The sequence below is a fragment of the Xenopus laevis genome, chromosome 4S, assembly GCF_017654675.1.
Source record: "Xenopus laevis strain J_2021 chromosome 4S, Xenopus_laevis_v10.1, whole genome shotgun sequence".
Classification (NCBI taxonomy): domain Eukaryota; kingdom Metazoa; phylum Chordata; class Amphibia; order Anura; family Pipidae; genus Xenopus; species Xenopus laevis.
The window spans coordinates 97067187-97211365 of NC_054378.1; the positions used below are offsets into that span (position 1 = coordinate 97067187).

The following is a 144179-nucleotide window of genomic DNA, read 5'->3' on the forward strand; positions in this document are numbered from 1 at the left end:
CCTCCTCACTGCACTCCTCAGATTCCCCCTTCCCTCCTCGGCTCTATAATTGTGTAGGGTAACATGCATGGGCATTAGGTCCCCAATTCTGGCACATACACAAAATTTTGGGGGGATAAACAACTTGCCTTGTCACAAAATGACACCGCCTGCTTACTATGATTGTGAATTCCAAGACTGAAGGAAATTATTATTTCTTAGGGGGACAGGTCCCCTTTAAAGTGTCCTTAGCAACAAAAATCATCACCATGTCCAGTCTACACCATTAGTGTATGGCACCTGTCCTGCAGTTCCTGTCCTGTTATTCCACTTTACATTTCTCTGCACATTGTTATGCTGTTTAATAACTTGTAATCAGTGTTTGATGAAGAAGAAGTGTTGGAATGTGTTGCTCCTCAAGGTTAACATGTTAATACAGGTATTGGACCTATTATCCAGAATGCTTGGGACCTGGGGCTTTCCACATAATGTGTATTTCTGTAATTTGGATCTTGATACTGTCATGGGAAAACATGTTTTTTTCAAAACGCATCAGTTAATAGTGCTGCTCCAGCAGAATTCTGCACTGAAATCCATTTTCCCAAAAGGCAAACAGATTTTTTTATATTCAATTTTGAAATCTGACATGGGGCTAGGCATATTGTCAGTTTCCCAGCTGCCCCCAGTCATGTAACATAGTAACATAGTAAGTAAGGTTGAAAAAAAGACACATGTCCATCGAGTTCAACCTTTTTTTTTTTTTTTTTTTTTTTATATATATTAACTACCTATCTGCTAGTTGATCCAGAGGAAGGCAAAAAACCCATCTGAAGCCTCTCCAATTTGCCTTAGAGGGGGGAAAAATTCCTTCCTGACTCCAAAATGGCAATCAGACTAGACCCTGGATCAACTTGTACTATGAGCTATCTTCCATAACCCTGTATTCCCTCACTTGCTAAGAAGCCATACAACCCCTTCTTAAAGCTATCTAATGTATCAGCCTGTACAACTGATTCAGGGAGAGAATTCTTCTTCACGGCTCTCACTGTAACTTGTGCTCTAATAAACTTCAGTCACATGATTTAAGATTATATACACTTTCTTATTTAATTAATTGGCTTCCCTAATATTATTATTTATATTTATTATTATTAGCATTTTTAGATATTTAATTAATTGTTTACATTTAATTATTTGTGGGTTCCTCAGCCTAAAAATTTTTTTCCTGCAGAAAATAACTATCGCATTCTGACTCCTCTTGTCTGACAAGCAAGAGAGTTTAGAAATAAAGGCCAAATGCCAAATAGCATGATGGATATTTAAAGCAGGAAAGAGAGGGAGCAGAGCAATAAATCATTTTTATCCCATAATTGTAAGGAAACAAATGTATTAAACATCCATTAAAGTTTGGGTGCATGTTTTTTAACCATGGAATTCCCCCATTAAGACCCTAGAGAGCTAGATGAAGACTGGGGTGCTGTGTGCACAAAGGTCCTTCCCAGAATGGGAAGCAGTAGATGACAGGATTGTTGCTAATGTGTTTCAGAACTCTAGCTATGTATGCACTTTATTTTAGTAGTAGATTTGTTAAAAGAGAGCAAAACTGTGAACGTGTTCAATGTATTATTAAACCACAGATATATTTATTTTCTGCCTGTTGGGTTATCTTTCTGTTGTCAATGTATTTCTTGCTAGGTCATCCAAAATGAACAACTATTGATCACTTTCCTTGTTCCTTCTGTGCAGGATCATTTACAGTACATTTGTGTAGCTATTGTGTAGAAAACTGATCAGTGCAGAATTTAAACTGTATGTATAGTATTTCCAAAGTATTATCAGCCACAATTCTTTGACAGTAGTGTTTTTCATTGACATATGGGGCTGTGTAAAGCATTTTGGTGCCACATTTTCAGGCTATTAAAGTGTCCAAAGTAGCTCATTGCCCTTAGCAAAACGAATAAGCAGTCCCTGGTACTTTATTCTTTACAGTGTTCTCTTAAAATCCAATTCTAAAATAATTTACTCAATAACTGAATAAAGTAGAGATAGATTCGAAAATAACCTTGTATGTTGTTAAGTACAGGACTCTGGAGTCCCTTGTCTCCCCCTGGTATACCAAAAGAGGCTGTGAGCCAGGGAACCCTTTTGTCATACATCTTAATAGCAGAGCCTGCAGAAGGTGCAATTATTTGCACTCGAATTAGAAACACTTTCTCTTAGCAACACCAGCACAAATTAGCACTGTGACTTTCGGCAAGCTGCAGCATTAGACAGCACTGTATAAAAGTCCACTGTGATCGAAGCATAGGGCAGCACTGTCAGGGCAGAGACACGCTCAGATTTGGGGAGACTTAGTCGCACTGCGATAAATTGCCTCCTGCTGGCTAGAATTAAAATCGGCGGCAGGATGGCACTTGGAGCGAATAGTTTTCCGAAGTTGCCCAAAGTTTCCTCGTGAGGCAACTTCGGGCTACTTCGGAACATGAAGCACACCGATTACCACCCCGCTGGCGATTAACATTCTAGTTCGGGGAGATTAGTCAACCCGAAGAAGAGGAGATTTGTCGCTGGGCGACTAATCTCCCTGAATCTGAGCGTGTGTCTCTGCCCTTACTAACAGCATAAAATGGCTCTGTGACCCCAGCAAAACTGGAAACACACACTGACCCCTAGTAACGCCCAGAATGGAACAGTTCTATCCCGCTGCATTCTGTTAAGGGCAGAGACACATGCTCAAATTTGGGGGACTTGGTCACCCGGCGATAAATCGCCTCTTTATTTCGTGGTGACTAATCACCCCGGACTGCCTCGTGCGCTAGAACCGAAATCGCTGGCAGGATGGCACTCGGAGCGATTTGTTTTCCAAAGTCGCCCGAAGTTTCCTCGTGAGGCGACTTTGGACGACTTCGGAAAATGAAGCGCACTGTTGCCAATGAAATGTACAGCAACTGGACATCAAAAGAGCAACTTCTATTGAATGCAGTTTAGATCTGGAGTGCTACAGCCTTCTTTATAATGTTCAGCTGCCTGGGACCCATTGGTAATAGGAGAGCTTTGTCAATGAGAAATTGTGATTGGCATTTTAGAAAATGCTAATTTCCTTAACTTTACAAAATGCTTCTTACTATTCCTGATGTCCATTTCAAGCCAGGCATCCGTCAAAATGTGATGATAAGAGCTGTTATCAACTAAGAGATTAGACAACTATAGGGCTATTAATTGCACCCATCAGCACCACTACATCATCAGTGACTAAAGCAAGATGCACAAATCAAGCAGGTGCAATGGGCCCCAGTTTTTTGCACTTACAGCCTCTGGCACTCTTGCCTTGCATATGCTAAATTACATGCACAATGGGGGGTGGGGGAGGCAGTGACAGAAAAAGACACATGCCAGCCATATAGTATGAGTGCTGCCAGAGCTATATACATGGATGGGAGCAACTCTTAACATTGTATTTTGCAAGTGCAACGAGTTGTTCCAATAGATGCCACAAGCACATGTTAGAGTGACAAGGTGCACAAATAGGACACTTAGTGGCTGCCCCGCCAAAGTAAATGAGCGCTTTTATTTTCTAGTCTTTTCATGGTGGAATATATATAGAAAAATCTAAATATTTATATCTAATATTTTTAGTTGGCAAAACATGATATTATTGCATTCCTACAGTATTGTTGGGGTTGTACTAACTTAGAATATCCACAAGAGGTCAGTTCATTTAGATATATTTGCGGCAACAATGTTTAACAGAATTTGCTTTTTTCTATATGCATTCCTTCATTAAAAAAAAAACCTGACCAGAAAATACAACCGCTCATTTACGTTGGCTGGACAGGCATAAAGTGACCCATTTTTTTGCTTGGGATAATAAGACAGGACACAAAAATGGGCCGATGCTGTTTAGTGTCCATACCCAATATCTGACTAAATAATATACAAATACTCCTACAATAGAACAGAACAATTAGACAAGAGTGAACAAAAGGGTTTTAGGCCATTTGTTTGCCTGTGAAGCTGGTTCTGCAACTTCATTTGGATCCCTTGAGAAAAAGGTTGAGAAACACTGCAGTTCAAATTATGAAACCAGACATTTTTGGACGTATTTATCCTCACTGTGCTTGTATGGATTTCCTCCAGGTACTCTTGTTTGTTTCAACTCTCCAAAACCATACAGGCCATAGTGATTAAACTGACTATAGTGTGAAAGGGACCTTATGTTGGAAGGAAAAAAACCTTCTGATATTTTCACCTTTCTTCCCAATTAACAACATTAGCATCAAGCATCATAATTACGGGCCACAATGCAACACATGAAGCTCATTTACTTAGCTTGAGTGAAGGATTAGAATAAAAAATACTTTGAATTTCGAAGTATTTTTTGGCTACTTCGACCATCGAATTGGCTACTTCGACCTTTGACTACGACATCGAATCGAACGATTCGAACTAAAAATCGTTCGACCATTCGATAGTCGAAGTACTGTCTCTTTAAAAAAAACTTCGACCACATACTTCGCCACCTAAAACCTACCGAGCACCAATGTTAGCCTATGGGGAGGGTCCCCATAGGCTTTCCTATCTTTTTATGATCGAAGGAAAATCGTTTGATCGATGGATTAAAATCCTTCGAATCGTTCGAATGAAGAAAATGTGGTAAATCCTTCGACTTTGATATTCGAAGTCGAAGGATTTTACTTCGACAGTCGAATATCAAGGGTTAATTAACCCTCGATATTCGACCAATAGTAAATGTGCCCCTGATTGTAAGCTTTGGGGCAGAGATTGATGTGAAGGATTCGTAATGTTGGTAAGGCATTGTGGAATATGTCTGTGCTATATATGAAGCATAATAATAATTAGGGATGTAGTGAACGTCGGAAAAAAAGTTCGCGAACATATTCGCGAACTTGCGTCAAAAATGCGAACGGTTCGCGAACGTCGCGAACCCCATAGACTTCAATGGGAAGGCGAATTTTAAAAGCTAGAAAAGACATTTCTGGCCAGAAAAATGATTTTAAAGTTGTTTAAAGGGTGCAACGACCTGGACAGTGGCATGCCAGAGGGGGATCAAGGGCAAAAATGTATCTGAAAAATACATTGTTGACACAGCGCTGCGTTTTGTGCTGTAAAGGGCAGAAATCACACTACGTCACTCAGGTGATGTTTCTGGACACGGAATGTGAAAAAGCTCACACAGCTAGGTGGCACTTGGTTAAAGACTGGGCAAACAATGCCTGCAAGGGCAACGTATACAGTAGTGGATACGGAATATATTATTGCTGCTGTAAAAACATCACTCAGGTGATGTTTACGGACACGGAATTATTATTGTTATTTAGACAGAATGTGAAAAAGCTCACACAGCTAGGTGGCACTTGCATACCTCCCAACTGTCCCTCTTTTGACCACTCAACCCCCTGTCCCTCTTTTGTACTGGAAAGTCCCTCTTTTCTCTGCACTGAACAGCCAGAAAAAAAACAGTTTCTAACTTAATTGGCTTTTGGCAGAGAGCTCAGAACAGCTAACAGGTGCAAATAAGATACTTTGTAACAATTTTTACTCTGGTTGGTGCTGGTGGTGGTGAACTACTAGGAGGAGCAGCACACCAGTCCCTCTTTTCTCTGCACTGAACAGCCAGAAAAAAAACAGTTTCTAACTTAATTAGCTTTTGGCAGAGAGCTCAGAACAGCTAACAGGTGCAAATAAGATACTTTGTAACAATTTTGACTCTGGTTGGTGCTGGTAGTGGTGAACTACTAGGAGGAGCAGCACACCAGTCCCTCTTTTCTCTGAACTGAACAGCCAGAAAAAAAAACAGTTTCTAACTTAATTAGCTTTTGGCAGAGAGCTCAGAACAGCTAACAGGTGCAAATAAGATACTTTGTAACAATTTTGACTCTGGTTGGTGCTGGTAGTGGTGAACTACTAGGAGGAGCAGCACACCAGTCCCACTCCCCAACACAGCTAGACTAATAGCACTGGGCTCTTACAGTAGCAAAGTAAAAAAAACAAAAAAGAAAATAAAAGCAGTCCTTACAAGGACTATTGGGTTACAGGCAGCAGTCAGCAGATGAGAGATCAGCAGCAGGACAACTGCCCACAGCAGCTACATACAGAGCACTGCAGTAGAAGGTAGATTACTAGTCAGCAAAGCTACCTAACCTAAAATGTCCCTCAAATCCCTGCAGAGTTCTGTCCCTACAATACAGAGCAGTATCAAGTAGATTACTAGCCAGCAAAGTTACTATCAACTGTCCCTCAAATCACTAACAGCTCTCTCCCTACACTAGCTCTTCCAAGCACACACAGGCAGAATGAAAAAACGCTGCAGGGCTTCAGTTTATATATGGAAGGGGAGTGGTCCAGGGGGTGTGGGGGTGGTCCAGGAGGGAGAGCTTCCTGATAGGCTGCCATGTATCTGCTGGTCTGGGGGAGAAATGGCAAAAAAAAACGCCAGCTAAGGCGAACCCAAATTGGCGAACGTCGCGCGACGTTCGCGAACATTCGGCGAACGCGAACAGTCGATGTTCGCGCGAACAAGTTCGCAGGCGAACAGTCCGCGACATCCCTAATAATAATATGTCAATGAGAGCTAGGGGTTCTTTAAAGGGGTTGCTCACCTTAAAATTAACTCTAATATGATGTAGAAAGTGTTTTATGATGTAGAAATGGTTTTAATTGTTTTATTATTTGCCATTTTTTAGTTATTTAGCTTTTTATTCAGCAGCTCTGGAGTTTGCAATGTCAGCAATCTGATTGTTAGAGTCCAAATTGCCCTAATAACTACTGATTTGATTAAGAGACTGGATATGAATAGGAGAATAAAGATGAGTCATATAAAGCAGCTGTCAGGCTCTGGGGTCGCCAGAAATAATCAAGTGAAAAATGAGGTTACATCTGTCACACTGATGCTTAGGTGCTGATGATAGAAGGAAATGTAAACTTTATTGCAATTTACATAAATGTTTTTTTTTGTCAGTTTCAAGATATTAGAAGTATTTTCACTGTTAATATAGTGAAATTGAAACAACAGTACCACCTGCTGTTCATATTCAACTGATGTTTTTGGTCAATTCCAAACAGAGCAACGTCATAAAACTTTTTCCCTTTTCTCACTAACTTCATTTTCCCCCAGACTGTGTTCAGTTGGTGGAACTGAACAGCAGGTGGCACTGTTGTTTTAAGTTAATTGTATGAGCAGTGTAACACGTGCTATTATATGGAAAACTAGAAAACGAATCATGTAAAATGCAGAAGTGTTCAGAGGAGCATTTACTACAGGTATACGGTCTATTGTGGAATGCTTGCCACCTGGGGGATTCTGATAAGGAATCTTTCTGTAATTTGGATCACCATACCTTAAAGGCCCCCATACACAGGCCGATAAAAACTGCTGACAGGCCGAGTCGGCAGCTTATTGGCCCATGTGAGGCCATCCGACGGGCTTCCCCAATCGATATCTGGATGAAAGTCAGGCACATGTTGATCGGGCGAGGTAAAAAAATCCTGTTGGATTATTTATTGATGCGGTCCCGCAATCCGACCCCCGTATTGCCTCCATTCTGATCTAATAATTGGCCCTAGGGCCCACGATTGGATCAGCCTGATATCGCCCACCTCAATGTGGGCATAGCGGGGAGAAATCCGCTCGTTTGGCGTCATTGCTAAACGAGCGTATCTCCCTGTGTATGGCCACTTTAAGTCTGTTAAAGGGATTGTTCACCTTCCAAACACTTTTTTCAGTCCAGTGGTTTTCAGATTGTTCACCATAAACAAGGGCCGGGCCAAGGGGTAGGCAGAGTAGGCACGTGCCTAGGGCGCAAGGCTGGGGGGGGCGCCAGGCATGTAACTCCTCTGTCATCTACCCCCAGACCGGTGCCCGACTCTGTGTTTTTTCACACTCGCACCAATTCACGCATGCGCACGTTTGCGGCAATTTACACATGCTCAGGAGCACAAAAAGAAGTAAAAAACAGATTTTTCTTGCGCATTTGTGCACACGAGTGCCACCTTGCCTCGGGCTAAGCCGGTGCCACGTCCGCCGGCTTGCCTTGGGCGCCTGTGTGACGCGCCCCGGCCCTGCCATAAACAAAGACTTTTTTCAATTGCTTTACATCTTTTATTTTTTTACCGTTTTCCCAAAATGTAAGTTTAAAGTTTAATGTTCCTGCCTCTAGTATCTCAGTCTGGCAGCTCAGTGATCCAGTTGCAGATTATGAAATGTTACATTTTGCTACAATTAGTTGCTACAATTAGTTGGTAAAACTAGTTGATACATTACGCAACAGTATCAGTGGAATATTAGCAACTATTGTATCAATTCTAACAGCTGATTGTAATGAAATTCAGGGATTTCGCAATGCAGGGACAAAGATAACAAAGACCAGCCCCCCTCCCAGAGCAGATTCAGAAGGTGTAAAATGAAACAAAACACTTCATTATTAGTAAAACGTCACAAATAAAGAATAGGAAGTCTTTATTTCCAGTGGACAATCTAAAACCAACTAAACTGAAAAAAGTGTTTGAACGTGAACAACCCCTTTAAATAGCATTTAAACATTAAATAACCCCAATACGATTGTTTTGTGACCAATATGGATTCATCAGCTACTAACAAGTACAAGGTACTGTTTTATTATTACAGAGGAAAAGGAAATCAATGATTTGCTTTTAATGGACTTAATATGTGTGATGGTCTTCCCATACTTCGGAGCTTTCAGGATAAGGGATCCTATACCTGTATTTGCACACAGGCAGAAGGGTACAAAGAAGGCACAAAGATAAAAGTTATTTCTCTGATCCATTCACTTGGATTTTATTTGATAAAACGTTGGAAATGCAAATAGTTACAGTTTCAAGGAGAAGGAAAGTTTAGAACTAAGTAAGCCTTATCAGAAAGGTCCATCTAAATATACCAGTAAACCCCCAAAGTAGTGCTGCTCTGAGTCCTCTGTCAAACGAAACACTGCATTTCTTTCCTTCTATTGTGTACACATGGGCTTCTGTATCAGACTCCCTGCCTTCAGCTTAAACCTCATTGCCCTGGGCGTGAGCATGCTCAGTTTGCTCCTCTTCCCCCTGCCCCTCCCTTCTCTACTGTAATCTGAGCCCAGAGCAGGGAGAGACTAAGACAGGAAGTGATGTCACACCACGTTAATACTGCAGCTCCTATCCTAAACAAACAGAGAGTTTCTAGAGCTTTTTACTCAGGTATGGTAAAACATTCTACAGAATAAATATAGCATTCTAGCTTGCACTATTGCAGCTAATCTATTGGCAATAAAATCCCTCCGTAGCTTTCCTTCTCCTTTCACAGGGATCTTTTTCCATCAGGCAGAAACAAGTCATTTAATGAGAATTCTGACACTGACTAAAGTCCTTTTTAAGGCAGCAGCTTTATATAATGTGCAGAAGTATTCATTTCTTTCTTCTGAATGATGAGATGACACTGGGGAGCTCTAATGTGTTTTAATGCACAAAATATTTCAAATGATCAAGTGTCACATGACCTTAAATGCAACCCATGTCACTCACTTGAAGCTCTGTTCTTCATAGGGCACCAAGGTAATTCCATGCACGTCTCCTATCCTATTTGGGTTCATAATATTGATGATTTGAACCTAAAAGTACCTATGGTTGTACTTGTTATTAACAGTCCTATTTTATAATTTGTCTCTGGGAGCTGTAATGTTGCAGAACTGAGAGCTAAAATTTTAAATATATGGGATTTAAGGTTTAGTTGGTATAAGATTTATTTTTTTCCTTCTTGGAATGGAATGATAACATTTGACTTGCTTTTGCTAGGGTACCAGAGAGTTCTTCAACAACAACAAAAACTCAAGTAAGTTGAGGTGAAAATAAATGGGTCCTTATTTACAAAGTTAAGGCAAAATTGGACACAAACTACCATGTTTTTTGCATGTTTGTACTTTGACCTGCACTTTGCACCAGGGGCAGACCTGTGCTGGGTTTAAAAGTGCTGTATTTACGAGCAGTAGGCAGTCATTATGATCTTGGAACATGGAAACTACGCATGCACCAGAACCCAATATGAGATTTGGGTGAATACTTGCACTTTTTGCAGCAAAAACGAATCTGAAAAATGTCAAGTGACTTTAAAGCTGTGGACAATGTGACAGTTTCTCAAATTCAAGTTGACAAATTATGTATTCAATTCGGTGTTCATCTAAATTTTTGTGGAGGATTTGGTCTGAACCAAAAAAATAAGGATCCAGTGCATCCTGGCTTAGTTCAATTCCTCTCTCATTCAATACTATGCAAGGGATGCACCCCTTCTCTGGAATTCTCTCCCACATGTTCTCTTTTGAATTTCTCCCAAGTCTTCAAACAATTACTTTAAAGAGAATAGCTTCAGTATATACTAGATGCTGCACAACGCCACCTTTTTTCTGACTGATCTTGCCCATCTGTACACCCTAAAGCTGGCCATGCATGGGCCGATAAAAGCTGAGTCGAGAAACGTATCAGCTCATGTGTAGGGCCCTCCAATGGGCTTTCCTGATCGATATGTAGCCAAAAGTCGGCCAGATGTTGATTGAGCAGGATTAAAAATCCCGTCAGATCGTGGCCGCATCTAATCGTTGATGCGGTCCCAGGATCCAACCGCCTGTGTTGGCTACATTATGATCCGATCGTTGGGCCCTAGGGCCCATGATCGGATCAGCCCAATATTGCCCTTCTCAATGTGGAAATATCGGGGAGAGATCTGCTCATTTGGCAAAAATCGCAAAAACTAGTGGATCTCTACGTGTATGGCCACCTTAAGTCTAAAGCTGGCCATAGACACAAAGATCCGATCGTGTGAATCGAGGATTTGTGCGATTTTCGGACCGTATATTTTTTGTCTGGCGGAGATCGGTCATTTGGTTGATCGGACAGGTTAAAAGATTTCTGTCGGCTGCTAATAATATCTCTGCATGTATTGCCGATCATGTGATTTTCAGTGGGAGACTGTCACTAGCTTTGGTTGGATATAACTTTCGTACAATTGCTGTCAGCAGCACAACATCAGCTGATCTGTTCTTTTATTACTTTATTTGATCTGAATGGTTAGTGGCAGGTCGGGAAATGGGGAAGTCCAATCGTTCGAGGATTCGAACGATCGGCTCTTTGCATCTATGGCCAGCTTTATGGGCAGGTTTGGCCAGGGCTCCCTTTACCTCTTGTATTAGTTATCAGACAATCCATAAGCTGACCCAAGTTGAGCCTATTCCAGGGATCCCATCAGTTACTGCAAAGTTGTGAGTTGTGTTAAGGATGTTTTGTGGCTCTCCAGGAATAGCCTGATTCTAAGGAGGTGAAGGATGTCCATTCAGAACTGTCACAGGCTGTGTTACAGCCTGCATCTGGAAAACAACTTCTGAGACAGCCTTGGGAAAGAAGACTATTTAAACCCCTCTCCTTCTCCATCCTTCTGTCATCATGTATCTGTTGGTAAAAAAAACTTGTCTTTATATTTAAATCTGTATGTTCAGTATATACACCCATTAATTGTACAGTGCTACGGAATGTGTTGGTAGTTTATAAATACATTATTATTTTTATTATTAATAGTAATAATAATACCTGAAAACAGGAAACAATGTTTCAACAAATGGTGAACCTCCAGCCAGTATCTTGGTATCTATAAAGTTGACAATGAAGTTAATATAACATTATGGCTGCTCACGCTGTAACAGTGCTACCCTAATGTTTAATAGTTGAGGAAATGGTTCCTTTCTCCAAACATGAAACCTTTAAAGGACATGGAAAGTCTAAAATAGAATGAGGCTAGAAATGCTGTATTTTGTATACTAAACATAAGCATGAACTTACTGCAGCACAAGCCTAATCAAACAAATGATTGGCCACAGGGGGCTGTCATCTTGTAACTTTGTTAAACATCTTTGCAAGACTAAGACTGTGCACATGCTCAGTGTGGTCTGAGCTACTTAGGGATCATCATAAACAAAGCTGCTTGAGTTCTGCATGGCTGGGAAGTAAGGTGGGGGCTACCCCTGCTGTTCATAAGTATGATTGTTTTCCTGCTCAGCAGTTAGGGATCGTCTGACAATTCCTATCCGCAGCAGTAAATGAAGTGAAAATTTCACTGCATACAGTCAGGTTTCTTATAAAAACGGTACACATTTTTAATTAAAGTAAATTAGAGATAGGTTTCTTTTTCATTAAAGAAAGTTAAAAACGGGATTTTATTTTTTTGCCTTTCCTTGTCCTTTAATATGAAGGAAAATGAAGATAAGATGACTTGCCAGTTCAAATTCAATACTTCTACCACTTGGAGGTCCAGCTTGTATCCTCCGCTTTGCACATTGCGCTTGCTTACAGTTTCTTTGGGACAGTAATATGGTTTAGAATCAGTTGCATTTCTAAATCTGTTGCTTTACAAAAGGAAAGGTGGTCACAGATGTCAAGCAGTCATGCTAGATAATATGAAAAGGAAAATGCAGTGCTCTGTGCCCTGGGGCTTTTCATATAACCTACATATTCCGAGGTATATCTTATGTTGCAGGACCATTTCTAAGCTCTTTCCTCTAGAAGAATGTATATCCAAGTCCTCTTGTGCCCTCTTTAAAAAGAGTGAGAAAAATAACAAAAGACAGAACCTGTGACCTCTGGTCAACAAAAGGGTCTTTTCTAATATGTTTTGTTTTCCTGTGTAATACAAGGTCTCCACCAGACCCCCTATCCTGTCTGTTATTTTTAACTTTCACCATTTGTCTCTCTTGTATGCACTTCTTTATCTGTTGTCTCTTTTAGGGTTTGGCATCAGGCAAGTTATTCAATAACATTTGGTTACTCAAAATAAATAAATAAACAAAGAAATAAACAATTAAATACATGAATACATAAAAAAATAAAGCCTCAGCTCAGTTTAATACTGTACATATACATAACTGTCATGGGAGATTATTGGATGAATCATGTACATGGTTTTCGGGGCAGGCTTTCCTATGTCTTTTGGGAACAGAAAAGCAGATGGCTTGAAAATCAAAGAGTTAATGGGGTCACAATGACAAGCAGGGCTGTCCCTGTTGGTAAGTTGCTTAGGGCTAATTGCCAAAATTTCACAGGATGCTGGTGCTAAAAGGACAGACAAATAACCCTCTGCTCCCAAAACAACCCATACTAATAACAAGCTGGCCATTTTTCCATGGACACTCTAACCATCACATCTGTATTACAGTAGATATTTTACATTTTAATTCAGTCCTGCTTAATACATGGGTATAAAATATTATGTCTAGGAAACAAAGCACCCCCACATAATGGAAATAAACATTTCCATTTTCTCTATTCATTAAAGGAATACTGTCACTACATTCTGGTTCTCTAACCCTCAGGGTGTAGGTTATCTTTACTCATGCATTGCACTTTCCTTTATCTTTGCTCCAGTCCCTTACTGCTTTAACAATACATTTATATTGCTGTCATTTAAAGCAAAAACATGCCCCTCCTTTTTTACCAAAGCGCATTCCTTTGACATTATATAAAAAAAGGAACATAAACATTATCAAATTGTCAATATAAAAAAAAGGTTTATTATAGAGAGAGCGCACAACTAAATGTGGTGACTATTATCCCAAGCAGGAGAAAGGCAATTGCCTTGTATAAAGCAACCTCATAATATTTAACCTACAGTAAATTATAGAGATAAGACCTGTCTCAGTATAGTTTATATAGTATATAGTATGTCAGTGTTTCTGTGTATAGTCACCTACTGCTGCAGAATATGATGGAGATTTAAAAATAAATGATAATAAAATACTGTACATAATAATAACACCGGTTAAGTATATATGTACATTTTTATTTATATGAACGGTTTATTAAATTCTAACATCCGTAACCTATATTGTCATTAGTTTGTTCTGCCTAATCTAACACAAATGGAGACTATTTAAAAAACGAAATCTAAATATGGAATATTCCATTTAAATAGATACTGTGATTAAAACATAAAGGGCTGCATGGTGGCCTCCCTGCCCTGAGGTCCTTTATAATAAATAATCTCTTATTGTTAACTGGAATAATTTATCTGTTCTACACTGTAAATTGGGGATGTACGACTGTAAACTGATCCTAAATGAGTGTATTATTATATGGATCTGGGTTAGGCCTGACTTGGCTCAGAATTGCAATACAAAAACCCCAGTGTACATGAAATAACTAATATTTGACAGAGAGGGAAGGGAAATAGCATCATAAGTATGAAGGTACCTGCCACAGAATTTTAGGCATTGTTAATATTTTGGTCCCTAGAAGAGGTGACATCAGGGTACTAATGTGCATTATTTTATAGGGGCTTTATATAGGGTGTCTTGTAATCCTGATAATAGGATCTTGAATATTTATATTTAAATGAAGGTTTGTTGCTTGGCACAGAGGGGTTAAATGTCAGCCTGGAGGGGGGTCCCAGCTCGTGGCTCTTCTGCTGTTTCTGTACAGGACTGTGCGTCTCCCTCCCTCCCCTCCTGCTGCCCGTGTATTGTTTGCAGCTGCCGGCACAAGAGGAATCGCTGCTGCACTGACACATCCAGGGAAGGTTGTCCCTCTCTCTATCTCTCTTTCTCCCAGGCAGCAGTGCTGTGTAACCCTATGGATACAAGCCATACATTCCTGGCATAGCCCTGCAACAGCACAATAAACACCGGCTCTCCCAGTTGAGGCTGCTCCATTACAGAGAGTCCCAGGCCACAAGAAGCGATTCAGCCATGAGAAGCCGCGTTTAGCAGCAGCAGCCAGTGACAGCCCAGCCGGGACATGTGTGTGGATATGGGGACAGCTGAGACTGGCATGATGGACTGATATCTGCACCGGGACATGGACAGGGATTCAGAAGCAGTGCCAGGCTCAGTAAGGTGGGTACCACTGCCTTCAGTGCCATGAGTATTTGTGCAATGGCAGAAGATCAAGCACAGATTTATATAGCACAGCAGTCCTCTCTTATATTTATACAGCAGCTTAACCTCTCTGATCAGCAGCTCCTGCCAAGGCTCTACTCTACAATTGTGTTTGGCTTTATGTGTCTGTATATATATATAAATCTTTATACACACATACATAGGCCAAGTGCTTGTAGTGCTGACATTCATCCCAGTTATATATGATATATATGGAAGGATAATATATAAATATATATGTGTATGTGTTAATATGAACACCGTTTAGTAATGGCAGCATAGGAGCATTTGGTATATTTGAGGACCTTTAAAATATTAGTTCTCCTATTGGTGGATATAATGTACGCTTTATAGCTTCATTGAATGGTTGATGGTTTTTAAAGCTTTATATAAGGCTAAAGGGTAAGCTTTAATGGCTGGATGGAAATTCAATACATTTGTGCAATATGACCAGTGGAGATTATTAGCAAACCCCCTCTCCCGATTTCCTCTTGATGTAATTAACTAAATATGAGTATTGTTTCAGAAACTGACAGATAAAGATACACAATGTGTTTCATAAAATGTCATTTTTGTAAAGGTTCAGCAGAGGCAGTGCTTGTAACCTTCCCAATGTGTTTATCCTTCCCAGTGTGTCACTATTGTGTCATATTGTAAGCAGGTTCCACTGAAAGTTGCAAGCTGTAAATGAATGTTACCTGACCATTCTCCTCCTAAATGGCAAAGCAATGTGAGTTATTGGAGTGCCTAGTCTTACTAAGGATGCTGGGAACTCTAGGTCAGCTGGCACCTCTAGTTCAGTTTTGCTTGCCAGTTGCTTCTGGGCTAAATACTGCAGTTTTTAAAGAAAATTCAATATTAAAACCAGCTACTCAACAGCATAACCCTGTGTTATAAGCCAAGGGGCTGATATTGGTGCAGGTTTTGATAAATACTAGTGAATTAGCTCATAAAGCTATACTGTATAATGGATATTAGCTTGGAGGATATGACATTGATTATACGATGTTAAAGTGGCGGTTGTATCTTTATAATGGCAATTTGCCTGCTTGGACATGGCACAATTACTTTAGGCAAAAAAATGTATTAGAGCTCTTGGTAAATGTGTTGTTTGTTCTGCCTAAAAAATGCAACTGGTCATGGTTTAAAAATAGAATAATTCTCTGTTAGAATATATACTTTATAGAACAAGCAGTCTGGCAGATATAAAGATGCAGAGGTGAATATTTCTGATCTACAAGTCTTGTCCTCTCTCTTGTGTATATGAAAGCTGTATTGTTTTGCAATAATTAGCCTGGCCTGTCAACCACCAGGCTGTCTGGGCCTGACTCCTAAAGGACTGAGTTGAAACCTTTCTTTACTACAGGTCACATGAAGACATGTTCAGGCTTCTAATTGGCTGAGCAGGTTTTTAAAGGGTTAATGTAATTAAAACATAAAGTTGCAGAATGGTGATTCAGTGGTCAGTTAGAATTACTGCTGCAAGCACTGAGAATCTGGGGAAATATGCACACAGAAAACTGCCTGCATTTTTTCAAAATGAAAATAAAATTTGTTTCATAACACTAATGTCATAGTATACAGGACTGGAATAATGATGCTGGGCGAGGCATTTTTCCCCCAGGAACCACGAAAATCCTAAAATATTGAATCTATTACATTGTCATGCTGGTAGTTTATCTCAGTGCAGTCGATTCTACTATCTGCGTCAGCTAAGGGGTTAAGCAGACATTTGGACGACATTTGAACACTCAGGGATGCTCTAACATCCTAATTGGACAATTGCCATTTTGTATTGGAGAATAACCACTGGGTTGAATTTTGCATCCAAAATCGAATAAGGAAAAAGAAAGAAAAACTCCAGCAGTGATTACTGCAAATAAACTTTATTCAGAGTGGTGGCAACACAACATGTTTTGGGTACAATACCCTTTATCAAGTGAATTTTGCACCTATTTCAATGTATTATGGATAAAGAAGGCTGGGCTTATTGGGTTTAAAGGTGATTGTGCACTTGAATCTGTATTCTGATGAAGGGATAGTCTTCCTCCCCAAAATGTTGATACTGTTGGTAGCAAAATCAAAGGGGTAAGCTCCCTGACTGCAAAAAATTGTGTGTGTGCGGATCCGTTCAAATCGTTTTCTGTTGCTAAGGGACCTGGCCGGGTCAATGGAGGGCCAGCACCACCAATGCAGTGGAAGTGAATCACAGGTGTGCGGTAGATCTTTTACATTTAGATAAAGGAGAAGGAAAGCTAGCAAAGCAGTTTATTGCCAATAGATTAGCCACAACAGTGCAAGCTAATCAGCTCTAGACACTGTCTCTGTTTATTTAGGAATAGGATAGCAGCTGCCATATTAGCTTTCTGTGACAATGCTCCCTGACCGAGTCTCTCCCTGCTCACTCATAGCTCTGAGCTCAGATTACAGCAGGGAGGGGAAGAGGGAGGGGGAGAGAGGAGCAAACTGAGCATGCTCAAGCCCTAGCCCTGGAGGTTTAAGCTGAAAATAGGAAGTCTGATACAGTGTACAGATACAGAGCAACATTACTTTGAGGGTTTACTGGTGTATTTATATAGACCTGTCTGATAAAGCTTACTTAGTTTTAATATTTCCATCTCCTTTAAAGGGTTAACCCATATACTGTATAATATTTTCTGTACAAATAGGATAGTACAGTGTAACTGTATTGAGAAGGTGAAAACCTTTGGCCAAATATGGGAATCTGCTTTTCGGAGATACTTAAAATAAGTTTAATGGCAAGCAATTCTGTACATATAGATACAGTGTATATATAGGAGGGATCAAATATTTGGGAATGTGCTAGCTGTTGGTATTGCAAAAAATGCCATAAACAAAACCCATAGAGGAAGGTTCTTGTCATTACATGGGTGTCCAGGAATAGATGTTATGTGTGGTATGTGTTTTTCAGTTCCACAAATATTTGAAGTCGGTGGACTTTAAGAGAGGGGTGTGACAAATGCAATATTTTATACTGATCAGGTGACAACCCAAAAATCCTCAGGAACAGGCAGCGCTGGGCAGAGCGGAGAGAACATGACTGGGGTGTGTGTGGCCAGGGGCATAAAAGAATGTGGCCAAGAGTCACCCCATATATCAAACTTCCAGTTTGGTATCTTTGCACACACATTTAAAGGAGGGTTTAAAGGGGCTGTTCACCTTCCAAACACCTTTTTCAGTTCAGTTGTTTTCAGATTGTTCACCAGAAATATAGACTTTTTAAAGATATTAACGTGAAAGTTACTCTTGGCTATTTTGCAACTTCACTAGAAGTTTTTTAACTGTTAAATGGTACTTATCTGCAGCTCTCTCTGGGGCTTGCTGGGCTGGAGGTCCATGAATCCATTACATATGGAGAGAGTGCCTCCAGTGAGACAGCTTTCTGGATATTGCCCATTCTATTCCATGTTGCCTGGATGATATCTGCCACTCCCCCAGCACACCCTGATTATGTGCCACTATACCCTGTTACACCACAGCAGGGTTGCCAGGTTGGCAAGTTTTTTCTTGCTCTAATGTGCCAAGCCTGCGTCAACCAATGCATGTTGGGTAATGTACAGTAGTTTTTGCTTAACAATTTGCCAACTGCCAACTTTAATTTAAGACTACAATACCCAGCATGCAATGGGACTGACTTGTGTAGAAGTCGGGAGTTAACAAATTTTGGGCTTTCTACCCCAGTCTCCAGCATTCCTGCATTTTTGGGTGAATTTCCTCAATTTCAGACAATTTTGGGGCAAAAATCTGCTGGACACCAATTTTATTGAAATTGTAAATGTATTAGGGCCTTATGGGGCACCTATACCTCCTGCCCCCCCCCCCCTGTAGTTACGTCCCTGGTGATGGGTGAATCTGTCCCATTTTGCTTTATGGAAAAATATGTGAAACAGTGAAAATTTGAAAAGGGCGTATTTTCACATATATTCATTTATTTTTTAGACATTTTTCACTGCACATATTGTGCTATTTCTGGGCTAATTTTGAAGTGGCTATTGGTTAGTTTTGGGCTGGTTTTGTAGCTGATTTTGGCTGTTTTTGAAAATTAGACCTGGCAACCCTGCACCACAACATGACAGTCAGGAAGGGAAGGCGCTGTTTCCCCCAGCCCAGTACAGTTTCCCAAGCTCCTCATACTTTGACTCAAAATTATATTGCTTCTATTATACATCAAACACCATGGCAGCTCCTCCTTGTGTATTAATGCAAACCTATAGAAATGCATACCTCCCAACTGTCCCGTTTTGAGCTGGACAGTCCCGCTGTCACGGATTTGTACTGAGAAGTCCTGGGTTTCTCTTTGATCTGCTGAACTGAACAGCCAGAAACAGATAAGGTGGATTTCAGGCTTCCCCCACTTCTCCTCTTATAGTGATGGTGCAATTTCTGCCACCTAGAAGTGAAATTTGCACTGAAAAGAAAGCATTACCCGTCCATAACAGTACTCCAGTAGAAACCCTCTGTATATGAACCTAACACTTAGTCAGTAGCCAAATATTTTCTGCTCTTACATGCTAAACATTCTTGGACATTCCTTTTGTATGCTTGCAGGCTATTTTATGTTGATATAATGTGGATTTAGTACTGCACCAAAGTGTAGCCAGGTTGCTAGGGATAGTGACACTAGAAACAAAACAGCAAAATGATTTTGGGGCAAGATATTTATTGTTGTAGTTAATTTATTGCTTTTCTGTTCAGCCCCCCTTCCTATTCATCCTTTATTACATTGGTTTTAAAAAGTGCACAAAAATGTAAATGGAAGGACTTTTTCTTTAAATATGAGCCAATCACAAACCTATGTCATTCCTTTTTCCCTGTGTAGCTTTTAGGACTATGGGAAACTTTTTTTTATTTTTACACCCTTCTGTATCTGTCATCAATCCTACTAATAGTGAATGGAAAGTGTCCTGTCTGGTGCAGGGGAAGCAGCAACAGGCAAATCTTGGCACCACAATGCTGTCACGTCTCCATGTGAGTCAATAAAAGTCTTTTTATTAACAAGTATTAGGAGTAATGGCAGACAGAGAGGCAGAAGAGCTGAGCCTATATTGGCACATCACTTGTATGAGCAAAATCTTGCAGCAGGAGCAATAAGACTGGAATACTAGGAGAAAAAATCATGATAGTGGGGAAGCCATAGGTAATAGTGCATTCTTTTTGCACTTTGTTCTTTGCCCCTAGTATTCTGTATGTTCATAATGATAGGAATAGGGTGCTTGCTTGTCTAGGTTAAAGTAAAAACCAAAACGAGTGGATATTAGTGGATCTTTCCAGTGTGCATGTCGCAACATGTTAGAAGATCACAGGCTGGATTTTTCTGTCTGTGTTTTTTTCATCACTTCTCCACCTTGGTTGTGGTTGTGTCTGATCCTCCTGCGCAGGGGAACAGTTTACCTTCTTTTTATCCAGACATTGGACCTGCAGGATTGCTTGGCTTCTTTACCCGGTGTGTCCAATACAAACAAGCCATTCATACAGAGCAGACTTGGTAAGTCACAGTGTGTGAGTCCAAATGTACATATGTTAGTATAAAGGGGAAGAAAGCAAGCCAATTTCACGTTTTTTTCGTTAACAAGGGCAACCTCATCTATAATAATCACACTCGGCTACATTAACATGTTCCCAGTCACTAGGCTCATATTATGAGACATATTGTTTTGTTGTTGAATTGGTGTACTTATTAATCATAACATACACTGGCACATACAGTAAATATGATCTGCAACACACAACATTGCTTAAAGGTTTGGTGGTTTAAATTGACACAGAGGTTTATTCTTGCTGGATAGTCAGTTAGAGATGTTGGAAATATTTAGACACTCTGAGTCATGGTTTTCCAGTGCTGTTCACAATCTACCCCTTTAACTGGAGTCCCTAATGAAAGAAGTGCTCACAAACTGTGAATGCTTTTTTTCTTTTTTTTTTTTTGTAAATGATGTCTTTAATACCAAATAGTTTCACTGTGCTTGTGCTTTAATACAAGTAATATTGACTTAAACCCTGGAGAGTATGTACGTAAAGGAGAACTAAACCCCCCATTGTGATAAATCCCCATTGGTCCCCCTCCCTGCCTCCCCACAGTCTTACCTCTGAATTTTGACCCCTCTAGAAATAGCGACCGCACATGCAGAGTGACCGCAGAGTGAATGCAGCAAAGCTCACAAGCTCCATCATCTCTTTGGTAACCTTTGTGAAGTGAGCAGCGTATTGGCACATGAGCAATTGGAGCAACCTTCCGGTTCACCACAACCACACTTGCGCCAAAAGAGAAGGAAAATGCCAAAGGGGAGGAAGAAGAAACGAAGATTACCATAGAGAAGATGACGTCCGCAGTGGCGGAACTACCGGGGGAGCAGGGGGTGCGAGCGGGCCACGGCCCGCACCCCCTCAGGGCCCCCCGGCAGTCCGCCGCTGAGAATGCCGACATATGTGGCCGTACAGAGGGGGGCGGGGCCCGGCTGCGCGTCACGCACCAGGGCCCGCCCCCCTCTAGGATCGCCACTGGACGCCTGTGAGCTCCGCTGCGCTCACTCTGCATGTGCGGTCGCTATTTCTAGAGGAGTCAGAATTCAGGAGTAAGAAGGGAAGGGGGCCAGAGGAGGGGGTCAATGGGGACTTATCACAATGGGGGGTTTAGTTCTCCTATAATGTTCCATTTGGGTTGAGTTCTATCAGTACTTTGTGGCGTGAATTTTTTCACTGTCTTAAAGATGTTGGTCACCTTCCAAAGCTCCCCTCCCCCAAACTATTGCAATTAATACACAGAAATAATCACTTTTTTAAAATTTATTTTACCATTTCTTTATTTCAACAACTAATTTGATTCATTTTCCCCCCTCTGGTGTTTCCCAGTAGCAGCTACTTAAGCTGGGTTGTTGACTCACTAAATTGTAACAATAGGCTTCATTAGTTGCTATTTTTCGCAGAATCAGAGGAGTGTCCGAACTACAGAGCTTCTCATGGGAAATTAGAGAAGGTGGAAAATACAACTTTAAGCTTAAAGAAAAACTGAAAGCGAAAAAAGGTCTGGTTTACTATTTTTTTTACTATGTTTGGAATTAGAATTACCCCTTGATCATGAATTGGAGGAAGCTGGGACCCTGACCTTGGTCTGTGCTGAAATCAGTGTCAGCTGCTTTAGGTATTATGGCTCATAGGCACGGAAACATTATCCAGTATATGGTCTAAACAAATTCCCAAAATGATGCACAGGGGGTCTAGCTGTGTTCAACTGATGTGTGAATCACAGTGTGGTCTGTAACTGGTGCTCATATTATGCTATTATTATTATTATTATTATTACTACATTGTATATTGTGTCAAAACAGTAAGAAGTGTGGATTCAATTCCTTAGACCAGTGATCCCCAACCAGTAGCTCGTGAGCAACATGTTGTTCCCCAACTCCTTGGATGTTGCTCCCAGTGGCCTCAAATCAGGTGCTTATTTTTGAATTCCAGGCTTGGAGGCAAGTTTTGGTTGCATAAAAACCAGAGGTACTGCCAAACAGAGCCTCTTGTAGGCTGCAAGTCCACATAGGGGCCATCAATAGCCATCAATAGCCACAGCCCTTATTTGGCACCACCCAGGAACATGTGTCCTGCTTGTGTTGCTCCCCAACTCTTTTTACATCTGAATGTGGCTCACAGGTCGGGGACCCCTGCCTTAGACCTATTAACCAATGCTCTCATTCAATTGTATATTGTGTGTATGCCTCCTTAAAATGATCAGTTTTGGTGATCAGCCTCTAAAGATCCTAGTGGAATGTAATGGGTTATTGGCTGACACAAAAAAACGCATCGGATGCCCTTCCCTGCACTTCCATTCCTGTGGCCTTATATTTGTATTACACTAATATCCAGACGGTGTGTACGCAACATTGTGCAGTGATGCCTGGGTGTAACTGTGCATTAGCTGTATATTAATTCATGTTCTTATTAATGGTTCCAGGAACAAAAAATAAAGGTACTGGCACACAGGGCGAATTAAAGCAGGGGACTGGCCCCTTACGTGTTTATTACACCCCCAGGAACAAAATGTCCAATATCCTGTGGGAATACAAAAGTGTCCAATCCTGGGAAAGTACAAACAAAATTGTCCTTAAAAAATTGTCCCAAAAAGATTTTAAACCCATGTCCCAAATGAAAAAGAATGTCTGTAAAAACCGTGTAGAAAACCAATTATTCCAATAAACTAAAGAAAATAATCTTTTATATACTTTAGACAAAACATTCAGAATCTGTACACTATAAGAGAAATGACTCTAACGAATAAGGAGAAAATCTTTCCCTAATAAATTGGAGAAAAGGTATTTTTGCCTCTGGATGTAATTCTCTTTCTTTTCATTCTAATATCTGTAAAATAAAAAAAAGAGGTTTAATATATGGAAAATGCAAAAAACTTACAGAATTTTTTTTTTTTGTACAGGAAAAATAGCTATAGAAAACACATCAGACTGAATTCCTCATTCAGTCCTTTAGGGGTCTGAGTTTGTAAGGTCTATGTCCAGTAGCTTCCCGCTGCAATAATTTTTGTTTAAAATCATGTCCATGTTTTTTGTTAACTTTTTCTAGGATTTGCCAACGCAACTGTGAGACACCATGTTTATTCTCATAAAAATGTTTTGCCAAAATGATTTCCTGTTTTTTCTTATTTTGTGTATTCCCCACCTCTGGTTGATAATTACGAATTACAGATTTGTGCTCATTAAGGCTCACCTTCATGGATCTTTGTGTTTGACCTACATACGCCATGCCACACGGACATTTAATGCAATACACAATCCCTCGTGTGTTACACGTACAGTATGTATCCCTTTGATCTTATGGGGGGTACCTTTCAGAGAATGCATTACACTGTCCCCCTTAATAATGCCATTACAGTGGCCACAATTCTGGCATGGATAAGTAGCTGTAGGAATATGTCTAATAGTCGGGGGACCATTTTTTCGCTTAATTCAATCCCCAATGTTCCTCCGTTGTTTGTAGGAAAAAAATAGGTGGAGACTGAAAAAAATTACCAATTTTTAGATCGTTCATAAGAACCCCCCAATTTGAATTTGCCCTGTGTGCCGGTACCTGTATTTTTTGTTCCTGGATTTGTTGAGGAAGTGCTGACTTCCTAGGGTCCGAGCACCAGGGGTAAGCGTTCCATAGGGCTCGGGTGTGCACGTGACTGTTTGCTTATTAACGGTTCCACAATATTTCCAATATAATGTATAACACGGGAAATAGCAAAATGCTCTCGTACCTTAGAGAAATGCTAATGATACCGTATATGGCAGGATTATAGATCCACATGTACTGGTTCTGTAGATACAGGAAGGTTTTGTGCCTCTGCTCCTCATTAGCATCATTTCTATCTTCTGTCATTTACTCATGGGGGTGACCTGAATCCCTCTTGATGATCTTCTGGTACAGCTCCCAGAACTGCACAGCCAGCTGAAGACTATAAGGAGTGATGGAATTTGTAGTTCAGCAACATTTATAGGGGTTTAGGTTGCCCATCCTTTGTGCCTTTACCCATGTATCTCTGCCCATAAAGCCTTAGGCACAGGGAAAATAGTGCAGAACATTTGACAAGGGAATCAGTATAATTTCCAGCCTTTCCCTTTTTCTCAGCTGGAGCAGCCACGTCAGTGGTTTTCGAGAATAAGCTAGGTGGGAGCACAAATATCTTCTGTATGGTGAGGCTGTGTTTTTTCATATGGCATTTAAACTTGGCAGTATGGAGAGTTAGTAGCACACTTTGCTGGGAGCTTTCTCTACCTGTCAACTCACACAGTGAAATAACCATGTCTGTCTGGTTGTAACAAGGGGCTAGTGTCTGTCACCCTGAATTACGTTTCCTAAAGCAGAATCTTTTCTGGTAATTCTTCATCCAGCTCGGGCCGACTGGAGAACACCTAATGCTTCTTAGCAGGATAGCAGGCCAGTATTATAGACATGACAATTATTTTTTTTTAATGACAGAGCATTAGAAACAATATTTTTATATAAGAATTAACCTAATTTAATAGTTAAAGGGCAAGTCAACCCCAAAATAAAAAAAATTGCCTAATAGAAGAAAACCTAATTCTAAGCATCTTTCCCATATACAGTACGTTTATTAAAAATGTTCACTGCTTTTAAAGTTATTTGTAAAAACAATGGCTATTGAAAGCAGCATTTGTGTAACTTCTGTTTGTTACTTTTTAAACAATGTTGCAAAAGTCTTAGTTCCCCGGTAAAGACAGGTCTGTTATTCAGCTGCCTTGTCTTACATTGTATCAACAGTCTAAGCCATCAGGCAGAGAATAGAAAAGGACAAACACTGCTTTCAATAGCAACACATATACAAATATTGTAAAAACAAAACAAAACATAGATTTGTAATAAATGTATGCTGCAAAGTTGTTTAGAATTACATTTTCTTTTATTAGGCAAATAATTATTTCACTATTAGAGTCAAATTGGAAGTAGAAACAGTAAACATTAATTGTATGCATGCCGGAGACATCTAGTGACCATGACTAAGTGCTGGGTAAGCATGAAATGCGTCAGGCGTTAGAGGGGATATTTCTCATGTTTTTTAACTATTGATGTAAATAAAGTATATTTTTTTACTTATTAGCATGCATTGGAGAAATTATAAAGAATTATTTCAGTCTCGTCAGTCTAAAAAAAGTCAGCTTTTCCCTTTTGAGTTGTACATTTATCTGCAGAATTTTCCTTTGCCTCATTCAAATGCTTCACTTTTTCATTTTTACATGTACGTGCTCCAATGACTCATTGTATCCTTAGTGTGAGCTGCTTCTCTCCTCCTTCTTCTCTGATTTCTCAGTCTTGCAGCTTGGTACAGAGGGGTCAGTCTAATTTCCTAATAAAGGGGCAATATACATGTATGTTAAACAAACCTTCCTCCCATGTCAAGCTGAACAGTGAAATGAGTCGGAGTTAGGATTTTCCAGCAGCCAATCACAAGCTTAGAACTAATTCATCCTGTAACTGGATACAAATTGGCTTTAGATTTTAAACCAAGTTTATAGTCCATTAACAGATAAACACAGACTGAATAAGACCAAGCCTACGATTGGCTGAAAGTTTCAGCCCAGTGCCTTTGGAGTTGTTAGACAAGTCTCCACATGGTTTAGACCAAATACAACCCAGCAATGGAAAAAGTCTACAGCAGTTAAATGTTAAAATAAAAAACACTAGCAACCAGTCTGTGACTTTTAGCAAGAGTTACAAGATACAGTATACTCCCTTTTTTTAACATGAGTGCAATAAAAATATGCAATATGCAATTAGCAAAATATATATGTTTTTTGTTCGTCTTGAGATAAACAGGTTAAACAGAGAAATTGGAGCATCTCCATGTTTGTTCCTTGCGAGGTAGATAAGATATTTAGATTCCCAGTGTAGAGATAAACCCCTGCTGTATGGTAGTTGCCCTTGACTTATAGATCAAATACTGTATGCCCTGTCTTGTTTTAGGTACACAAGGGGAAAGCAATTTTGACAGTTTGAAGCTATGAATTACTTTTAATACCCCTATGGGTTTATGTTGTACTCCACCATGTACTCTCACACGAGACTGCATCTATATACAATGTACAGTATACAAATGCTTATGATGGTTTATTGTTATATAAAGCACAAGAGCTGTTCTAAGATAATTTGGCAAAATCAGTCCCTACTTTGGGCAGCTCTCAGCTTAGGCACTTAAAGGTTAAAGGGGGATGTTCACCTTTGAGTTAACTTTTAGTGTGATGTAGAGAATAATATTCTGAGACAAATTGCAATTGGTTTTCATATTTTTTTATAATTTGTGGTTTTTGCATTATTTAGCTTTTTATTTATCAGTTCTCCAGTTTGCAATCTGGTTGCTAGGGTTCAAATTACCCTTGCAACCATGCATTGATTTGACGAAGAGACTGGAATGTGAATAGGAGAGGGCCTGAATGGAAAGAAAAATAACAAAAAGTAGCAATAAAAATACGTTTGTAGCCTTACGGAACATTTGTTTTTTATGATGGGGTCAGTGACCCCCATTTGAAAGCTGGAAAGAATCAGAAGAAAAAGGCAAATAATTCAAAATCTATAAAAAAAAAAATAAATAATGAAGAACAATTGAAAAGTTGCTTAGAAGGGAACAATCTCAAAAATTGCAAGCTATTGGCACCATATGCATACATTTAAATACCTGTACTTTATAGAACTGTATAACTTTCACAAATAGGTACCCTCAACTCTATCCCAATTAACTCTTCCCAGAGTCATGTTAAGCTATAACTCTTATCCTAACCTTCCCTTTCCTCTATTCTTTCTTTTTCTTCTTTTCTCTGCACCAGCGTGCCTTGTTCTTATATACATAATACTCAATGTTACTCTGTAATTTTTGTTCTGAAAAACAATAAAAGAACTTAAATATTAAGAAAAGTTGCTTAGAATTGGGCATTCTGTAACACACTAAAGTTAACTTAAAGGTGAACCACCCCTTCAAGGGATTTACCCCAGGCCCCAGTGGGGAGAATTACATTTCCTCGTCCCACTGTGATTAATGGACATGTGTCTAATGCAGAATATACAGTTTGCACAGATCACTCCATTTGACTTGATTAAATATTAATGGACAATATGTGAATGGATACAAGGTGAAAGAGAGCAGTGCTAGGAGACAGCAGCCAGGAAGATACATTGCGCTCTGGGAATATTTAGCACCAGCAGAGACAAAATGTCTATAGATGGAGACAGATTCTATCGCAGTATTATATTAGCTGTAAATTGCTATTGTGTTGAAGGAAAACTGAGTAGCCATAAATGTTTATATTTTCATTTAGAATGAAGCCCTTTCCATCTTTATGGATATGGATCTTTATGATATAATTTAAGTGCTCCTCTCCTTAAGAATGCATTGGTTATCTAAGTCTTGGAATTGAAAGTGTAGAAAACATCTGCATTCACAGGTCTTGACTGTTAGGGCAGAGACACACGTGAAGACTCGGGGAGATTAGTCGCCTGGCGACAAATCGTCTCTTCTTCGGGCGACTAATTTCCCTGAACTGTCTTTCCACCGGTTAGAATCTAAATTGCTGGTGGGATGGCAATCGGAGCTAATCGTATTCCGAAGTCGCCCGAAGTTGCCTCGTGAGGAAACTTCAGGCGGCTTTGGAAAACGAATCGCTCCGAGTGTCATCCCGAGGATGATTTAGATTCTAGACAGCGAGAAGGCAGTTTGGAGAGATTGTCCCAGGGCGATTAGCCTCCCTGAATCTCCCTAAAAATACAAATGCTGTACAGGTTTAAAATCCCTTATCCGGAAACCCGATATCCAGAAAGCTCCGAATTACGGAATGGCTGTCTCCCATAGACTCCATTTTATCCAAATAATCCACATTTTTAAAAATGAATTTCTTTTTCTCTGTAATAATAAAACAGTACCTTGTACTTGATCCAAACTAAGATATAATTAATCCTTATTGGAAGCAAAACCAGCCTATTGGGTTTATTTAATGTTTACATGAATTTCTAGTAGAGTTAAGGCATGAAGATCCAAATTACAGAAAGATCCATTATCCGGAAAACCCCAGGTCCCGGGCATTCTGGATAACAGGTCCCATACCTGTATTAAGGAAGTCCTGTTACTGCTTGAGCATTTTTTTGGCCAAGGTAAACCTGTCACTGAGAGGGGTGTTTGGTGCACCTTTTGTTTTATGCCATTGGTAAAGTATGAATTTGTAATCAGTTCCCTCAGTTTTCATTACTGGTGGCTGATGAGTTGTAGTGTATTGTAGAAAACAGTTTAACTGTAGACAGTGTCTAGCCTTTACTAGTTAGCAACACTAATTTTACTATTCAGGGAGTGCGCTCAATCCCCAAAAATGAGCAAAATTTGAAGAAAAAAAATGCAGTAATAAATTGCTAATGCATCAGCCACAAGTAAAGTAAACTGAGGGAAGTATAACACATTTGCACTGAAGCAAGTGTCAATTTCCAATTACCCCAGTTGGAAGTCTTGTATAAGAGACATTAAAAACCTTCAATCCCTACCAGGAGGAAGGTTCAAACCCACCCAGATATACAGCCGTTGGATCTTAAGTCCAACACCTTAACAACTCGACCATCCTGGTGTGGCATAAGTCAAACGAAATAGTTAGTAAGCACTAACTTTAATATTCAGTATTCGTGAGCAAAAAAATGTTTCAAAGGAAAAAAATGTTGCTTTCCACTATCAAGTTCTTTAAATTCACAAGTTCACAAAGATTCATGTGCTGGTTTGCACCAGCAATAAATATTCAGTCCAATCAGCACCTGCAAAACATTTTGGAATTTGCCAGTTGTGGAATGTTGCAAAACACCTGCTATTCATCAAAATGCCAACCTGAATTCCCAATGCGAAAATATTTGCATTCTCTTCAAAAGTTGAAAATGGAAAGTTGGCAAAAATTTGGCCAAGCCAAAATCCACTAAATATCTTATCAATTTCACGTTACTTACATTATATGCCCTGCTATTTCTCACCAAGTAATTATTCTTTTAAGGCTTGCCAATCTAAAGTTGCATTAGACCAATGATAAAGTATGGATTTGTAATGATTTACATCAATTTTCATTACTGGTGGCTGATGAGTTGCATTGTATTATAGAAAGCAGTTTCATTTTGTGGCATATTTCTCTTATAGGAGCTAGTTCACGAAATAACACATTTACACTAAAACAGGAGATTATATCCAATTTCCCAAGTTGGAAGTCTTGTATATGTGACATTAAAATGGCTACCAAGAGTCAGGATCAAATCCACACAGATATACATCCATTGGATCTTAAAGAAGAATTTGTCCCTTAACTAAAAAAAACCCCAACCCCCCTACCCTATGTAGACCCCCCTCCCTCCTCCCCCCAGCCTAGCTACTACCCTGGGGAAATGCCCCTAACTTTTTACTTACCCCTCGGTGCAGATTCAGGTATTGGAGTTCACCGCAACCATCTTCTGGGTCTTTGTGTCTTCTTCTGGCGCTTCGGCAATTTCAACTATTTCGACGCATGCGAAGTTGTCCCAAACCAGAAAATTGCTCCAACTGCGCATGCGCTGATTCGCTGGTCTCAGTTTTAGATTACCGAAGACCCAGAAGATGGCTGCCATGAACTGCAATCCCTGAATCTGCACCGATGGGTAAGTAAAAAGTTAGGGGCATTTCCTCGGGTTAGCAGCTAGGCTGGGGGGGAGGAGGGAGGGGGGTCTACGTAGGGTAGGGGTAGGGTTTTTTTAAGTTAAGGGTTGAATTCTTCTTTACAGCCAACACCTTAAACCACTCAGCCATTCTGGTGGGGCATAGGGCATGCCAACCTAGTTATCAAACACTAATTTGAATTATTCTTTAAGGGCTTGTGAATCTAAAGTTGCATTGGACCATTGGTAAAATTTGCATTTATATTCTTTTCTCTCAGTTTTTATTACTTGTGGCTCAAGCCCTGCTCAACCAGTTAGTAAGCATTAATTATAATAGTCAGTGATTGTGCTCATTCCCCCAAAGTGAGCAAAATTTTGAAGGAAAAAATAGTTGCTTTCCACTATCCAGTGCTTTAAATTCACAGGTGTTTAAAGATTCTAATGCTGGTTTGCCTCAGCAATAAATATTCAGCCCAATCAACACCTGCAAAACGTTTTGGAATTTGCCAATATTGGAATATTGCAAATCATGTGTCATTCATCAAATTGCCAAAATTAATTCGCATTCCTTCCAAAATTTAAAGTTGCCAAAAGTTTGGCCAAGCCTCAAGAAAAACTGGAAAAAGCCTTTTCCTGCTATGTAAATGTAAGTTAAAATATTAGTCTATCTCTCTGTGAACTGAACATGAGAAAAGTTTTTTCATCAATCAGACTGAGCCTCAATATTTACAGCAATGCGGACTGTGGCCTCAGTTTAGATGCTGTTCCTATTAGCTGTTCCTATTTTAAATAGACAGTTCTTCTTCATTTTGGTCATTTATATGGGCAAAGGAATGTATTGCTGTTGGGTGTGTTACAGACTGCTGGTCCCAGTTAAAGGTTATCAATGAATGGATGTTTGCACGTTATACAATGGAGCAATGCTGTTACAGTACTGAGAGTGGCAGCTGGTGCTTGATTGCTGTAAAGCTTTCTCTTTGTCCCTTGGGCTCTTCAATAAAACTACAATTTCATTTAGGGAAACACAGGCTTCTTCTTTATGTCCTATCCTTTAATAGAAGTGATATCATTTGTTGGGCTGATGTACCATCCATGATGCTTTCTGCAGTTCATAAGGTTTTTTAGGGCATTTTCTCACCATGTCATGGGCAAAACACAGTTTTTTTAAATTTGATCCTCAAAATAGTGCATTCTTTCGGGTGGTGTTAATCTCCCAGCAACAAATCTTCTCTACTGCGGGTGACTTATCTCCCAAAAATGCCTTCCCACCGTCAAGAATGTGAATCGCCGTTGGGATGGCATAAATATCACCACTGAATTCTGAAGTTGCCCGGAGTTTCCTCGTGTGGCAGCTTTGGGTGACTTCAGAAAATGAAGCACTACGTAGGCCATCCCACCAGCGATTTGCATTCTTGCCGTCAGGAAGGCATTTGGTGAGATTAGTCGCCAGCAGTAGAGAAGATTTGTCACTGGGCGACTAATCTCCACGTCTGCCGCCACCCTTAGGATTCTCTGAGAGAAGCAGCAAAGGTTAATCAGCAGCTGATGAGTAGTAGCCTGTCTAATTGTTCTGATTATTGATTGGTCTTTGTTCCTTTAAAGAGATGCTCACCTAGAACCAGATTCATAGCCAGAGGCTTAAAGGAGAAGGAAAGTCTAAAACTAAGTAAGCTTTATCAGAAAGGTCTATATAAATACACCAGTAAACCCGCAAAGTAATGTTGCTCTGAGTCCTCTGTCAAAAGAAACACCACATTTCTTTCCTTCTATTGTGTACACATGGGCTTCTGTATCAGACTTTCTGTTTTCAGCATAAACTTCCAGGGCTAGGGCTTGAGCATGCTCAGTTTGCTCCTTTTCCCCTTTCCCCCTCCCTCCTCCCCTCCCAGCTGTAATCTGAGCCCAGAGCGATGAGTGAGCAGGGAAAGACTCAGGCAGGAAGTGATGTGGCACCAAGCTAATATGGCAGCCAGGCCCGGACTGGCAATCTGTGGGTTAGGGCAAATGCCAGAGGGGCTGCTGTAAGATGCCATAGAAAGTCACTATTTATTGGGCTGGTGGGAGGCTGTTTGGGTCTCTGTGTACTTGGAATGCCAGGGCCTATTTTGACTCCTAGTCCAGACCTGATGGCAGCTGCTATCCTAAACAAACAGAGAGCTTCTAGAGCTGTTTAATCAAGTATGCTATAGCATTCTTCAGAATGAATATAGCCTTCTAGCTTGAACTATTGTGCCTAATCTATTAGCAATAAACTGCTTTGGTAGCTTTCCTTCTCCTTTAAAGCTGAAATATATACCTATGTTCAGCATCACTCCAATTATGAGGGTATGGGGGGAACGTAATATTGGTTATTCACAATGTGAATAAATGTTGCCTTTGCAAACACTTTGGGGCAAATTCACTAAAGCGCGAAGCGCCGAACGCTAGCGTTAATTCGCTAGCGTTTGGCATTTTCGCTACTGCGCAAATTCACTAACGAACGCTGGCGTAGTTTCGCTAGTGTTACTTCGCAACCTTACGCCAGGCGAATCTTCGCTAGCGACGATACTACGCAAATTCACTAACTTGCGCAGTGTACTGAACGCTACCTTTTACGCTAGACTTCCTTCGCCACCTCAGACCTGGTGAAGCGCAATAGAGTAGATAGGGATTGTTTAAAAAAAAGTCATTTTTTTTCTAAGTCCCAAAAAACGCTGGCGTGTTTTCTACATGATGGCTGATAGGCTGAAAAAGATCGAAAATTTTTTGGGGCTCCCCTTCCTCCCCCCTACATTTCCTGACTCATGGCAACTTACCTAGGCAGTGGGCACATGTGTAGGGCAAAATAAAAATTTTATTTGCTGATTTGAAGGTTTTCTAGGCATTTGTAGTGCAGATACGTGTTCCTCCATTGAAATTTGAATTTCGCACCGTATGCAAATTAGCCTTCGCTAGCGCAACTTCGCTTTATATAGCGAATCAACGCTAGCGCAACTTTGCAACCTTACGCTACCCCTGTGCGCAACTTCGGATTTTAGTGAATTTGCGGAGCCCTGGCGAAACTACGCCTGGCGAAGTGCGGCGAAGTTGCGCCTGGCGCAACTTCGCATCTTTGCCCCTCACACGACTGTAAGATAGCGATTGCGAATTTTATAGTTTGTGCGCAGTGTATGTAAAAAAATTCGTGTCACAAACCATTTTTTGCGACAAAATATTTAATGAAACTGCAGAGAAGGTGTTAAAGATGCACAATGCGCAATTAAGATTCACAATGCAATAAAAGCCTTATTTTTACATTTACATTGCAACAGGCAAATTTTTATTCGCAAAGTTTTGCTCTTTGCAAATTGTATTACATTTCCACCTATGTATCTAACCTTTTGTTTTATTGGAAAATATTGTTTTGTACAATACTCATCAGGGCAAACTTGTGATGCAGACAGCAGTGCAATTGTGGGCACATGCTCAGCTGAGTCCACTGGAACTGGCACAATGTGCCGATATGGTTGGTAGTTAGAATCTGTTTTGATAAATTGCTTACACACTCCCCCCTTCATTTGAAATGGAATTGGCATCACTTCCTGCATTTAAAAATGGAAGGAAGTGTCTGATTCAGTTGGCAGTTGCAACTATTGACGTTTACTACTAAAAGAGAACCCTGGAATTATCAGCCAGCTCCAGGCTAGGGTTCATTCGCATTGCATGCACTTGCGAGGAATTGCTTAGAGCAAGCTGAAGGGTTGCATTGGTCCTCGCTGCATGGGGCAAAGGACCATGTATGGAGGCAAATACCTTTCGAATTGCATCAATGTTCAGAAGATTTTGCATTCAAAATAGCACGTTGCACTTTTGATCGTGAATAAACCGCATTGGGTGCTGCCTCTCCAAAAAATTCAGGCTGCAGAAAGAAACTGCATTTATATTTTGCATGAGAGATGAGTGTACTCAACTGTGCAACCTACCCCCATGAACCTTTCAGCAGCATAAACCATGAGATCTGGGAATCTTATGGTGCACTGTTTCTGTATAGCTTGGGTCACACTGGGCAACTAAAGGCATCTTTGTGGTTCCATTTATTTACAGAAAAATAGTTAGCTTCTCATGCAATGGGCTTAAAGAGTACATAATGATATTGTGAATAATTTCTGTTGTGTTACTGTGACTAAATCTGTGACACAGATACACATTATCAGATCGAACCTTCTTTGTTACACCTGTGATTTGTTACTGTCTTTGCACTGAGCCAGTAAAGAAAACATCAGCGGAGTTATGCAGACTGAACTCACTTTTAATGTCTTGTCTCATTCAAATTGCAGGAGCTGTCGGGAAAAGGGGAACCTGTATTTGCAGACGAGCAGTCACATGGCAGGTAACAAAAAGTTTTAGTTCTTTGTAATTGCAGCATATCTAGTGATATCCCCAGTGCATTCATAATACCAAGGGCTAATGCTAGCCTAAAGTAGAAATATATTTATGTGTATCTCCCATTCTTTGTATAGTTTTTTTACATACCAGGGCTGATTTAGTAACACAGGTGCTGCATCGCACCATTACATTTACCCTTAGCATCCAAGATAATCTTAATAGCATTTTTGATTTTCAGATTGGTTGCTACTGGTTACTGCACAATACAATTTGGCATCTAACTCATCACTAAATCCCTTCTCTTGTTATTAGTTCATATATGAGAGGGGCAGATTGTTGCTCTCCTCCTCTGAGGCAAAAAGACCCTGTTAAGCATCAGTATCTAGTGATCTGGACATTGTTTCCGTCCTCTTATTGCGAAGCTACATTAAAATACAGAAGGACGTTACTAAGGAAAACTTCTCTACTTCCATCAAGAATAATAATGTGTTTTATGTGATCTCTCTTGCTTTTTAGCTTTTCTCACTGACACCAACGAGAAAGGACCTCCATTACAGGCTCATACCCTGAGGGACTTTGAGAAGGTATGCTGCTGAAATTGTCCTTTAAATTAACTGGGGGGTCTTCAAGTATTATTTTTGTTGTTATTGTGGAAGCAAAGTTTTACAAAGGCTTATACAAGTGCCGCTGGCAACCTGATAGCAGATTAACTGTGTGGATAGAGTTTTCCTTTGCCATTGTCATCATGTCTTCCTTAAGTAAATTTCTCTCTCTACCGTCTGACAAGGTTGGCATTTTACATCCCATCTGGCACTGTCTCTGCAGTCCCCAAGTGTTATTTACAGTGACTGTTTCCGTTTTTAACTTTTCCTTTATTGGGACCATAAACTATATGGGAGGATAATTCCCATCATATCACCATTCCAAAATATGTTACTAATGAGACCTCCATTCCTGAAAAGAAAAAAATTGCGCTCTGTTGCTTCCTTTTGATCACTGAAATATTTTTTTGATCCTTTGTGAGCGGCAGGCTGAGGTGGGAGCTGCTTATTTTAACAGACGCCTGCTTAAAAAAATGTTTTCTTTGCAACGGAACGCCCTAAAGTGCTGCTGATTTACATCATGATTCCCTATTATCCCCATGCCCAGATGCAGTCTGTTTCATGTGTCAGTTGTCTGAGAGGGACAATTATGCGTGTGAGTACTAGTCAAACACACTATTATTTGGGTGACAGCGGCATAAAAGGCATAGCTTTAATGTGAGCAGGGAAATTACCCAATATGCATTAAGTATGAAGGAAAGAAATGTCTAATCACATCCATTTGCACAAAGGAATTCAGCTTATGATGTTACTTTCATATAACCTGTCTACGTGTTAGTGGACAGTTGGTGGGATTGGAGCTATACATAGTAACATTGCATGTTAGGCTGAAAAAAAACACATGTCCAGGGTCGGACTGGGGGGCCCCGGGGCCCACCGAGACTGCTGTCCAGGGCCCCCCCGCCAGCCATCCAGGGCTCCCACCACTTTGCCTCCCTTCCCCTTCTCCTTCCTCCCCACCTCCCCATCTTACCTATTGTCGCACCACCGGGCGCACACGCGCTGACGTCACTGCCCTGTGTCGCACTTCAGTATTTTTATTTTCAAATTTAAGGGGGGAGGGGGGGTAGTACGACCCTGCACACAACCATCAAGTTCAACCTTTTAAGTCTATATAAAATCTGTCTAACTGCCAGTTGAGTCAGAGGAAGGCAAAGAAACCTGTTTGAAGCCTCTCCAATTTGCCTGGATGAACTTGTACTATGAGCTATCTTCCATAACCCTGTATTCCATCACTTGCTAAAAAGCCATCCAACCCCTTCTTAAAGCCACAGTATCTAATGTATCAGCCTGTACGACTGTTTCAGGGAGAGAATTCCACATCTTCACAGCTTTCACTGTAAAAAAGCCCTTCCAAAGATTTAGTCAGAACCTCCTTTCTTCTAATTGGAATGGGTGACCCCATGTCAGCTGGAAAGACCTACTGATAAATAAAGCATTAGAGAGATTATTATATGATCCCCTTATATATTTGTAAAGCCCACTTGGCCAACCCCCCTGGTGCCAAGGTCGTACCTGCTTACAAACTCGAGTCCTGAGCCCCCTTTGCAAGGTGAAAGGGTACTGGAAATGCTTCTCTGGCAGTGCCTCCACCTAATGGGATCCGGGAATACACCTGCAGTGGCCCCATTAGGACAACAAATCAATCACACACTTTATTATATAACAAATATAACTTTTATGCACACAAACAGCCTGTTTCTCCGAACAGGAGATCGCTGGATCCTCATCCTTTCCTACCCCTTCCCAGGTAACACGCACCCCAAAGGAGTCACACAGACGGGTAGTCTCACACAGAGCTGACAGGCATCCAGAACAATGAAATCTTTATAGGCTCCAGACTCTCCCAGTCGAGCACATCACTTGCTAGATCCATTTGCTGAACTATAGCTCCCAGTACTGTCAATAGTACAAGCCTTTAAAGTCCAGTGTCTGGCATCAATCTTCTAGAACATCAGGGTCAAGTTATCCCTGAGCCCACACCAGACATAGCAGCCATATTGTGTGTCTATATAGCCTGAGGTCTGCCACTGCAGCACCCCAGCCGACGATCACTCCATCCTGCATCCAAATCAAGATCCAAATCAAGATGGATGTGTGCAGGTGCGCTCCTCCAATAAGGCGAGCTGAGGCGCTTGCCTCAGGCGGCAGCGCCAGATAAGTTTCCAAGGGCGGCAAAAAGCTGCTCCTGTCACTTTAAAGAGCCGAATTTCCGGTTGCGCTCTCCGCACTAGTGTTCCTGCGAGGGAAGGGGCGGAATTTAAGGAGCGGCCTCGGGTGGTGTCTTCATTAGAATCGGCGCTGGATGTGTGAGCACATCGCAATCTCCTTTTATATTGGTGCACAGTGAGACACTTTGTGGCTTCCTTTGGGATCAGCCATGCTGCACCAATCCAAGAGCTCTGCCCCTGGAAACTCTAGGAAACCCCACTCTCAAGCTAGAGGCTCTGACCGAAGGGGAAATTAACCCTCAGGTCCCTACATGTTTATACATAGTTATCATATCACCCCTTAAGCACCTCTTCTCCAGCGTGAAAAACCCCAATTTGGCCAGTCTTTCCTCATAGCTAATGTCCTGTTGTCCGAGTGTTGGAGATCTAAACTGTACAGCATATTTTAGATGGGGCCTTACCAGAGCTCTGTACAGTGGAAGAATGGCCCTTTTAATATAGCTCAAGACCTGGGATCAATATATTTAGTGATAACATTACTTTTCAAAAGTAAAGAGGTAGATAGATAGATAGATAGATAGATAGATAGATAGATAGATAGATAGATAGATAGATAGATACAGTAGATAGATAGATAGATAGATAGATAGATAGATAGATAGATAGATAGATAGATGATAGATAGATAGATAGATAGATAGATAGATAGATAGATAGATAGATAGATAGATAGATAGATAGATGGATAGATGGATAGATGGATAGATAGATAGATAGATAGATAGATAGATAGATAATAGATGGATAGATAGATAGATAGATAGATAGATCGATCGATAGATAGATAGATAAATAGATAGATGGAACATCGACATGGACTCATTTGCTAATACTCACAAATGGTGCACCAGTGCAGTAAGTAATTTTTTTTAGATGCTGAATGGGAAAATATAGCAACCCCCTCCCGAAATCTTTTAGGTGAATGTAGAAAATAAAATAAACCTAATGTACTTTTTTACACGTACATACCTGATTCCACAAACTAAAAGAAAAACGTGATTATCTACTTTTGCTGCATGGTCCAGTTTCTTACCAGCTCACAGTGTGATAAAGCCCCTTCCTTACCTTGTTCCAACCTGAAGTGATGGATTCTGGGACTTGTGCTTTTCATTGAATCTGTGCACTACACACTAAAGCAGAAGGACATCCAAGTCCCAGAATCCATCACTTCCCAGTGGAACAAGTTCTGGGAGGGGTTTTAAGTCACTGTCAGCCTAGGAGATGTTGAGAAATGGCTCAGTGGAGCAACATGGTTTCCTTTCAATCTGTGGAATCAGGTATGTGTTTGTAAAAATAAATAATACATTTATATTTATTTGTGGTGATTCAGATGGTGTTAATGCACCTTAAGCAACTTTTCTACATAACCTGAAAAGGTGGGTGAATTTCCTTTTAATGCCTACCATAGATATTAACAGCGGGACTATAGTAGGTATTAAAACAGTGACATACCTACCTCACACCAACCCCCCCTCCCGCCAAAAAAAATCTTTGGAGGGGGCCGGCGTGCTTCTGCAATTGGAACCTGTGCCCAGCGGATCAGGAGCAGGATTGCAAGCAGGGTGGTTGTCTAGGTACTAAGGTTTCTACAACTATAGAGGAAGCAAAACCGGTAGTCATCCCCTGTTCCGCAGGGCTCCCATGACAGCAGGGTCTGCTTCCTCTATAGTTACACTACTATATTAAAGTAATAAAAAATGTAGGCCATGCCTGGTCTGCATTGATCATGCATGACTTTTTTGTCCCCCCATGTTCCATGGGAGCCACAATTTTGGGACTGTCCAACTTCAGTTTGGACCATTTAAAGGTAAAGACTGTGGTGTTTATACAAAGGGCCTGTAGGTGTCACTGTGCGCAAGAGTTATACTGTGTACATAGTACTTTCTAGACTGTTTTAAAGTATTAGAGTTGAAGTGTAATGGCTGCATGAACCCCCCTAATAAAGCACTGTTATACTCTATCCCATCCTCGTCGCCAATCTGTTATGTTTTAGCACTGTTATACTCTACTCATCCTCGGCTAGCAAAACATAACATAGACTAATAGATGTAAGTTATGTATTGCAGTGCTTCCAAGAGCATATATAACCCTGTGTGAACCCCTGACTGCCATCACAGTACGCTGGATCACCGGCTGCAGTTCCACAAACTGTTTTACTGTGTACCAATCAGGACATAGAGTCAGACAAGGCTTTCAGACTTCACCTGAGCTCTAGGTCTAGGACTGTAGACATTCAGACCCAATTGCTAGCTTGTTCTATAGACTGGTGAATTTTATCAAGAGTTGGCAATATACATGTATATAATAACAAAATGCACATGGGGGATCAGACACAGTGATGCAAGCTTCTCCTATCTGTCTCTCTCCAATGCGTATATCTTAGTTATGTCTCATTAATACAGGGCAATACAACTTCCTTCCCATATGGCGTCAATGAAACACGTTGACTGAAAAATGATATTTATGAGTGAGAGAGAGAGCTGAGGTTTTCAGATCTGCCAGTGACCTCATTCATTAATAAAACATGCTCACTGTGTAGAATATTCCAGTGGGAGAGAGAGTGAAAACGAATCCAATACCTTAATCTCAATGGATAGCGTTTCCGGGAACAGAAAAACATTTTCATTCTCTTTAAGAAGCTAGAGAAATCACCACTTCTTAAGCAGAATTGAACTACTTGTATTTATGTTATTAGTTGCTGTAAATATATATTCATCAGTACTGATCAATACAGTTGTACCCTATTTTTTTTGATACTGTAGTGTCATTTTATGACAGAACAAATTGTTAGAGAGCAGAGAGAGAGGGAGGAAAGTACATTATGATACATATCAGACAATATGGTACATAAGAGAGCATAATGTACCACACTTGCCCTGTATGGCATGCTTAATGTACATGGATATAGCTATGCAATTGCTAGAAATAGAGTTTATAGAGTAAAAATGGATTCCTGGTTGTAAGATTATTGAAATGCACGGGATCTGGAGTTTTCCGGATAATGGATCTTTCCATAATTTGGATCTTCATACCTTAACTCTGCTAGAAAATCATGTAAACATTAAGTAAACCCAATAGGCTGGTTCTGCTTCCAATAAGGATTAATTATAGCTAAGTTTGGATCAAGTATAAAGAACGGTTTCATTATTACAGAGAAAAAGGAAAGACTTTTGGATTTTCTGAATAAAATGGAGTCTATGGAAGATGGCCATCCCGTAATTCAGAGCTTTCTGGATAATGGGTTTGGGTACTGAAGTAAAATAACAGAACTAATTTGGGACCCATTCAAAAAAGGTTAAGGAATTCTGCCATGCATCTTCCTGTAGATAATCTATGGTACACACAGGTACCAGGTATAATGTTTTTTTTTTTTTTACTAAATATACTATAAGTTCTATATAATATGAGCATGACAATGAGAATGGCAGCAGAGGCTTCTCCTTGCACGACCAGCACTTGTTTTTAATGGAACATTTACTTGTGCAGAACAGTTGATGTCACTGTAGGTCTAACAGCCCTTGCTGTGTCCATGGTGTCAGCTTACAGCACTTGTGCCTGTAATGGAGTTGGGACAGTCGTCTGCTGTAGATTCCACACATATCTTCCAAGGTAAAAAAGGAAAAGCTTTTGATTTATCTCGCCACACTCCCGTTTGCATCGACAGAGCAAGAGTGTAGGAAAGTCTCAGCTCCCAGTGAGCTGACAGCTTTCCAAAAAAACATGATTTCATAGTCATGACATGCTCTTTTTTTGTAGTGTGTTTTTGTAGATTAGTTGATTTTTTTAAAAGATTTTTTTTATTTGTATATTATGTTGTGGAACTGAAAAATTGCAAGGGGTACAAGTGCCCCTATGGACCACATATCATGTCTAACGGCTACCGAACTTTGTCACAGCACCTCAATGACTTGAAAAAGGAGAATTTCAGCCTCAAGCTGCGAATCTACTTCTTGGAGGATTGCATCCAGCAGAAGTACAAAGACAGCAGCGAGGATGTCTACAAAAGGGTAAGTCCATCAATACTTCTGTCTCTACCCAGAAAAACGAATTTAAATTCAGTTATATTAGTCAGCATGTTCTGTTCTGAGCAACTGTCTTGGACTTATTTACAAGTGTAATGCACAAGCGGCAAAAACACATGCAGGGGTCATGCTTTTGTACCCACAATGCAGTATTATTTCCCACAACTCCCACTATAGCATGTGGTGCAACTTGCATCTGCACTGGTAAAACATGCAAGTTACAAGATGCGCAGACCTCAATATTGGTGAAAATATATCATTTCCTGGATGATGATATTGGAGGAACCATAGACTGCATTAAAGGGGTGGTTCACCTTTAAAGGAGCAGTTGAGTGTGAAAATAAAAACTGTGTAAATAGATAGGCTGTGCAAAATAAAAAATGTTTCTAATACAGTTAGTTAGCCAAAAATGTAATGTATAAAGGCTGGAGTGACTGGATGTGTAACATAATAGCCAGAACACTACTTCCTGCTTTTCAGCTCTCTAACTCTGAGTTAGAGAGCTGTTCAGTGAGTTTGCAATTGATCCTCAGCATTCAGCTCAGATTCAAAAGCAACAAATATGAACCATGTGGCCCCCTTCAAGTCTCTGATTGGTTATCGCAAAGCAGGAAGTAGTGTTCGGGCTATTCTGTTACACATCCAGTCACTCCAGCCTTTATACATACCATTTTTGGTTAACTATATTAGAAACATTTTTTTTATTTTGCACAGCCTATCTATTTACCCAGTTTTTATCTTTACACTGAACAATTCCTTTAAGTTAAATTTTACTATATTATATAATGGCCAATTCTAAACAACTTTCCAATTGGTCTTCGTTATTTATTTTTAATCCTTTATTTAATTTATTTCTAGCTTTCAAATGGGGTTCACTGGCCCCATTAAAAGAACAAATGCTCTGTAAGGCTAGACTTGTATTGTTATTGCTAATTTTTATTGCTCATCTTTCTATTCAGGAGCTCTCCATTTCATATCCCAGTCTCTTATTCAAATCAATGCATGGTTGCTAGGGTCGTTTGGATGCTCAATGGAACATTGCATTCATGCTTCGCTGGTAATCGGCAACTAAATTTAACTGGACAAAGCACCAAACATCATCTATAAAGTAGATGTTGCATTTGTCGTTATAGGTTTCTGTATTAGTACAAACATGAATTTGTTTTGGTGTAGTAACCCCTATTAACCAATCAGCATTTATCTTAGATTAGTCAATTACAACAGATATAATAAATTTAAGGGCATTGTTTATAATGGGTAAAACAGAGTCCCTAGAAACATTAAAATCCTCCTTACAGACCCATCTGATTAGGGATCCTATTTGGTTGAATGATCAGATGTCAACATACAATAAAGCATTATCAAGCCATCCTTTTCAACAAACGTGTGTGCCAATTGTTTCCCATCCCTTTAGATTGTAAGCTGTTGTACTTAGTGTGCATGAACCATACTACTTCACCCTGTAAACCTTATTTAATCATTTATTTCACATGCCACTAGATGTTATAATATTGCTGTAAAGTATGACAAATATATACCTGTATTTAAATAGAAAGAAATTATTATTTTAACAAAAGCATCCTTAAATGATTGTTTCGGGCAAACTTTGGGGGTGGAATTCAAGTTTGGAAAATTCTGGTGTAATTTCTTATGATTAAACTGTAAAGATACAAAATGTTAGAGACAGAAATCTGTTGATGAAATGGAAATTAAAAAACAGAAAATTACAGCAAAAAAATCTTGGCAATTTCATCTCATCCCAGAGTTTAGTGGTTGGGGTCAGTCACTGTATTTGTGCAGATTCATACTGTTCTTAGTTAGTCATACAAGGAGAGGTTGCAAGCCCCAGAATAGGCATTTCTTCAGTCTGGCAGAACAAGTGTTCTTGCTGCATATTCTGTACCATATTGGGGTGCCATGCAATTGTACTATTAAAACCCTCTGTCTCAAACTTACCAGTACTAAATATTGGTTCCTCATGTTCCAAACCCATTGCACCATATTAGTGGTCTTCCCAAGTGCCTGCCCTTATCAGTATTGGTGCATTTAGCAATAAAAGATGCCAAGTTTGTCTTGTAACTCATAGCAGATGATTAGCAGGTAGGGACCTGTTATCCAGAATGCTTGGGAACTGGCATTTTCGAGATAAGGGGGTCTTTCTGAAATATGGATGTCCATATGTTAAGACTGGTAAAAAATATTTTTTTACAATAAATAAATGAAACAAGATTGTTTTAATTTGAATTACATATACTTTATGTTAGTTGGGATCAAGTACAAGATACTGTTTCATTATTGCAAAGGAAAAAATAAGTTAAAAAAAAAATTGATTAAAATGCAGTCTATGGGAGATGGCTAATTAGCAGCTCTCTGGATAACAGATAATGGATCCTATACCTGTAGAGATTAGCTGTTTGAAACAAACATCTTCCAGTAAGGATTAGTTACAGTCATATGAAAAAGTTTGGGAACCCATCTTAATTCTTTGAAGTTTTGTTTATCATTGGCTGAGCTTTCAAAGTAGCAACTTCCTTATATATCATGCCTTATGGAAACAGTAGTATTCCAGCAGTGACATAAATGTTATTGGATTAACAGAAAATATGCAATATACATCATAACAATCTTAGACAGGTGCATACATTTGGGCACCCAACAGAGATATTACATCAGTACTTAGTTGAGCCTCCTTTTGCAAATGTAACAGCCTCTAAACGCCTCCTATAGCCTTTGATGAGTGTCTGGATTCTGGATGGCGGTATTTTTGACCATTTGTCCATACAAAATCTCTCCAGTTCAGTTAAATTTGATGGCTGCCGAGCATGGACAGCCTGCTTCAAATCATCCTATAGATTTTCAATGATATTCAAGTCGGGGGACTGTGACGGTCATTCCAGAATATTGTACTTCTCCCTCTGCATAAATGCCTTTGTAGATTTCAAAGTGTGTTTAGGGTCATTGTCTTGTTGGAATATCCAACCCCTGCGTAACTTCAACTTTGTGATTGATGCTTGAACATTATCCTGAAGAATTTGTTGATATCATGTCTGCCCCAGTCCCTGAACTAGTCACACAGCCCCACAGCATGATGGAACCTCCACCAAATTTGACAGTAGGTAGCAGGTGTTTTTCTTGGAATGGTGTGTTCTTCTTCCACCATGCAAAGCCCTTATGACCAAATAACTAAATTTTGTCTCATCAGCCAAAAGTACTTTGTTCCAAAATGACTGTGGCTTGTCTAAATGAGCTTTTGCATACAAGTGACTCCGTTTGTGGCGTGAGTGCAGAAAGGGCTTCTATACAGGCTGAGAAGGGTTCCCAAACTTTTTCATATGACTGGATATCTTAGTTGGGATCATGTACAAGGTAAAGTTATATTATTATAGAGGAAAAAAGGAAATCATGTTTACAAATTTGCTTCTAACAATAGAAGCTGGATCAGGGACAGCCAGGAATAACAAAAGGGTATAGTGAGGTACAGGCTGCATTTCGGAAATAGTTCTCACTTGTGAGTGTGGGTCTGGCTGAGACTGGTGCATATCCTGGTAATTACTACAGACAGTATTTTTGTTGACGAGTTATCTGTATTACATGATGTGGATTTGTTAGACTGCAAATAACTGCTGTGAAATCTATAAACACTGGGATATTTTCTGCTAAAATAAAAAGGTCCTTAGCGGGCCTTATGGGACCTTGCCTTAAATCTGAAAAGTGAGATCCAATCCCTGCTCACAAACACTCACATATAGTAACATCAGTTTTTGACAAATGGTCTTTATATTAAAAGATTAAAACCATGTGCTCTGGTTTGGCTGTCAGGGATGCTGGGATTTATTGTTTGATAACAGCTGGAGAGAAATCACTGCATTACAAAGAGCTTTGCAGAACTATTGCCCTAGGGCGCAGAATAATATGGGCACAGTGAGCCCCGAGAGTAGAAAAAAAATGACTTCTAATTCTGTTGTTGTAAGTTTATATATTATTCTTTGCTCCTCGCTAGTTAATAGGAAGCAGTAGAAAAAGTAGCGCTAACAATAAATTTGAGCATTACAGAGCATTTCTTTTTAGATGGGGTCAGTGACCCCCCTTTTGAAAGCTGGAAAGAGTCAGGAGAAAAAGGCAAATTATTTATAAACTACAAAAAATAAGGTGAAGCACCCCTTTAAGGAGATAGTGACAGTCCAAACATCCTTCCCAACCTGCAACTATTGGTGCTAATAGGCAGCCTCACTTTAAATTAGGGATGCACCGAATCCACTATTTTGGATTTGACCCCGAATCCCCTGAATCCTTTGTGACAGATTCGGGCGAATACCGAACCAAATCTGAATCCTAATTTGCATATTCAAATTAGGGGCTGGGAAAGTGTGGAAAAATTTTTTACTTTGTGAGGAAAAGTCACGTGATTTCCTGCCAGGCCCCTAATTTGTATATGCAAATTAGGATTCAAATTTGGTTTGGCCAGGCACAAGGCTGAATCAGAATCCTGCTGAAAAAGGCAGATGAAATCAATTAAATTTGCTGCATTATTTCTGAAATAATCAAGTTTATGTTTACTATCCTTCTCTCAGCAACTGTTTCTCTTCATTCTGTTTTCATTCAAGAGTTGGGTGTCAGATGAATGATCCAATATATGTGAGGGGGGGCGGCTCCATTTGCCTAGAAGATGTATTAGAGCTCACTCTATTAAATCACTAGAAATCCTGTCTCTCTACATGCAGAATTTGTGCAAAAGGCAGTTATTTTGTTAGATTTTGTTTGTACTGGAATCAGTTATTTGAGTGAACTCTAATTCATCTTGTAGACAAATGGAGCCCCCCCCTATAAGATATATTGGATCATTCTTCTGACACCCAACTCCTGAATGAAGAGAGAATGAGGAGAAACAGATGCAGAGAGTCGAATAGTGAATATAAACTTGATTATTTCAGAAACAATGCAAACTTTATAATTGATTGTATTTAGAAAGTTTCTTACTTCAGTATGAGGAAGCTTGTACTAAATTGTCATTTTCACGATAGTTCCCCTTTAAATAAATACACCTAAATAGAAGCAGGTATAAAAACATTTTATATCACTCCACAGTCTTTAGTGTGTATTGATTGCATGGAGGCATGGGCATATAACAACATGTTTGTCAGAGTTACAGTACATAATAGTAATACTGAGCCTCAGTTATGTGCATCTGTGCCATGTCCCTTCTCTGTAGTTAGAACCTTCCCAGTTGCTCAAATTTCAGATTATGGGTTTCTACAGCTGCTGTCACATATGAATTCTAGTGATGGCCAAATTTGGGACGTTTCGCCGAAAAATTCATGAATTTCCCGCGAAATTTGCGAAACAAAAAAAATTTGTGAAACAGCGCCGGCATCCGTTTTTTGACGCCATTCACCATTTTTTTTTGACGCTGGTGAATTTTCGCTGACAAATTTTCGCAAATTTATTCGCCGGCGGCGAATCGTGGGAATTCGGCGTGATTCCCGCCTGCCGAATAGATTCGCCCATCACTAATGAATTCCACTAAACCTGCCAGGGAGGATCTGTCGGTGGAAAGTCTACAGAACCTGCACTGTTGCAACTCAGTCATTAGCACCATCAGGCCCTGTAACAGATACCTATGATATTTTTCTTATGGGGCTGAAATGCAGACTAGTTTATTGCACTCTTATATCAAGCAATTTAAATGGAGGCACACATGCCACCTAAAGAAATATGAACAGGTATGGGACCTCTTATCCAGAATGCTGGGTTTTAAGGATAAGGGGTATTTCTGTAAATTTGATCTCCATACCTTAAAGTGATACTGACACTAAATAAGGTATTTCAAAATATTAATCTACATGAAAAGTTAAGGTGGCCATACACAGGCAGATAAAGCTGCCGATAACGGTCGTTTAGACCAATTTGACATCTTATCAGCCCATGTATGGGGGCTTCCGACGGGTCTTCCCGACCGATATCTGGCCACGATATAGATCAGTAAGGTTTGATATTTACCCGACCGACCCGTCAGAGCCCCTTGGCGTATCGTAATTCGATCGTTACGTTCGATCGTTGCCATACGTTCGAACGTTCGAATTACCCCCGATATAGCCATGTTGTTAGTGGCATATCGGGGAAAGATCCGCTCGTTTAGCGATGTCGCCAAACGAGCGGATCTTTGAGTCTATGGCCAACTTTACCCATAGGTCACGTTGATCGTTTTTTTGCTGATAGTTCTGCTTTTGTAAGTAATTGTTACTTGAAGTTCCTAAATCTTATTTATCGACCTGACTCTTCTTTCAGCCTGTCAGTTAGAGTTTCTAATGCTAACGGACTCCTGCTGCACAAATATGGCAGCCCCCTCATAGGGAAAAAAGGGGTTAAGAAAGGTAATGTAAAAGCATCAGGCAAATACTTGTATGGCAAAATTATAAATAGCATTTAAAGATAATATTATGATAGATATTAAAAAAGTTTTTTTTTTCTGGTGTCAGTATCTCTTTAAGTCTACTAAAAATTATTAAACATTAATTAAACCCAATAGGGTTGTTTTGCCTTATAAGGATTAATAATATTTTAGTTGGGATCAAGTACAAGGTGCTGTTTTATTTTTACAGAGACAGAGAAAGAAGTAAATCACTTTTTGATTATAAAGTATTATGATTATTAGACTAAAATGGAGTCTAGGGGAAATGGTCTTCCTGTAATTCAGAGCTTTGCAGATAACAGGTTTCCAGATAATGAATCACATATCTGTATTAAATTATACATGCTTGCCAGTTGGTAAAATAATTGAAAAACCTCATCCTCATATATTAAAAAAAGGATAAAGGTCTAACTAGTTGGCTGCTGTCACTGTATGCTGACTCAGTGTCGGACTGGCCCGGCGGGACACCGGGAAAATACCCGGTGGGCCCCGACCCTAGTGGGCCCCCGCCGGGCCAGACCCCCTCCCCCAAACAGTTTTTTTAATAAAATAATAACAATATTTTTTTTTGGCGCATCGCAGCGCCGTCTGCGCATGCGCGCCTAGCGCCGTTTGCGCATGCGTGCCGAGCGGTGCTTCACTTCAAGTAGGTAGCGGGGGCCCTGCACAGGAGTCCCGGTGGGCCCCGGGCCCCCCAGTCCGCCCCTGTGCTGACTTCTATTAAAATGATCTGTAGAGATCTCTGCATCAATTACTCTGATTTTTAAAGGAAGCTGCTTATCCTATGGATTATATGCTGTTTACAGCGCTTTAGCTCTAGTTCTGTGAATGAGAAGAAGAATGGGTCAGTGCTGACCAAGGTCAGAAATAATCTTCAAACTTTGTTGTCGCTTCAGGTTAAATCTCAGGTTACCACTTCCCTTAATGAGACAGATACTTTCTCCCACTTGTAGCTTCTCTGTCAATAAAGTTTTGATATTACAGCTTTGGGGGTCTCCTTTGAACTTATTGGGCCAAACAGTTACAAGTTAATTATGCTATTTCCCCCTATATGTATATTAAAAGCTTTGTGATACAGTTGATGTAGATTGTCATTTTGGTAAATTAGGTGCCCAAAACCTCTCAAACAAGGATTCAGAAAAGTGCATTTTTATTGTCTCATTCCAAAATTTAGTATGGAAAATAGAGTTCAATCAGGGAACGATGCTACCGCCCCTCCACCGATCCACACTTAGGGGCATATTTATCAGGGGTCGAACTTTCATATCAAAAAAATTTCAAAATTTGAATTCAAAAAGACCAACCGAAATTAAGTCGAAGGTTTTTTTTTTTGGTCGAATAGGTCTGTTTTCAATCGAATAGGTCCGTATTCGTCTGAATTCGAATTGAATAGAAGGAATAGTGCAGGTTTTAGATGGCAAATGGTCGAAGTCGAATTTTTAAAGAGACAGTACATGATAAATTTCAATTTTCTAATTTTTGATTTTTTTTCAAATTCGAATCGAAATTGGACTATTCCCTAGTCGAAGCACACAAAATAGCTCTAAATTCGGATTTTCTTCCTTCGAAAATTACCCTCAAACTTTGAGAAATCTGCCCCTTAAAATGTAAGTGTTGGAACAGTCAAAGGTGTCAAACAGTCAAACAGTGTATTGAGATTATAGCACTCGAAATTTGGAATTCGAATTTTCACTTTTTTTTGTGAAATTCGACTAGGGAATAGTTAAAATTCGATTAGAATTTTTTAAAAAAATTTGAATTAGATTTTCCAAATTTATCATATACTGGCCCTTTAAAAATTCAAATTCGACTATTCTCCACCTTAAACCTACCAAATTTCTGGTTTAGCCTATGGGGGAAGTCCTGGGAAAATTGCGTTCTTTGCGTAGAAAACACTCAAATTGAATTCCATTCAAGTTTGCAGGTCCATCCCATTCACCCGAGTTTGAAAAATTCTAATTTAAATTAGCTCTCTCCTACTTATATTATATCACTACTCTACATGTCAGATTCAGAAGGGACTTGCATTAAAAAATATCTGCATAGTAAATACCGTACATTTAAACTGTGAATGGTGTTATTGCTGAGTTGGAATATAATTCAGATAAGCTACTGTAGAAAAATGTAACCGTCATCTATCTATTACTAAGGTATAATACAGAATGTAGATGTCATATTCTCATGTGTCTTCTATGACACTGACTTAACTTGAATAGTGGAAGAGTGAGGTTTGGGGACATTTATGAAATTTTAGAATGATTGTATTTTTTAAAGCTGATTTTATTACTGCAGACATGGCCTCTATCTTTTCTTTGAGATGTCACTTTTCATTAAAGCAAGAAGTGGCTGTAAGGCATTTAGCTCCTGTAAAGCTTGCAGTGTGCATTGTGGTTATAGCCTTATAGGCATCAATAGGCTTAATGTGAGGACTGTGAAGTGCTGTGTGTTCCTTGAAGCCTGTAAACCTCAAATAAATTCTTGTAGTTTAGGTGTAGGATCAGAATACTTGGATTATAAATCTGTTCTATTAGCTTTGTGCATATTATGTCTTAGAAAATGAAATTTATGGAAATATCCAAATCTTAAAAAGTAATTGCAAATCATCTTTTTGGTGCATTTACACATGCAATATATTGAAGGGGGAATATCACGAAAATCAAAATTAAATATAACCAATTAAAATGACTGTACCATTTCTACAATAATTAAATGTATCTCTCTATATTCTTCATACAGGAGTTGGGTGTCAGATTTTGATTGGCAATCAATTTATCTTTAGGGGCTCCCTTTCTTAGTAGATGTATTAAAGCTTACTCAAATAACTGATTCCAGCATAAACAAAAGCTAACAAAATAACTGACTTTGGTACAAATCCTGAATGTAGAGAGGATTTCTTGTGAGCTCTAATAAATCTTCTAGGGAAAAGGAGCACCCCAAAGGCTGTATTAGACCAGTCAATCAAACTCCCAGCTGCTGCATGATGAGAGAATGTAAAGAGACAGAAACTGTGTGGGTGGGATAGCGAAGAGTAACCTGATTATTTCATAAATGGTACAGACTTTTTAGTTGATTATATATTATATATATTGATCATATTATATAATATACATATGTTTATTTCAGTATGGTGATGCTTATACATGTATTCAGTTTTAAAATTGGATATAAAATACAGATATTAATGCCAAATTCATGGTAGACATTGTGTTATACACAGTTAATTACTCCACTTGACATAGAAATAGAAACCCACCCTGTTACTAAGCCTCAATAAATTGTTAATGAGGGGACATAACTCAAGGTTACAGAGCTCAAGTACAGTTTTAGGTAGGGGTATTCGTATAAATACTGCTCCCCCTCACAAGCCTCCAAGAAGATAATAAAATCACAATATATAGTTAATTTTGCTAAAGCTCTCTGTATTGCAAATAGTCCATATATTTTAATTGTGCCTTGGCCCTTGCAGGGTCCCGTACATTTTACTCCCCAGCAGCTGCAGGGTCTGCTACCCATGTTGTTATACCTTTGGTCCGAGAAGTGAAATCAGTTTAAAAATAGATGATTGAAACTGATCAGTGGATATACATCATAGCAGTTCACACCAACTGTACCAGGATAAGATTACTATTCTATTGCCAACATATTAAACCTTACAAATGGCCTGGGATTAATAAGAAGCTAAAATTAGTTTAATCACTGTGTAGCGGGCAGTGTTATAAGTTGTAAAATCACTCTGCAACCGGTAGCTCTTTCATGTGTTCCTTGAAAGTCAACTAACTGGATGTTGCAGTCTATTAATAGTGTGCAATAATGGGGTCAGATTTCTATTCATATGAGTTATTGTGTAACACTATTATCAGCAAGCCATGTTAGCTACACTGGGGTAGGGATAAATTCAGTTTCTTTAGGATGCTTGAGGTCCTTATTCCACAATAGCACTCCATAACTCCCACCTACTATGCCTCAGATTTACCAAGTTCACATTCCAATTTACCCAGGACATAGAAAATCTGGCCAGGCCATCTCCTTTACTTCTAAGCCACACTCTTTTTCTCCATAGTGAAGTTATGAGTGTCTAGTGATGAAAATCAGGACTGCAGGGTGTATGAGATTGTTCATTTATAATGTGCTATTTGCTCCCTTGTTACCCCTGGGGGCATTAAGCAAGGAGTCAGGAACCACAATAGGTATCACTTGCAATTTGCAGTAGGGATGCACTGAATCCACTATTTTGGATTCAGCCGAACCCCCCGAATCCTTTGCAAAAGATTTGTCCAAATACCAGAACCGAATCCAAATCCTAATTTGCATATGCAAATTAGGAGTGAGAAGGGAAAACATTTTTTACTTCCTTGTTTTGTGACAAAAAGTCACATGATTTCCCTTCCTGCACCTAATTTGCATATGCAAATTAGGATTCGTATATGGTTCTGCCAGGCAGAAGGATTCAGCCGAATCCGAATCATGCTGAAAAAGGCCGAACCCTGGTGGAATCCCGAACCGAATCCTGGATTCAGGAACCACAATAGGTATCCAGATGTGTTATTGTTCTTAATATTCTTCATGGTTCCAGTCACTACAAATTCACTTTCTAATATTACTGGACCTTACCAACCAGATAGCTGCTGAAATACTGAAAAACTGCTAAACAAAAAGCTGAATAATTAAAAAAATATACAAAAAATAGAAAATTAAATTAATGTATAGTGGACAACTAAGACCCAGCTGGCTGCCACAGACCTCATATCATGGCACCTGCTCTTTGTGTGGTTTGTAGTAAAAAAAACGAAAAACAAAAGGCTTATTAATGTCCTCTGCAGCCTGTGCATGGTCACACCAAAAGTTGTGAATTGGCAGCAGCATTTTAGCAAATGTGTGATCCCTCTGCACCCATCTACACACAGGGTGTGAAAATGATGAACATGCTGACATCTGCTCCCATATCTATACAGGGAGTGACAAGGGTGCAGACAGGAAGAAGGAAGAATAGGACTCCATTCCCTGGGCCAGATATACAGTAATTAGCACTGTTACTGAGGAGAAGCTGCAATTAGTACTTCCCTTATTGCAGGTCTCAAAGGGTTTCCTATTAACATATTTAAAGAGAGGATGATTAGGCTCCCTGCTTCTGATTTAAGTTGATGCAAATTAGAAATGTTATGACTTTCACCCTCAAGCTTTTGCTATACTATATCCTCCTTTCTCTGTAGCAGGAGTTGCTGCCATGCTGGGAAATATAGTCCATCAGTCCTTAGAGGGCAACAGTTCAAACATTAACGGTGTAAGCAGTATACAATGTTTTAGCACTTATTAGACTATTAGGGGCAGATTTATCAAGGATCGAATTGAAAATTAGATTTTTCAAATTTTGGTTTATTTTAGTGTAATTCGACTAGGGAATAGTCCAAATTCGATTCAAGTTTAAATAAAATTTGAAATTCGAAATTTATCATGTACTGTCCATTTAAGAATTTGAATTCAACTATTCTCCATCTTAAACCTGCCGAATTGGTGTTTTAGCCTATGGGTGACCTCCTACAATCAATTTGGAGTCGTTTGGTGGACCTTTAAAAAATATATATACATTTTTTTTGTTAAAAAGCACAAACTCGGATTCGAGTTTGCAGGTGGATCCTATTCACCCGAAAAAATTCCAAAGTTTTTAGAAACTCCTATAAAGTCGAAATTCGACGCTTGATAAATATTATTGTTCTTGTGCAAGGAATAATTTATCTTTAAGAGCCTGTTAGGCTAGTATCCATCTATGTGCGTTGTGTAATTCTGTTACTCATGATCCATCCTTGGGACATAAAAAGCCTGGGGGAATACATTACTGCTTATCAGAATTTATATAGAAATCTATATAGAAATTGATTAAAAGATTTGTCTTGATGGACATTTATTTTTTTCAGTATCAGCTACTTGTCACCGTGTTACCATATGAAAAAACAATTCAGTTAGCATTGATTATTGTATGGCTATCTCGTTTTACCTCTAACAGTAATAATGTTTATTGTTTATTATTATTTTGCAAGCTGTGCTATCTGTCCAATTTATCACTACTGTATTAAAAATGAAAGATAATAAACAGGGTCATTGATTGTTAGAGCGTTAGGTAGATCCTATGCAGGCGGCAGTCCCCGTTGGTAAATTACACAATGCATATATTTTAGTGGAGTTATGCTGTGATCCCAAACCCAGCCATAAGCACGGCAAAAGCACAGGTTTAATGGTTAAAGGAGTTGTTTACCTTCAAACACCCTTTTGGCAAATTATTTTGAGGTTAGTGGGCACCAAACGAACATAAATGTAATGATTTTTCTGCTGACCGGCCAGAAAATCGAAAAATCTGGCAGGTTAGAAAATTTTAATCATTCACAGTGAAATGTATCCATTGACCAATTATTTGCAGGGCCAAGAAGGCAGCTACCCACAGTTTTCACAGCTTCAACTAGATGATATTAGACAAATCGTACATTTAACAATCGTTTCAAGATAAGCTTGGTCTTACAATAACAATAAGATCTTGAAAAAAATCTTAACGTCTATGGTCGCCTTTAGAATTGATACAATAGTTGCTAATATTCCACTGAGAAATGTATCAACTAAATGTATCAACTAAATGTAGCAAATTGTAACAGTTCAGATGCTCCTGGATCACTGAGCTGCCAGACTGAAACATCAGAGACACGAAAATTAAACTTTAAACCTAAATTTTCGGAGAACGGTTAAAAATAAAAGATGGAAAGCAATTGAAAAAAATCTATGTTTATGGTGAACAATTTAAAAACAACTGAACAGAAATAAGTGTTTGGAAGGTAAACAACCCCTTTAATAATTATATCTTCTAAATCTCATTACAATGCAACATTTAAGAAACTAATAAAGAGATGCATAAAGATCCCATCATGTGTGGGAATTATCTATATGTTATGTGCATCAGTGGCACAAATCATCTGCAGTGTGAATATATGAAACACTCTAGAGCAATAAGAGGAGTGAATAAAACAGCAGCCACTTGTCCTGTTCTGGCACTGCTTATTGCTTTCACAATACTGTAATTAGTTATAATAGGAGCAGTGAACGGAGGCTAATAGATGCATCTGCTGGACTGACTCCTGGCCTGCCTGTAGAACAAATGGCAGATCTTCTTAAGTCTGTCACTTCTGTGAGCTGTGAAGAGCTAGATAACAAGAGTTTCCGGCCATGTAATGTGTGTGCTTCTCTTCAGAATATATTTTTTTATGCAGGGAAACAAATCATAGTGTTCTTAATTTTGAAAATGTTACAGTCTGTGTTATTGCACATCTTAAATATACTGTATCTCCTGCTAAGTTCGCCATACAAGCCAAGATTTGGTCAAGCAGTTTGGAAAATTTTAACCATACTGTCAACCATCTGGGAATGTACCGCAAGTAATTAGGCTGGCGGATTATCCTGTGATCCTAGTAGACTGAGCATTATCTGTCCAATTTTTCAAATTGTTCATATTCTCGATATTACTAGAAAAGCTGGTCACTTCTATGGTAACTGTATTCATGGATTCAGTGGAGTACCATACGGATCAGCTCTTATAGGGGCACCTTTATTCTTGTGTCTGTGTCCCTTTCCTTCTTCCCAAAGAGTAGCAGTTATTCTGATTTATGGTTGAGACCTACAGTAAGCTATCTCTAGAAAAGGGTGTTCTGTTTCCGTAGTCATGGATCAAGACCCATATTACACATTACTGTAGCTTTAAGCTGCCTTTTGTGGATAAATGGTAATAAAAGCCTGTTTGTGTTGGGCATGAGGTATCCCTTTAATCAAAGCCACTGGCATAACTAGAATGCACCGGGTCCCTCTGCAAAAAAATCTTCAGAAACCCCGACGTACTCTGATCCCCATCCTCCCACCCACTTTCCATCCTGCCTCTGTGGGAGAGGCTGGGGAGCAGGCCCGGATTTGCGGCAAGGCCGCATAGGCCCGGGCCTAGGGCGGCATGCCGCCCAGCCGCATTATGGGGACGTTTGCGTCCCCGTTCAACTACACCAGCTGCGCCGGCGTTTTTTCGCTGGCGCGCTGGGAAGGCGGGCGCTAGGACCACGCGGCCGCCTGGCCGGACCGCGCGGCCCAGGGGCGGCCAGAGAAAAAATCCGGCGCTGCTGGGGAGGAGGGGTTTTTAATTAGCTATTGCTAGGAAGCAGACCCCACATTCCAGTCTCCCCTGTTCCTCAGGCCCCCCCTGCAACTGCGGGATCCAGGTCCGGACTGAGAAAGAAAATAGGTCCTGGCATTTCAGGTACACAGAGGCCCAATTGGCCCTCACCAGCCCACTAAATACTGACTTTCTATGGCACCTTATAGCAGCCCCTCTGGCATTTGCCAGAACCCACAGATTGCCAGTATGGGCCTGGCGGGATCTACTTCCTCTATAGTTACACCACTGATCAAAGCACAACATTAGTCAGCATGAGGGATGTACCGAATCCAGGATTTGATTTTTTCAAATCATTGTCTATGCACTTCCGTGCAGCTGCAAATGTGCTGATTTGCTCGGGGGGGGGGATGCTGCATTGTGGGTAGAAAGCTTGCTGATTCGTGTCTGGCAATTGCACACTGCGCTGCATTTCTAAATGATCCTTTTATTGGTCAACCTGCTTATAAATTACCAATTTTGATTAGGGAAAAATTTCCAGCGCCCCAAATAAAATAAGGCCTGCTACCAAGTTGTTTTATTAACAGTAATCTTCTTTTTATCCACAGAATATTGAACTTAAGGTGGAGGTTGAGAGTCTAAAACAAGAGCTTCAAGAAAAGCAGCAGTTTCTGGATAAAACCTGGTATGTCTTTCTATGCAAATCTAGGTTTCTGCATTTGCTGTTAATGGAACATGCTGTATATATTTCGATGTTTCACTACCATCTGGCAACAATTTTCCTGGTGAGTGCAGTAAAAAGGATACTTGATTCCAGTGATATTAACTGGAAATTAACGCTGCCAATCTAGTGGTCAGCTAAACGATTGATTTTTGGCATATTCTCAAAGTTAACCTTTGCACTGGAGTATTTTAACAAATCAAATCAGCTATAACGTTAGGTAACATTTTGCACATGGAATTACTGCTTTTTGGAAGCGCCTTTTCCATAAAGCAATCTGAAATGGTATATGTGTAATTGGACAAGAAAGCATGAGTTTTTTGAGTAACCCAGTTCTGTGCCATTGGGTTATCTGGTGTACCCAAGGTGTAACTGGTCTAAAAATACTGTATTGGCATCCTCTAAGATTACAGAAATATGTGAGAGGAGAGGGGAAGCCCAGCATGGAAATGAGTTAGGAAAGAAACACATGAGTTGATATTTAGAAGGATCAGATGGCTAAGGCTTACTAGGAGAATATCTGCCAACCTTCTGCTATAATGTTTAACCTTATTTGACCTATATACAAATGTGCTTTGGAGCAATTCTAAATAAATTGGGCTGTGTTGGTCAGGGGCATAACCAAAAAGTGGCAATGCCCAAGAGCAAAGTGTTATGTGTCTCACCTTCAACTACTGCCTTAAACCATATGGGTAATGGTCAGATAAGATATAACTACAGGTTCCACACCCTGAAGGGGTTTGTTTATTCTCAAACGCTAAAGACAAACTCTATTATCTCTGCATAGTTGTATTTATTAATATGGGATTGATCATTCGGCCAGTTCTTTGATACATTAGCGGATACATTTTCCCAGCTCTACTAGAGAAATGCCACAAACTAATGTTCAGTTGCATTGGTTGCTCAGTTACAGGCTTCAGTAAATCTGGGGGGAGCATGACCACTAAAAACTAAATATTCTGCAGCTGCTGCCAAAGTATCAACTAATGTATCAGATTGTAACTGTTAAGCGACCTGTCCTTCTGGGAAGCTTGAAAGAGTGGGCAACGTATTTTATTTCTAAAAAGTAATTTAAAGCTTTAAAACTAATGAAGATTTCTGAGAACACTATTCTAAGCTCTTTTGTTTCTAGTATTCAAGATATTATTAGTTTTAAACTGCTAATATATTGAATTTGTAACAACAGCACCACCTGCTGGACAGTTAGCTCATTGGATTAAAAATGTATTTCCATAGAGGAGTCATCTATGTGTCTGTTCAGTTCTCTGCAACATTCCTTTTCTACAGTAAGTCGAAACGAACAGCAGGTGGTGGGATTGTTTCAAATTAATTTATATTAAAAATTTCCAATATCTTGAAAACTAGGAAAACAAGAATTGAAAAAGGTGCTTAAAAGAGCACTGAGTGATTTTAAATTAATTTGTTTTGAGGGTTTACATTTCCTTTAAAGCTTAGAAAAAAATGAAAATAAGCAAATGACAAAAATCATTATTTTAAGGGACTGACTGATTAACATTCAAATTTGAATTTTTATCACAATTATTATTTTTTGTGTACCAAAACTAATTGAAATTGGAGCTGTCAAAACTCAAATTTTAGAATTTATTTAATGTGAAAATTGTAAAAATTTGGCATCTAACAGCTGCCAAATTTGTAAGTTTGGCAAGTTTTTTAGTTGATTCAAATGTTAATGTAGAATTAAAAAATGTGTTTTATATTTCAAAGTTTCAAAAAAAAGAAGGTTATATATAGGCAATGTTTTTCTTTTAAAGTCTATGAAGAATAACCCACCTGTGGAAGGTCGTTTGGCAGCTCTTTCTTTAATGTATGAATATACTAAAGAAAGTTATAGTCACTGTGGGGTACCGATTGTTAGACACCACTCCAGTGAATAAAAATAGGACCCCTTGTAAATATGGCTTCCCATGTCCTTTAAAGTAGAATAAATACAGTATCAAAGCTACCTAAATATGAATCATGGCTCTAGTGTCAACCTCAGTAATGGAACAGTACAAATAGCTTATCTGCATTACTCCTGTGGAACGCTTCATGCCATCAGGTTGTTTTCCCACAAGCAGGAAAGTTAAGCCTTATTAAAGCTGGTGTCAACTATTAAGGGCTAGGTGGTTACAATTATCTGCTATTTATAGTTTTGATTAGATCATGAAGTTGTGGGAATTGAGGATGTTATGTCCTTGCCTGCACCCAAATCCATATTTCCCTTAACATTAATCAAGGTAGTGAGATTATCCGAGAAAAGTGGTAAGTGATATTGCCTGTTCCTAGTAAAATGTATTTTCATCAACCCATTTATGTGACCCACAAAAGCATGGAGTTTAAATAATGATTAATAAGTCATCCTAGAATCATTAGCAGTCTACAGCAGCTCTCACCAAAATCATTAAGAATGATCAAAGACATGAATTTTAATGTTTATCGTGGATAAAAAACGCACTCTGCATGCACTTTATTCTTCCTTCTATTGTGAAATTAGCAAATTGACGGAAACATTTTAGAATCATGCTTTATGCCAAAAGTAGACCTAGGGGCAGATTTATTAAGGTTCAAATGGTAAATTAGAATTTTCAAAAAACATTTTTTGGTCAAAACTTACAAATTCAAATTTAAAAGCGCCAACACAAATTTGAGATTTATCACACCTTGACCCTGGAAACAATTCTAATTCGAATATTCGCCACCTAAAACCTGCCGAGTTCATTTACAAGTCAGTGGCAGAGGTCCGTTTAAACAAATTACCTTACTGACATTCGAGTTTTTTTCGGAGGAAAACTCAATTCGAATTTGATTCAATTTTTCTGGCCATTTGTATTCGATCGAATATTAGACGTTCAAGTTTCTTCATAAATAACCTCCCATTCGAGTTGTGAGTACATTCGAATTTAATATAGTTAAGAAAAATTCACATAACTTCGAATTTCGACCTTTGATAAATTTGCACCAAAGTGTGCCTCGTATAAACTCAGTTGCATGGGATTATCATTGTCAGTATATCAGCATTAAAAGAGGTCTGTCGGCCTAAAATGAGATGGAATATTGGAGCCTCTGTCCATTTGTCAGTTAAGACAGTGACTGCTAAGATGTTTGCACCGAGGCAAATCAAGCTGGTAATAGGTCAGACTCCTTTTTTGCTTTGTAGGATAAGGGGACAGTGTATATTGTATTAATATCTTTTACGTTGTATCTTCCTAAGGGCTGCTGCAGAAAACTTGACCAGCTACAATGAAGCTGAGTTGCGACGGCAGTATGAGCAGAAGCAAGAGGAGACCGAACAAGTCCAGGAACTTCTGGAGAACAAGATCCAGCTTCTTCAAGAGGTGGGACATGATTGTTTTAGGTGCCACTGGCACTGTTTTCCATGTTTGAGGTTCAACATTTGGTTAGAGCCCCCTTGGCTTGTAAAAGTATGGTAGATATATCATAACTTTCCCCTTTTCATCCACAGTTCCATAAATATCTTGGACAGAACGGAAGTGTTCGCCCAAAATCTTACTAAAATTAGGGGGCCCATTTACTAACAATGGAATTGTAATTTCTTTGGTGGTTTTCCTATATTTCTAAAAAGCTCTAAAAATTCTATATTTATTAAGTGAAAAAAAAAATGAAAACCTTTAATACCAAACTTCACAAAGTAAAAAGTGCCATAAAGTGCTATAGAAGTCGGTGAGAGTGGTGCTGATCCTAATACATTTAGGGAGTTACAGTATTTATCAAAGGTCAAATTTTAGAGTTATGTAAATTTAACTATACTAAACTCAAATGTATTCACAACTCTAATGGGAGGTTATTTATGAAAAAACTGCAATGTCTAACATTTGATGGAATAGGAACAACCTGAAAATTCTAATTGAATTCAAATCGAGTTTTCCTCCAAAAAAAAACCTTGAATGTCAGGAAGGCTATTGACATCTTCAAATGGTCCAAAGGACCTCTGCCATTGACTGCTACATGAACTCGGCAGGTTTTAGGTGGCAAAGTATTGAATTAGAGCTGCCCCTTAATGACAATCGTGATTTTAGAGTTTGTGAGTTTAGTTGTGGTTTCCAAAACCTCTAAATCCACAAAAATTCGACCTTTAATAATTAAGCCTCCACATGTTGTTAGGCTTACACCACAAACCTCTCCTTCACTGGCCTTCAGTCTGGGCTTCCCACCAACTATTTAGGGTCTCTTTGAGGGCCCAGTCAACCGTTACATTAGAGGCTTTGGACAATGCTTCAGAACACCCAGAATATTCAGACTAAAATTGTTCCCTGTGCAGAATATTCATTTTCTATCACCTCACTGAAACCCAGTTGTCATTATGGACATATATATTTTCACTAAATCCAGGAAGCCAGACTTGCAAAAAATGAGGCAGATCGGACGTCAGTCTTGGTCGAGGCTGAGAGGGAGAAATGTCTGGAGTTAACAAATACCATCAAAGAATTCACTATGGAGATGCAAGAAGCCCAAGTCCTGCATAAGAATTACTGCACCACACTGGCTGAGAAGGACAGGTACATATGTTTGTTTTTTAAAGACAAGTCAGACTTTTATGTTTATATGGTGCTCTGGAAGACTTGCCTAAGTCTTCTTTGGTGTTTGCAACAGAATCTTGGACAACTTGCAATAAACTGTTTTGTCCCTTTGTAGGATGATCCCGCAGCTGACACTGTTGCTCGACAGCAAAGATTCCCTAATAAACCAACTTAAAGAGGAGAAAAACAGCCTAATGAATCAGCAGAACATAAGCCTACAACAAGCTGTACAGGACCTGAAAGCATCTTTGCAGCATAAGAACTGTGAGGTTAAGGTAAGCGTGGGAGTCTCAGACAGGGGAAGAGAATTTGCTTAAACAGAATTGGGACTTTTTAAAACCTTATATTACTCTATGTGGATGTCATTATGTGCCAGTTAACTGCCAATAAACTGCAGCTGTAATTATGTATAACCCATTACACAGCGACCTCATAGGAGAAATCATTTTCATTAAAATAAATTAAAATTATTGCACTTACGGGGGGTGGTAAAGTGTTATTATTAAGCCTTCCTTCACGTGAAGTTGTTTTCCTAGCAATCTTCAGTTTCTGAAGGTTCCGTTAAAAGTCCCTAGGCTTGCTCATTGTGTGGTATTATCTAAAAACAGTTTGTGCTTTTAAGGTGTAGCATGTAAAGCCACCCCTAGACCACACTACTTCATATTTATTGCACTATGATTAGCTCCTGTTCTGGGTGCTAGGTAGTAAATGGCAAGTTAAATGCCATGGTACCACACTATGCTCTGCTTTTCCTGCAAATACAGTAATTGCTGCCATTAAACTGACCTTGTGCTTCATAAAAGTAGCAGGGCAGATGTGCAAGAAGATAATTCTGTAATGCCACCTGGTGCTGCCAAACAGTATGACACCCATTGGATCAGAGCAACTATAGCAAGGGGGAAAATTGCACTTTTATAAAATATAACAGAATTGGTTCATTCATAGCATTAATTGGTTCAGAATTAAGAATTCTCCAATAATTTCCACTGTTAAATATAATACAATTTTAGTTGATTTTGAGGGATTATCAATACAGTGGGATGTTAGAGCTAAGTGCTGCTGTCAGCAAAGTGGTTAGCAGCTGAGAACTGCTCAGTATCCTTCATGATTCCCTAGTTGGAGTTTTAGTAAATCTGCTCCCAAGTCAATGAATCATGACTTTTGCCAAAATACTGTACAAACTGCTTCAGCTAATGGCATACAGCGCTACCCGTACACATTTACTAAGCTTGAGTGAAGGATTCAGAGTAAAAAAAACTTTGAGTTTTGAAGTTTTTTTTGGGGTACTTCGACCATCGAATAGGCTACTTCGACCTTCGACTATGACTTCGATTCGAACTAAAAATCGTTAGACTATTCCACCATTCGATAGTCTAAGTACTGTCTCTTTGACAACCTACTTCGCCACTTTAAACCTACCGAGCTACAATGTTAGCCTATGGGGACCTTCCCCATAAGTTTTCTAAGCTTTTTTTGAAGGTAAATCCTTCGATCGATGGATTAAAATCCTTCGATTTTTCCTTCGATTGATCGATCGAAGTATTTGCGGTAAATCCTTTGACTTCGATATTCGAAGTCGAAGGATTTTACTTCGAGGTTTAATTAACCCTCGATATTCGACCCTTAGTAAATGTGCCCCCAGGTGTCAGTTTCACTTCTTGACCCCGAAATCATATTACTCTCTCCTGTTTATTGTTATGAAATCATTATTATACTGTATGTGCCCATTTTATCTAAAATAGCACCTAACCCATTTTTGAAATCAAAACACAGTAAAATACTTTTGAATCCATTAAGTTCCACTAATGCTTTACAGATATGGCTCAAAGACAGTAAAGGTCACATTGGAAGCTAGTACAGTAGGAATATCCCCAACACCCAACTGTGTAAGCTGCATGGCTTCACCTTTAGGACCCACTATTTGTTAGATGTAAAATAATCAGGCAGATTCATTGTAAAACTTGCAGAGATGCTCAACATAGTTATGAAATAGAGAATTCAGCCACAGCTAGGTAAAAAGCTTTTAAACCACACAAAGGATTCCTTATACCTTTCTTGTTCATTTTCTGTTACAGCAACTACAAGATGAGAAAACACGGGCTCAGCAGAAACTACAGGTAATAATTGGTGGCATAATTTCTTAAAAATTATTTTCTTTTTCTCTGCAATAATAAAACAGCACCTTGTACTTGATCTGAATTTACAATGAATCTTTATTGGAAGCAGAACCAGCCTATTGGGTTTATTTAATGTTTACATGATTTTCTAGTAAGGTATGAAAATCCAAATTATGGAAAAATCCATTATCCGGACAACCCCAGGTCCCGAGCATTCTGGATAACAGGTCCCATACCTGTATATATCTCATATATTTAAAAAAGGTACAAATGCTTATACATATTCCCTAACCACTTAAAAGGGACTTGTGCACATTTACTTAGCTCGAGTGAAGAAATAGAATAAAAAATACTTCGAATTTCGAAGTATTTTTTTGGCTACTTCGACCATCGAATTGGCTACTTCGTCCTTCGACTACCACTTCGAATTGAATGATTCGAACTAAAAATCGTGTGACTATTCGATAGTTGAAGAACTGTCTCTTTAAAAAAAACTTCGACCACCTACTTCGCCACCTAAAACCTACCGAGCACCAATGTTAGCCTATGGGGAAGGTCCCCATAGGCTTTCCTATCTTATTTTGATCGAAGGAAAATCGTTCGATCGATGGATTAATATCCTTCAAATCGTTTCATTCTAAGGATTTAATCCTTAGATTAAATCTAAGGATTTTTCCTTTGATCGTTCGATCGTACTAAATGCGGTAAATCCTTCGACTTCGATATTCGAAGTCAAAGGATTTTACTTTGACGGTCGAATATCGAGGGTTAATCAACCCTCGATATTCGACCTTAAGTAAATGTGCCCCATAGTGTAAATAGAACTTAATGATATCTGTCTCAGAGTGTTCACAGTTTAATTTCACAATTATCAGTTCTTGCCCTGAAAACAGAAGCATCTGTTGATGCTTATATGATCAGTTCTAATGCTCCTGTCATGTTGAGCTATAGAAATAATTTGACAGTATATGTCAAAAGATACTTCCTACTTCAGTGAAATTAGCTTTTTCTTTTCTGTTCAGCCCATCACTCAGATCAAACAGCAAGGGGCACTCAGGTTACACATCGTCATCCTAGCAATGTAAGAGCTGCTAATATCATGAAATCAATAAAATAATGAGAATGTCCATAGCAAACATGATCGCACTTTGAGCAGCTTTACAGTAAATTTTACTTGTGGCTATAGGTATATAAGGGTTATTTTACTGTATGTCTTAAGTATACTTATTCTCAGTTGTATTATTTTGTCAGTTCGGTTTGATCAGAGGCAGCCTGAGCTATTGGCCTGTAAAGGTGGCCATAGATGCAAAGAATCGCTCGTTTGGCCACATCGCCAAACGAGCGGATCTTTCCCCGATATGCCATTAACAAACATGGCTATATCGGGGGTAATCTGATTGTTCGGCCGTATGGCCGAGCGATCCGATTACGATGTGCCATGGGCTCCGGTGGGATCGGTCGGGTCAAAATCAAACCTGACCGATCGACCAAATGACAGATCTCCGCCGGACGAAAGATGTCGGGACACGCCACACACGATCCGAAAATAGTATGAATCCTCGATTCGTACGATAGGATCTGTGTGTCTATGGCCACCTTAACTTTGAGTCACACTGTGCCGACATAAAAAACCTTCCACTATAACATTGTAGCAGTTAGTTGAATAGATGGCACAGTATCTGCTATTAACTGTTCTTCAACAGACACGCATTCTTCTTTATAATGCATTTCAATGAGTGCATTTCCCTTTTTGTAGTAATGTTTTCCTGGATTTTACATCAAAATTTTTTCCTGATGTACCCAAAAACTGCTTTTTTTCCTCTATGAATGTTATTATTAGTGAAATAAAGAGGTTTAAATACTAACCAGATGTATATTTTGCCATGGTTCTGCCTGTAAATGGTCAATTCCAATTATACAGTCCTGCACCAATCACTTATTGCTTTAGATTGTGTATGTGACTGACAGAGAGGCCTTGCCCATGCCCCTCAAGTGTCAGACTGGGGTGCCAGGGACTCACCAGAAAACCTTAGACCGTGGGCCAACTTTCCAAACTATTATTCCTTCAGGTATCCAGGTGGGCCAGTCCGACACTGTGCCCCCCCCCCCATAGCGTAACATTAACGCTGCAATTATTAACCCTTGTTATTAACACAGTAAGTATTGTATCTCAAAGTAAAACGGACTCCTGTGCTTACATCCTTTCAGTACTTACTTCATTACTAACACATTTCCCTGATTTTACATTTTCCCGGATTTTACATAATATTTTCCTGGTCCACTAAAAAATTTAAAATGGGGATTCTAATGTATATCATTTTGACAATATCCTGCTTGTACACAAAGATGTCCAGGTTGGTACTGAGAGTTTATTTTCTTTATTTTCCATTTATATTTTTTATTTTGTATTCTCTGCTGCTACAAGAGATTCACATGTCCCTTACAGGAGAGCTTTTGCTCTGCACATTACCCTGGATAATGGTAGCATCAGTTGTTCACCAGCAAGAACATAATCCATTTGGCTCCTTGTTTGACAGTGCAGGCACGTTATGGGTGTCAGGGTCACTTTAATGATATTGTGCTTGTGAAGCAATGATCTCCCCCTGTGCAGTATGTACCAGACTTGTCCTGGCTTGAACCCGTAGGGTTTCTGCACTGCTGTACACTGAGGCAAGCACATATGTCAAGTAACATTAAGTCTGCTGCTTGCTTGGCTAGATCTCTTAGCAATCAAAGGGACATGACTTCTTTTCACTTTTCAAAAATCCTGTTATTTATTTGTGGTTATTACTATATTTTGGTGCATTAGCAGCATCCTGAAAACAGTTTATTGAATATGTATATTCATTGAATCTTGTCCTTTCTTGATCCCACATGTCAATTAAAAGGAATAAAGCACCCATAGCCTTAGATTGTGCTACATTTGTCAATAAGAGCTTATTCTGCCAGGGGCTGTACTATTATGGGCTATACTACTGCATGCAGTTTGTGTTGCTATAAGACATCTCTCTATTGCAGATTTAAGGTGGTGTGTGGGTTTAGCTACTTACAGTATGTTTAAATATAATCATGGTGCACTGCATTTTTACAATGGCTCCAAACCTGATTCTCGTATTAAGCAAATTACATAATTCAGGGAGCTAACTGCAAAATGAATGATGAGAGCTTCCCAGGGCATTTACTGAGTGCTTGAAAAAGACAAATATATATCTATATATATCTATATCTATCTATCTATATCTATATCTATATCTATATCTATATCTATATATATATATATATATATCAAAGTAATGCCCCCTTAATTAATTATAGCATATAATAAAATTGATTGACCAAAATATATTACCAATTAATTGTAAACCCACAATGAATTATAACTAATATTTAAAAGAAGAAAAAGTAATACAAAAAATCAGGGATTAACTCCCATAAATTACTCAATTATTCAATATTATAAGGTGGTGGTGCAATAATTAATTCTGTACGACTGATTAATTCTTATTTGCAATTAAATTGATTTAGTGCTCAATAAAATCCCTGGTTTCCAGGCTATCTCATTGCTAATAACGTGATTTAGTGCATGGAATAATGTGTGAGTAAAGTCTAAATTACCCTTTAAAAGGTTTTTTTAATTACTATTATGAATTACTTTACAACACTTTCTTGTAACTTAAATTAATTCTTGTAAGTACATTCTTAATTGATTCAATCAAGTAATAACAATGCTCAGGTTTCACCGATAAGAATGATTAGGAAACGGTAGATGGTGGAGAAGTCCCGTTAGAGCTGTCTATTATTTTTCTATCTGAGGGATCCCACAAAGAGGAGAAGTCAGGGACACTGGGACTGTGGTCTCTCAGATAACCGGATCTAGTTGATGGAAAGAGCTGGCTAACTAAAAAACCACAAATCCCAGTGCTCTTAAGAAAGAAAATAGATTTAGAGAAAAAGGAGTTGGATTTCCAAGCAGATTGCGCCAAAAGGGTGCAATACAAAAAAAGTTGTATTTTTAAACCTCCCCCCAAGATTTGGTATAAAATGGTATAAACCATTTCTTTAAAAGGATCAGTTGCCGACGCGCGTTTTGCAAATTGCTTTATCATAGGCAGTGTGTGGTGCTTTAGACGCTCACTATTTATAACCTCTTAAGCTAGCGTCATTGGATTTCCTCAGCGTGATGACGCACGCACGCATCTCCTCATCGCGCGTGCTGACATCACCAGCGTTATCCTCAGGATCTTCCTTACCCCTTACTTTTTATATGTATTCCTATAGTGATATTATCTCACATGCTCACTAACTGGCCAACCTATTTTACATTAACCAATGAAAATATTAAAATACTATAAAACTTACCCTTTAATAATTGACTTATTAAAAGGGGGTATAATCCTGAGAGTTTACTGTGCACATACTGATCCTATTATTGAGTTCTATTTAAAATAATGTTAAAATATTTTTCAAATCTATTCCAGTTCATATATGTCCAGACTCCAGAATATAGAGAAGTCCTGTAATTTTAACAATTTATTAATTCAAGGTCTAATATGATTAGATATTATAATAATCTTGCAATTCTATAGAAATCATGTGAACAGTTTATTTTCATTTATGCCATTTGGAAAAATAGTATTCATCTTGAAAATCCAGTAACTTTCTCTTCTTAATAGAGCTTGTTCTTATTCTCCTTTTATTTTTACTTTGATTAACACGGTCACTTTCTCTGACGCAAGTCAGTTCCCCTTGGTTGATTCTATCACACCAGGTGATAGATCTACTTGCTACTTGAATTTAAAGTAATGCCCCCAACAAGAATCAAGGACTAAAATGTATTTTCAGCCATAGTGCTGTTATATTGCAGTACAGTGGCTTCTATTATATATCCTAGACTTGGAGTTTGTTATATTTGGGACATGTATATTCTTCATGATTCCACCTCAGGGGAACCATGATATGACATTTATTTGTTACTAGTAATTAAAAACACTTATGTTTCCAAGTCAAAAGTCAGTCGTGTTTCTTAAAGGAGAAGTCATAGCCCACTTGGAGGTGTCAAGTGTTAGGCACCCCCAAGTGAATGTATTTACTTCTTTCTTCACTGGGCTTTTTCCCTGACACTGACCAAGTGGGTCTGAAACGTCACTATTCCATATGTGAAATAAAGGCGGTTTTATTACGGATTGTTGTGCATTTGAAGTGGAGGTATGTGGAGGTGAACTTACTACTCTGCTGTACCCCTTGAAATGAAACCTTAAAGGGGTTGTTCACCTTCCAAACACTTTTTTCAGTTCAGTTGTTTTCAGATTGTGTGCTTCTGAGGAAGTGACTAGCAGTCACGAAACGCATTAAGCTGTGCTCTCCCCTGCCTGCTTTATTTGTCTGCATCTTAAGGTCCCCATAGACGCGACGATTGTTCTTTGGTGAATGACCAATTTCAGTGCAGTCCGACCAATCCATCAAATTGCTGTGCAGTTAGTGGGATTTGAACGATCGTACATCTTACGATTTTTCGTCCGACATCTGTCAGAAAATTGTTCGGCCAGGTTTAAAAATCTTTATCAGTCCCAGTGCAATCTATCTATGTTTGCAGGGCCAATCAGGCAGCTACCCTTCAGTTTTGCTCGCAATATCGCCTGAAATGGTCTTTTTAGTTGATGGACATATCGTACATTTAAACGACCATTCCGAGATAATCGTGGTCTCACAATAACGATTGGATCTTTTGAAAATCTTTACATCTATGGCCAGCTTAAGAGATGATTTTATCCAGGTCTCTTCAGTAAACTTTGATTTTTATATATACACTATCATGTATTAGTCCTGTAAAGGGCAAGCTATGAGTTTGCCTCCGATGACCTTTTATGTTTTCAGATGGTTCCCCAGAAATAAAGACTTTTTTCAATTACTTTCCATTATTTATTTTTTTATTGTTTTTCCAAAGTTGAATGTCCCTGTCTCAGGTATTTCAGTCTGGCAGCTCAGTAATTCAGGTGCAGGTGTCTGCAACATTGAGTTGATACATTTCTCAGCAGCATCTCTGGAGTATTAGCAACTATTGTATCTGCCTTTAATGAAACCCAGAGATTATGCTCAGCAGGGACAAAGATAAGAAATGTATCAACGAAATGTATAAATTTAGAACAGTTTACAGGGTCGGCGACCCCCCTCCCAGAGCTGCTTTAGAAGGTGAAAAATGACACTTTACACTTCAATATTAGAAAAACGACCTTACAAAGAAAATAGAAAGTAATTGGAAAAAGTCGTTATTTTTGGATGATCTGTCTTAAAACAAGTAGTTGTTTGAAGGTGAACAAACCCTTTTAAATGTATGTGTGCTGGAAAATTGCTGTGAATATGGTACAAAAGATTCCCAGACTGAGTCAAAAACAGAGACAGTCAAATTCAGGATTTCTAACATATTAGGGGTCAAATCTGTTAGATTTGTGTTTTAGTCTGATTAAATATTTGTATTTAATCCTTGGAAAAAGAATAGTTTCTGTGCTCCCCATGCGTCATTGTCTTATGGTTAAATGAGAGCAGAGAGCAGTAAGACATGATGCTGCTGCAGCCGTGAGGTGTTACTAGGGAAGCAGTGCTTATTCCACTGCGCATGCTCGTTGCCAGGTTCAGTTCCTTCTGACTACATCTCCCGGTGCCCCTTGAGCTGGCAGCAGGCTCCATCTTGCTTGTGAGTGGGAGCAAGGGAAGTGGCACCAGATATAGGTGTGGACCTGTGATGCTGTAAGAGATGACAGCTCGGCAGGCAGGAGAAGAAGGAACCTTTTATGCGGGTATTTGGCTGAGGGGTTTTCGGACAGTGATGATAATGCGGGAATAGCAGCAGCTGCTGTAGAGCCACGTCAATGAGAGCTTGATGTCCCCCATTCAGTGTACGTGGAGTGTGCTGGCTCGCTATATGCCGGAGGAGACTGCAGTCTGTGAGTGAGTGAGTGAGTGAGTGAGTGAGTGAGTGAGCGCGTGTTGCGGAGCTGACAATGAAGGAATCGTGCCGGATCTGCGGCCGGGAGCTGTGCGGTAACCAACGCCGCTGGATCTTTCACACCGCCTCCAAGTTGAACCTACAGGTGCTGCTGTGTCACGTCTTAGGTAGGGAGGTGTCACGTGACGGCAAAGCGGAGTTCTCGTGCAGCAAGTGCGCCTTTATGCTGGAGCGTATGCGCCGCTATGACACGGTGATTGCGCGCATTGAGGCTTTATCCATCGAGCGGCTGCACAAGCTCATTGCCGGGAAGGAGAGCCTCAAACACTGCCTGGCCGGCCTGTATAGGAGGAATAATAGCGAGGAGAAGGAGGGGCCACACACCGGCACAGAGGATGTATCGGAGCTGCCAGATGTGCGCTACTCGGCTCTTCTACAGGACGACTTCGCCTATTCAGGCTGTGAGTACTGGGCATGGGCAGAGCTGGAAGGAGGGACAGAAGCACGAGCCGCAGCATTGGCCGCACACTGACGCAGGAGGGCTACGACCCAGGCGATGCCGCGGCTGCTCCGGTCTGAGGGTGGCTGAATCGGATTATGAAGCTGTGTGTGTAAAGTACCGCGGAAAGTGGCGCGGAGCTCCTCCTGTGGCCCTTCAACTAACGGCTCGCCTGGCAGCATGTGTACCGAGGAGACCATGATTACCCAGCCTCCGACCCCTCAAGCACTGCCCCACGATGGACAAGGGAACAACAGAATTTTGTCTGGTTCCTCTGCTGAATCTCTTGCTACTCCCATGGACTCTGCTGCTGCTACTACTGCTGCTTCTCTGCCCCACAAAGAGGAGGAAACGTACAGTCCTGCTGCTGGACACGATTCTAAATGTGACTGCTGCTCCCCTCATGATCTTGCCCATTCTCCTGTCAATGGATCCAAAAGTGAATTGGCTTTTCTCTTGGCTAAAGTGTTTAACTACAGGCCTATCCAAATCCCTCCTGGTTGCAGGATACCTGTAAGGACCAGGCTGCATGACTTCAAATCCCACAGCATGGTGCCCACTGGCCAGTCAGTCGTACCCTCCCCTGGGATTGGATTTCTCAGCATCATTGCAGAATCCCCTCCTGGCCATGCTCAGGACTTTGTGCCTGAACTTGATCATGTGCCAGACCTATGGCAAGATGTATATGAGGAGTACATGCCCATTCACATGCAGGTATATACACCTGCCTATGCACAGCAGTGTAAAACTCATATCCTGGGCTTCTGGCAACCCTTGCCCATATATATATTTATAAATATATATATCCACAAGGAAGGCGAGCACTCTCAGGTCTTATGAAAAATAAAGGTGAATTTTATTTAGCAAAAAAGTTGCTTACTTTTCGCTAGCACTCTAGCCTTTCTCAAAGTGCAAAACATCAAACAAACCAACCATTTAAACACATAGTGGCGGGAAAAGGGAAGTGCTGATGTCATGAGGCGTCACAGGGGGGAAACAAGTATGTAAATGACATAGTGTGTACATAAATAATGGATAAACCACAACAGATTAGTGTCTAACAAAAGGTTGACAGGGAATGATGTGCAGTGATTGAAATAACAATCACCATAGACTGTGTAGCTAAATATTTCATCTGTATACTTTGTAGCCCTCAATAGGTAACTATGTATCAAGTTGATCGTCAGTGGAAATAGTTACATTCAATGAGTCATCTGTAGAAAATACAGCACTGGTCAGAAAGTTCCCTCTATCTGTATATTAAGTGCAACATTGTTAGAAGAAAGAACAAAGAGGTACATTCATGCGTGCATAAACCTTAGGGCATAAAGAAACCTGCGATCCCGTATGAAGTCTTTAGTAACATAACGAGTGGAGGAGATACCTCTCAATCTAGTAATATTCAGATGGAGTTCAGTGCAATTACGGAGCAGCAGGGGTCGGGTTTGAAGAGGAGTCCATCAGGAGTGCAGCATCCATAGAGGCAGACAAGTCATGTGCAGAGTACAGGTGTACATAGCTTTTTACGGTACAGGTATGGGATCCGTTATCCAGAAACCCGTAATCCAGAAAGTTCCAATTATGGAATGAACATCTCCCATAGACTCCATTATAATCAAATAATCCACAGTTTTAAAAAGGATTCCCTTTTTCTCTATAATAATAAAACAGTTGCTTGTACGTGATCCAAACTAAGATATAATTAATTCTTATTGGAAGCAGAACCAGCATATTGGGTGTATTTAATTTTTTAAGTTTTTTCCAAAATCTAAGTTTAAAGTTGAATGTTAGTGTCTCTGGTGTTTGAGTCTGGCAGCTCAGTAATTCAGATACAGACTAAACTGTTACAATTTTGCAACATTTAGTTGATCCATTTCTCAGCATCATCTCTGGAGTATTAGCAACAATTGTATCAATTCTAACAGCTGCCTGTAATGAAACCCAGAGATTCTGCTCAGCAGGGACAAAGATAAGAAATGTATCAACTAAATGTATCCATTTAGAACAGTTTACAGGATCGGCGACCCCCCCTCCCAGAGCTGCTTCAGAAGGAGAGAAATGACACTTTATACTTCAATATTAGAAAAACCGTGACACATAGAAAATAGAAAGTCATTGGAAAAAGTCGTTATTTCTAGTGATCACAACTAGTTGTTTGAAGGTGAACAACCCCTTTAATGAAACTCTGGGATTCTGATCATCAGGGTCAAATATAGGACCACAAATAACTGATCAGACTAGATTCCATGACTTGGTTGGTCAGTATTCATGGCGCCCCCTATACCACTAAACTAGCGGAGTTTCACCCCCCCCCAAGGAATTGGTCAACTTGGCTCTGGGATATGGGCCTACTAACATGTAAAACGGGTCCTCCACTTTCCATTTATGCCAAAGGCCCAGTATATGTATAATGGATGTATCCTAAACTCTGCAGGCATGCTGTCCCTTACATCCACTAAGAATTTGGTTAAACTAGATGACGCAACTTAATACTTCCTAGTGTCCTAAAATATTGAAAATCATGTGGGTGATCGGATGACAGTGACATCACAGATGTTCCTTTCCTCACTAGGAACCATCTGTCATCCACTATAAAAGCACTTTGCCTTAGTTTGTTAAACAGAACGTGGTCTTGCACAACAGATTTTTTATTTAAAGACACATTTTGCCATGTATGTGGAAGATATGTAAACTTGTAACAGATAAAAAAAGCTAAACTTACATAAAGAGCTGAGCTGCACTTAATAGCCAGTATAGAATGTAGATGTTAAGCAACAAAATGCATCATTTACCCCTGCAATCTATGGCCCTTTAGCAAGAAGTAAATAACATGTGAGCGCTGGTTCTGCCTGTGACCTTACTCTAACAAAGCTTGTCAGCATTATTTGGTTCTACTGGTTTCCTTGTTAGAAAGTTTACAGTCAACATAATCACTTTAGAATATGGCAAATTCTTAAAGGGATCCTGTCATCGGAAAGCATGTTTTTTTCAAAACGCATCAGTTAATAGTGCTACTCCAGCAGAATTCTGCACTGAAATCCATTTCTCAAAAGAGCAAACAGATTTTTTTATATTCAATTTTGAAATCTGACATGGGGCTAGACATTTTGTCAATTTCCCAGCAGCCCCCAGTCATGTGACTTGTGCCTGCACTTTAGGAGAGAAATGCTTTCTGGCAGGCTGCTGTTTTTCCTTCTCAATGTAACTGAATGTGTCTCAGTGGGATAATTGGGAAATTGACAATATGGGGCTTGACAATATGTCTAGCCCCATGTCAGATTTCAAAACTGAATATACAAAAATCTGTTTGCTCTTTTAAGAAATGGATTTCAGTGCAGAATTCTGCTGGAGCATCACTATTAACTGATTTATTTTGAAAAAATGTTTTTTTCCCATGACAGTATCCCTTTAAGAAAAGTAGAAATTGTGTTGAAAAGTGCTTGCAGCATATGAACCCCCGTTTAACCAAGCAGTTATCACTGATTTGGTTGCTGGAAAGAAATTTTCCAGTGAGCTACATATTGTGAAATAATGATAGTTGTTTGTTCTTGTCTGGAATACAACCAGGGATGCATTTTTCTGTTTAAAAACCCAGGATAATATGCTGACGCCATTAGGTTTACTTTCAGTTAAGAATTTCTCCATTACCAAAGAGCATTCTAAAAAACTTGTTGCATAATTTTTCCCATCATTAACACTGCTGTTATACAGAATTCAGTCTTGTAGGTGGTACACCGAGCACCCAGTGAGATTATAATAAAAAAGCTTTTTGTTGCACTCCTGACTCATTACAAGCCAGCCATTGTGCAGTCTTAAGCACAACAGCTCCTGAAACCTCAAAATATTTGTGTAAATGTTGGTTGTTTGCCTAGAATAACCAGTACGTTGGTTTGAGTTAAAACAACTCTTAAAACCTTCTTCCCAACAAAGGTTTGCATTAAAGCAACAGTTCAGTGTACACATAAAAATCGGGTAAATAGATTGTATGTGCAAAAAAATCTAATATAGTTCTAATATAGTTAGTTAGCCAAAAATATAATGTATAAAGGCTGGAGTTACTGGATGTCTAATATAATAGCCAGAACACTACTTCCTGCTTTTCTTCTCTCTAACTCGGAGTAAGTCAGTGATTTGAAGGGAGGCCACATGGGATATAACTGTTCAGTGAGTTTGTAATTGAGCCTTAGCATGCAGCTCAGATTCAAAAGCATACCTTTATGACCTGTGCGGCCCCCCCCCCTCAAGTCACTGTTTGGAAGGGCATATTCAGCACTTTATATCAGCCCTTGTATAGACCGCTTTGCCCTACCTGTAATTAAAGGGATACTGTCATGGGAAAACATGTTTTTTTCAAAACACATTAGTTAATAGTGCTGCTCCAGCAGAATTCTGCACTGCAATCCATTTTTCAAAAGAGCAAACAGATTTTTTTATATTCAATTTTTAAATCTGACATGGGGCTAGACATATTGTCAGTTACCCAGCTGCCCCCAGTCATGTGACTTGTGCTATGATTCAGTCACTCTTTACTGCTGTACTACAAGTTGGAATGATATCACCCCCCTCCCCAGCAGCCTAACAAAAGAACAATGGGAAGGTAACCAGATAGCAGCTCCCTAACACAAAATAACAGCTCCCTGGTAGATCTAAGAACAACACTCAATAGTAAAAGCCAAGTCCCACTGAGACAGATTCAGTTACAAGTAGGAGAGATAACAGCCTGCCAGAATGTAGTTCCATCCTAAAGTTCAGGCACAAGTCACATGACTGGGGCAGCTGGGAAACTGACAATATGTCTAGCCCCATGTCAGATTTCAAAATTGAATATAAAGTCTATTTGCTCTTTTGAGAATTTAATTTCAGTGCAGAAGTCTGCTGGAGTAGCACTATTTACTGATGCGTTGGGGAAAAAACATGTTTTTCCATGACAGTATCCCTTTAACTTGGACCATTGAGAAATTGTATCCCATACAAAACACTGAGAACAAAGGATAAAGTTGACTTGAATGATAAGCTGAGTTGGTTTCCAGCTTTTAACTTTACAAGGAATTTTAGATTTTTTTGTTAAAATTGGAGGTATAACGCATAGACATCGGTACCAGTATAAACAGGGCCGGTCCAAGGTATTTTGGCACCCTAGGCAAGGGCTTCAATCAGTGCCCCCCCATCCGGCCCTACATTATCATTTTCCACCTTACCATTCATACTGCTTCCTGTACCTGTGCCAGCAGTCATTATGTTGCCCCGTGTACCTGGGCCAGGGCCTATCATATTACCCCTATTTGTACCTGTGCCAACGGCAGTCAATCACTCAGATTACCCCCAAGACCCCAATCTGTACTTGTGCCAGCATAAGACAAAACATCCGTCATAGTGTTACCCCCAGTCTGTAATTATGCCAGCAGCAACCAAAACAATCCATCATATTGCCCCTAATTTGTACCTGTGCCAGCAGAAGACAAAAATCCATCATAATGCCCCAAACATCTGTGTACCTGTGCCAGCAGCTATCATATTACCCCCATTTGTACATGTGCCAGCAGCAGCCAATCCCTCGTATTGCCCCCAATCTGTACCTGTGCCAGCAGGAGCCAAAAATCCACCATATTGCCCACAAATATGTAGCCAAGAGGGAGGTGGGGAGTGCCTACAGTACAAATCACTGGCAAGAGGGGGTTGGAATAGGCGGTTTATACAATTAAAAAACTATTAAAGGCCAATCAAACCAGGGTTTAAAAAAAAGAAAAGAAAATCCCCCCTAAAAGTGCGCCCCCATCATGATTGCGCCCTAGGCGGCCGCCTACTCTGCCTACCCCTAGTTCCGGCCCTGAGTATAAACCTTGGAGGAACAGAACTTGAGTTTTAGATCATGAGGATAATTTAATTAGAGTTGAAATTACAATAAAATGCAGTATTTAGTTATTCTGCAAGTTTTCATTGCATACATATGAACATACTGTAGGTAACTAAATGACAAAATGTAGTTTTTGAAATGGAATAGCTGCCCTATGATGTATGCTTTTATATTTGGAAGGCAGTGCACATATTAAATGCATTGTTTTATTTTTCAGAATTTGCTTGAGAAGCAACATCAGAAGGTATCTCAGTATGAGGTATTGTCTGCAAAGCATGTGTCAGACTTGCAGGCTCTCCAGGGAAGGTTCCAGGAAACAGAGGCCTCCAATAAGGTATCGATAATACAGTGACATTCTGATTATATTATACCTCTACTGGAACATAACCATTTTTTCTAAACATCCACTAGATTGGAATGGGAGTTAAAAGGTTTCTTTCAATTTGATGGAATTAGTACTTGTTTGCCACTTCTAGGCTTGATCCATTAACACTGCAAGAAGATGTCCATCACAGATGAGAGATAGATAAAGGAACAACAATAGTAACCCTCAACCTTTTCCTAAATCTAGTTTAATTTAACCTATACAGCAAATGTATACCGATTTTAAGTTATGTTGCAATAAAACAATCCTCAAATTCAAGGTTACTATACATAAAGTGTCACAAAGAAGCCATTTTAGTTTTAGGAAAGTAGCTTTTTAATCAAGAGAAGGTTTGTACCATATTACCATCCTTTGGTGTTTGACATGTCTGCATTCATACTAGATGCTGCAGGAGAGTTTGCACCAAGTGACAGCAGAGTTGAGCTCTGCACGGGAATTATCTTGCAATCAAGAGCGCATTATCCAAAGCCTAAGGGAAACTCTGCAAAGCAGAGACAATGAGGTAAGTCATCAACAGTATTGAATAACAGCATCCAGCATTAGATAATGAATCCAATACCTGCGCTGAATTTTGTATGTAGTACCCAGGCACCAGTCCTTTCTTTCTTCCTCAGGATGTACCAAACTGTAGATTTTGCCACTCCTAATATTGTAGAAAATTCTCTGCAGTCTCTGTTTTTGCAGTTTAAGGATGGCTTGTTTCACCTGTATGGAGAGCTCCTTTGACCGCATGTTGTCTGTTCACAGAAAAATCTTCCATATAAAAGCACCCCCCCCCCTCTCAAATCAACTCCAGGGCTTTTATCTGCTTCATTGATAAACTTAAAGGGATACTGTCATGGGAAAAAAAAATTTTTTTAAAATGAATCAGTTAATAGTGCTGCTCCAGCAGAATTCTGCACTGAAATCCATTTCTCAAAAGAGCAAACAGATTTTTCTATATTCAATTTTGAAATCTGACATGGGGCTAGACATATTGTCAATTTCCCAGCTGTCATGTGACTTGTGCTCTGATAAACTTCAATCACTCTTTACTGCTGTACTGCAAGTAGGAGTGATATCACCCCCTCCCTTTTCCCCCCAGCAGCCAAACAAAATAACAATAGGAAGGTAACCAGATAACAGCTCCCTAACACAAGATAACAGCTGCCTGGTAGATCTAAGAACAACACTCAATAGTAAAAACCCATGTCTCACTGAGACACATTCAGTTACATTGAGAAGGAAAAACAGCAGCCTGCCAAAAAGCATTTCTCTCCTAAAGTGCAGGCACAAGTCACATGACCAGGGGCAGCTGGGAAATTGACAAAATGTCTAGCCCCATGTGAGATTTCAAAATTGAATATAAAAAAATCTGTTTGCTCTTTTGAGAAAGGGATTTCAGTGCAGAATTCTGCTGGAGCATCACTATTAACTGATTTATTTTGAAAAAATGTTTTTTTTCCCATGACAGTATCCATTTAACAAAGGAATTGCCTCACACCTGTCCCTGAAATAGCCTTTGAGTCAAATGTCCAATTACTATTGAGACACTGAAATTAAGTGTATGTTTAAAAACAAATTAAAAAAAAAAAAAAGACTTTAGTTCATCACATTTTTATGCAATCTTTTTGTTCAACCCACTGAATTAAAGCTGCAGTTCAACTTCATCTGAGTTGTTTCATTTAAAATTCATTGTAGTAATGTACAGAACCAAAATTAGAAAAAAAGTTGCCTGTCCAAATATTTATGGACCTAACCGTATATGTGTGTGTGTGTGTGTGTATATATATTATATATATATATATATATATATATATATATATATATATATATATATATATATATATATATATATATATATACATATATATATATATATATATATACATATATATATATATATACATATATATATATACATATACATACATATATATAGTTCCTTACTTGGACAAAATTGTTTCCAGTTATATGGTCTAGACATAAGTTCTAAGACAGTTGAAATGCACACTTTCGGGCCCAATGTAGTGTATGAGGAAAACTGCCACTTGCATATATAAATTATGTTTATTTGACCCATTTGGGGAATATTCTTCAGCCAAGCAATATCATAGTTTTTGTTTTCCTTTAGGTCTCGGATTCGTACCATATAGTAGAAGGACACAATGATACCATAGTGAAACTACAAAAGATGCTTCAGAAAAGTCAAACTGAACAGTTACAGGTAACTAAATATGTTTGGTTACTGCTTCACATTGTATTGCTTAATTAGTGCTGTGATGGAAGAGATTGGGTTCTGTTCTGTAGATTGCCTATAAGTGAATATACCTGTGCATTAAAACAAGAAATCCGTATATAGTATAATGGCCATTATAGATGTAATGTACCAGAGCACTATAAGTGAACTGCTCACTATGATCCCAAGATCCCTCTTCTATATAAACCCAATAATGTTGCTGTAAAATGTTCCTATGGTGTGATTTTTGCAGGCTTCCCAAATTACCCCGTCCCAACAGCAGCTGCAGCTGTTGGATCTCCAGAACACTTTGTTCTGTACACAGAGGGAACTGCAGAAGCAACAGAGGACCCTCCGGCAAAAGGAGCGTCAACTGACTGACTTGAAGCAATCCCAGAAATTGCTGGAAGCTGATTTACTTGAGGGACATCAACAGAAAGAGACTACTTGGAAGCACAATCAGGTACTGGTGTGGTATCTCTTTTAAAAGAAAGCAAATGAACCTTTCAGTCCTGGCTTTATGGTGACACAGGGAGCATTTAACTCTGAATGTTAGGCTTTCTGTCGGTTAATGCAATTAGTAATGAATAACACATAAGACCACAAAGAAATGAAACAAATATAAATGTGGATTGAATAGTGATTGTAGTGTGTGTTGTTAGGAGCTGCATGGAGTACTGCACAGGCTACAGACTGAGCTGCAGGAGAAAATTCAGCTTTTTCAGAATAGAGAAGAGGAGAAATGCACCAAGTTGCGCGCTCAGGAGAACTGTATCCAGCAGCTCCAACAAACTGTGACCCAGAAGGAGCAACTGCTGCAGGTGAGCAAAGAACACTGATGTAGGGTGCGTTAAGGTATTTTACCCTGACATATACGAGATATTCATAATTGCTAATAGTTAAAACCTAAGCCCCACCCACCAATGGGCTCAGTCCTCCCTTTTGCTGGCTTATGTATCTGTTTTGTATCAGCCAGTCACTTAGTGGTGCAAGGTGGGTTGGGCGTGGTACATGTCTGCTATAAACTGGAAGTAAATGGCTGTATTGCCTATCATAGCAATGATCCAGCTCTAGCTTATCTACTTTCAAGAACACTGTGTAGAGTGTACAGTTCTGAGTATCCCCTGACTATATTTTGGAGTTATAGCTCAGTACTTGACAGTTGGGACTGCCCTGCTGTTGTGAGGCTTCAACTTTGAATTGTTAGAAAATAGTAGTATTAAATAGTAGTATTGAGTTGCTGACCATTCTTGTCTAAATATATGTGCAACACTCATTATGGCTAGCAGTGGTAATAAAGGACTTGGTGCTTCTCTAGTGATTGCAGGAGAATTTCTGCCTAAAGCTTTCTCCAGAACTTTCAGTTGATACCCATCTGACTGCGTGAAAGTCTTTAAAAGGGATTCTGTCATGATTTTCATGGTGTAGTTTTTACACTGCAAATAATTCACTCTACAATATAAAATTTAATTCCTGAACCAGCAAGTGTATTTTTTGTTACTTGCAATATTGTGTAGGCAGCAATCTCAGGTAATTTTGCCTGGTCGTGTGCTTTCAGAAGGAGCCAGCACTTTAGGATGGAACTGCTTTCTGGCAGGCTGTTGTTTCTCCTGCCAAATGTAACTGAATGTGTCCCATTGGGACCTGGATTTTACTATTAAGTGCTGCTCTTAGATCTACCAGGGAGCTGTTATCTTTTTTAAGGGAGCTGCTATCTGGTTACCTTCTCATTGTTCTGTTGTTAAGCTGCTGGGGGGGACAGGGAGGAGGGTGGTATCATTCTGACTTGCAGTACAGCAGTAAAGAGTGACTGAAGTTTATCAGAGCAGAAGTCACATGACTGGGGCAGCTGGGAAACTGACAATATGTTGTCCCATGTCAGATTTCAAAATTAAATATAAAAAAATCTGTTTGCTCTTTTGAGAAACGGATTTCAGTACAGAATTTTGCTGGAGCAGCACTATTAACTGATTTGTTAATCGGCTCATGCCTAAGTTATGAGCTGAGAGTATTTCTGATATTTTGAGTTTTTATGGAATTTATTATTATTATAATTATTATTATTATTATTATTATAAGATTATTTCGTTAAATAGACCCCTTGATTTTTTTCCCCAGGATTATATGGACCTTTTGAAATACCAACAGTGCCTAGGAAAACACCCAGGTGGCAGCGAGCACATGCTTGACAAATTATGCCAGAGAATCAAGGACAGAGATGCAGCTTTAGAGGTATATAGAATGATAGCACTCATGTATGGTATGGTCATGTAAGGTCACGTGATAATATTAATATTGGGTAATATTTAGAATGGCATACCTATCTTTTGCTGAACTGCATTCTGTTTTTCACCAGGAGTTGTAGTTCACCAAGAGCTGAAGAAACTGTAATGTTGACAATAGAAAAGACATTTATAGTTGTTTGTTCTGAGGAGTACTGTACACACATCCTGATCATCCAATTACAGGCCATTTTATAATACACCAGTTAACCTTTACCCAAGCTTATGACTAACATAGTCACTTCTCCTTTATACCAGCAAGCAGTGGATGATAAATTCTGTGTACTGGAAGAGAAAGAAAAGGAGATCCAGCAGCTAAAGATGATAATACGAGAAAAACAGCGTGACTTGGAACGGCTGCAGAGTGTTCTTTCTGGCAACGAGGAAACCATAAATGTAGGATCTGATCTGAAACCAATTTTCTAGATAATGTTTCATATTTGTTGAGGATCCCGTCTAGTTGATATGAGAGCCTATAACTTTTTGTGGTATAAGATCTAGGAATAAATTGTGTTCATTTTCCATCCTATAATGTCAGTATGATTATTAAATTGGACACATGAAGTTACCATTAGCAACCAATCAGCAGATGTTTACAACAGTCTAATAAGAGTTAGAAAATAATAGGGATGCACCGAATCCAGGATTGGGCCGGTTCCAGCATGATTCGGATTCGGCCGAATCCATCTGCCCGTCTTAACTGAATCCTAATCCTAATTTACAAATACAAATTAGGTGCAGGGAGGGAAATTGCGTGACTTTTTGTCACAAAACAAGGAAGTAAAAAATGTTTTCCACTTCCCACCCCAAATTTGCACAATTTGCATGTGCAAATTAGGAATCGGTTCGTTATTCGGCCAAATATTTCGCAAAGGATTCGGGGGTGTGGCTGAATCCAAAATAGTGGATTCGGTGCATCCCTAGAAAATAAAAGCCTTCTAGCACCTATGTTGGTAAATAAGCCTCCCTATGTTGGTAAATAAGCCTCCCTATGTTGGTAAATAAGCCTCCCTGCTATATGTACATAACATGACACAATTGAAATGCACACATTTTAGAGCCTGGATAACCTCATGAAGTCCAAAGATGTGGAATTGGAACACATTTCAGCAGCTTATAAAAACCTAGAATGGCTGAAACAGTCAATGGAAGAGAAAAACCAATGTTCACTGAAGGAGAGAGAATCAATTATCCAGCAACTGCAGCAAGCTCTGCAACAGAGGAGCAAAGAAATTCAGGTACTTATTGCAGAAGTCCTTCTTAACCTTTGAAAAATTATACTTTATGTATGTTGTGACAAAGCAGGAATGGATTTACCATTATGCAGTAGTGTTGAACTTTCAGTGCTTTGCAAGTATCATAACCTAATGTACAGATATGGGATCCGGTATCTGGAAACCCATTATCCAGATAGCTCCGAATTACAGAAAGCCTGTCTCTCATAAACTCCATTTTGTCCAAATAATCCACATTTTTAATAATTATTTCCTATTTCTCTGTAATGATAAAACAGTACAGGGACCTGTTATCCAGAATGTTTGGGAACTGGGGCTTTCAGGGTAATGGATCTTTCTGTAATTTAGATACATACATTATGTCTACTAGAAATACATGGTAAATAAACCCAAATAGGCTGGCTTTGCTTCCAATAAGGATTAATTATATCTTAGTTGGGATCAAGTACAAGGCATTATTTTATTATTACAGAGAAAAAGGAAATCATTTTTAAAAAGTTGGATTATTTGGATAAAATTGAGTCTATGGGAGAAGTCCATTCTGTAATTCGGAGCTTTCTGGATAATGGGTTTCCGGATAACGGATCTCCTATCTTGTACTTGATCGAAACTAAGATATAGTTAATCCTTATTGAAAGCAAAACCAGCTTATTGGGTTTATTTAATGTTTGGATGATTTTCTAGTAGACTTAAGATATAAATATCCAAATTAAGGAAAGATCAGTTATCCGGAATACCCCAGGTTCCGAGCATTCTGGATAATAGATCCCATACCTGTACAGGGAATCTAGTCTAAAATGAAATCATTTTTATTTTTTTTATTTAACAATTCATAATGTTTTGCACCATGGCGCAGTTTTAATAAATCTTTGCATCAGCAATACTTTAATAGCCAGTACTGCAAATAACCTGTTTAGCACTGACAAAATATACATTACAGGAGATGACGACAACCTTCCTTCAGAAGTCTGAGCTGGGCAGTTTTGAGCTGATACAAGAGTTACAAGCCTGCCTGGAATGTAAAGAGAAAATGCTGCAGGAGGCTCTTCATGATAGAAGCCAACAGGCCGATGAACACACGAGAGAGCTGGAGGAACTTATTACCAGTGTGAGTAAAATTGCAGAGGTTTAGAATACCAGGCTGCAATCCTTATTGATAATTATTATCTTCAAATGGCTTTGCTCCAGTGCTAATTACACCAGCATTGTATTGTTAAGCATCATATTAAGCATATTAAATACATCAACACGCTCAATTAATATCACAAAGTGCTCTTCATTTGCAAGAGAGTCCTGCATTTTATGGAGACTGAAAGATGTTTTGGGATAAAATGGAAAGACATCTGCAATAAGGGATTGCAGTTGGAGATGTGTGTCCTTATGATATTAATTGTCTTGTTGCAAAGACATTTTGCAGCCATGCCATATTTTTCAATTACTACTATGTTTTCAAACAAAGTGTTCTCGTCTATGAATTTCATTGCTGGCAGAATGTAGTAATATTAATTGAATTCTAACAGGAATGGGGTTAATATTTACATTACTGAATGAAGTAATATGAAGAAAAATAAAGAGTAAAAATTCTAGGTAGTACAATATCACGTTAATCCCAATGCTAGTTTTATTTTATTATACTAGATGGCATCAGAAAAAATGGGTCAAGGTTTTTTCTGCAAGAGCTGTGCTCTAAGAGAAAAACAGAATTCAGATATGGATCAGTCTCCAGCATCCCAGAAAACAGTTAAGGTAAAGCTATGTCTTGGATTTTTTTTTAAAGGGATACTGTCATGGGAAATTTGTTTTTTCTCAAAATGAATCAGTTAATAGTGCTGCTCCAGCAGAATTCTGCACTGAAATCCATTTCTACTAACAGATTTTTTTATATTCAATTTTGAAATCTGATATGGGGCTAGACATATTGTCAATTTCCCAGCTGCCCCAAGTCATGTGACTTGTGCTCTGAAAAACTTCAATCAATCTTTACTGCTGTACTGCAAGTTGGAGTGATATCACCCCCCTCCCTTTTCCCCCCAGCATCCAAACAAAAGAACAATGGGAAGGTAACCAGATAGCAGCTCCCTAACATAAGATAACAGCTGCCTGGTAGATCTAAGAACAACACTCAATAGTAAAAACCCATGTCCCACTGAGACACATTCAGTTACATTGAGAAGGAAAAACGGCAGCCTGCCATAAAGCATTTCTTTCCTAAAGTGCAGGCACAAGTCACATGACCAGGGGCAGCTAGGAAACTGACAAAATGTCTAGCCCCATGTCAGATTTCAAAATTGAATATAAAAAATCAGTTTGCTCTTTTGAGAAATGGATTTCAGTGCAGAATTCTGCTGGAGCAGCACTATTAAGTGATTCATTTTGAATTTTTTTTTTTCCCATGACAGGATCCCTTTAAGATTGGCTATTTCTGGTCTAGTCACTGTCAGTATTGTATGCTAATACCCTTCTTTATCTATCGGCAAATTGAAGGATTAGTGCAAAATGGGCAGATTTAGGAGAACTTGATCTTTTGATCCTTAGACCTTAAAGGGATCCTGTCATCGGAAAACATGTTTTTTTCAAAACGCACCAGTTAATAGTGCTACTCCAGCAGAATTCTGCACTTTATGTACCACAAATTAAATTGTCACACAAAAATATGTGTACAATACATTTAATACCAAAACATGTTGCATTATAAGTGCACATTTGATCTAATTAGAACTTTTCTGGGACACAGGATCAACAATAGGGAACACGCAGGAACAGGGTAGTTGATCAAGACTAAAAAAATGGCAGCATGGCTGTCCATTTCCTTGGTTTACCCACTATCATACCCACTAGAGTTATTATGGCTATTAACATGCATTTATATGTGCTATTGTTTTCAGCAGTTAGGGAACTCCAAGCCTCTTTCTGATCATCCAGTCTCCGTATGTGTGACTTCTTTGTCTGCAGATCTCAAAGCTCCAGGTGAGTTGGTGGGAAATAACACCCTTATATCTTTGCAATCCCATGTGCTAGTATATACAAGTACCAGTCTGGGTCAGTTAGTTTTATATTACAGAAAAACGCTGATTGGATGCAGTTCATGGTTGATATGCCTAGTGGTGACTGAAGACTAATCATTCCCAAACTGTATTAGGATACATTTTACAATAGAAGTAGCTACTTTGTCATTCAGTATGCGATCGACTAAGCGTTACATTTTACTTGAAATACTTGGCGTATTAATCAATTGCTGACTTTACTTTAGCAGATGCACAGAATAACCAAACCGAAATGTTGGAGAGTGAACTTGCCAAAGCCAAAGATGATCTGCAGCTTGTTCTGAGGAAAGAAAAGGAAAACCAGGTATATGTATACAATGTTTACATTGTTTTATTGGTCACTAAAATATAATTTACTGTTTATAAAAAAAACTATAACCCTGTGGTCTTTTCTTTACATATAAGGTTTACTGATCAGTTATAGAACCCTAAACTGAATATGTATCCCTCTATTTAAATTATTTCAGCCCCAAGCCCAGAGCAAACATGAAATGTACCATGCACCCTTCTGAGGGTTCCTAGGCTGCAAGTGAGGCCCTTGAAATCTACCATCTTGTCCACTACTGTTATTTCATCTACATCAGTTTTACTATTTTCTTGGAAACAGAGGTCTAAATGCATCTGGTTTTCTCACACAGATCGAAGTTTCAGCTCTGCAGTCTATCATAAGAGAGCAAAGTGAGCAGCTGCAGGAGCAAGCTGCAGACATGGATGCTTTGAGCAGGAACATTCAAATAAAAGAAGATCTAATCAAGGTGAACTTTTCATGAGACTCAATAAGCGACACCTTTTGCATTAACTTACTATACTGACTTTTGTGGCACTGCATCTGACCCAATACTTGGGCTCTAGATACTAGGGAAATGTGTGTCTTGTCTGTTGAGATTCCAGTAACCACTCACAAGCAGTCATGCCTTACCTTTGTTGTCTCTACTTTTATAAACCATGTGTGTCATCATTTTTATATGATATGAGAGGGATTATTCACTTTTTCTGAAGATTCTTTTCTTAAAGTGGACCTGTCACACAGACACAAAAATCTGTATAATAAAAGTCCTTTTCAAATTAAACATGAAATCCAATTTCTATTTTTTATTAAAGCATTCATAGCTGTTGTAAGCTCATTTAAACATCTCATCTGTCAATCAAATATTGTCTGCCCCTCCTCTTTGCCATGGGCATAGAGGCGGGGCAAGCAATTACTTTCACTTTCCATTCAGCACTTCCTAGATGTCACTGCTCTCCCCACATATCCCCGTTCTCTTTAACATTTAATTGTTTAGCCAGTGCATGGGAATGGACAGCGGGTCCCCCATTCTGGTGCACAAACAAGATTCTGAGATGATACAAGGCTTTCCTTAAAAACAGTGTCCACAACATGGCTCCTGCCTGCTTGCTATCATTTTGAATTCCCAGACTGAAGGAAATTCAAATAATTTATATAGTGTAATTAAAGTTTATTTTGCTTGACTAATGTGATAAAATAGGATTTTTAATAATTTTTTTGGGTGACGGGTACCCTTTAAATTGAGTAGGGGGTGTAGAAATCGGAAAAGTTTCCCCGCATTATGAGGCAGACTAAGTTAAAATCTGTTTCAAGGTGTACCTACATATAAGTATAGTTCCTATCCTTTCTGGCATGTGTAAATATTATAAATGCCTGATCCAGTTGTCTTGGGGTTTAGGATCTGCAGATGCAATTAGTTGATCCAGAGGAGATGCCTACAGTGGAGCGCCTTACTCAAGAGGTCCTAAGCCTAAAAGAAAAGTTGAGTGCATCAGGTGTGCAAGAACATGGCACTGGTCGTTACCAGAAGGTATGCTTTAGACTTTTTAGCACTGGATATAAATGGGGGTTATTTATTAACTATATGTGTGCACTACAATTAAAGATTTTACTTAAATAAATCATGGACTAATACAAATATAATTAGTTGAACGTTCATTGGTATTTTTTTTTTTTTAAGTATTATAGCAGACCTTAATAAATGGAAAATGGACAAGCTTAATCCAGCCTTCTTTACTTTGTTCTAAAATTCTCTTATTCCTGAACAGTTTATGGACATAACTGTATGGGCACATAGAACTGACATTGTAGAGGCACTAGGTTACAGTAGGACCTAAAAAGTCCTCAAGTGATGTGTAATAGGGCTTGCAGAACCAGCCCAGGCAACCAGCATAAAGTACAGCAAGATGGAAAAATAGGTGTGTTTTTATCTATAGGGTGTAGTGTACATTTTCTGTATAACAGATTCTATACATTTGGGAATACTTGAAGTACTGGTGTATAAACGCAAGAGCCAGCTTTCTTACATTATCATTTCTTGAGATATATGTGCCTGGTTTCAAACAAGCCTTCCATTATCTAATACTCACTTTCTTCTGTTGCCTATTGCAGTTATCAAAGCTATTGGAGGATCTTGTCGCTGACAGAGGCAGGCTGAACGATGCATTACATGTAGAGAAACAGCTTTACAGCAGCCTGCTACATTTCCACTCTGACCCAGACAGGTGAGCAGCGTTCCTCTTGCTAATCAGATTGATATATATAGCATTTCACATTTATCTCTGCTTAGATGTATATATCGAGACATCCATTGTTCATTGTATGTCATGTATAAAGTGCAGCAGGATGTGCGGATTATTTCATTTATATTTAATTTAATTGGTGTTGCTATGTATACCAAATATTTACTAATGCCTTTGCATATTAAAGCCAGAATAGTTTTATTTCAATATACTGAAATTCAGAATTATTTTTTCCGTGTGGCATTGTTTCATAGTTTCAAACATTTAATAAAATGTAATTCATAAATGATGTTTACATACACAGGCACAGAACAGTTGCCCTTACAATTCATGTTCCTTCATTCTACCTCCCTCCAGTCATAAGATTCTAGCTGTTTATACAAGAGTCATTAGTGCTTCTTATCTAAATTGCAATTATTAAAGTTTATGATTGTCTAATTCCTTTCTCTCTGCATGTGAAACGCAGGGGGCAGGTAAGGATTGCTCAGTGCACTGCCTCCTATTTAACAGAATAGTGTTTCAGTATAAAAAGCACAGGGATCAGTTTGTTGAAAACAGTTCTGAATGTTCCAGACAATCCCTACTTGATGAATAAAGAATATTGTAATTTTAGGCAGCATCAATCTGGAGCATCCCAAACTAGAATCGAGGAGTCCAAAGTTCAAATAGCAGAAAAAAAGTTTTTATTTTACATTATATAAACACGTGTTTCGTGTCATCAAGAGACAATCACAGTGATTAAGTGTCTCTAGATGACAGGAAACGTGTAAGGCTTTCTCTTTTATACATAATGTAAAATAAAATCTTTTTTGTACTATTTAAACTTTGGGCTCCTGGATTCTACTTTGGGATGTTCCAGGTTGATGGCTGCCTAAATTTTCTTGATTGACTCCCCTTTGCTGAAGGTCTGTGGCATGAGCACCCTGACCCACCGTTGACTGTGGGAAGGTTATATATTTTTATCCTGGGATCCGAGCTTCAAATGTTTTAAAATGATTTCTCTTGCTGAATGTTGAAAACACACTGTAGACTTTACATTAACAGTAAATTGCCTTTATCTGCACAACTCTATTAGCATAAAATGCAGCTCCGCACTCCAGGAAGAACTGCTAACTGCACAGAAACTGACGTGCCAATTGGAAGATGCCCTAGAAAGGGCGACAGATCGCCTTTCGCAGATGGATTTGGAGAGGGGACTGGCGGCTATCACCTTTGGAGGTGGGGAGTGGGGGAATTTGAGCATTCCTCACATGCACACGCATGCCTTCTAATCTGAACTCTGGAGGGTAACCAAACACTGCCTAGTCCTTTAATGGGGCTACAGACATTACTCTTTCAGGAGCTCTGTCACTAACAGCAAATGCTTGCTAATGTTTGTTGTGGGATGTTACAAGATGGAAGTAGTATTTCCTTGCAGTTGCAGAGCTGATCGATAACCATTAGACTTATGGTTGCCCTACATCTTGTGTGTTCTTTGTATTCCACAGGTTAAATATTGTATCAGTACATACCATCCACCTCATTTTTATTTATTTCCTATCATTCCCTCAATATTAGGCCAAATAAAGTTATTTTACCGCTTCATTTTATTCCTTATTCTCCTGATATTGTGTTTAACAGCATGAATCTGTGTGTTTGTGTTTGCGCATGCCTTGGTGGATTTTATGGGTAAAGAAGATTTTTCCCCCTATACTATATATTTATAACAATATTTTCACAATTTCTCTGTGAGATCTGTTAAATCACAGTTGGTTTAGCAGCATTCACAGAGGTCGAATCAACATTCTCTCCAATTACAAAAATCCCTGTTATTTCTATTCCTTTTTGTTCCACGTTTCTCATCGTTTGTGCAGTTTGTTTTAATTATACAGTGGTTTCTTGCCATTTAAAAGCATAGAGCGATCACGCTGCTAGTATTTCTAAAGGGGGTCTATTATTATAGGGTTTCCATTTCAAGTAGTGTGTTGCCTCTCTGGCACACATTAGAAGGTGCCAATATGATTTTGCAACCCTATGGATTGCAGGTAAGAAGGGAAGTTAATACACTAGGAAAACTATTTCCACTTATTCTTCTCTTCAATAAGTAAAATAGAATAAATAGCCAGAGAGCTATTTTTGAAGATAGTATTTTAACAGTCATATAAATGGACTTCTCACAGGTTTTGATGAAACCATACTGCCTCCTGAGATGACCTTTTCCAAAGTACATGAACCTTCATTGATAACTCATGTTCCCAAAAGTGCTGCATAGTAAAATTACGTGCAAGACTTAAACATATTGTTCCCCAAATCACAAAAATCCCTGTTTGCTCATAGAAAGGACAAGTACATTGAACTTTAGAGTGTAGGTGCAGTTTTACTCTGGAGGATTAGCCCACACCAACTCATATGTGTGTGTGTGTAATCTGCCCTGCCAATCCTAACTAATAACCATGTATTATAGATACGGGTTGGCTCACGTAAATTAAGAAATTGCCGGTGCAACATGTCAGCCAGTACATGGTGTATCAGCAAATGAGTAAGTGAAGAGGAGCTGCATTTCCTCTTCATTCCCTGCCTTCCATTCATTTGTGAACTTTGCATGAATGATTGGCACAACAGAAAGGCAACTCTGTGCATTCTACATCTGTTTTGTCTATTGGCCAATCAGGAAATTGACCAATGTATGGACCTCCTCAACTTACTCTTTTTGTGCTAATCCCTCCTCCATAGCTAAGAGCAGAGCCACTGCCAAGACCCACATGCTGGGATATTGCAGGTAAGTATGGGAAACCCAATATCCAGAAAGCTCCAAAATTACAGGATGACCATCTATCATTTGCCATTCTAATTTTTGTTAATGATTTACTGGTTTTTCTCTGTAATATAAAAACACTATCTTGTGCTTGATGGTAACTAAGATGCATGTGTCCATTTTGATAGTAAAAGAAAATTATGCAACTTTAGCTGCTTGGCTTGTATTTTTTAGGACTCTAAAAATAAGTACTTGCAAAGTGCATAGAGAATTATGGCTGCTTCCATGTTTAGAGAGAACTAAGGCATATGTAAACAATGACCTCTAGTGATTAGTTTTAGTAAACATTTACAAAAATAATATCGTATATACTCGAGTATAAGCCGAGTTTTTCAGCCCCCAAAATATGCTGAAAAACTCTACCTCGGCTTATACTCTAGTCAAGCGCAAAAACGGTCGCCAGCGTCTAAGAATAGTCACCGGCGTCCAAGAATAGTCTCCAAGAATATTCGCCGGCGTCCAAGAATGGTCGCCGGCATCTCCAATGGGAGCAGAAACCCTTAATTTTTTAATTGAAACTTACCAGAAGCTGCTGCATTTCTCACCCTAGGCTTATACTCAAGTCAATAAGCTTTCCCAGTTTTTGGAGGTAAAATTAGGTACCCCGGCTTATACTCGGGAGGGCTTATACTCAAGTATATACGGTAAGAGACCATTTAACTCTAGCATATATTCTTTCTTACAACCCACTATTTCCTGTAAATATTACAAGGCATAAGGATGAAATTCAAGTTTAAAAATTAAAAGGCACCAACCCTGTAATTAATTTATTTGCCCAAAAGGTAACTCCTGTAGTGTCTCATGTAGTCTTTTGTTTATATATTGGGAGTCTAAAATGGAACCATTTGCTGCTTATTAAATTCTTCCAACTAACACATCCTGAGCATTGGCATTCAGTGTCTCAAAATGTATATTGATCTGTTTATTAGGTTGATGGATAAAAAGCCGCAAACGTGCTACACTTGGAATACACGCATATGGTGACCAGATCAGACAGCTTGGATGATTTCCATCAAATTGGCCATCTATTGCTTCTTGCATAGGGACAAACAGTTATAGTCATATAAAATGGGGTTGCTCAAAATGGAAATTCTGGCTCATACGAAGGGATGAGTGAAATGTTTTGCATAGAAAAAAAAACGACCCATAGATTATAATGGACAGTATAAAAAAAGTATTGTTGAGCAGATTGAAAAATGTCACACGAAAAACTGCCCATTGACTTTAATGTGTTTAGCAACTTTTTCGCAGTTCGCTAATTTTTGCCAAAGCAAAATTGGTCAGATTCGCCCATCATTACTTATAAAACACATTGACCATTTTAATAGGTGATTAGCCATCCTGGATATGGAAATCGGATCACTTGTTATTTTATTGTGGCAAAACGTTCTGATTTCTTAATTGCACAGTTGCTGGCCTATGTGCATTGAGCTGTCAGGGCTATGTACCCACCCATATTTGGGCATCGTGGGTGAACTTACGCCAATTTTGGACAGCAAGTATCCAAATGGGCGCTTAAAAGCCGATGTAGGTGTCGGTTCCCCTTCCCCATTCATTTGGGAGAAATTTAAGTCATAGTGCTTTGAGTTGCTGATCTCTTCTGACTTGCTCACTTATATTCATGTTTAGCATGCAATACAAATTAGATGCACAAGCCTGGCATTGGATTTAATTTTAATAGCTTCCAGTAAATGACCTTTCCTCCATGAACACCCACTATTTCCTAACCTATGGAAGCAACTGCACTTGCTATAGTTGTGCCTTAACAACCTGGAATACTAGCAAGCCATTGATATTTTCTGAGAAAATGCTTGTTCTAAATATTCTTAGGTCTATATGTAGAAGTAGTCCACTATTTCAAAAAATAATACAGAAAGATTTAGCAGTGATTCCCCTGCAGGTACTAAGTAACTCAAATCTTACATATAATCATACATATACAGATTATAAATTCAGCTTCAACACACCTAAAAATAACTGCTGGGCTTTATAGCACCATTTAATATTAGAGATTGTTCACAAACAATCAAAAGCAGGGAGTTAAGCTGGCCATAGACGCAAAGATCCGATCGTACGAATCGTACGATTTGCGGACCATGTGTGGAGAGTCCCGACATTTTTCGTCCGTCGGAGATCGGTCGTTTGGTCGATCGGACAGGTTAGAAAATTTCTGTCGCCTGCCGATAATATCTCTGCGTGTATTGCCGATCGTACGATTTTCAGTGGGAGACTGTCACTAGTGTTGTCAGACATAAGTATCGTACGATTGCTGTCAGGGGCAGAACATTGGGTGATCTGTTCTTATTTGATCGGAATGGTAAAGACTTTGATCTGAATGGTTAGTGCAGGGTCGGGAGATGGGAAAGTCCGATCGTACGTTGATTCGTACGATCGGATCTTTGCGTCTATGGCCAGCTTTACAGAATCCTATTTATGTGACGCCTGCTCTGCAAGATGAGTGACTAGCACGTGACCTAAAGGGGAGACAATGGAATAGCGCTGAAAAGCAGAGGCATTATATATAGAGACAATAGAGTACCCACGCTAAACCAAAGAGATCCGTAAATCAGGTTCTTGAAAGAAGAAGACATGAAAAGCAATGGAAACCAAATCTGATCTAATATGTACTCCAAAATGAATGCATATGTACACTTCTGCATTTTAATTGGTGCTTACTGAAATCAGTAAGAAGGGAAAGTATTTAGTCAGCTCAGAGAAATATTCAAACTGCTTACCCCAGTGTGATATTTGCTCAGGATAACCTGTTAGGAACCTGTGATATCAATGATGCCTAGCATGTAGGGCACAGCTGCCAATGTGTAGTCTAATATGTGCTAGAGTTGTGCACTGGAGTGGCACAGGTTGTTTCAACATTTATGCAAACATCTTCTATTACAAAATTGAGATACAATACCATGTATATACTGCACAAGGGATGGGAAACACTCTGTATAATACTCTATAGTGATGGCAGATAAAGATTTGTGTGCTTTGTGCTTAAAGGTGACCATAGACATACCAATTACAATCTTTCCTTGAAAAGTTTTGTCCAAGAAAGATTGTTTGTTTTAATACACATGTGAATTGTCAGATATACAGGTAAAAACAATACAAATCGACCTGTATCTGACGATTCAGCACTAACAGTGGGCGAAGTTCAGGTGTCTTCAAAGGCGCCCAATCAAAATTTTCTGCCTGGGCCGATCAACGAGCCGACCCATATCTGAGTCTTCTGCCGATATCGGTTGGCTCATCTCCTGCCATAAGCCGAATATCATACGAAAATTTGTTTTGTATGATAATATTGGTGTGTGTTTATGGCCACAGAAACCAGGCATGTCTGGTCTTCAAGGCTCCAGGTGTCGATGACTTAAAGAGGCAACATATCCCCTTGCTAAACATGAGTTGAATAAATAGCACTTATACAAAAATACTTTTTGCTAATTTTTTTAAAAATAAAATAGAAATATTTATGTTGTTTGTTGTTCCTTGCACTAACCAAAGCTAAGACTAACCAACTTCATGGTTCCTACTATGTGGTTGAAAAATGACCAGTCTTCTGAGAGGCCTCTGTATAATAAGCCACCCCTTATCTCAAAGCAAATCAAATGCTGCCACAGGGAAAATTGAGTGAGTTGTTTATACAGAGGACTGGTAATTTGTCAAACCACCTTATTAGAACCAGAAAGTTGAATTGTTAATTAAACTTTTGTGCGGTTTAGTGTAAAAAATAGAAAGACCATAGATGCAAAAACATGTTCAGCACAAATCCTGTTCATTGAGCTTTGGGGGTGGGGGGAGATAATGCCCCTTTAGCAAGCAACCCTCCAGACCTCTTGCATGGACTTTTCTTTTTAAAATTGAGTCTGACAAAAAATTAGTTCTAAAAAAAAACAAGTATTCTTGCTGAGAAAATGGACGTTTCTTCTTTAGGTCTTAAAGAGGACAATGAAGTGGATGATGATTCCAGCTCACAGTTCAGTGATAGTATTGAAGATGAAATCGATGATCGGAGTACTGGGCATGGGACTGAACCACAGGTAAATCCAATTCTGGTTTATAACTATTACGTTACTTGTGTTATAGACATTTTATAACTAGAGATCACCAACAGCATAGATTATGCATTATCCCCTTCTCCAATCATTTATCACTTAAGTTAATGACTGGACTTTGATCATAGAACGTGAGTCAAATAAATGTTTCTAGTGTTAATGAATAGTGATGGGTGAATCTGTCCCGTTTCGATTTGCCATGAATTTCGCAAATTTCCTGCGAAATTCGAGAAACGGGCAAAGAATACGCAAAACACCGATTTAGATTTTTTTGATTTATAGTTCGCTGGCATCAAAAGACAATGGGCATTCGTTAATCGTCGCTGGCGTCGATTCAGTCGCCGGCGTCGATTCAGTTGCTGGTGTAAAAAAAAACTTTGAACCGGATCTGCGAAACGTGGAAATTTGCTGTGAATTCGAGCCTGACAAATAAATTTGCCCATCACTACTAATGAATATAACTGCTATTCCAAATAAGCTCTTCTGGCCTATATTGACAACATTCTCCAGTCCTTTTCACTCTGGAACCTCCTGCCCTATAGACAGACAAGCTGGTCTGGGATAAAAAATACATTTAAATGCATCATATTAAAGCAGGCAAAACTGTTTTCTATATTTCTGTGTAGGTACATGCTATGGAATCAGTTGCAAATGTTATAGCTGAGAACAAGAACCTGGAGAATCAGCTTCTCAGTGTAAGAAATGAACTCAGACAAGTGATGGAAGTCAAGGCTAAAACTGAAGAGGAGCTTAAAGTTCTGAAGTCCAGACTGGAAGATGCAGGAATATCTGATACAGTAGATATCAGGTAGCTTCTCTTAGCTTCATACAATACATCCAAAACATGCACATGTTGGGCCAGATTCGGTTCAATGAGAAAAAGTTATCTCATGGTTTATGACTTATTGATAAGATTCAATTTGAGATGCAATTCAACTCAGAATAACTTATCTCAATGTTTATCACGTGTAAACTCTGTTAATGTCTATAAAAAAAATTGGAACTGAATGAGGAGAATAGTTAAATAAGTAAGTTTTCTTATGGGAAACCATGAGATAATAGATTTTTCTCACTGATCTGTATTATGTGATAAAAGTATCCTTTAAAAACTTATTTAAAGGGATACTGTCATGGGAATCAACATTTTTTTCAAAATGAATCAGTTAATAGTGCTGCTCCAGCAGAATTCTGCGCTGAAATCCATTTCTCAAAAGAGCAAACAGATTTTTCTATATTCAATTTTGAAATCTGACATGGGGCTAGACATATTGTCAATTTCTCAGCTGCCCCAAGTCATGTGACTTGTGCTCTGATAAACTTCAATCACTCTTTACTGCTGTAGTGCAAGTAGGAGTGATATCACCCCCTCCCTTTTCCCCCCAGCAGCTAAACAAAAGAACAATGGGAAGGTAACCAGATAACAGCTCCCTAACACAAGATAACAGCTGCCGGGTAGATCTAAGAACAACACTCAATAGTAAAAACCCATGTCTCACTGAGACACATTCAGTTACATTGAGAAGGAAAAACAGCAGTCTGCCAGAAAGCATTTCTCTCCTAAAGTGCAGGCACAAGTCACATGACCAGGGGCAGCTGGGAAATTGACAAAATGTCTAGCCCAATGTCAGATTTCAAAATTGAATATAAAAAAAATCAGTTTGCTCTTTTGAGAAATGGATTTCAGTGCAGAATTCTGCTGGAGTAGCACTATTAACTGATTCATTTTGAAAAAAACATGTGTTCCGATGACAGGAACCCTTTAAGAATACTATATGGGGATGATAATGTCTTCCTTTGCGAGCCATTATATGATATGGGCTGCATTTACCTATAGTTAGTTTCATTTAATAGGATTAATATAGGAAGCTCTACCTTCACTGTTCTTTTTAACCCCTTCCCCATTATTTCAGAAATGTACTACAGATTCTGTGCCAAAAAAGAAATGAATGGAATGTGGAGCTGGAAAGTGAAAAGTTAGGACAATGGGAGGATGAAAAAATGGAGGAAGGGGGCTCATCAGTAGAAGAGGGCCTAAGGGTGGACCTAAGAAAGCTGCAAGGAAAGATGAGGCAGGCTGAGACTCTCATAAAGTATTTGAAGGAGCAGTTGGCACTGAAATCAAAGGATGGAATGTCGACATTTAACCCAGACCTTATTGTCAGTATGGCAGTGGAAATTGAACGACTGAAGATGGAGAAAGCTTCAGCCACTATGAAACGTTCTGCAGTGGTTACTGAGCAGACTGAGGAGGAAACTTCAAAGAGACATTGCAACTGGCAGTCATCAGGGGATATTGGAGAACCTGAAAAATCTGGCACAAAACAGAAGCCGCATGTTTCACAAAGGGTGAATATTTATCTTTCGGCTAGGTAGTGTGAATGGGACATTACCAATTGAAACTGAAAATAGGTTAAAGTCATTTATTTTTTAAACCACATGTAAACTTTGAGGGCAAGTTACCGAATGTTGTGCCCAATAAAGCCCAGCTTGGTGACTTTACCTGGCATGAAGGAGCCCTATAACAACTACCAGTTGAGACAGATTTTAACATTGTTAAAGATGTTTTCTTAAGCAGTTATGGGCTCTCATGCGTTTATAATGGGCTTGAGATTTTCCATTTGTACTTCTGAGCTGTTATTTAGTGACCAAAAAGGTTAACTGATACTATAAAAAGTATGATTATACTTCCTCCTTACTGTATATATGTTGTGTTACATGTTTTACTTCTCAGTGTGTTTTAAAGGCATTAGGCAGTGACTGGCAGGATACTGGAGTCAATCTGGAGGACGAGACTGTGCAACTGCGTTCTGAACTTGCACAAAGAATGCGTCAAAACCAGGAGTTACAGGACAAATTAGTGATGTCAGAAGCCACCGTGCATGCACAGACTGATCAGCTGAAGCAATACAGAGGCCAATTCAGTAAGTGCTTTCTCTGAATGGAGTGATAAAACCATAGAATTTATTTTTAAACATCACATTTTGTTTATTTAAAAGGAAGTTTCCCAGTAATATTTAAGGATTCATAACAACATAGCCAAACTGTCCCTTTATTTGTTCACACTATTTTTAAGTATCAATATTAAAAATTAGACGAGCACTCCATTTCCATCCGTGTAGGTTAAAAGATAACTTTTATTCCAATCCTGTTAAAAACATCAAATCCCTGACGCGTTTCGTATCGACAGACATGTAGTCATGGGGGTTACATATAAAAGCCGCTAATGGCTTTTTAAACAACTTTCCCGGATATGACTTCAGTGATTACAATAATTTCAATAAAAACAAAATGGGTTGTTAACCCCTTGCTGCCGATCATGTTTTAACATAAATCAAAATAAATGTTACTTACATATTTACCTTGAAGAAGATTAATTACATACTCTTAATTACATTTTCACAAGCTAACATTAAAGCTTCTAGTCACAAAACAGATGTGGTTAGAGTTTGGCATAATTCATTGAAATTACAATTTTGTTTTAATTGAAATTATTGTAATCACTGAAGTCATATCCAGGAAAGTGGTTCTCTTGATACGTAACGCGTCCGGGATTTGATGTTTTTAACAAGATTGGAATAAAAAGGATGGAAACGGAGTGCTTGTCTAATTTTGAATATTGATCGTGACTCAGCTACAGCTACGGGCTTGGGGCGATGCACCCGGGCCACCCGTTGGATCTGGTGAGTTCCCCTTAAAGGGTTTGTAAAGTCTAAAATAGAATAAGGCTAGAAATGCTGTATTTTGTATATTAAATATAAAGATGAACTTATTGCACCACAAGCCTAATCAAACAAATAATTTATGCTTTCAAAGTTGGCTACAGGGGGTCACCATCTTGTAACTTTGTTAAACATCTTTGCAAGACTTTGTGCACATGCTCAGTGTGGTCTGGGCTGCTTAGGGATCGTCATAAACAAAGCTGCTTGAGTTCTGCATGGCCGGGAAGTAAGGCGGGGGCTCCCCCTGCTGTTCATAAGTATGATTGTTTCCCTGCTCAGCAGTTAGGGACCATCTGACAATTCCTATCCACAGCAGTAAAAGAAGAGAGAATTGCACAGCATACAGTCAGGTTTCTTATAATAACAGTACACATTTTTTAATTAAAGTATATTGGAGATAGGTTTCTTTTTCATTGCAGAAAGTTTTATTTTTTTGCCTTTACATGCCCATTAAAACTGTTTAAGGCATTGTGAACCTAAGAGCAGGACCCGGGGTATATGCACCCGGGTCATCATCAATTTCGGGTGAGCCGTTCATATGCGAAATATATAATTGGTTGTACATTTAAAGGGCTCTTAGCAGCAAAGTTTACTTGTATACTGATCTTCTGTGCCTAATTAAGCAGTGCCTAATTTCTTCATTTAGGATTAGAAGTCGTAGTAGTAGTAGTAGTGGGCCCTTTGTCAGGAAACTTTATGCATTAACTAGCAAAAAAATGTAGGCTGCAGGTGTTTGATGGCAATGCAAATCACCCCCAATAGTTAATTAATGAATTAGTTAGTTAATTAATTAACAGAAAATACTATGGTTCAGAATGTTTATGTTAAAGCATTGATATATGTAAGTGGTTAGATTTATCATTCAAAACAAACCTCTTTTTACCCAAAGTTTATAATGATGGTATCCACAGTGTGTTATTTCTCCTTTAAGATGAGCCATTGGTAGAACAAGATAGCAAACAAGTGCAAGTTGACTTCCAGGATCTGGGCTATGAGACATGTGGAAGAAGTGAGAATGAGGTTGATCGGGAAGAAAGCACCAGCCCAGGTACAGTTTTCTGGTTGATTTACAAAGTCCCGAGTGAGACAATAGTAAAATGAACCCCACAAGTTACAATGGTGTTTATAGTATGATGCTCTGTTTAATCATTTTAATATGGTTTTCCAACCACAAGAGGTGTATTTTGCTGCATTTCTGTATTGTTTTATTTACTTCTGTAAATGTTAGGAGAAAGTAATTATAAAAGACATCTGTACCCCTTTTGGGACAATGGTTGACTTTTGAGTAGTGATTAAAATCTGATGAACGTTTTTCATCCTGTTCCAAAAGTGCTGTAAATGGAGCAAGGCTTGGTGGTAAGTAGGAGCAGCCACACTTATTTGAGTTCTGATGCATTGTTTTTCTTGCTAGAAAGTTAACCCTATGTGTGGACTAAATGCTCAGCCAGCACAATGGATATACCTACTTATGAGCTTGCTTGCCACCTTGATATAGCAAATAGTTGCTTGGGAAATAACAATCATGCTTTCTATTTAGGTGTCAGTAGACATATGTCCTTGACTTTTCTATAGGCTCAACCATTCCTTGCCACACATTTGAGTTGGTCCTAAGCAACAGTATCAATTCGAAAATCCAAAATTGCTGTATACAAAAAATTCCATGCATTACTGTAATGACCTAACCTTTACAAAATTGGTGTCATTCCTGCAGAATATGAGGAGCGTGAAGATTTGTTTAGTGAGAACAGCCTTATGGAAAAGCTGAGTTCAGCATATAAAGGCGGGTCACCCTTAGTAACTAGCTCACCTTTGAAAAACAATGGATGTGGGCAGAATGACTGGACATTGGATTGGGAGAAATCCGAGGATGTCACAGTCCTTCAGCAACATGTCAAGAACCTAAAAGTACAGTTACAGAAGGAGCAGAAGGTGATGAGTAACCTACAAAGTCGAGCCCGCTCATTCTCTGCTTCTAGCGACTCTGCTAACCACCATCGGCTGAAACACAGCGTCTCTTTCCATGGTTCCACATCACATAGCATAACAGATGAAGATGAAGGCTGGCAGTCAGATACAGTTGGCATTAACACCACCAAAGACTTAGAGCAGCTTGTCCAAAGGGTGTCTATGCTAGAAGCTCAACTCCATCAGTCACATAGAGATGTTAGAGCTCAAGATAAGATTAAATTTGCAACGTGGCCTGGGTAAGTTATTTCTCAAAAGGAATTACAATGTGATTGAAACAAGATTACTTTGCATTTTGGGGACAGCACACAATTTTGTATTTTTTCTTTATGAACAGACTTCTTGAACATTTTGTTGCCGGTAGCTTTGGTTAAAATCCTAATTAGTTACACATATGTCTTACCTTACAGGAGATATGACACCCTAATTCAGGCTCAGGCTAGAGAGCTGTCACTTCTAAGGCAGAAACTGCGAGAAGGCCGAAGTGTCTGCCATATTCTCACTCAACATCAAGGGGACACCATTAAATCCTTTGAAGAGCTTCTTCGTGCCAATGATATAGACTATTACATGGGCCAGGGCTTCCGTGAACAGTTGACTCAAGGGAACCAGCTAGCAGAGAGGCTGAACAATAAACTCAACAGCAGTAAGCCCTTTTTATATTTAGAATAACAATAAGGGAGTTTTTCTCTATTATGAATTAAGGATGTCATATTGCCCTTGAATATTTGTTGAATTTTCACACAAATTGGTTTGTCATGATTTGTTAACATTTTTAGTTTGAACTGTTTAAATATGCTGTTATTAGTCTTTTCTTGGAGCCTGGACACTAGCTCTGTCATATTTGCCCCATATTTGCTGAATTGATTGCTAATTACAGATCCCTTCCCTCTCTGCCTTTCATTTCAAGTATCATCTGCACATTAAGTACACTACATCTGGTATTAATATATATATATTCTGTTTTTTTCAGAAGAACGTTCTGATGTGGATGATAAATCTAGACATGAGCTGTTGGCCATCAGGTAATTCTTCTCATTGACTGTATAATGTACCCCCTTACATAAGGTCAGATAGTCTGGCCACATGGGTCATACCAGGCCCGCCCTGCATGTGCATTAATCAGATGTCATTCACTCACGCCTTATGCAATTCACTTATCCCATGTCTCTGTTTAATTGTTAGTCAGTCACTGCTACACTTTTTCCACACATTTCACTTTCCTTATGGAATATATGTTATGTATTTCTCATTCCCTGTATGAATTCTGCCCTGAAAATGTTCCTTATTTAACTATTGACATTGAATGCATATTCACTGTGTGTTAATGTGTTGCATTAATTAAATGACTTACAATTTCTTTTTGACAGACTTAGCAAAGAGCTTCAACAAAAGGACAAAATCATAGAGTCTCTCCAGTCTAAGCTTGAAGGCCGTTCCATGACTCCATCCAGTAGTCATGCTATCTCTGAGTCAGATCAGTCTGACAGGACCTCTTTTGTGTCCGATGACCAGCTTTCCAACAACGATGACTTAGATGGCTGCTCAGAGGTGGCCACCGCCAGTGACTATACCAGAAGCATCCATGTCACAGGTAATATCATATATAAATTGCACAGTTCTGGGAAGCTATGAAGTTTGTATAAGGAATTGTACTGAAGAATATGAATATATATAGACAGATATGATTATGAGTCATAGACATAAATGCACACACAATGCAAATTATGTATTATACTTGCAAACTAACTCACAGACAACAAATATTTTGGGGTCTGAATGGGACACTTGAACTCAATCATGGTCACCCTTCATTTTCCATCTGCTTTCCATAGATGCCATTCATATCGATAATGTGGCGTCTCACCCCGCAACACCATCACTTTCCACTTCTCATGATGTTCAGCAACAGCACAAGCTCCATGTTAATTCAGCTCATTCTACAGAAACTCTGCAAGGTAGGGGGGATCAGCTGCATAAATCATACCATATCTGGGGTGTGTAAATTTTCCTCTCACAAAGAGAATGGATCAGGTTCCTCTCTGACTGGAACATATCTCCTTCTAATTCATGTTCTGACAGATTTCATGAGCAATGTCTGAAACTAATTTGTGAAAAATTAAGAGTTAAGAAGAGTTTGGGTATGTGAGAGATGTTTTACACATGCCTACCAACATTTATTTACATGTAACTAAATTAGTTTTTTAATTTCTTTTTTCAAAATCAACATTTCCAGTCTTGGTCTTTCTTTCACCTCCAGGACATTTTAACCTTCCACCTAGCCACCTAATTGCCTTGAATGCTGCTCTCCCACCCAATCCATCTTTCCCACCTTTTGGTGCTCATCCTCCCATGATCAGTGGCCCACCAGTCTTTTGTCTGGCAGAAGTACAAGAACTCCACACATTGCAAAAGCAGCTAGGAGAAAGTGAGATCTGTATTCTATCCATGTTCTTGTCACATGGCTTTTGCATGGCTAGAAGTTCAACAAACTATCAACACATTTTCATACAGGTTTCCCAAACTTTGCTTGTTGGGTGTGTACCAAGTCTAGGACCAACTCTACAGAAAGAAACATTGTATTGATTCAGTGTTGTTTGTGCCATCTTGAACCTTGCACAACTGTATCAGTCACAAGTCCACTTCTTCAGGCCAAACAAGTTACATGGAGCTTACATGTATTGCCAGCTTTAGCCAGCCTCCCACATCCTTTACTGAATACTCTGCCTACTTTAGGGACATCTCTGTCACCCTAAGGTGTTTATACGTTTGGGAAACCTGCATGATGTATACAGTATTGAGCATGGGGTCTGTATCTGCTGCTTTGTGTCCTTTAATTCCCTAATCTTGTACATATCAAGGTGTGCTATTAAGACATTAATTATTTGTTTTTTTAGCTGCTTATTTTCTTCTTCTTGCTTATAATATATTACAACAATAACATGGCATGCTCAAAATGCAAACAAAAAGCTCATTGTTTCACTTGCAGGTTTGTGTGTCTTTTGCCTTGACAATTATTCCCCTAAAAGAACATTCATAATCAGAAGAAGAAATTCATGTTTTAGATCCTATAAACAGGAAATATAGACCAACTTTGTTCAGTACAGTATCCGTTTTATGGTAGCACAATATTAATGTCATTACAAACATAGAAACAAATACTGTAGCTGCAAAATTCCAAAACAGTATTTTAGAGATTAGTAGAATTGAATATCTCATATGTCTTTGTACCCATAACTTTTTTTATTAGCCATTGGCCAAAAGAAGTCTAGGTAATCATATGACTGCACAAATATATAAACCGATTTAAATGGAAAAGCGATTTTCTCTGTCATTTTTTCATAGACAGCGCCAGGATGATTTTTCCTTTGGGTTGGAACTAAATCACTTGTGGTTATTTCATGTTGAAAAATGGGAAATGAGAAAATGATTGGGGCTAGTCATTATTAAGAGTGGTCATGCAAGGAAAGAATTACATTGCTGTGTATAACACAGACATCTACAGTGATGGGTTGTATACTGAAATTGAATATTTTAATGTTTAATATCTTTGTGTGTTTACTATACACCGTTAATATACTATATGCTCTCAGTGCACTCAGTTTATTATTGTACAGTGGTTACTATAAATGTTTTAAACATTCTTTTAAGAATTAACATTTAAATTACTTTAAATATTTTTGAAAAGCCATAATTCATGTTATCTATGATTTCCCCGCAGGCATGCCTATGGCATCATCCTCTGTGAAACCAGTCCATGCTGCTACTAGTTTTTTTGACACAACCACCTCCTCCATGCTTCAAACTTATTTTCCCCAACCTTTGCATGACTTACCCAGTACAACAGCTCCACAGAATGCCCCAGATTTCAGGACAGCAGAGCCAGGATTGTCAAACAGCAGTGGTTTATGGGACATGCAACATCTGGTCAGACCTATGAATGGAAATGTCCATGGAGATGCTTCCTCTGGATCTTCTGGGTACCAGTCTGCTAGCAAACTCACAGGTAATGGCACACATACTAGTTTTCTTTATCACACCTAATCATTTTGAGACAATGCTGTATTGATTTGAGTACAATCTCTTACATCTTCACTAAAATGCAGCATACTATGTTATAACTTAAGTCTTGTGCAGTTGTTGTGCAAATTATTTGGGAGCAAATAACAGTAGAAAGTATATTATTATGTTTACATATGTCTAATATTCTGTATTTTTACATCTTTTTTGGGTGAAAGGCTCGGATCTTTTGGAGGAACATCTTGCTGAAATTCGAAACCTTCGCCAACGCCTGGAGGAATCCATCCACATGAACGATCGTCTGAGGGCACAGCTAGAAGACAAGCTCATATCTGCTACAAAAGGGAACGGTAAGAAAGAAATAAAATCTGTTGACATGACAGCATTTATATCTCTGCTAGAGAAACATTCTGTGAAGATTGACTTAAACCCCAGTTTGGCAAAATGTATAATCTATGCTCCAGATTGATGATTTATGTTAGCATTTCCCCCCTGCATTCAGTCATAACAATCTTTTGTCTATGTTTCAGGTTCCGCAACTAATATTTACATCAAAGGTTTGGAGTCATTGCCTCAGTTATCTAATGAGAACAGAGCACTCAGGGAAGAGAACCTCACTTTACAAGTTCGTATCAACCAGATCTCCAGAGGTAAGGGACTTCCTGTTTGGAAGGACTACTGGCAACATACTTTGATTAAAAAGTGAAAATAATAGTTGCGGGCACATTTATGCTGCGACAATGTATTGGCTGCAGACTCTAGTTGTAGGTACAACAACATATTTTCTGAACTGGAGCATTATATTTAGGAAAGGCAACAATCACTGGAGGGTCAAATGTTATACACTTACCTAATACCAGAAAACGTCACCAGGCCGGGTGGAGTGATCCTCTTCCTGCTTAATCTTCCTTCTCATGGAGTAAAAAGATGAACTTTAACAAAAAGGAAGAAGAAAAAAAATCGCTCTGTTGTGCTCACAGCTAGGCACCCCCAAGTGATTTTGACTTTCCTTCTCCTTTAAATGCTGTCATTATGGAACATATGGTTTAATGTGCCTTTAAGTGTCAGTTCCTTCAGTAGGTGTGCATTTGTGTTGTAATGGACCACAATTGGAAAATCGTGCATGCATTAGGTACAAGCTTGGTGTTGCTTGGTAACAGTAAACATGTTATGTTTCTGAGAGACCTGTTATTTTCTATCTTTTTGGCTCCCACTCTGTCCTTGGCAGACTACGTTAAAGAGCTGGAGAATTTGCAGGAATTGTTAAGCTCTTCAAGGGCACAGCTGAAGAATGCTGAAACAGATCTAGAGCAAAAGGCCCACGAAAGCACAAAGCTTCAAGAGGAACTGGATCAAAAGGAACAGGAGTTTCTTCATCTTCAGAAGGAACGACAATCAAATCAGGAGAAGTGTAACAGGTAATAGAACACAGTGTCAGGCTACCATATGACTCATGTTAGAGTTCTGCATATTATATATTTAATATGTGCAAAACTATAGAAACAATGTAGCCACATATCCAAAAAAACAGAAAAATCAAACTGCAATTTCTAATCAAACACATTATCATTTGTGCCTATTTTCCTGTTGACTGGATTATATCCTTTTTTATAAAGATTACAGCACCAAGCCACTCTACTGGAGCAGCAATTGAATGAAAACTGTCAACTTGTCAACAGCTTACAATCAGAGCTGCAGGTGTATGAGAGGCTGTACGGTTCATCCAAGCTTGTACTGTCAGGTATGTGTTTTTAAACCCAGAAACCCCATAAAGTCCATATAATACTGGGGAAAGTGCATCTTGCCTGAAATCATGTCAAATTTACTGTGGCTGTTCACTATACTGTGCAGTCTTTTTTTAAAACAGTGCAACAGACAACATAAGAAGCAAAAGTTTTAGTTTCTTATAAGTACAGGATTTTGTGTGTTTTTTTGGGGTACAGCTTTCAGTGGAGAAACATATCACAGCCTCCCAGCCAACTATGACTTTAGGGAGCTTCTCTCAGAGGTACGGAGTCTCAGGTCCCAGATGGAGAAGAGCATTCAGGTCAACACCTCTATACGCCATCACTTAGAGAAACAACTAGGAGGAAGCTTTGGGGCAAATGAGATACCGCCATCTTCTATCAGCATTTTCCCTTTTTGTGAGCACAATGCCAAGAAGCAGCTCTTTCAAGGTAGAACTTTTAGATCAAACATAGTTTGTTTTATATAATGAACCATATCACGAGAAATCAGATAAATGGTTGAGTGCCTAGACCAGCGAAGAACTAAGGAACTGTCCATATTTCTGTAACTATTTCCATAATTGAACTATGTGTATTATATCCAGGATTTGGTTTGGGATTCGGGCTTTTTTAGCAGAATCCTTCTGCCCAGCCGAACCAGATTCAAATCCTAATTTGCATATGCAAATTATGTGTGGGTAAGGAGTCACGTGACTTCTTGTCACAAAACAAGGAAGTAAAAATGTATCCCCTTCCCACCGCTAATTTGCATATACAAATTAGGATTTGGTTCAGTATTTGGCCGAATCTTTCGCCAAGGATTCGGCGCTTCGGCCAAATCCAAAATAGTGGATTCGGTGCATCGCTATTATATTTACTCATCATTTGGGTTCTAACACACACAAAATATGTCGAACTTATTTTTAACTGACACTGTAGATACAAACTTTTATTCTGTTAGAAGAAGGATGAACAGGAGAACCAAATATTGACTAACCCATGTATTTGTAATGTATTTGTTGTGTTGTGTCACTAAATAAATAACAGATGGACTGAATGTTTGCTTGGGTTTGTAGATGCGATCCCTTCTCCTCCTGTGAGAGATGTTGGCATGCACTCCCCGTCTACCTTCTTCCCTTCAAGATCTTTCCTTAATGCTTTCCATTCAGCACCAGTCCCAGATCTCTCCCTTCTCAACAATACACAAGGTAAATCCAAAAGCAAGGAGTTCAGGCTAAGCCAGAAAAGAAATGGGACCAAAATAGTATTATTCAACATATATAGAATATTGGCTGAACAGAGAAGCCATACTCAGGGAACTCCAACTGCTGACTTCTGTTTTATAAGGAGTTCTCGGCTCTCTACCATGTGCATGTTTGTTTTATTATTAAAAGCAAGTTTCCTGACTAATCATAAAGATTGTGTGAATGCTGCATGTATATAGCTGAACGAGGAGTGTATGTACAATAGTGTTTGTAGAGACTCAGCCCCAAAGGTTTACAATGTTTTGCCCTAAAAGTGTGGTTCATCAGCTGCTATTTGTCTGGGTTGATATAAACTGAATGGAACACAGCAAAAAAACACTAGGATAGAAATCCATTTTTAGCTTTAGAGGCCACAGCTATATCTATACCTGTGATAGTACTAACCTTGTTCCTAAATGACATAACCAGTGCCAATCAAAAGGTGAAATGAGAAAAGGACAGAGTGCATACTTATCTCTACTTGCACTGTCTACCAGTGTGCATGTCAAGCCTTCTATTGTACTTGAGGTTAAAGGCACAGCAACTGCTTCCTCATACACAAATGGACCCTGTACTTCCCACCTGCCTTCAGAAGTCATTATGTACAGGCTCAGTCCAAAATTGGGTAATGATACATGGTATTTTGGACTGACTAATTGAATGCTCTGCATGGACGCAAGGGTAAATATACCAGTTCTAAATGATTATGTACAGGCTCCCTTTACAGTGTTTACACATGCTCAGTTTTGCACCATTTGAGCACCATTCCAAGCAGTTGTGGGTTGTATAAGTGCATACCTATGTCCCACCAATGCCCATAAAACAGTGGAGTTCTCGGACAAATTTGATTGCATTGCACCTATTTTTTGTACTTTGAAATCATTGAGTAAATCAGCCTTTATGACTGGAAGAGAGCAGTCATTCAGTTCTCCCATTGTACTTGACAGAGCTTGGATAGATGATAAATATTTGCAGATTTAGAATTGTACAGTTTGCAGAGGCTGACCCCCAATATAATTGTCGTTATTGCCTAGGTGTTGCTGCCTAGAAATAAGTACTATAGGAAGGGTGTCCATTTATTTGGTTGCTAAATTTCAGTTTGTAACTTGAACTTTAAAGGGGCTGTATACTTAAAAGAGCATTTGCAACTGCACCATTGGTAAATGAGGCCATATATATATATATATATATATTTTAAAAAATAGTGGTGAGCACAACTTTCCCTTGTTTGTTATAGTTTATACAGGAGCAGTGACCAGCTCCATGTTGTAGCTCCCACCCTTCCCAGCTATAGTCAGGTGATCCCACTGGTGTCTAATAAAAGGGCAGCCAAGTATGGAGGTTTACTTTGAAAGCAGCAAGTTAAGTTGCAGGTAATACCTAGTCCCTTTGTAAAATGTATAATGAAGCAATAGAATTCTTAATGAATCAGATAAAATTGAGCATAGGACTGGCCAGATATGGGATGACTTTGACGTAGTTGGCCAGCTTAAATATATTGCAATATATGGACAAACAATCCCTGTTTTGTTTAAAGGGTAAGGCATTTTTTAGTAGCAGTATGCACAAAATGTCGCTGTCTTAAATATATTGATAATGGGTTGAGTGCAGAGGAATCTTGTATTTGTCTATATGTATTTTGTGGTCACAGCCTCATTGCACCCCCGCCTAATGGTTTTAAAAAATAGTGGTGAGCACAACTTTCCCTTGTTTGATATAGTTTATACAGGAGCAGTGACCAGCTCCATGTTGTAGCTCCCACCCTTCCCAGCTATAGTCAGGTGATCCCACTGGTGTCTAATAAAAGGGCAGCCAAGTATGGAGGTTTACTTTGAAAGCAGCAAGTTAAGTTGCAGGTAATACCTAGTCCCTTTGTAAAATGTATAATGAAGCAATAGAATTCTTAATGAATCAGATAAAATTGAGCATAGGACTGGCCAGATATGGGATGACTTTGACGTAGTTGGCCAGCTTAAATATATTGCAATATATGGACAAACAATCCCTGTTTTGTTTAAAGGGTAAGGCATTTTTTAGTAGCAGTATGCACAAAATGTCGCTGTCTTAAATATATTGATAATGGGTTGAGTGCAGAGGACTCTTGTATTTGACTATATATATATATATATATATATATATATATATATATATATATATATATATATATATATTTGTGTATACTGTATGTTTGTGTCCTTCTATTTGTGAAATAACTTTGGGTTTTTATGGCTCTTCTCCTAACGTTCACCTTAGGTCTCTCGTGTAGTTACTTCATTGTCAGTGAAAACTTTACCAATACCAAGAAAGTATATGACCTGTTTGTATATGTTCATTAAAAAGGTAAAAAAAAGTTAAAAAGGTCCTGCCAGTAATATACTTAAAGCACTGAAGTTAGATCATTATATATATATATATATATATATATATATATATATATATATATATATATATATATATACACATATACATATACATATATATATATGTATATATTTACCTTGCATTAAAGGGACAGTAGCACAATAGTGCAGCTTGTTGTGGAAGTGGAGATTCCTTGATCTGCATCTAGAGCAATAGTGGTTCAGTTGTGCTATTAATATTATCATTAGTTACTATCGTTGTAAAAGTACATTCGCTAGAGGAAAATATATCAATACACTTCTTTATTTTTAGAGGCTAGTAGCAATTCTGCATCAATGGAGAGTAAGTCCCAAAAGCTTGAAGGTGAAGCACCCGATGGCTCCTTTGCCAACAAAAATGGACGTCATGTCATTGGTCACATTGATGATTTCACGGCCTTGAAACAACAAATACTGGAAGGAAAGATGCTAATTCAGAAGATGGAGACAATCATGCAGTCGTCTCTAAACATAACCTTTTTGGAAATACATGGGACTAAGGTAACAATTTCCCATAAATTTGCAAGGATTCATGTAAATGATATTTGTCAGCAGTGGGGACCCTTAAGGGGACCACAAGTGGTTAGACTTTTTTGCCCTTTTGACCACACTGCCTGACCAAATTGGGTAGACAGTCTGTCCCAAACTGAAAATTTCATATGCTGATGATCCTTTTTAGCAGATACCTTGTTGAAGGGGCATAGGAAACAATGATATGAGAGGAGCCAAAGCTAGCTGTCAGATCTGCTTAATATGGGCATGAACAAATTGAGCAATTTTATATGGCCAATTCACACAACATTTAAATATGCAGCCCACAGAGCAATCTGCCACATATCACTAAATTAATTGATTACCTTGGCCAATTCACACAACATTTATCTATGCAGCCCATGGGTCAATCTGTTGCACATCACTAAGGTCATCCCAGGTTTAGCCACCTTAATTTAAATAAAATAGTGGATTGTTACAGTATAATGTTCATATGAGCTCTTTAGCTTTGCTCTATTTTTCTTCAGGCACTGGATTATGAAAGCATCAAGAGACTTTTCTCTACTACCAGCACCTTACACCAAACCCTTAAGGAGTCCTCTTCCCTGCTGGATATGTTCTGGAGAGCAGCTCTTCCCAATACACAACGTGCCACACAGCAAATGAAAGAGGTACTAGTCTTGCCAACCATTTCTTTAGGCACCACTCCTCTAAAAATGCCATCTGAAGAGGTTATTAGTGCTGTTGTTAAGTAATGAATACTTTTTTTATGCAAATATATTTGCTTGACAGGAGCAGGCTATGAAAAAGGAAATTTGCCAGCTGAAAAACAAGATAAATGAGCAGGAGGTGGCGTTACAGGAGACTCTCGAACACCTGAAAAGCACCAACCGTGCAAAGGAAAGCATGGAGCATTTCATTGTCAGTCAACGTATGTACTTATTTAATAGAGCACTGGTCCTGCATAATACTTGGAATCTTTCCTAGAGTCAATACCAGAACTTCTGTATAGTAATAAGAGAAAATACCTTATGGTATAATCTATGGCCAGGTGATTACTATAATTTAATGATCTACAATCATTCAGCAACAGAATTAGTTGTACTGTTTGCCGCTGTCTGTATGTTCTGTATCAATTTGTTGGCGTAAATATATTTGTCACATTTACATATAGATAAGGCTGACCTTCTTGATGCAGAGCTGACACTTACATCACAGCTTTTATTACAAAGGAGGAAGTTGTTTAATGTTTGAATTATATATAATCCCTTGCAGTGAGGAAAGTGTGCACCTTGAATTGAATCATCTGAGTCTCTTTAAAATTCTTGTAAACCATGGCTGTGATAATACTGGGGTTAAATGGTCTGTAAGGGGCATGTTAATACAGCTTGATGTATGACATCACAAGTGAATATATATTCTCATTTCAGTTACCAGAACACATGATGTGCTGAAGAAGGCAAGGTCAAATTTAGAGGTAAGAGATACACACACAGACCTAAAACAATTGTCAACCCCACTACTGACATGTAAATATCTGTAGACCTTTTAATGGAAAGCAGTGTTCTCTCATGTTTGCAGTAGCTTATTAGTTAGAATAGTTATTGATGCTGATATATCTCTGGCATTCTGAGGATCATTGCCTTGGTCCAGCAACTTCCGGATAGCCACAGTTTGGCCATCTTTGCTTTACGGCTCGCGTGTCTCACCGAGGACAGCCAAATGCTGAATTTTGCTCCAGCCGTGTAAAGGTGGCCATACACGGGCAGCTAAAGCTGCCGATATCGGTCGTTTAGACCAATTTGACAGCTTATCTGCGTGTATGGGGGCTTCCGATGGGTCTTCCCGATTGATATCTGGCCACGATATTGATCGGGAAGGTTTGATTTTTACCCGACCGACCCGTCGGTGCCCCTTGGCGTATCGTAATTCGATCGTTCGACCATACGGCCGAACGTTCGAATTACCCCCTATATAGCCATGCTGTTAGTGGCAAATCGGGGAAAGATCTGCTCATTTGGCGTTGAGTCAAACGAGCTGATGTTTGAGTCTATGGCCAGCTTAAGTCTCATCACTTCAGTCTGAAACACCATTTGCATATTATAGCCCAATAATGCCTTGAATTAGATCCAAACAGCAGGATGTGATAATAGAGCTAACATGTGTTTTTGTATTAAAGGCAATTCCCTGAAAAAAAAAACGGAGTTCTAGTTTGCACTAGATATTTGATCATCTAGGTTTTGTTGATTTTAATTTCTCGTACAGTATTCTTTCACAGCTCGACCCAGCAAAGCAAATAAACTGATATCCCTAGTTCTGCTGTTTTGTTTAATAGACTGATTCAGTAATCAGTGATGTAAAATCTTGTGTAAATGAGACCTTGTGCTACATATATTAATTACAACCAATTATAATGCACATTTCTGTTTTGCTCTTGTGTTTCATTTATGTACTTTTTATTTCCGGAGCCTCTTCAGAAGAATAGTCTCAAGGTTTCTTCTGGAAAGCCTCTTAGCAAAGGTAACAGATGGCTAGCCTGCCTCTGCTGTATGAGTAGCTCTCTGCTGATGGGTCCTCAACATTGCTCTCCATTTTTTATTAATATCCATCTGCTTCAAGTTTGACTTTTTCTGTGTATACTGTAGATATTAGCCCCCATTCTGAGAGTACACTTCCTCCTCTGTCTGATTTAAACTGGGCCCTACAAAATAAACAAAAAAAAGTGTACCATGTGACCCATTGCCCTTTGTGATGTCCTGGAAGAGCCCATTGTGACATCAAAATATACCTAGTCAGATATAATGGTGCCACTTATTGGCTTCCAGTTAATTCCCAGTACTTCATCAAGCCAATTAATGGGCATCATCATCCCTGTGATTCCTCAGCAATGAATGAGAAGAGTACAGGCAAGAGCTTTTTAGATTTTTTTGTGCCAGCATGTTAAGTCTTCCATTTGACCTCAGCCTAAATCTAATTTATCAGTTAATATACTATTTGTAAATTACATTGTGAGATTAGATGGAGATAATGTAAGTAGTATCTATCACAGTACAATGAAGGCTTCTATTGGGGGCTAATGCCTGTATCTAAATGAATGTTAGCATGTTTGTTAGTTTTGTTGCATAAACAACAGTATCATTATGTCACATTAAGCATTTCAAGACTTTTATCCTTGCCTCATCCTATATTCACACCTCACATCTGCATTTTATCTTACAACAAAGCCATATTGACATGGAATTCTTCTTTGCACGCATGTTGCCATCAGCCTTAATTGTTACTTGCAACCCCCTTATTTGCTTGTAATCCTAGATGAAATTACCTTTGAGGACTAGCAGATTCCTAATTTACTGACATTATTGAGTGGTATTTGGATTACTCTCTTGCTACTAGCTCTCTTCCCAGAATTATCTAAATGTACTCTACTCTACTATAGGTTCGGGGCAGCAGAGATCAGCAAAGTTCCAAAGCCATCTAATGGACGTCTTCCAAGAACCACCTCGAAAGAAACCTCAGCTGAAATCCATAAAGTGCCCGGATCACTGGGCTTGCCACAGATTGATCCAAACTACTCAGTGACAACTTCCAAAGATAATGGCTGCTAATCATTAACGGTTACTCCCCGGGTGCTAGTTGGGGAAAAAAGAAAAATGTATCTATTGCCAGAACACAAATAGCCTCATAGTCCCAAAAAAAAATGTTCACTGATACACTTGTTCAAATTAACCTTTTCAACATTGCAATAATATATTTGTTCAGGCAGATATGCAAATATGCAATTTCATATGAAGGAAAAGGAGATGACATTGAATATTCTTCTCCATAAACATGAACAGTGGCATCTGGTAGCATTGGTTTCCAAAATGTGGGACTGACTAGCTCCCATAGATTCTCAATTCAGTGGAAAGATAGGCCCTTCATGAAGGGTGAATTGCTTCTTTATGGGTTGTTATACCTGAAACTATAGCATGGTGACAATTATGGTTATATATATCCATATACACAAATAGGGACTTATCAAATTTTATCCCAAAAAGGAGACTAAACACAAGAAGTTTAAAGGTGTCTGGGTCAAGGTGTTCTCTATCAGTCAGCAGCTAGGTAGTAACCTTTACTAAAGCTCTGATTTTACATATTTACCTGTGATTGAATAGATTGTATTTATCAGGATGCAATATTAGACAACCAATGCTATGTTTTTGCAATTCTCGCACTAGAACTGCCATTGTTTCAACCAAATATAAACAGAATGCGATGGAAGTTCCAAGTTAAATTAATTGGTAGTTTATTATCAGCGGAAAATCTAAATGGACAAAGATCTGGTCTTCCAGGACAATCACAAGAAATTCCAAATGCAAATATTTTGTAGCAATATGATAGATACATTAGCATTTGAAGAAGTTCCACACTTGTATCTAAATATCCAAGAAGACTGGTTGGATTATATGAGGAATGACAAATGCATGACAATTAGGTATGATTGCTTCAAAAATGTATTTTATTCAAGAGATATCTATTATATTTGTGTGCATAAAGACACTCACAATAACACCAACAATGAGCTTACAACAGGTTGATAAATGAAACCTGCATCAATAAATGTCGCACTTATAAAACTCCAGTGCAAGTAAGAGGAAGAATGCTCTTATGGACTTGAATTGATGGTTCCTGGGTACCAGTACACATATAACTATTGTCTTCATTCAAAGTATTATGGTCTACAGAACTTTCAGAAGTCACTGAAACTATGCAAACAAGCATCTGCAAAGATCTAAGGAATGTATGCATATATTGCTTCTGCAAATCCAACTATCCAGAAACCAATGGGATTAAAACACTGGGTTGCATGGGACTGGGCACCAACTAAGCAGCAGAAAGTAAACTGAGGAAGCCTACTGAATTGGATTCCTGCAAACGTCATCTCTGTACATCAGGGTGAATATGAAGAGTTGGACAGTAAATGTGAGCAAGAAAGACAAGTAGAGTTAACATGGTTTTTACTGATTTTTTTCCAATCCATGTTAGGTTGCATGGGTGGGCTATTTATTGTTGTCGCTGTGCAGAAAATCTAGAAGTTATTTACTTGCTTCTTGATATATTGTGCTGCCAATGATGAGTCTTTCTGACACCCATAAAGATCCAGACAAAGCTTACCTATGTTACTAAGGAGTCAGGTAGTGTTTGGTCTGGTTAATAAGCTGAAGGCCAGCAGTATTTTTTAAGAATTACATCAATTAGCTCTTGGCTTGCCAGTGCAATTGTTTAAGGTACTACTACTGACCTACAAAACCTTCAGCTTATTACAGTTAACACTGCACTTCAAGACTAGTTCTGCTGCTCCAGTATGTCTAAAGTAGGGAAAGCCAAACCCGTGGCTCTTTAGTTTTAGTGCAACAGCAGCTAACAACTGGCTACAGAGAAAGGAAGTTGCCCGATCTTGAAATCCACAGGGTGACAATCAACGATGGATACATCTAAGAAATGTTCAAGTAAATTACCTTTGATGTTACGGCCAAAAGCCCCACATCGTTTTATTATGTATATTATTATATACCTCCTTTAAACAGATGCACTTGTAAACAACCTGCCTTTTTTGCTTGTGGTGTTAGCTGTTTTTTTATTTTTTTGCTGTTAAGTTATGTATGACAGCCCTGCAGTTGGAGAAAGGATGGGCCAGCTGCTAATGTATACAGTTATACAGTTAGACTGTGTGCCATATTTTATTTCCGGAGTGTACAGTATCTTTTATAAGTAGCTCTAAGTGTATTTATGGAGACGTAATATACTGGGAAATGACTTATTGGCTGTTTTCCGTTGGCCCCTTCTGTATTTCATGGACAGTATTGTGGATAAAACATTAATGCCAGGAAATAATTTAGTGCCAGATTATTGTGTGTTCAGTAGCTTAAAATATATCTAGGTATATTTCTACACTGTGTATATTAAGCTAAACAAGTAGAGCTGACTGATGTTGGATGTCCTTAGAGCCCTGACTCTCATTCTGGCGGCTTCAGTTATGTTTGCTGGGGTAAAAAATGTAAAAAAATACTCAGCTGTAATGCCCCAGATCCAAGAACATGGTTTCTCTCGTGTGCACTTGTGGGATATTATTACGCTATTGGAAAATTAGGAACACAACACTTTTGGCATGCCTGAATCATGTACAAATTCTGGTATGGCCTAATATCACCTAAAAATGTGCTTGTTGGCGATTAGGCAACGTTTTTTCACGACAGCCTCATATTAAAGTGTTCATTTCCCACCCCAGCTCCAAAATTTGCTGCTTTTTATAAGATAAGGGCCTCATACCCAACTCACCCATTTAAACTATCATCAAGGTGAGTGTTGATGTATAAACACACCTAGATATAAATGTATTCTACTAAACCTTCAGCACATATTTGTTTTTTTGGGGAGGGATTAGCAAAAGTGCCCAATGGTGTATGTATATTATGTGTACAGTATATCTGTAAATAAATGGTGTGAAATTGATGTATATAGACAACTCTGACAATACCCTGTAGTTTATTATGTAGTGATGCAAGTGTCTGCCTCTCATGCATTTTGGGAAGATTGATGAAAATGAGGAAAAAAATGGCAAAGACAAAAATATGAAAATATTTTTTTCCGGATCGCTAATAAAAAACGTAAAATAAAAGAAATTTGTGTTTGTAGCTTGTTTTCAATATTAGTTATATCTGTTATCAGTAAATAATTCTATCACTCAACTTCCCCCCATAATTGAAATCAAATATTGTCATACACCCTGGTATTCACAGAGATATATGTAGTCAATCCTATACGAGCGAGCTTGCAAATATACCTAGAAATAGTGTGAGGCTACAACACCCTGGGCCCTCAGCATCTGAGAGACCCCTGAGTGAAACATAGATAAAGGTACGGTAGAAGTATACAACCAACATATAGATGAGCAACCCCAGGCTGTATAAACAAACATTTTCTTGTATTTTTCCTACTTCGAAGCTGTGGAATTTGTCCTTCCCAGCCAACAATGAAAAGAGCAGCTTCTGGAAAATGTATCTATTTATGTTTCAAAAGAGTTTTAATAAGTCCCACAGTTATATGAGCCATGTCCCTGATCAAGTCTTTGGGCTAATATATATCTATTTATATATGACTGAAACCCCAGTACAGCATCTATACAAAGTGAATAAGAGAGGGTGTTAAGCTGGAGGACAACTGCAGAAGACCCCAAGCTCAGTGAGAAGCAGAAGCAGTGCCACCCAGAGGATTTCCAAAGAGCAAGAGGCCCAACAAGGTGTCACACTTCTCTCCATTTCCAGACACCCCTAAGAGCTGCTGCCCAGCGATATCATTACAGTTGGTTAAAAGTGTAGTTCCCCATTAAGTTACCTTTAAGTAAGTTTTCATGTATGTATTTTTTAGCAACTTTCCAACCACTCCACATATTTTTTTTTGTTTACAGTTTTTGAATTATTTGCCTTCCCCTTTTACCTCTTTCCAACTTTCAAATGGGAGCCACTAGGGCTACACTTTCATTGTTATTGTTACTTTTTATTGCTTGCCTTTCTATTCAGCCCTTTCTGTTTGTTGTCTCTCAATCAAACCACTGCCTGGTTTTTAGTGTAAATTGGACATTACCATTCAGGTAGCTGCCTAAATTCCAAACTGGAGAGTGGCTGAACAAAAAGCTAAAGAATTCAATAAATGCAGAAAATGAAGACCATTTGCAATTTGATTCAGAATATCCTAGTAAAAGTTAATTTAAAGGGGCAGAGATTACAAGTAGAGTGCTCAAAATGTGAAAATTAAATATTTAGGGGGTTATTTAGTAACACACAAGTTTTTCACGGCGTCAAAAATGTTGCGGTAAAAAAAGATGCGTCATCCAAAACCTGGTGAATTGATGTAAAAGTCAATGGCAGCTTTCCCCTTAACCATATGAAGATGTTTTAATCCTTACGAAATGTTTGGGGGGTTTGATGCTGGTTTTTTAGCAAAAACTGAAATTTTTCATGGTTTTCGGGCATCAAACGTGAAAAATTCAGGTTTTTCGCTTGGCAATCCGAAAAAGTTCTCCCAATCCGTTTTTTTATTAATAAATAAGGGCAAATGTTGTATTCTAGTTTGGTCTGACTTTTTTTTATTTAAAAAATCAGAAAAATTTGGCAACCTAAAAGTTGGTAAATATTAAATATTGATTGCAATTTGTCCCTTAATGGAGTTGTACACTTTAAAATTAGCCAGAATCTGATCATTCTCATCTCATACAATAGCGAATAAAATACTGCAGCTGAAATATATTTATATTGGGAACACTAGGGGGGCTTGTAGAACATATTTCTATCAAAGTAAAGTTTGTAAAGGTTTTTATGTTTGTTAACTTCAGCACATTTCTCTGTTGCCATAGCTGTTTTTATTATCCAGCATTATAATGCCTATAGCAATGGCTATAGAGCTCCTAGCAACCCTAGGCCCACTGCTGTACGTCACCCCTGTCCCCTCCCCTATATTCATGCAAAATTTCATCATTGGGACCGGAGCAATGGGGATTGGCACATGGGAAATTAAAAAAATGTATTTACACCAAAATTGTATCTCCAGAGCATCCCCAGTGTCTTCGAACCAATCTGAGCGATTGGGCAGCCTGCCGCCCCCTAAAATCCTGCCGCCCTAGGTTTAAATACTAGTAGTATGAGGGTTACTTACCTGCTGTGGTGTGTCTCATGAGTGAGAATATGTAAGAGAATTATCTCCATACACAAAACTACTAGCACTCTTCTTTGTCTTTTTATAATTTAAAAAACAACTAGAAAGTGGATATTCGATAAACTCTGCTGGGTAAAACAACTATATATTATGAGCAGTAGGGGGCACTGTTGCAATACATGTTAAAAACATATATTAATACATGCTTGGGCACATTGTTTGGAAACATTTAACTTTTTTAAATCCAATTTCCAAATAAAGGAGATTGCAGTTGAATGTACTTTACCAACCAAAGGTTCAGAGCTATGGCTCGTTCATCAAAGAATATTTTTCATCACCAAGATATTTCCATTAGTACTGGATATTTTAAAAGTTTACCAGCTTGTTATTTCTTTCTGGACCATCATTGTGCATCTCTCCTGTATCTGAGTCCCCAGTGCAAATCCGCTGGTGTCATTTAGTAGTTAGTGCTGTACAGTAATGGAGGAGCCACTCCTCTCACCCTCTCTCTATATGCAATATTATTATAATTGTTGCTAATTACTGTACAATGTACAACAACCATGCACTGCCTCTTGGCTCCTGCTTATTCTAAGAAAGGTAGGAACTCTATCAGAGGTATATAATAACTATATTTGTCTGTATATTTGGCATGTTATACAGCATTGTATATTCTTTTCTTATGTTATCTTGACATACTCAATCTGTGTAATATATTCTTTTATTGGAAAACTCAATAAAATTATTGAAAACAAAAAACATTGCACACACACACACACGTTTGAGTCACTGCAGTCATCTCTCTCTGCTTGTATGAGGCACTGTACTCACAGACAAACCAAGGGCTGCACACATACAGTACATGTAGGGTTGCCACCTGTCTGGATTTGACCCGAACAGTCCGGTTTTCAGAAGGGCTGCCCAGGTCAAGACAGTCTGCCCAGTTTTAAAAAAAAAAAGAAAAACCAGGCAGGATCTCCCATGATCTGCACCAAATATTTTGCTAAATACAGCCAAATGATCTGGTCCCTCCCCAGTGCATTAAAGGAGAACCAAACCATTTTTTTTAATATCCCTTACTCCCTACCCTATATAGACCCCCATCCCTGCTCTCCCCCCCCAGCCTAGGTGTTACCTTGGGTAAATGCCCCTAACTCTTTACTTACCCCTCGTTGCAGATTCAGAGTTCATGGGCGCCATCTTCTTCTCTTTGGTAATCTTCATGAAGAGAGTGGCGTGTCGGCGCATACGCAGTTGCCACAATCTGCCGGTCCTGAACAACTGCGCATGCGCCGAAAGCCACGGAAGTTGCCGGAGCGCTGGAAGAAGACCCGAAGATTACTGAAGAGAAAAAGATGGCTGCCGTGAACTCCAATGTACTGAATCTGCAACGAGGGGTGAGTAAAGAGTTACGGGCATTTCCCCAGGGTAACAACTGGGCTGGGTGGAGCAGGTAGGGGCGTCTATGTAGGGTAGGGGGGTAGGGGATTTTAATAAAAAAGGGTTTAGTTCTCCTTTAAGATTCAAGGGAGAGGTGGTGTTTATTCATATGATTATTGCCTTGTGAATTGAACCTCAACTTAAATACTAACCCCAAAAATGAATGCTTAAGCAACAGGTGGCCCATGGGGGGGGTGCAGGCTCCTGATTCTGCAGCCCTGGTTGGCCTGGCCCCCCTCTGTCTGACGCTGACTGTTAATGTAAAGCTTTTTTATTTGTTTTTTGTAACAATGGGAGGGGTTTTCCTCTTTTGAAAGTTCTTTGGCGCCATGGTTCCTCACTGCCTATGAATAAGTACAAGTTAAAGCAGTTACAGTACCTCTTTGTTTAAATACATAACAGAAGACTCATATTGGCCCAAACGTACAACATCTTGGTATGAAATATGGATATAAAGATGTAGCATCTGTCTTTGTTACATTGTCATAGAAAGGGCTTTTACATGCTTGTATTGGATGATCAGTAAACTGTTCCTTATAAAACCCAAACAGTCTCTGATGTTTATAATAACCACTGAGAGAACGTATCTGAAATCTGTTATCTAATTATAGCTTTAATCTATTTCAGGACTTGTCTGTTTCTAATATTATCAAAAAGTAGAAACAGATACTGTTCAATTACTTACAGTGGAAACAGCCTAAACGAGGTATAATTAAAGAAATATGCATTGGGATTTAAATACCATCTATTACATGGTTTTCATAGTCAGCCCTGAGAAAAAAAAAAGCCTCTGTTCCAGAGAACCTGTCTAAAATCCTTAGCTTCCTTCCCCTATCACAAAGGAACAAATAGGAGTATGCATTCTCTCTTTAACATTAACTTACAGAGACTTGGGGGCAGATTCACTAAGTGCTAGCGTCCGCTTCGCTCACATTGCAACATTTAGCCAGGCGTAGATTCGCCAGGACAACGCTAATGCACTAAAATCCGAAGTTGCATCCAGGGCTCCGAACTATGGCGAAGTTGCGCTAGCGTTGCCTAATTTGCATACTGCAGGAAGTTAGTTGGACATATATGTTGCAGCAAATATATTACACTACACAAGCCCGGGAAACCTTAATAAAATAAAATAAAGTTGTTATATTGCCCTACACATGAGCCCAGTGTATAGTTTATGTGCCATATGTTAGGAAAAGTAGGGGAAAGCCGGTTACCCCGAAAAAAATTTACGCTCTTATGCAGCCTATCACCCTGAAAAAAGAAAAGTCGCCAGCGTTTTTTGAGACTTAGAAAAATTTTCAACTATTTTTTGAAGAACTCCTATCTACTCTATTGCACTTCACCTTATCTGAGGTGGCGAAGGCAAGTCTGGCGCAAGAGGTAATGTTCATTAAAATCCATATCTTATTGTATTTGTGTAGTTCCGTCCCTTCGCCAGAGAGCAACTTCGCCAGGCGTTAGGGAACGAAGTACTGCTAGTGTCTATCTCCTTCGCTAGCAAAGTTACACCTGCACCCATTATTAAATCGGCGAAGTAACGAAATGACATCACGCTGGCGTATTTTCGCTTACGTTAGTCACTTCGCCCTTTAGTAAATCTGCCCCTTGGAGGCTGCACTATTCACTTGTTTGGATATGTGGCTACACCAATGTCTCCTGGGGATGTGGAACTGCTTTTTGGGATACTGAACTTTATTCTTAATGCAATATAATTGTGGGCTATGAAACTACACCATCAATTAATTGAAATATGCGATGGTACAAGATAAGTTTTTGAGGTGTGTAAAAGGCTTAACTCACTGAAGAAGGAATGAGGCACTGCATCAACAGCATGTTGCAATATTGGGCAACACCAATGACTTGTTGGGATGTATGACTCCTTAAAAATTCCTGCTTTGCAAGACTAAACTAGTAACACAGGGGCTGATTTAGCAACGCTTGAATTTTTAAAAATTTTTGCATCATTATAACTTTAGATAAAGTATTTACTCAGCTAATTAACATGGAAAACTTGAATGTAAACCTCCTGCATTTAAAGTTGCAAGATTATATAGAAGTCAGTGGGAGCTATCTTAGGCAAAATTGAAACTATTTTTGGAACAACTAGTGATGGGCGAATCTGTCCTGCTTCGCCCAAAAATGTGTGAAATGGCAAAAAATTTCTCGAAACAGCGAAAAATTAGCGAAACACATTGAAGCCAATAGGTGTCAAAATAATTTTGATGCGCGACAATTTTGACACGATCGAAAAGCATTACAGTCAATGGACGTCTGAATAATTTAGACGCGTGGCAATTTTTATGTTCGACAAATTATTTGCCCATCACTACTCAACTATTCAAGTTTGTTTCCACTATTTTATTCATTCAAGTTTTTTTTATCATTGGATTTACTCATAAATAAGCTTTTTCAAACGGTGAGGTTATTCGAAGTAGAAAAAAAACTCTAGCTTAAGAAAAAAACATTACAAAGTATTCCCATGAGGGTTTTTTTCTCCCAAAAAAAGGTTATACACCAGCAAATATCACGTTGTTCTATGCATTTTAATCAGGCTAAAAAACTTGAATGTTTTAATGAACTGAGAAAAAATAAATAAAGGTGTTAGAGAATATTCCCATTGATCTCTAATGAACCTACAGTTACTTACTTGCCAAGCTATTTTGGCAACTTTTTTCTGTTTTTTTTTTATACATACAGGTATGGGATCCGTTATCTGTAAACCTGTTATCCAGAAAGCTCCAAATTACAGAAAGGCCGTCTCCCATAGACTCCATTATAATCAAATAATCCAAATTTTTAAAAATGATTTCCTTTTTCTCTGTATTAATAAAACAGTAACTTGTACTTGATCCCAACTAAGATATAATTAATCCTTATTGGAAGCAAAACCAGCCTATTGGGTTTATTTAATGTTTACATGATTTTCTAGTAGACTTAAAGCATGAAGATCCAAATTAAAGAAAGATCCTTTATGCAGAAAACTCCAGGTCCGAAGCATTCTGGATAACAGGTCCCATACCTGTATAATAAATCCAGACTATTCGTGACTTTATAAATCCAGACTATTTGTGGGAAAATACTTGCACATCCACACTTCCCCTTCTTTTTCAATGCTAACTCAATCTTTGATAAATGGGAAATGTAGTACAGGTATATGGGACCTGTTATCCAGACTGCTCGGGACCTGGGATTTTCAGAATAATGGATCTTTCCAAAATTTGGACCTTCATACCTTAAGTCTACTAGAATATCATGTAAACATTAAATAAAGCCAATAGGCTGGTTCTTCCAATAAGGATTAATTATATCTTAGTTTGGATCAAGTACAAGGTACTATTTTATTATTACAGAGAAAAGGAAATCATTTTTAAAAATTTGGATTATTTGGTTAAAATGGAGTCTATGGGAGACGGCCTTTCCATAATTCAGAGTATTATGGATAACATGTTCTGGATAATGGATCCCATACCTGTACTGCATTAATAGGCACAGTAGATAGTGGGGGAGGGCACAGCAATAAAGTGTCATAATTCGGGACTTGTACCATTCATTTTGCAGTGCAAAGGGAATACAAAGGTAACTTGTATAGATGCTAGACTGCACCAATGACTCATGGGGAGTGGGACTGCTCTAATAACTTCTGTAAAATGCATCAGTTTCTTTCTGGAATAAAGGATCAAACCTGCATTGCAACTTGATTGCTGTACGGGTTTCCATGAATGATTATGTGTTCTTTGGGACTCTACAAGAACTTCTTTAGATGTGAGACTGTACCAATAACTTCTTGGACCGTATAAGTGCACCATTAACGTGTTTGGATAGAGGACTACATAAATAAACTGTTGGGATGAAGACTCCCCACTAACACGTTGGCATGTTGGGACTGATAAAATAATTTGATGGGTTGTGGCAAGGCACCAATACTGTTTTGTCATATGGGACTGCATCAGTAATGGGAAGTTCCAAACCATTGTGGGATATTGAACTGTACAAAATAATTCTTGGCATACAAGAGATCATTAGGAATGTGCAGAAATATGGGCTGTATCTATATCTTGAAGGAATATGAAACATTCAAATACTTTGCATAAATATGCCTGAGCAAATGATGCTGCTGTTCCAGAAATGCCTGTGCAATCCATCCGTTCTGATCTGGATGGGAATTGTAGACACCTTGATGGAGCTTTTGTACTTGACATGAACATGGCCAAAGGGTATTCAAATCAGGGTTACTAAATGCTTCTAAGGGCATGGGAAAATGCCATCTGTTAGTTATGTAGTACGGGAAATTTGGCTATGTTCATATCAATGCTAACAGTTGAAACATTCTTAGTCTTTCCAATTGCAAACTTCTCTGGGGAAATATACCGGCATTTATCGTATAAAGAGTGATTCAGAGACATTGCCTCACCATGTTTCTGGAAGTTATTTCTCAAAATGTCCCAGATTAGCAACTGAAGAGTTTGTGTAAATGGTTAGCAATAAAAGAGACATTTGTTTATAGTTCTCTATATATATATATATATATATATACTCATCTCTATACACTCACCCAACCGCTTACTACGCTCCTCTACTGACCTGCTACTCAACTCTTCTCTCATTACCTCCTCACATGCTCGCATTCAAGACTTTGCAAGGGCTGCCCCCCTCTTCTGGAACTCTCTCCCACGGTCTGTCCGACTTTCTCCCAACCTTTCTGCTTTTCAAGAAATCTCTTAAAACGCACTTCTTTCGAGAAGCCTACCCTCACTCTCCCTCCCTACCAAACGCAACACCACATACAGTACCACATTTCTCACCCACTTAATTCGATATTGCCCACTCCCACACCTTGTGTATTACTCCCTTCCCTTTAGAGTGTAAGCTCTTTTGCACAGGGCCTTCCTCATCTTTTGTACCGGTATTGATTGTGATGTATGTAACTCCATATGTTCTATGTATATAATTCATGTGATTTATAATCACATTTACTTTATAGTGCTACGCAATATGTTGGTGCTATATAAATACATGTTAATAAATAATAATTAATTATGAAGGAACAATAACATCTCATTTCAGGCTTTTGAATTCTAGCTTGAAAATCTATTCTGTTAGATTGCCTGAGAATGATTTGTTATCATTTGGACATATTAGCCTTTGTATGAATGGCACACATGCAAAAAGAAAACATTGTTTTGTACTGACTCCTAATTGCATAAGTGAAGGGCTCAATCATTTCCAAAGATCTCATAGCCTGCCTATATCAGATGCAATACTTTCCTTATTATGTTACAATTTATTAAGTGTCATGGCCTCATTTCAAACTTAAAAGGAATCTTTATTGAGGGAAAAATTACAGTATGAAGACCCCAACTAGGGTTGAAATGTGTTGGGTATATACCAGGACACTTTGTAATATAATTTGTAATTTGTGTTGATGGTCCTTTTCCATAATGGATTTGCCTAGTGCAGTCCCATTAAGGGTATAAGTGGCTTGGATATTCTTACATCCCAGGTGCATGACTTTACATTTATCAACATTGAATCTCATTTGCCACTTAGCTGCCCAGATTGCCAGTTTGTCAAGATCGTGTTGCAAGGATGCCACATCCTGGATGGAATTAATTGGGCAATTTACACTGCCATGTGCAATTTACACATAGCAGTGTAAATTGTGCCATTTTGTTTACTGGTCTGCTGGGTAACATTATTAGAGAGATGGGGCACTTTGTTGCCCTTAGGTTGCTGCTCTCCTTGGAGGAAGGCATTTTCATATCATTGCACTGATGCACACATGTAAACTGTTTCGTCTTCACAAGTATGGAGATTTCCCATGGGCAACGAAGTGCGCTGTGTATCATTACCCTTAGGGTCATTGGTGGAAAAAGCCAACAATTCATTTTCATGAACAAAAAGTGAAATAGCCTAAGGTACTGAAGCAGAATTTCACTTCTTTATGAGTCTTTGTCAAAGACAACTAAACAACTAAATGAATATGTTTATGGTATGCTGTGGTCAAGACAAACGTGTTAGAATTGGACCAGTATTCACAGGACGATAAACATGGGAAAAGATTCCAGATTTGATCTTGATCCTGGACAGTTAGAATGTTTAATACAAAAGATTTATTGGTTACTTAACTTTGCCAACCCTTTGCTAACAGTACTTTATAAGATAGAATGAGTAATAAGAAATGTTGCTGTTTGTTTATTTGCTGTGACACTTTTGTTTATATACTGTATATAGCAGACAGCTTGAGAATAGCCCTTTACATGTGAACAGTAACAGTACAGTCAGAAGAAATCAGTTGCAAAACAAATAAAGCATCATGCCTGAGAATAGGATTTTACATTACATTATATAAACATTTCTCTGCTATGTACCAAGCTATATGCCAAGGCAGAGTGAGGGGACAAATTTGATGGACTATCATCAGTTTGCTTCCCCACACTTTTTCCAATGAAGTCGATGCATACCATGAGCATCTCTGTGCCAAGCACATCAAACGTACACCAAAAATCTGTCTACAGTTCATTCTCCGTATTTGTCATTGCCAACAACTCGACAGAATAAGGTGAATTCTCCGGACTTAAAGCAGGGCTGTCAGGGAATGCTGGAAATTGTAATTTACACCATCCACAAGGCTACTTATCCCTGAACTAACGTGCATAATGGTAGTGGTGGGGAAGACACAGATTAAGAAGGATAGGATTTAATGATGGCGTGGGTCATGTCAAACCCACTCGAGCTGTAGATTTACATGTAGGCTCTAGGCTAATTTGAATTCCAAGAAGAACTTACCTGGGCATTTTGAGGTGGGGGCACCACTTAACTAAACCAGAGTGTATATTATGTTGCATACAGCTGGGAAATAATATACAGGCTTTTTAGAACTCCAATTGTCTTAGTTCCTGGTTACACCAGCGTAATGGAGAATGGATGCAAGTTCATGGTGTGGCAGCAATTATGGTTGTCAGTTATAGAAGTAGTAGAACTACAAGGAAGCCCACATCCGATAAAAACTATACAGTGTAGTAAGTTAATTCAAATTGTGTATGTACAAAATGATGTGCGAAAAATAACCAATAGAATAAACTTAAAGTGACTTGTGCTCTTGTGATCTCTCCTTTAATGTACACCCAGTGAGTCATGCTCCACAGGTTGAACATAAACATAGAAGCCAGTACATAGTGTAGCAAGATTTAATAAACTAATAAAACACAAAAAATGGCTACTTACAAAACATTCAACATAGGTACAGCACCTAGAACAACAGAGGAATACAATTCAGTCCAACGCGTTTCACTTGGTTAATCACCACACTTCCTCAGGGACAGGATTCATCATCATTTTTTTTGGTGTTTTTTATATTTTTATTATACACAGTCAATGCAAGATTTTACACGTGGGATAAAAATCTCTCATGTTTTTTATTTGCATAGCCTAAACCTAGGGTTGACACCTGCCTGCCCGGTTTTGACCCTTACAGCCCTGTTTTTTTCCACATTAGGAAAACCGGGTAAGATTTCCTATAATTGACTTGGCAACTGGCCATTCAACTATTGCCACGTCATAGCCCCACCCCTAATGTCATGGGCCCCACCCCTGGGGCATCACTGTCCCATCCGGCCATGTCTGGCCCCACCCCTTTATAATTTTTAGTGGGAAAAAAACCTCGAATTTTTCGAGATTTATTATACCCTGAGGATGGAAAAAGTCAGAATCTGAAAATCCAGCATCTCAGACCTACCGAGGTTGTATATAAGTCAATGGGAAAGGTCCCTATACTATTTGGAAGTTTCTGTGGCCTGTGCTAGAATTAGCCCAAAAATTTGATTTTTTTGGGCAAAAATCCCCAAAATTTTGTGACTTTGGAAAACAATCTGAAAAAATCTCATGATTTGGATTTTTGCTCGTTTTTTAAACGAGCAAAAATCTGATAAAATCGTGATAAAACCCCTTGTATTAAAATTTCAACAGAAGTGACTGTAGCAGTTTGCTTCTTTGTGAAGCAGGTAAAGGTGAATATAAGAAATGGAGTGGAGGGGTGTTCTTCCTTTGTCTGATTTTTGTTAATACTGGGTTCCTTCAGTTCTGGCCATTCCTCCATACATGTCAGGCCATACCCCTGTAGTCCCAGGAGGGTTTGTGGAGCAGGTAAGAAGAATTGTGACACAAAAAGTAAAAATTAATGGCTTATTAAAATGTAGATAGAAACAGAAATATAATTTTAAATTATTCTGTCACTTAGTCTTTACAACTACGAGGAGAGATGAAAAAATAGTCGGGTTGGATGTATTTAGTCGGGTTGGATGTATGCACTCTGTAAGCCTCTAGTCGGTACTGAATATTTGTGATGGCAAACTGTGTAAACTAATATACAACATTAAGGGGCAGATTTATCAAGGGTCGAATTCGAAATTAAAATTTTCTATTTTTTTTATGGTCAAAACTGTCAAATTCGACAAGGGAGTTTTCAAATTCGATTCGAGTTTTTTTTTTTTAAAAAATCGAATTTGATTTTCGAGATCTATCATACTCTGGCCCTTTAAGAATTCTTATTTGACTATTCGCCACCTAAAACCTGCCGAATTGCTGTTTGCGTTAATGGGAGATCGAGTTTTTTAAATTCAAATCAAATTCGAATCAAATTATATTCGAGTTTTCAGGTGATTTAATTCATCTGTGTTTTAAAAATTAGATTTTTTTAAAATAAATTTCGAATGGTCGAATTTGGAATGTATGGAAGTTTAGGGGAGTTTATAAAAACTCACATGAATTTCGAAATTTGACCTTTGATAAATGTGCCTCTAACTATCACATCAAATGTTATTAGAATTTTTGGACAGTCACAGTTTACTCAGTATCAGACAGTATCTAGAGATACTTAAAGAGATAGTTCACCTCAAAGTTAACCTTTAGTATGTTATAGAATGGGCAGTTCTAAGCTAATTTCAATTGGTCTTCATTATGTATTTTTATTTGCCTTCTTTCATTCGAACCACTCCCTGGTTGCTAAGGTCATTTGAACCATAGCAATCAGATAACTGCTGATATTCAAAGTCCAATTGCAAATTTTGTTAGAATATTACTCTCTATATCAAACCAAAAGTTAATGCTCTGACCCATGTGTTCCACCAATTCAAGGGTGCCATGTGGCAATACACTGCTCTTGTGTGACATTGACAATATATATGCTTTGTAAAAGTATGGAGATATTAGTTATGTGCACAAATGACCTGGCAAAGGGGTTAAGCAGCCATGATTTAATTGACGTTGGGGAATTTATTACATAGCCTTCGTTTTCATGATAATGATCGGTGTGTGGTTTGCAGCAGCCATTCTACAAATAGTGGCTATCCAAATACCCTGTGTGCCATAGCCCTTACACTGAAATATCAGGACACCATAGAGACAAAATGTTTGAAATAATATTTTTCGAAAAAAGCCACATGATTATATAATTTGTGTTAACATATGGGACCACACAAAATGCCCCTCTGTGCCCAGCCATAGCTGGAAGCCTCTTCTGCACATTGTAAAGAAGCACATTGTACATTTTAATAGCTATTCCATTTATAAATATGAGAAATAATAGTGCCTGCTATATACAGTACATCCATTTGACTTCATGTCTTGGTCCAGAGAAATTGGCAAAGGGAAAGCAGACTAATCAGAAGCAGAACATATAATAAATGGATCACAAAATGTTCAGCACAACAAAACAGACATTCTTTTTGGTTTTTATTAATGTAAAACAGTAAAACCTAAAATGTTTCACAAAGTCCAATGGCATCAGCACGGCATCTCTCCAGAGGATAGTAACTGAGAAAGAGTTGTGGTTCTCACAGCCCTTGAAAGTGCTTCTCTCAGGCAATGTGAAAGCAACGTTGGGGTGGAGAGGAACCTACACGGGAGAACACACTCGGAAAACAAAGCTTTACTGGAAGAGACATTTATCTATATACAATTTGTGCCACAGTGTATGTGCCACAAAATTGTGTGTAGTGCAGAGATTACTTTTTATCCCAGAGGTAGATCTTTAAACAGCTTTAATACACATCTTTGGCCAAACTGTTCATTATGGCTCAGATCTGTAGTGTCATTTACATCTGTAAGTACAGTGAGCAAATTTTGGATTCGCTCATCACTTAATATTTGTATTCCTACATTACCCCTATTGTGTCATTATTACAGAGAATTCCAAGTATTTCATACAAGTCCACTGGACTAAGAACAATGAACCCTTGTATAGGTGCGATCTATATCCTGTAGTATCCACAGTGAATTAAATAGTATTTAGTTCTATTTGTTGGCTTAAAGGGGACCTGCCATCCTAAGAAATAATTCCAAATCCTATTTTATGACTCAAGCAATATAAACTTCACTTACACTATATACATTATTGTTTCTTTTAGTCTTGGAATTCACAATGACAAACAGACAGGTGCCATTTTGTAGATATTGTTATTAAGGCAAGTTTTAATCTGGTTTATGCACAATAATGGGGCACCTGATGCCCATGCACTAGCTACACAATTAGATGTTGAGGGGGGTGGAAGAATGTAGGAAGAGCAGTGACATCTAGGAAGTGCAGAATGGAAAGTGAAAGTAATTACCTGCGTTGTCTCTATGCCTAGGACCTAAGTCATACATATGATTGACAGCTGAGAATTTTAAATGAGTTTGTAACAGGTATGGATGATTTAATTAAAAAACAATTTGGATTTCACGCTTAATTTAAAAAACGGCTTTTATTATACGGGTTTTTATGTCTGGGTGACAGGTCCCCTTTCAAAATGATGGGTGAGATCATTCAAATGAACAAGATGAGTTTTTCCTCTTTTGGCTTTATTTAAATATCTATGTTCAGGAAACATGTGATGTTATAGTTTATTTACTGCCAGGATATGTAGGCCAAGAAAAGCATGCCTAGCCATTACATTTAAATGACTAAAATGATACACTGTGTTTGGGGTGCAGGGTGTACAAGTTATATACTTGGGAACACCTATTTGTACATTTGTGGAATCTGGTGCTCAGAACTAATGATTATTAGAGGAGAACTAAACACTAAAAATAAATATGTTTAAAATGCAATATTTTACATTCTGAACTTAAAGAGACACTGATGCCAGAAGTTATACTTTTTTTACATCTATCATAACATTGTTTTTGCATGCTATTTATAAATTTGTCATAAAAGTATTTGCACAACGGTTTTGCATCACCAATCTAATCCCCCCCATATTCCTCTATGAGGGGGATGCCATAATAACAGTAGTCTGTTAGCATTAGAAACAGGTTTGTGAGGAGGTGAAGGTCGAGAGTTATATTAGCATACACAAGGACGTGTCTGGTTTTCACCAGGGTGAAGTGTAATAGGGTAAAATGTTATTGGTTTAATATAAATGTTTAAAGGGATACTGTCATGGAATAACAATTTTTTTTCCAAAACACATCAGTTAATAGTGCTGCTCCAGAAGCCCAAAATAGCGAGCCTGGGACAGGTGGAGCGGAAGGGGCACATGACTGAGGGGAGAGTAGAGGAAATAAGGGAGTTGTGGGGACAGGCATTATGGGAATTGTAGTATGGAGTAAAGGGGGCTGGGCTTAACCTTTAAATAAGGGTAAAAGTGCGGGAAATCCCCTTACCTGTAGTGGGCACAGGAGAGTCAACGTCATGGCGTCCGGTTCCGAGGTGCTGGAGGGGCTCAGGTTGGCGCTATCGGGCCACGATGGGGAGCGGATTCGACGGGAGCTGTTGTCCCTGCTCGGCCCCTCACAGGGGGGGGCTGCGCCGGAGGCAGAGGTTGGAGCCGGTCGGAGGAGGCCGCAACGCAGGGCCAGGCCGCCTGAACGCCTTAGCCCTGACGGTGGGAGTGGGAGACGGCGGCGGAGCTTATCCCCTGCTGCGGGGACATCCGATCTGCAGGAGACGCGGAGTGAGGGGAGACGGAGCGCACGTGTGCGCGCTGGCAGGCAAGTGGCGTGTGGGGAGCTTGGGCCTCAGGCGGTGCGGCGGAGCAGCCGGGGGAGGCGCACGTCCGTGCGCTCCGGCGGCCGGGTGGGGACTGCGGCCTCGGGCCCCGGTGCTTCAGGTGCGGCACCGGCAGGCTCCGGGGGCGGGGCCAGGACGAGGGACAGGATCCAGGGGCCTCAGGCAGCCGTGGCTCAACGGAGCATGGTGGGCAGGCGGGCTCAGCTGGACGCTGGCGGCACCCCCTTGGGGGGGTAGGAGCAGGGGAGGCAGAAGGGGTCGGCAGGGCTGCTGCTGGTTCTGTTGTGGCTAGGAATGGGGTGGCAGCCGCGGGTTCGGTGTCCAGAGTGGAGCTGACGGATGCCACTGGGGGCACTGTAGGGGCTGAGGTGGATGTACGGATAGAATCATCAGAGCAGGGGGACCTTGGTGGGTGCCCCTCACCTGGGGGGGTACGGGACAGGAGCAGGTCCTCTTCAGTCCGGGTGGGAGGGGGGGATACTTCCCGTGGCCGAGATGATTCAAGGGATCAGTGGAGGGAGTCGAGGAGCGTGAGGAGGGGGCGCACCAGGTCCAGGAGTAGGGCACGCAGTGGCTCCAGGGATTGGGGGAGGATGTCTGTCGGCAGGCGGAGGCGGGGTCACAGGCCGGAGTACGAGAGGGGTGGGCGCTCACCCGTACATATACGTGCCACTTCTTCTTGTCGCTTCTCTCCTCCTAGGTCATCAAGTCGGCAGGAGGGGCGGCGTTCCTCTCGCGAACCTCGGTCCAGGAGTCGGGATCACGGACCGGCGCAGAGGCCTGAGCCGGGGGATGCCGGATCTGGTGGAGTGACGGCCCCGCGTGGTGATGCAGTGCGTGGGTCAGGCGGTGAGTGCTCCAGTGGTGCCAGGGGTGTGAGGGACGCACAGGGGTTGTTGCAGGGCTTGAGGGAGCTTTTGAATAGTTGGGAGGCGGGGGGTTCCCAGGCAGGGGTATCCCGGGCGTGGGTGCAGGGAGCAACGGAGCGGCTGCCGGACTCCCAGATTGGGTCTGCCCCCGCAGCAGGTGGCCCGTTAGCGGGGGCACCGGTTGAGGCGGCGGTTGTAGTGGCGACTTCGGAGGGCGTCGGGTTGCGGCAGGACAAGGTGGGGGGTGATCAGGCGGTACCCGGGTCGGTTCCTGAGGCAGCCCGACAGGGGGCTTATGTTTCGTTTACGGGTCCTTTGGGGGCGCATGTTAAAAAGGAAGTGAAGGAGAAGATCTGGAAGGGGGAGTTTGTGGAGATTTTCTCCCTTCTCCCCCTGGAGGAGTCGGTTGAGTTAAAGGAGGATGACAAAAAAGATGGGAAAAAGGAGGAGGAGGAGCGGAGCAAGAGGTATAGGAAGCTTCCGAAGACTTTCGGAAATTGGCTTCGGGCTTTCTGCATCTTAGCCAGCGTGATCGGGGAAAGCATCCTGAGCGTTGCTCGTCCCTGTTTAGTTATGTAGATGGGATTTGGGAGGCCTTCAGGGTGTATGGGGGTTTGGCGTGGTGGCGTTATGATGAACAGTTTCGCCAGCGTTTAGCGGCCAACCCGGGGATGCGATGGGATCAGCTTGACATGCCTCTCTGGTTGCGGTTGATGACGGCGCAAAAGACGACCCCCTTTCAGAGAGGCGCCGGGGGGACACAGCAGGGGTCCTCTCCGGCGGGGTACAAACCTGGTTACTGTTGGCAGTTTAATGAGGGACAGTGCAAGTGGGGGGGCTCTTGTAGATTCAAGCATGAGTGTTCCGGTTGTGGGGGTGCACACGCCTACGCCAGATGTTTCAGGAAAGGGAAAGCCGGATTTAAGCCAGGCGAGGCTAGCAAAGGGGAGGACGCCGGTGAACCTCGACGCGATGCGGCCGTGGTTAGATCGGTACGGTAGGAAAGGGGATGCGGAGCTACTGCGGAAGGGGTTCGGTGAGGGGTTTCGGATTCCATTCCGGTCTCGGGCGCGGGGGGAGGTCCATGGGAATCTCCGGTCGGTAGCTGGCAATTTAGAGATAGTGCGTCAGAAATTACTTAAGGAGGTGGAGCTTGGCCGGATGGCCGGCCCATTTGCAGCCTCCCCTTTGGCGGACCTAAGAGTGTCGCCGTTGGGGGTGGTTCCTAAGAAGGAGCCGGGGAAGTTCCGCTTGATTCATCATTTATCTTACCCCAAAGGCATGTCGGTGAATGATGATATTGACCCGGAACTTTGCTCGGTTTCGTACACGTCCTTTGATCAGGCGGTGGCAGTGGTCAAAAAAGCAGGGTCGGGGGCGTGGTTGGCTAAGGCAGACATAGAATCGGCGTTCTGATTGTTGCCCATTCACCCGGATTGCCATCACTTACTGGGGTGTGCGTTTGAGGGTTTTTATTATGTTGATCTGTGTCTGCCTATGGGATGCTCGATTTCGTGCGCTTACTTTGAGAAGTTTAGTTCGTTCCTGGAGTGGGTGGTGCGGCGCCGAGCGAGCTCTGACGGTTTAGTACACTATCTCGACGATTTTCTGTGCGTCGGTCCGGCCAATTCTGATGCGTGTTTCCATATTCTTGATACTCTTCAGGCAGTGACGGGGGAGTTTGGGGTCCCATTAGCGCCTGAAAAAACGGTGGGCCCGGTGACCTGCCTCTGTTTCCTAGGTTTGGAGATTGACACAATGGCGGGCGAATGTAGGCTACCTCCGGATAAGTTGACTGACTTGACTACTTGTGTGTGCCATTTGGCACAGAAGCGCAAGGCGACGGTTAGGGAGGTTCAGTCCTTGTTGGGCAAGCTCAATTTTGCTTGCCGAGTGATCGTGATGGGCAGAGTTTTTTGTCGCAGGCTGGGCAAGCTGTTGGCGGGCGCAGTGGCCCCCCACCATCACATCAGGTTGCCCCGAGAGGTGAGGGATGACTTGCGGATTTGGCGGCGGTTCTTGGGCGCGTTTAATGGGAAGTTGATGTTCCCTGAGGAGGAGGTGACCTGTCAGGAATTGCAGCTTTTCACGGATGCAGCGGGTGGCTGTGGTTTCGGTGCCTATTTAGGAGGAAAATGGTGTGCTGAACCGTGGCCCACGGAGTGGCGGGAACTGGGTTTGACGAAGAATTTATGTTTCTTAGAGATGTTCCCGATTGTGATTGCTCTATTTCTGTGGGGGGACGTGCTGGCCAACAGGAGGGTGATCTTTACCACGGACAATATGGGAGTAGTGCAAGCTATTAACAGGCAGTCGGCTTCCTCGATTGAGGTGGTGCGACTTTTGAGGATTCTGGTGTTGCGCTGCTTACAGTTAAATGTGGGTTTCCGGGCGGTTCACCTTGAAGGGGTGAGAAATGAGATTGCAGATGCTTTGTCTCGATTCCAGTGGGACCGCTTTCGACGCTTGGCTTCGGGAGCGGACAGAGAAGGCCATCCTTTCCCAGCGGGTCTCTGGGCCATCGGGACGACAGGATTGGAGGGTTGGTGAGATCCTCGGTGGCGGAATCGACTTGGGCCTCATATGGTAAGGTCTGGGAGGAGTGGCAGCAGTTAATCGATTGGGCCGGGAGAGCGGAATACCCTCAGGGTGGACAGGATTTAATGTTGTGGTGGGTGTACTGGATGGCGGAACGGGGTAAGTCGACAGCCCAGATTGAGAAAAGCATGTCGGCGCTGGCCTTTCTGTTCAAATGGAAGGGGGGGGAGGATTTCACTAAAAGTTTCGTCATCCGACAAGCAGTAAAGGGGTTAAAGAAGGGGCGCACAAGGCAGGACACTCGTAGACCGCAGGTTTTGGGGGACATTTGTTTTTCGCACTACGAAGTGACTTTGTTCAGGGCCGCTTTTGTCCTGGCATTTTTTGGTGCCTTCAGGGTGGGGGAGTTGGTGAGTCATAGCAAAAAGTTACCTGGGGGGCTTCAATTGGGGGACGTGGAACTTGGGGATGACAGGGTGGATATATGGCTCAGACGGTCCAAAACGGATCAGGCGGGACACGGTAAGAAAATTGTTTTGTATGCATTACGTGGGGGGTCTGTTTGCCCATGGTTTCACTTGCGTCAGTGGTTGGCATCCCGTACTGAGCGTCCGGGTCCATTGTTGATCCATGAGGATGGCACGCCACTGACCAGGTACCAGTTCATAAGGATTTTCCGGCTGGGATTGGGGAGGTTGAACAGGCTCCCGCTTGAGTATTGTTCTCATTCTTTTCGGATCGGGGCAGCCACGGAGGCAGCTCGACTTGGGTTAAGTGAAGGGGTGGTCAAACGGATCGGCCGGTGGGAGTCGAAAAGGTTTCAGTGCTACATAAGGCCAAACTTGGTTTAAACAGGGTTGATTATGTGGGGTGGCGGAATTTTGATTAAAAGTGGGATGTTGTTTTGTTCACATGTGTGGTTGTGGTTTGTTATTTCTTAAGGTGGATGTCTACAAGTCTGGATTCTTGGACATTCCTTTGTGCGCTGGGCGGAACGGAGAGCTGCAGTTAGGACGCGGGGTCGGCAGCTGGGTTTTCCGGACCGTTTGGTCGAAGTTAAGTGGTTTGGCTTCCCTGGCTTGTTGTGGCCTGGGGTATTTGATAAAGTGGTAAGTTTGTCGGCAACGGCAACGCACCCCCACGTATTGGTTGTGCATGTGGGTGGTAATGACATGGGCATAATGTGCCAGAGGGATTTGGTGAGGCAGATGAAAATTGATATCGACAAGATTCGGTCATTGTTTGTGGGAGTGGTAATTGTATGGTCGGAAATGATACCCAGGTTGGTGTGGAGATGGGCACGGGATCATTCGGCTATGGAACGGAGTCGGAAAAAACTTAACCAGTTACTTAGTGTTTTTATCAGGAGGTCAGGTGGGGTGGTTGTACGGCATAAGGATTTGGAGCGGGCTGTGCCAGGGCATTACAGACGGGATGGTGTACATTTGTCTGATGTTGGGCTTGATTTGTTTAATCTTGGAGTGGGTGATGGTGTGGAAAGGGCCGCTTTTTTGGTGTCTGGGGTAGCGCGGCCTGCATAAGAGGTCATGCATGCAGCGCAGTGGCATAGTGGGGCTGCCCTACTGGGTAGCCAAAAAGGGGGCTGGAAGGTAAAGTGAGGTTGGTTGGTTAGGCCTGGGGCGAGGCTCAGGGGGCAAGGAGGCAACGAAAGTGAGAAAGCAGGTGACAGAGTCTTAGCCTTAGGCTGGTTAATGGGGTTTTGACTAAGAGGGGTTTGGGAAGTTATGGTAAACATTGTTAAATGTTATGTGCAGCCTTCAGCGGCTATTGTTTTTTACCACAAAAATGTCAAAGTGTTATACAGTATTATTTTATGCTGGTATGTTTTTGGGAGTTAAATTGAATAAGTGAATGAAAATGTTCTTTAATAAACAAGCTGCGGCCTTTTTCACCAAAAGTTCTGTGAGTGGAGTGTATTTGTGGGTGTAAGGGATTTGCATCAGAATCGAAGCATACTCTAGTCAAGAAGCCCAAAATAGCGAGCCTGGGACAGGTGGAGCGGAAGGGGCACATGACTGAGGGGAGAGTAGAGGAAATAAGGGAGTTGTGGGGACAGGCATTATGGGAATTGTAGTATGGAGTAAAGGGGGCTGGGCTTAACCTTTAAATAAGGGTAAAAGTGCGGGAAATCCCCTTACCTGTAGTGGGCACAGGAGAGTCAACGTCCCTCCCTCCCGCCCTATGGAGATGGTAGGATGGATTCTTACGTCGCAGCAATAGCATAGTGGGGCTGCCCTACTGGGTAGCCAAAAAGGGGGCTGGAAGGTAAAGTGAGGTTGGTTGGTTAGGCCTGGGGCGAGGCTCAGGGGGCAAGGAGGCAACGAAAGTGAGAAAGCAGGTGACAGAGTCTTAGCCTTAGGCTGGTTAATGGGGTTTTGACTAAGAGGGGTTTGGGAAGTTATGGTAAACATTGTTAAATGTTATGTGCAGCCTTCAGCGGCTATTGTTTTTTACCACAAAAATGTCAAAGTGTTATACAGTATTATTTTATGCTGGTATGTTTTTGGGAGTTAAATTGAATAAGTGAATGAAAATGTTCTTTAATAAACAAGCTGCGGCCTTTTTCACCAAAAGTTCTGTGAGTGGAGTGTATTTGTGGGTGTAAGGGATTTGCATCAGAATCGAAGCATACTCTAGTCAAGCAGAATTCTGCACTGAAATCCATTTCTCAAAAGAGCAAACAGATTTTTTTATATTCAATTTTGAAAGCTGACATGGGGCTAGACATTTTGTCAGTTTCCCAGCTGCCCCAGTCATGTGACTTGTACCTGCACTTTAGGATGGAATTCCTTTCTGGTAGGCTGTTATCTCTCCTACTTAATGTTACTGAATCAGTCTCAGTGGGACTTGGCTTTTACTATTAAATGCTGTTCTTATATCTACCAGGCAGCTGTTATCTTGTGTTAGGGAGCTGCTTTCTGGTTACCTTCCCATTGTTGAGTTGTTAGGCTGCCGGGGGGGGGGGTGATATCACTCCAACTTGCAGTACAGCAGTAAAGAGTGATTGAAGTTTATCAAAGCACAAGTCACATGACTGGGGGCAGCTGGGAAACTGACAATATGTCTAGCCCCAGATTTCAAAATTCAATATAACAAAAAATCTGTTTGTTCTTTTGAAAAATGCATTTCAGTGTAGAATTCTGCTGGAGCATCACTATTAACTGATGCGTTTTGAAAAAAACATGTTTTCCCATGACAGTATCCCTTTAAGTAATGGTTAGTACAAATATTTAGGTTGGCCACTAGGGCCACTTTCACTTGAACACTTTCATATTCTGAGTCAGATATTCGTAGCAATGACGGCAGTATATTGTTACTTAATGATGTAATCTCGAGGGAGTCCATTCCTTACCCCTGGGACACTCAGGGGTTTAGCAGACTGGCGGTGAATGTTGTAGAAATAATATAAAAAGCTGTGATAAATTTAAGTTTATACTGGCAGGTTATTAACTTTGCATGGCTGAGAAAGCATCCCATGTAGATGAGCTTCTCTTCATCTAAAATCAAAATAAAGCTATGGAGCAGTATTATTGAACAGGATGTTTTTTTTTTTTTAAAAAAAGATGGTTTCAAATGCTATGTTATCATTCAGAGGCAGCATGTAGCTGATTCTCCTCCAATGTACTCTTCCCTTAAAGGTTATTTTCATCATGGGTTTTGTAGTTCAGTAGTTCTGTTTTTCATCTTTCAATAGAAATGTCTTTAGTAAGACTTAAGCCAATGTACTCTTAAACGCTATCTAAGGAAACGTGACTTACAAAAAGTTATTACCTGGTTATATACTATCTTATTAAAATCCTCAGATCTACACCTAGGCAGACTGCACCTGAAATGGGCGACAGATATTCCGGCAATGGATGAGGAAGCATGGAACTTGGTGATAGAGCAAATCCCAGAACTTACAATATCAAATAGAGATAGGCTGATTTATATTAAATTCTTTAACAGGGTATACCTTACTCCTCAGAGGTTGGCCAAGATATATCCAGGTACCCCTGGTACTTGCTATAAATGTAGGGGGAAGTAGGATCACTATTCCGTGTTCTGGCATTGTCCCCTTATACAACGATTCTGGGGCAAGGTCCGAGACTTTATACATACCAGATTTGCTTTAACAAATAAACGCTCCCCGGAGCTCTGCTTAATGGGATACACTGAGCCTCTCACTTTCCCCAGATACCAGGGGCTATTCTTTTTACAAATGCTGTTCTACGCAAAAAAAGCTATATTGCTAACTTGGAAGGAAATAAGCCCCCCTACACTTGGCCATTGGAAGCTATTTGTTAATGAAATACTCCCTCTTCAGATTTTCAGAAGGCAGTTTATATGGCTAGAGGATGTCCGGATAAATTTCAAGAGATATGGGACCCCGGGTTGCCCAGTAATTGTAATCCACGTTTATAGTCTAGTTCTAATGTGTATACTGTATACTGTAAATTGAATGCTTATAATCTTCTGAATACTGCTGAATTGAAATTCTACGAACTTGATATGTGACCTGTTGTAAGACAATCTTTTACTTTTCTTTTTCTGTACTTTTGTTTGTGTATTGAAAATTGTTAATAAAAACAAACTTTAAAAAAAAAAATGTCTTTAGTAAGCTCTAGCTACAGTATAACAGATTGTTGTGACAGGAAAACTCTTTTTTGTATATATTCTGGAGATATTTTCTTGACAAGGTTTCTCGGGCCCAAACCAAATGCCCCTGCTCTGGTATTTAAAACATAACTGTGGCAAAAGTCACTTAACAAATGACTGTGCAGGACAGCGTTGAGTAAATTGTATTGATACTATGTCTACAAAAAGCACTCTTGAAAGGTCTTATTTACAGTGTGCAACATGCAATATCGGATGCAAACAAGTATTCAACCCATAATGCAGTGTTTTTCAGCACAATTCTAGCATAAATTCAGATACAAGGGGCAGTTGCTTTTTGGAGTAATTATGTCCTGTGCATAAAGCAAGGACACCTCTGAATTGGAAGCAATTGTGCTAAATATTTTTGGAATCGGGAATGCATGATTTCCGGGGTGGTGATAGCTCAAGGGTTCTCCTGCATCAGTAATATTTAGAGCAAGTGGCGGGACACACACTGGCACAAAGTGCAACTATGCAAAAGTGCAGTGAGCATGATTGGGCACAAGTAACATAATTAATGCACCTCGTCTGTGAAAAAAGTGTTTCCTATGTTTCTGTTTAAGAATGTCAGTTTGTAAGGTGACATAAGCATTATTTATTTTGTTTTTTTGTGCCCCCCTCTTTCAGTCCCATTTTCCAAACCATGTTTAGACTTCGCTGAAATACTTGGTAAACTCAAGACCAGAAAATTGTTTGAATTGTTATATTTTCTCTAACTGGTGACTACAGAATGTTGCCGCTGAGCAGCAATCTCATTCATTGCTCTTTTGTAGCTGTGCCAACTACCCAGAGTAAACTTTCTCATCCAATCTGGACCACAAACTTGGAAATAGATCTTAGTCTGTGATGATCCAATCTTTGCACTATAATTTTTGGCATTGCCTGGATTTTGAAAGGAAATCAATTTTTTGTCTAGTTCTATGTAAATAGTTGTTTGTTTAGTTTCCATGTATTCAAGGCAAGGCATAGTAATTTTCTCCAGGTGTCTGAGAACCAGTGTTAAGCTCTAGTATTTATCCCCCCTGGCTTTGAAACACTGTACCAAACCAGTCATTGTTCAGGGAAAATATGATGTTGAGGCCTAAAGTATGTTCTGGATAAGTAGTGAGTATTGGACATACAGATAAACAGAGTATCTATAAAACCAATATGTCTTCTGTGGTCAAGTATGTACAACATAGTTTTTGTATGTAAATGAAGAAGTCCTAGCATTGCACCTGCTCAACTTATTTTTGCATTGGTGGAGGCAACACTACATTTTAACTGGGGAACTTCAATGTAGAAAGAAGTTAAATTCCCCTCCATACAGTATTCTTATTAATAACAAAGACTCATACAGTGTATGGAGACATTAGAAACCTGGATGAAGAGTATATGCAGTTCACAACTGAATAAATGCACAATGCAAGCATCAAAGTACTTGATAGAGCATGAATTATAAGCAACTCTCTTACTCAGATGGGTCCTCGCTGTTTTGGTGTTGGAAGGGTTAACCACACTGTATCACACACACAAAGTTGAAATGTTAAATAAACTTGGGAGGCAGTGTTGTTGAAACAAAATTACTCTTTATTGACTCAATGTTACACAGTCTCTTTGTGGGTGCTGCTTAGATGGTAAAATCATAAATCATATCATAAAGGCTTTATACACTTTTATCACCTAGATGGCATTTACTCAGAGTGTTCACAGCACCCCCAAGGTAGAGGAATGCTTATTCCTGAACCTAACAACTTTATTTACTGGCATCATTGTCACATCAGGGTACTAAGCCTTCTGGCCTTCTTGTTGGAGCCTCAAGATGCTCTGCTAATTACCCTGATCCTGCCTCTCACTCCTAGAGTGAGCTTTTATAAATCCTTCCTACCGCTAAGTTCTCCTACTGAGGCATACCTCCACCTCAGACCCTTCAACACACCACTTCCTCCAGTCAGTGGGGACCAAAAGAGAGTGAGCACATATTGCCGTGTCTTTTTAAAGAATAAAGGAATCCTAACACTCCTCAGGCCAACTACTGATCTACTAGGGAACTGCACCTACTTACTGCAAAACAGGTCTGACGATTAGATGGATGAAACCCTCCTGGGAAGTGCCAACAGTAAAGGTTAGCAAACCTTTACACTGGAAACAGGATTTGTGCTGCACTCAAAACTACTCTCACAAATAAATAAGAAGAGACTTCCATGAGTGTTTTGATTTTCGCTGTGAAAATCTTTTGTGGTTTGTATTATGTGACATGTGAATCTGGTTTAAAAAAGTCTATATAGTCATGTAATCCTGAGTTGTTTGTGACTTTCTGTTTAAGTGTGTGTGATTTACAACCTGTTAGTCATGTACCAGCCCTCACAAGAAAAGAAATCTTAATTACCCTGAGGAAATAAAAATAAGTGAAAGAAATAGTGCTATGGAGAGTTATTCAGTTTTTCGCGCGCACACACACACACACACACCATATTTATTACAAAATTCCTTCTATATGTGTGTGTATACACCCGGTCCCCTCCATGTGCATGCCCGAACGCAGTGTGCGCACACATGCACAAAGCACCGGAGGGGGAAGGCGGGGGAGAGCGCCGGAGGTGAGAGGGAGGGGAAAGCACCGGAGAGGGAGGAGAGAGTGCCAGAGGGGAAGGGAGAGGTAGGGGACAGCTCCGGAGGGGAAAGAGCCGGAGGGAAGGAAGAGCAGGGAACATGGACTAGGGGTAGGCAGAAGACAGGTACCTGCCCAGCGCCCCCCTTTGATTGCGCCCTAGGCAGGTGCCTTTTCTGCCTACCCCTAGTTATGGCCCTGTATACATTGTTCCCTTCCCCAGTGGAGCTCGTAATCCAAGGTCCCTATAAGACTTATACACACTGTGGTCAATTTAATCAGAAAACAATTAACCTGCCAGTATGCTTTGGGAGTGTGGGAGGAAATATCTGGAGAATACCCAAGCAAGCATGGGAAGAACCTATAAATTCCTTGCAGATGATGCCCGGGACCACATCGCTGCAAGGTAGCACGGTTTACAAACATGCCACTATGCTGTAAAGTTTATTAGTAATTATCAGTACCGGGCCAATTGTTTTAGTGCCCACGGCACTCAGTCCCCCAGGTAATGAGTGGGGTGAGTGGTGATCTAGGGGTAGGCAGAAGCAGTACTTACTTTGAACTCTACGCGGTTGCCCCAGAGGCATGTGCCACATCTTCCTACAGTATGTATAGTGTAAGCCCTGATAATTATAGTTGGTTGCGCACGGAAGGTGCAGATTTGTCACTTTAGGTGCAGTAAGAAGTCTTCAGTGACATGGACAGACTATTTAAATAAAGAATTCATGGAGTAGCTTCATTCTTCATTTGCCCTGTTTAGCTTAAAGAAAAACATGTGAAAAATAGCGGGCAAAAAGTATGTTAGGACAATCCCCATTC

At 39.6% G+C, this 144179-nt stretch overlaps 1 protein-coding gene and 1 pseudogene across 4 annotated transcripts; both read left to right on the forward strand.

Moving 5' to 3' along the window:
* The first annotated feature begins 14484 nt into the window (after nucleotides 1-14484).
* On the forward strand, nucleotides 14485-117254 carry LOC108715740 (myomegalin). 4 transcript variants are annotated; one of them, XM_041561597.1, is made up of 49 exons: nucleotides 14485-14858; nucleotides 34361-34413; nucleotides 34926-34993; nucleotides 41139-41249; nucleotides 56416-56492; nucleotides 59740-59863; nucleotides 60879-61045; nucleotides 61182-61341; nucleotides 63142-63183; nucleotides 76697-76813; nucleotides 77247-77366; nucleotides 78978-79070; nucleotides 79336-79545; nucleotides 79745-79903; nucleotides 81201-81314; nucleotides 81623-81760; nucleotides 82423-82602; nucleotides 83540-83707; nucleotides 84238-84345; nucleotides 85485-85566; nucleotides 85850-85947; nucleotides 86282-86398; nucleotides 87329-87460; nucleotides 88042-88154; nucleotides 89248-89390; nucleotides 94900-95006; nucleotides 95648-95829; nucleotides 96932-97367; nucleotides 97753-97942; nucleotides 99672-99788; nucleotides 100452-100944; nucleotides 101116-101351; nucleotides 101679-101730; nucleotides 102076-102299; nucleotides 102541-102663; nucleotides 102966-103133; nucleotides 104427-104711; nucleotides 104944-105075; nucleotides 105256-105375; nucleotides 105954-106143; nucleotides 106342-106466; nucleotides 106669-106902; nucleotides 107529-107660; nucleotides 110370-110596; nucleotides 111115-111258; nucleotides 111380-111518; nucleotides 112018-112064; nucleotides 113056-113107; nucleotides 114024-117254. In XM_041561597.1, exons 1-49 carry the CDS (start codon nucleotides 14821-14823, stop codon nucleotides 114164-114166), a joined length of 7230 nt encoding a protein of 2409 aa, XP_041417531.1. In that variant the 5' UTR covers nucleotides 14485-14820; the 3' UTR covers nucleotides 114167-117254. The 4 variants fall into 4 exon arrangements, with proteins under 4 accessions (XP_041417531.1, XP_041417532.1, XP_041417530.1 ...); XM_041561598.1 differs by lacking the exons at nucleotides 14485-14858; nucleotides 102966-103133; nucleotides 113056-113107 and adding an exon at nucleotides 20183-20406 and having other exon boundaries at nucleotides 97765-97942; XM_041561596.1 differs by lacking the exons at nucleotides 14485-14858; nucleotides 34361-34413; nucleotides 34926-34993 and having other exon boundaries at nucleotides 40912-41249.
* On the forward strand, nucleotides 69971-71480 carry LOC108715741 (annotated as a pseudogene).
* Nucleotides 117255-144179: the final 26925 nt, after the last annotated feature.

Excerpts from the sequence above, each read along its gene's own strand:
- LOC108715740 (XM_041561596.1), top strand. The coding sequence starts at position 40,977 with ATGACATGCTCTTTTTTTGTAGTGTGTTTTTGTAGATTAGTTGATTTT. Across the intron at positions 88,155-89,247 it reads TTCCACTCTGACCCAGACAG|CATAAAATGCAGCTCCGCAC; the intron begins GTGAGCAGCGTT and ends CAACTCTATTAG. Across the intron at positions 101,731-102,075 it reads CATGAGCTGTTGGCCATCAG|ACTTAGCAAAGAGCTTCAAC; the intron begins GTAATTCTTCTC and ends TCTTTTTGACAG.